This window comes from Cricetulus griseus, chromosome X (genome assembly GCF_003668045.3).
Source record: "Cricetulus griseus strain 17A/GY chromosome X, alternate assembly CriGri-PICRH-1.0, whole genome shotgun sequence".
In the NCBI taxonomy this organism is placed as follows: Eukaryota; Metazoa; Chordata; class Mammalia; order Rodentia; family Cricetidae; genus Cricetulus; species Cricetulus griseus.
In genome coordinates, this window is record NC_048604.1 from 94,458,004 (window position 1) to 94,602,182 (window position 144,179).

Below are 144,179 nucleotides of genomic sequence, written 5' to 3' on the forward strand. Positions count from 1 at the left end.
ACCAGGATTTTCTTATGTAGAGAAACTGGATCTCAAAAGAAAAACACAAATAATTTTTAAAAAATCTTGATATAGAGTTGGCATACTATAAAACTCATGCTTTTAACATATACTATCAGAGCTGGTAATATACCTCTGTGATAGGGTACTTGCCTAACATACATGAGTTTCTAGCTGTAATTCCCAGCACTAGGACGGGGAAAAAAAAAAAAAAAAACAATGGTCTCTATTCCAATGTTTTGCTACGTTTGTTACTAATTGTTATACATTATCATTTGTGTGCTTTGGGTGGGGGGGGTACTTTGTTTTAAAACAGGGTCTCATGTGACCAATGCTGGCCTTGAATTCATTGTATAGCCAAAGATCCTCGGCCTTCTGCCTCCAGCTCCCAAGGGCTAGGATTACAGCTTTGAGTATGCCTTTTCAAGGGTTTTCTTAACCATGTTGCACAGCCTGACTTTTAATCATTAGGTCATGTCCTCTTTGTACCTGGAAGCAGGACAGTGGACTTGAAAATAGTGCTCTCTACAGCAGCCATTTTTTCAACATGAAAATTAGGGTGACGGTTATATAACTTAAGGTGGGCCATATTGTGGAGGTCCACATTTTTTAAAAAACATGGTCTTACATGCTAATTGGTGTCACATATCGGGTGCTCAATATGGGCTTCTATGGTAATAAGAAACAAAGATTAGAGGAAATTGACTTCAGATTCTTCAAAAATCCTGAGCCTTTGGAGATAAGGCTTTTAACAATGACCATGGTCTCAAATATGTAAGGTGACCTACAGTGTAAAGGATTGCTCCTATTAGTTAACCACTAAAGAGAGAAAGTGCTGCCCACCTGCCAACTTCCAGGTCAGATGTAAGGCAATTGGGAGTTCAAACTGTAAAGAAATAATATACTGCCAAGGCCCAGGAAGCCATCTTGCTAAAGACAGAAAGAGTAAGAGCTAAGCAAACATCTTCATGTATGACACATACAGAATTTGCTCCCATTCCCCACTTTTTTTATGTGTATGGGAGTTTTGCCTGCATATGTATCTGTCTGTGCACTGTGTTCATGTGGTGCCCATGGAAGCCAGATGAGAGCATTGTATACCCTGGGATTGGAATTATAGATGTTTCTGAGCAGCAAGTTGGTTTCTGGGAATTGAGTTTGTGACTTCTGGAAGAGCAGTATTCATAACTGCTGAACCATCAATCTAGTTATGAAAATAAATTTTAAACAAATTATTCATAAGGTAAGTACAGACCACAAAGATCAAAAGTAGTATTCTGTCTCTGTGTGTACATGTTTGTGTGTGTGGATGCACATGTGTGTTTGGGTATGTGTATGTAGAGGCCAGAAGTCAATATTGGATGTCTTCTTCGGTCTCTTTCCAACTTATTTTTTGAGGTGAGGATCTCATTAAATCTGTAGCTCAAATATTTGGTTAGACTTGTAGAGATCCACCTGTCTCTGCATCTCCAGCTAATGGAATGCTGCACCCAGATCTTTATATGAGTGCTGGGGATCAAACTCAGGTCCACATGCTTGCATGAAAGCACTTTATTAGTAAAGCTATTTCTTCAGGCCCAGCATGCCCTGTTGAAACTCCATTTGCACATTGTTCTGTTTTATTCCGAGACAGGGTTTCTCTGTGTAAGTTTGGAGCCTGTCCTGGATCTCACTCTATAGTCTAAGCTGGACTTAAACTCACAGAGATCCGGCTGCCTCTGCCTCCTCAGTGCTGGGATCAAAGGTGTGTGCCACCAACATCTGGCCATTTGCATATTTGTTTTTTAACAAGGTGGTCTCGAAAAAACACAAACAAAAAAAAGCAAGGATCTGCTGTGCCTCAAAAGATGTAAATTGTGTGATAGACTGTATATTATTGGTTAGAAGCCAAGTGCCAGTACCCGGACTAGCTATTTAATTACAGATGGAAAGTTGAAGATGTTTTTGTTCAGGAAAAAAGAAGATGCCAAAGGTTATACAATTTGTCCCTATAGGACAATGAAAAATTGGTCTCTAAATTTGCAAACTTTTTCTTATTAGTTCAAATTAGGAACAAGATTGCTTCACATCGGGCATTGGTGGCACAAACCTTTAACCAGGCACTCGGGAGGCAGAGGCAGGTGGATCTCTGTGAGTTGGAGACCAGCCTGGTCTACAAGAGCTAGTTCCAGGACAGCCTCCAAAGCCACAGAGAAACCCTGTCTCGAAAAAATCAAAAAAAAAAAAAGGATTGCTTCACATGTCAATCCCTTATTCCTCTCCCTCCCCTCCCCCAACCTCCACTAGCCTCCCACCATATACCCCCTCTTCCCAGGGAGGGTAGGGTCCTCCATGGGGGCTCCACAAAATCCACCACCTCATCCTGGGCCGGGCATAGGCCCTCCCCCATGTGTCCAGACCTTGAGTGCATCCCTTTACGGGGGATGGGCTCTCAAAGTCCCTTCTTACACCAGGGGAAAATACTGATGCACTACCAGGGGCTCCATAGAGTGTCAAGGCCTCCTCATTAACATCCACTTTCAGGGGTCTGGATCAGTCCCATGCTGGCCTCCCAGACAGCAGTCTGGGGTTCATGTGCCCCCCCTTGTTCAGGTCAGCAGTTTCTATGGGTTTCACCAGCCTGGTCCCGACCCCTTTGATCTTCATTCTTCCCTCTCTGCAACTGGGTTCCAGAGTTCAGTTCAGTGTATAGCTGTGGGTGTCTGCCTCTGCTTCCATCAGCCACTAGATGAGGGGTCTAGGATGGCATATAAAGTAGTCATCAGTCTCATTACAGGGGAAGGGCATTTAGGGTAGCCTCTCCACCATTGCCTAGATTGTCAGTTGGTGTCATCCTTGGAGATCTCTGGAAATCTCCCTAGTGCCTGATCTCCCCTCGGACCTATAAAGGCTCCCTCTGTTATGGTATTTCTCATCCTGCTCTCCTCTATTCTTTCCCCAACTCAACCTTTCTGCTCCTCCATTTCCTCCTCTCCCCTCCTCTTCTCCCCCTTTCATTCTGCCAGCTCCCTCTCCCCGACCCTCATGCTCCCAATTAGCTCAGGATATCCTTCCCCTTCCCCTTCCCCTTCTCCGGGGTCCATGCATTTTTCTCTTAGAGTCCTTCTTGTTTCCTAGTTCCTTTGGCAATAAGGATTGTAAGCTGGTAATCCTTTGCTCTGTGTCTAAAATTCATAGATGAGTGAGTACATACCATGTTTGTCTCTTTGTGACTGGATTACCTCACTCAGGATGGTTTCTTCTAGTTCCATCCATTTGCCTGCAAATTTCAAGATTCCATTGCTTTTTTCCATTGAGTAATACTCCATTGTGTAAATGCACTGCATTTTCTCTATCCATTCTTCAGTTGAGGGGCATCTAGGTTGCTTCCAGGTTCTGGCTATTACAAACAACGCTGCTATGAACATGGTTGAATATATGTCTTTGTTGCATGAATGTGCATTTTTGGGTATATGCCCAAGACAGGAATTGCTGGATCTTGAGGTAGACTGATTCCTGTTTACCTGAGCAAATGCCATACTGTTATCCAAAGTGGTCTTACAAGTTTGCACTCCCACCAACAATGGAGTTCCTTTTTCTCCACATCCTCTCCAGCATAGACTGTCATTGGTGTTTTTTATTTTAGCCATTCTGGCTGGTATAAGATGGTATCTCAGAGTTGTTTTGAGTTGAATTTCTCTGATGGCTAAGGATTTTGAGCACTTTCTTAAGTGTCTATCAGCCATTTTAGATTCCTCTATTGAGAATTCTCTATTTAGTTCTGTGCCCCACTTCTTAATTTCATTGTTTGGTGTTTTGGTGGCTAGCTTCTTGAGTTCATTGTATATTTTGGAAATCAGCCCTCTGTCAGATGTGGGGTTGGTGAAGATCTTTTCCCATTCTGTGGACTGTCGTTTTGTCTTACTGACTGTGTCCTTTGCCTTACAGAAACTTCTCAGTTTCAGGAGGTCTCATTTAATTGTAGATTTCAATGTCTGTGCTACTGGTGTTATGTTCAGGAAGTGGTCTCCTGTACAAATTCATTCAAGGGCATCTCCCACTTTCTCTTCTAGAAGGTTCAGTGTGGCTGGATTTATGTTGAGATCTATGATCCATTTGCACTTAAGTTTTGTGCATGGTGACAGATGTGGGTCTATCTGCAATCTTCTGCATGTCGGAATCCAGTTGTGCCAGCACCATTTTTTGTTGAAGATGCTATCTTTTTTCCATTATATAGATTTAGCTTCTTTGTCAAAAATCAGGTGTTCATAGGTGTGTAGGTTAATATCAGGGTTTTCATTTCGATTACATTGGTCTACCTGTCTATTTTTGTGCCAATACCAAGCTGTTTTCAGGACTATGGATCTATAATAGAGCTTGAAGTCAGAGATGGTGATGCCTCCAGAAATTCCTTTATTGTACAGGGTTATTTTGGATATCCTGGGTTTTTTGTTTTTCCATACAAAGTTGAGTATTTTTGTTTCAAGGTCTGTGAAGAACTGTGTTGGGATTTTGATGGGGATTGCGCTGAATCTGTAGATTGCTTTCGGCAAGATTGCAATTTTTACTATGTTGATCCAACCTATCCAAGAGCATGGGAAATCTTTCCATTTTCTGATATCTTCTTTAATTTCTTTCTTTCTTTTTCTTTTTTTTTTGGGGGGGGGGTTTCAAGACACGGTTTCTCTGTGTATCTTTGGTGCCTATCCTGGAGACCAGGCTGGCCTCAAACTCACGGAGATCCATCTGCCTCTGCCTCCCAAGTGTGCACCACCAAGCCCAGCTAATTTCTTTCTTTAAAGACTCAAAGTTCTTAATGTACAGGTCTTTCACTTTTTTGGTTAGTGTTACCCCAAGATATTTTATGTTGCTTGTGGATATTGTGAAAGGCGACGTTTCTCTGATTTCTTTCTCATTGCATTTACCATCTGTATATAATAGGGCTACTGATTTTTTTGAGTTAATTTTATATCCTGCTACCTTGCTGAAGGTGTTTATCAGCTGTAGGAGTTTCCTGATAGAGTTTTTCCGGTCACTTGTGTAGACTATCATGTCGTCTGCAAATAGTGAAAGTTTGACTTCTTCCTTTCCAATTTGTATCCACTTGATCCCTTTTTGTTGTCTTATTGCTCTACCTAGAACTTCAAGTACAATATTGAAGAGATATGGAGAGAGTAGACAGCATTGTCTTGTCCTTGATTTTAGAGGAATCACTTTTAGTTTCTCTCCATTTAGTTTGATGTTGGCTGTTGGTTTGCTGTGTATTGCTTTTATCATGTTTAGATATGTTCCTGTCATTCCTGTTCTCTCCAAGATCTTTATCATGAAGGGATGTTGGATTTTGTCAAAGGCTTTTTCAGCGTCTAGTGAGATGATCATGTGGTTTTTCTTTTTCAGTTTGTTTATATTGTGGATTACATTGATGGATTTTCGTTTGTTGAACCATTCTTACATCCCTGGGATTAAGACTACTTGATCTTGGTGGATGATTTTTCTGATGTGTTCTTGGATTTCATTTGCCAATATTTTGAGTATTTTTGCATCGATGTTCATGACAGATATTGGTCTGTAGTTCTCTTTTTTAGTTGTATCTTTGTGTAGCTTGGGTATCAAAGTAATTGTAGCCAAATAAAAAGAGTTTGGCAATGACCCTTCTGCTTCTATTGTGTGGAACAATTTGAGGAGTACTGGTATTAGTTGTTCCTTAAATTTCTGGTAGAATTCTGCACTGAAGCCATCTGGCCCTGGTCTTTTTTTGTTTGGGAGACTTTTGATGACTGCTTTTATTTCATTAGGGGTTATAGGTCGATTTAAACTGCTTATCTGTTCTTGATTTAATTTTGGTAAGTGATATCTATCCAGAAAATTGTCCATTCCCTTTAGATTTTCGAATTTTGTGGAGTACAGGTTTTCAAAGTATGACCTGATGATTCTCTGGATTTCCTCAGTGTCTGTTATTATATCTCCCTTTTCATTTTTGTTACTGTTCTCTCTCTCTGCCTTTTGGTTAGTTTGGATAGAGGTTTGTCTGTCTTGTTGATCTTCTCAAAGAACAAACTCTTTGTTTCATTTATTCTTTTAATGTTTTCCTAGTTTCTACTTTATTGATTTCAGCCCTCAGTTTGATTATTTCCTGGCATCTACTCCTGCTTGGTGAGTTTGTTTCTTTTTGTTCTAAAGTTTTCAGTTGTTCTATCAATTCTCTAGTGTGACTATTCTCCAGTTTCTTCATGTGGGTACTTAGTGCTATGAACTTTCCTCTTATCACTGCTTCCAGGGTGTCCCATAAGTTTGGGTATGTTGTGTCTTCATTCTCATTGAATTCTAGGAAGTCTTTAGTTTCTTTTTATTTCTTCCTTGACCCAGGAATGGTGCAATTGGGTGTTACTCAATTTCCATGTGTTTGTAGGCTTTCTGCAATTTGTATTGTTGTTGAATTCTAACTTTAAAGCATGGTAGTCTGGTAAAATATAGGGGTTATTTCAATTTTTTTGTATCTGTGGAGGTTTGCTATGTTGTCAAGTATGTGGTCAATTTAGACAAGGTTCCATGTGGCGCTGAGAAGAAGGTATATTCTTTTGTGTTTGGATGGAAAGTTCTATAGATATCTGTTAAACCCAATTGGGTCATAACTTCTGTTAGATCCTTTGTTTCTTTGTTAAGTTTCTGTTTGGTGGTCCTGTCTAGTGGTGAAAGCAGAGTGTTGAAGTCTCCTACTATAAGTGTGTGAGGTTTTATGTGTGGTTTGAGCTTTAGTAATGTTTCTTTTACAAATGTGGGTGCCTTTGTATTTGGGGCATAGATGTTCAGAATTGAGACTTCATCTTGATGGACTTTCCTTTGATGAGTATGAAATGCCCTTCTTTATCTCTTTTGATTGATTTTAATTTGAAGTCTGATTTCTTAGATATTAGGATTGCTACACCAGCTTGTTTCTTGGAATATCTTTTCCCAACCCTTTACTCTGAGGTTACACCTGTCTTTGAAGTTGAGGTGTGTTTTTTGTATACAGCAGAAGAATGGATTCTGTCTTTGTATCCATTCTGTTAGCCTGTATCTTTTTATGGGCAGGTTAAGACCATTAACATTGAGGGATATTAATATCCATTGATTGTTGGTTTTTGTTTGTTTTGGATTTATTGGTGGTGGGATTTCGCCCTCCTGTTTCTTTTCGTGTTTGGTAAAGTTGGATTATTTATTGCCTATGTTTTTGTGAGTGTAGTTATCTTCGTTGGGTTGGAGTTTTCCTTCCAGAACTTTCTGTAGGGCTGTATTTGTGGATATGTATTATTTAAATCTGATTTCGTCATGGAATATCCTTTTTGCTCCATCTATGTTGATTGAAAGGTTTGCTTGGTACAGTAATCTGGGTTGGCATCCATGTTCCCTTAGTGTTTGTAGGACATCTATCCAGGACCTTCTGGCTTTCAAAGTTTCCATTGAGAAGTCAGGTGTAATACTGATACGTCTGCCTTTATATGTTACTTGGCCACTTTCCTTTGCTGCTCTTAATATTTTCTCTTTATTCTGTAGGTTAAGTGTTTTGATTATTATGTGTCAAGGGGACTTCTTTTTGTGGTCCAGTTTTTTTGGTGTTCTGTAAGCTTCTTGTACTTTCGTAGGCATGTCTTTCTGTAGGTTGAGGAAGTTGTCTTCTATGATTTTGTTGAATATGTTTTCTGTATCTTTGAGCTGTATTTCTTCACCTTCTTCTATACCAATTATTCTTAGGTTCAGCCTTTTCACAGTGCCCCATATTTCCTGGATATTTCCTGTTAGGGATTTGTTGGACTTGAGATTTTCTTTGGTCGCTGACTGTATATCTTCTAGGGAGTCTTCATCAACTGAGATTCTCTCTTCTATCTTTTATATTCTATTGGTTATACTCACATCCTTAGTTCCTGATCATTTATCCAGCCTTTCTATTTCCAGCATCCCCTCATTCTGTGTTTTCTTTATTGTTTCTATTTCAGCTTTCATGCCTTGAACTGTTTTGAGTGCTTCCTTCACTTGTTTGGTTGTTTTTTCTTTAGATTCTTTAAGAGATTTGTTTATTTCTTGAATTTTTTGATTTGTCTTTTCCTCCATTTCATGTAAATTTTTCCTAGTTTTTTTCTTCTATATCTTTAAGGGATTTTCTTGTTTCTTCTTTAAAGGTCTTGAGTATGTTCATAAAGTAGATTTTTAGGTCCGTTTCTTCTGCCTCTGTGTTGTGCTTTTCAGATCTTGCTGGTGTGGAATCCCTAGATTCTGCTGGTGTCATATTGGTCTTTCTGTTGTTGAGTGTGTTCTTATTCTGTCTTCTTTCCATCTCTTATTCCATTGGGTGCAGGTGGGGTCTCTGTATCTCCTCTTGTCACCCAGTGGTGTGTGTGAACCAAAACTTCAATGTCTGCGGCTCTGGATGGCCTTGCCTTTCCCGGTAGTCTCCTCACTCCTGGGTCAGGGCAGCAGAGCGGGAAGGAAGAATGAAGTGTAGCCTTCCTGTTGGGGAGGGTGTAACAATAAGTCTTTCCACCAAGCCGCCTGAGCCCTGCTGCCACATGGGTGCTTTCTGCCAGGCTGCCCAGGTTCTGCCCGCTGCTGCGTTATGGTCCCAAGTAACACACAGAGACTTATATTAAGTACAAATGCTTCTTGGCCAATGACTAGGATTTCTCATCTGCTAGTTCATTCTTAATTATCATAAATCTATGTATTTTATAAGTCTCATAAGACACTAGCGGAAGCATCCTATCTTCCTGGGCTCACATGGTGACTCTGCACTTTCTCCTCCCTTTCCCAGAATCCTCCTTGACTCCTAGTCCCACCTATCTTGTTTTCCTATTGGCCAACAGTACTTTATTTATCAACCAATAAGACAATCATATACACAGAAGGATCTCCCTCATCAGGCAGGTCCACTCTATGCCAGACACAGGCCCAGAGAGTTCCTGGAGGGGGGTTTATGGCGGGAGTTTGTCAGGAGTCAGGCAGGAGCAGAGGGTACACTCACCTCAGTAGAGGTCAGGGCTGCGGAGGGGGCTAAGTTTGTAATCTTATTCCAACATGCAATTCTGTGCTCCCTCCTTCCCTCCCTCCCTCCTCCCTCCTCCCTCCCCCCTCCCTCCCTCCCTCCCTCCCTCTCTCCTTCCCTTCCTCAGTCATTTTCCCCCCTGTCTCTCCCCCTCCCCTCCCCCTCTCTCCTACATTTTTAGACAGGATCTCTCTATTGCATAGCTCTGGAGAGATGTGTAGACCAGACTGGCTTCAAACTCAAAGAGATCCACTTGCTTCTGTCTCCTGAGTGTTGGGACTAAAGGTGGTGTGCCACCACACCCAGTTTACATGCTCGAATATTTTTGAATCTCTTTCTTTGTGCTGCTCCCACCTGTGTTGTCTGTGTGTGCCACAGGACAATCTCTGATATATTTTCAGGTTCTAGCTTTTTTTTTTTTGAGACAAGGAAGTAATCAAGTAGGCTATGGTGTGGCCAGGAGCTCCAAGGACCTGCCTATTGCTGCTTCCTCAGCAGTGGGATTACAAGCACACACCATCATATCGGGCTATTTTTCTTAACATTCATCTTGCAAGTCCTCAGTCTGGCCCAGCAAGCCCTTGGCAACTGAGCTAACTTGCCAGCTCCTGAAATTTTTAAATAGGCTTTTTGTGTTTGTTTGTTTGTTTTGAGACAGGATTTCTCTGTGTAACAGCCCTGGCTTGTCCTGGAACTCACTCTGTAGACCAGGCTGGTCTCAAACTCACAGAGATCCACTTACCTCTGCCTCATGAGTACTGGGATTAGAGGCATGCCTTTGCCCCAGCCTTACATAGGCATTTTATTAGTTACTTTTCTATTGCTGTGGCCAAATAACTAACAAGAAACATATGGGAGGAAAATTTATTTTGGCTCATAGTTTAAGATGATACTGTCTATCATGGTAGGGAAAGCATGGTAGCAGAAGCTGAGGTGGCTGGTACCAATGAGTCCACATTGACAAAATAGGTGAATGCTTGTGCTCAGTTTGAGGGAGAGTTAGAGGAACTTAAGCAAATCAAAACTACAAGGATGAGTCCCTTTAAGAGGGGAATTGCTGGGACTTGAGAAATATCACAATGTTTAAGTACATTCACTGCTCTTGCACAGGACTGTGGTTTGATTATCAGCTCACAACCATGGGTAACTCCAGTTCCAGGGGATCCAACTCCCTCCTTTGACACATACATGCATGAAGACAAAACACTCACACAAATAAATAAAAAATGGGGAATGGGGTGAATTATATATTTTTTTAATCTCTTGGGGCTGGAAAGATGACTCGTTGATAAAGAACACTTGCTGAACTTCTAGAAGACCAGGGTTTGATTCCCAGCACCCATATCAAGCAGCTTGCATCCCTCTGTAGCTCCAGTTCCAAGGGATTCAATGCCCTCTTCTGGACTACCTTGGTACCAGACACAAATGTACATAGATATAAATGTATGTAAACACATATGCACATACATTTTTTAAAGGGCTAGTGTTTTGGGTGTGGCACACACCTTTAATCCTTGAATTATAGGCCAGGCAGGTCTACATAGCCTATACCTGCCTAAAGCTAGATAATGTAAATGGTACAGCTCTGAGAGAAAAGGTATCCTGGCAGTCAGGAGCCAAGAAATACTACAAAATCACAGTGCACAACAAACCTCACACAAGAGAGGGAGAGACACAAGAGGGTGGCTGCCTCTGCTCAGGAGAGAAGCAGTATGGAATTGAGCAGGAGACATGCTTTATGTAGGGGTTTCATGGGGGGCTTTCCAGGGTGGCCTGGAATAGTGGGATTTTGTGGCCTGATCTTGGGCCAAGCTCAGAAATTGGTGGGATTCTGTGGCCTGATCTTGGGTCAGCTCAGGATTGTGGGACTCTGTGGCATAATCTGGGACTTTTTTTCTCTGTAGGGTGGAACTTGGCTGCCTGAATCTTTTTTTTCCATTACAGGGGCTTTGGAGCCTGCCTTGGAACTAGCTCTTGTAGACCAGGCTGGCCTCAAACTCACAGATTTGCCTGCCTCTGCCTTCCCAGTGCTGAGATTAAAGGCCTGTGCCACCATCGCCCAACTGGCTGCCTGCATCTTGATGGCTGGCTGTTAGAGTAGCCTGGCAGGAGAGTTTGCTACTGTTTTAATTTCAAATGGTGGGAAGAAAAAGGCGCTCAAAGGAAGACACAGATATCTGGCAGAACCAATCAAGGAGAAATGAAGGAGTCAAGAAAGGCATGGGCCCCAAATCCTACAAAACACCTAGCCTCTCTAGCCCACTTGGAGGACTTCCAGCTCTGGGGACCTACCATCCTAATAGGACTGGGAGGAAGGCTCAGCCATTAAAAGCATTGGCTGCTCTTCTAGAGGTCCCCACTTTGATCCCCAGCACCCATATTGCATCTCACAATTAATTATCTCCCCAGCCATGACTGACTTAGCACCAGCACCATCCAACAGGAATGGATGAATCACATATTGTTTTTGACTTGTTGGTAGGAGGCCTAGAAGAGAGGAGCACTAACCTTTGCATTGTACTGTTATAAAATGTACCATAATGCCAACTATGTTCTCTTTCCCTACCAGTATACAGGATAACATAGGGTACGAAATTAATATGTGGTTGATCTAGGAATGGTAGTACACATCTGTGACCTCCACTTGTCAGGAGACAGAGGTAGAGACATCTTGAGTTCAAAACCAGCCTGGATTCCACAATGTATTGTTTACCCCCATGTAATTTGTCAGTCAGATAAAACTCTAGCAACCTTGCTGACTTTTTAATCCATTTAGGGGTTGTGCTAGGGAACAAAAGCAGGCATTGTTTATGACAGGAAAATTTGTATGAACTGAGTCTATCAAAAAAAAAAACCATTCGAAGTTTCTGAGGGACACTGAAAAAGTTAAAGGAATAGAAAGCTTTAAATGCAATAAAAGTAAGATTAGAAACTCACATAGTAATTTCTTTTCACTCTGCATTGATGTAAGTTGTCTGTATAAATTTTTATGATTTGTTTTTATTATTTTAAATTATGTGTGTGGGTATAGGTGCCCTCAGAGACAAGAGGCATCAGATCCCCTAGAGCTGGAGTTAGAGGCTATTGTGAGCTTCCAGACATGGGTGCTGGGAATTGAACTTGGGGCCCCTGAAAGAGCAGTATGTGTTCTTAACTGCTAAGCCATCTCTCCTGCCCTCACATATCAATTTTTATTTGAAAAACTAAAAATCTGTAACTGTCAGAATGAGGGCCACGCTACTACATACATTAAATTACAAAAGAGTTCATTAGAAATAATTTATAAGGCCAGATTTTATTTGCAAATTTGTTCTCCATCTCTCTAGGAAATTAGACATACAGGCAAGGATTCATAACAAACAAACAAAAACCTGAACCCTAAGCTTACCAACAAACATTTTCTTGCAAACAAAACAAATAATTTTTTGCCTGTGCTCTGCATTGCCCAAGCTATTACAGAAGCAAGATTGGGGCTTGGTGAGCGGTTCTGTCAGTAAAGCAATTGCTTGCAAGCACAAGCACCTGAGTTTGGACTCCAGAATCCAACTAAAAATAAGAGGAATAATGATGCATCCTTGTAATTCCAGCACTCGGGAGGCAGAGACAAGAGAATCCTTTGTCTAGCCCATTTGATGAGCTCCAGGCTAATAAAAATTTAATAAAACAAAAAACACTGTTTTACAGGAGAGAAATGATGTTCTTGAAAATGGATGATCCCTGAGATTTTCCTCCAGCCTCTGAACATGCACCTATACAAATATGCATATGAGTAAACACATGTAAGCACACACACACTCACACACACACACACACACACACACACACACACACACACACACACACGAAAAGCCTACCCAGGTGGTGCATAACTGTAATCTCAGCATCGGACTGTGGAGGTACAAGGATCAATAATTGAAGGGCAGCTTGGGATACATGAAATCTTCTGTCAAATAAACATCAACAAAAAGATAAAGGAGAATGTCCATGAGAACAATGTTTGTATTATGGGACAGAAGAAAGGGTAGAGAAATCAGCGCCAGCTCAACATTAACAGTTAACAGAAAACACATGTGGTTCTTTCAGTCGGGGATATAAACGCTGATGTTAATACTGAAAGCACATTCAACACAACCCAAAATAGAGCACACACAAAAACTCTTTGGGAATTTAGGCCAGCAGTGTTTTCAAGGGAGCTATCTGCCCTACTTCATTTTTCCGCTCCTATCAGCCTTTAAAAAAAGAAAGCCACATAGAAGGGCAGCAGCCATATATGTCAGGCCCACCTATTAATTTTCTTCAGACTCTGTCTCTCTCTAGCAAGAGATATAGATGATGAGTACTTTGCCTAAGCCTAGTCAAAACATGAATTAATTGCTCTTATTTTTTTCTGTTTTAAGTATTACTAGTCATAATTTTCTAGAGGAACAGAAGTGTGTGTGTGTGTGTGTGTGTGTGTGTGTGTGTGTGTGTGTGTGTGTGTGTGTGTTGTTGTTGTTGTTGTTGTTGTTGTATAGCATTTTCATGCTAATGGAAACTCTCCTTCCAGGAGAAAGAGGAGACCCATGATACCCATGGTATTAAAAAAAAAAAAACCAGCATTTGCAAGCCTGGAAAAATGAACTTGCAAACTGAAAGTAGCAAGATTCACCAGGCCCCTTCTCCAGCGGTATCCAAGTGGTAAACAAGTGCTGGGGAGGAGACTGACAAGCCAAGCTGCCTAGAGAATGCTGTGTGGCCTAGAGGATGTTTCTGCCACCTGTCCAGCTGCCTGCAAGCTGTGCAGACAGCTCCAGGTTGTCAATTGCCTGGTCTGTAACCCATGCTCTGGTGACTTTTTAAGATACTGCTGCTTTTAAGTCATATATTGCTCCTGCAGGTCACCCTGTACCCACACTCCTGTTAGCAACCATGAGAAAAACTCATTGCTTCACCAAGTTTGACTTTAGTAAAATGTTTACTTTGGTCTGTTGTGGGTTCTCTATCTAGGGTGAATGGGGGTGTGTGTATGGTGTGAGAGGAAAAGTCTTTCACATCAGACACACACACACACACACACACACACACACACACACACACACACACCCCTACCAAAAGGATTTGTTAGCTTAGGTCCCACAATTAGATGACAGATAATCCAAATAATGCCAGTCTGCCCCCCTGCAGAAGCAGAAACCTGTTAGCTACTCAGTCTAAGAAGTGGGAAGCCTCAGCCAGGCGGTGGTGACACATGCGTTTAAGCCCAGCACTCGGGAGGCAGAGACAGGCAGATCTCTGTGGGTTTGAGACCAGCCTGGTCTACAAGAGCTAGTTCCAGGACAGCCTCCAAAGCCACAGGGAAACCCTGTCTCGAAAAAACAAACAAACTAACAAACAAAAAGAAGTGTGAAGCCTCAGAACAAAAGGGACCAATGATTGTGTACCAGTTCCTTAGCATCTGTGTGGGTAAGTGTTGAAAAGCTGAGGATACTAGAGTCTAATGGTCGCAGGCAATGGCATGGGGATTAGATATCTGCTGAAGTATGGAGCTTACACACTCCCGCTGGGCACCTTCTTTTCCCCACCTTTATTCCATGTGAGCCCCAGGCTTATTTGGATGTTGCCACCCACATTCAGAACAGGTACTTTCCCCCTCAGTTGCTGTCCTACATGTCAATCACCTCTTACAACACCCCCACAGATACACCCAAAAGTGTGTCTTAATAGTCTCCTAGGCATCTCAATGTAGTCAGGTTGACAGTCAGATCATGACAAATAATTTTTAAGCTACCTTGACTTTCATCAAGCTTCTACATTTATCCACTGCTTTACAGGGAATAGAAATGGTAGGAACTGGTGCTTCAACCTGAGTGTATATCAGACTCCCATAGAGGCTCTGCTTCTTAGACCCTACTTCCAGAGTTTCTCATTTGGTAGCTTTGCATTCATTCATGTTTTTTATTTATTTCTTTTTATTGTGGTGCTGGGAATTGAATCCAGAGCTTTGTGCATGTTAGGCAAGTGCTCTGCTGCCTAGCTATGCCCCTAGACTACTGAGTCATTATCTTTAAAGAAAGCTTTAAGATACAGTGGGGATGGGCTGGAGATGTAATATAACACTAGAGTGATGTTACTGATGCAGGAGAAGCCCTTGTTTGAAGAAAAAAGAAAAGGTATGCCAGGCGTTGGTGGCACATGCCTTTAATCCCAGCAATCGGGAGGCAGAGGCAGGCGGATCTCTGTGAGTTCGAGACCACCCTGGTCTACAAGAGGGAGTTCCAGGATAGGCTCCAAAGCTACACAGAGAAACCCTGTCTCAAAAAAAAAAGAAAAGGTATAGTGAATGGTTGTTACCTTGCTTTTTACTTCTGCTATGACACCCATAATATCTCACACAGGGTTGATTCCTTCAGTTTGAGTCCCAGGCAAAAGATCCAAAGCTGACCTGAAATTGTTGTGCATGTAACTGAGCAACATCTGTTGGTACAAGTAACGCACCAAAATGCTGGGATTGTTATTTTAGCAGAACTTACTATGCAAATTCCTTATACTAAGCACACATAGTATTCTGTAACAGTGTGTGTCCTCATGAAATCCAAAGAAATTAATGGGAAAAAGCAATAATATTCCATTTCAATAATATTCTGTGTGTATGTGCATATGCACTGTTCATATATACAGCAAGAACTACATTGGCACATGCAAACTGTTTTGTTTTGTTTTGAGACAAGGTCTCATGTAGTCCAGACTTGCCTCAAACTTGCTATGTAGCTGAGAGTGACCATCAACTCCTCACAAATGCTGGCATCACAAGGCCAAGCCCTCATGCTTAACACCAGGAGCCAATTGTTTATCTACTTTCTCCTTGGAAATAGACAGAAAATAGAGCCAAGAGCCATCTGCTTGTCTTGACAAAAGTCACCTTTTCAGAGATGAGTCTAAAAATGATACACACAGAACATATATATATATATATATATATATATATATATATATGAAATACACACAGAAATAGTCGAAGAGAAAGAAAAATATTTCTTTTTGTTGTGCTTTGTTTTGTTTTGTTTATTTGTTTGAGACAGGATCTCATTTTGTACCTGGAATTCACTATGTAGACCAGGCTGGTCTCAAACTCACAGAGATCCACCTGCTTTTGCCTCTGAGTGCTGGGATTTAAGTTGTGTGCCACCATGCTCAGCTTACTTACATCTTCTAACCAAACAGAAAAGGGAATATTCATTGTTAAATTGCAAACATTTCTGTACATTTAGAGCAATGAATACCAGATAGCCAGAGATGAAAGAGGTTAAGCACCAGCCTGATCACCTGTAGGAGCATAAATGACTCAAAAGCAGCGGTATCTTAAAAAGCCCACCACAACGTGAATGACAGACCAGGAAACTGACAGGCAGCTGGACAGATGCCAGAAACATCCTCTGGATGTTCTTCTGTTTCTCTTATTGGCTGATGAGTCCAGTAGCCAAGCAGGAAGTATAGGCAAGGCTACCAGACTAGGAGAATGCTGGGTAGAGTTAAGAGAGGGAAGCCACCAGAGGAGACAGCATGTCCATGTCGCCGAGGAAGGAATTACAGGCCCAGACCCTTCTTTGGTAAGATAAGACCATGTGAAAATACTTAGATTAATAGAAATGGGTTAATAACTAAGAGAGAGCTAGCCAATAAGAAGCCTGAGCCATCCATCAACAGTTTAATAATTAATATAAGTCTCTGTGTGTTTATTTGGAGGCTAAATGGCTGTGGGACAAGGCAGAACAGAAACCTCCATCTTCTCTGGGCCGCCCAGGATTCTCTAGGGTTCTAGTGGCGTGGACACAGGAGAACTGGCCCTCATCTGATGGGGGCAGTCCCAGTAGAGGCCCAGACTGTGCAGCTAAGCTAATACCCAGGCCCACATCCAGGGTTTTGAGTTGGCCTACCCTAACATCTACCCCACCTATGACCTGCTAGAGCACATTAAGGGACCGGTCCTGTCAAACTATAGCCACATAATCTCCATGACTCAGGGCAACAGCAGAATATCCCAGAGAAGTTTCAGTGAGGGTCCAGTATTGGGGTGTACCAGAAGCCAATGTTAAACCTAAAATCCAGAGCCTGAGTCACCACCACAAGACCAACTCTGATGTAAAAATGAAGAGGCTTTATTTGAGAGTTAACTTGGGTCTCTCCATCCGTATGAAGAGGTAGCAGTGACCGAGGCAGCAGGACTACAGCAGCAGCAGCAACAAGATCAGAGCAGTGGAGACCTAGAGCAGTAAGGGAAGGGATATTTGTAGTAGCTACATAGGAGGGATGGTATTAGGATTCAGGCATTATGCTGGCCTGCCCCCATTACCTGACAGGATTACGTAGGCAGTATCCTAGCCAAGGCAAGGTTCTATGTCTGCTATGTCACTATGTAGCCTGCACACAGGTGCAAAGGTCCCTTTAAGAGGTAAACTGCCCACTTCCACTCTCTCCTTCTGTACCTCTGAAGGGACAGACAGGAATTCTGTCTCTCACTTCTCCTTCTCTTCCCTCTCTCTCCCCCTCTCCCTTCCTTTTCTCTATTCCCTTTCATTTCCTCCAATAAGACTTCCCACTTAAGGTCTGTCTGCTTGGTGCATTTGTCCCTTGCCTACCACAGGGTCCACCAAGGTCACACTCATGCCCTATTATAACATTGGTGCACATGACACTCTGGTTCTCCTAGCATTTTATCCTGCCCACCATCAGTCTAAGGAACACCAGGATCCTGGAACCCTGAAACTGGCTCACTTTTCCAACTCTCTTTTCGCTGGAAATCTACACCCAACAACAGCTACAATTTTGAGTAAACCACCCCTCCAGCCGCTGCCTTTAGGGATGCAACTGGTCTGAAGAAGACTGAGAATTTGTTTCTCAACTGTGGTTTCTCACCTTTTGGCCCCCCACTCTAAAAGGCTCCAGTACTGGGTGGCCACAGTTCTCGGACTCAAAAGCCCTGACCCCTGATTGTGTCCTCCATGGACCACAAAAATCAGCCTGTGCCTCTCATAACTGATCCTCCTCTGACTTTCGGAGGGAGGTTAGGCATTGGATCTTATCTCACTTACAGAAATGGGCCTAACCCCACTTCCAAATGGTCACTTAATGGCACTCCATATCCCTGTATTTCATGGGACTTTTACAACTTCTGCCAGCAATACTGTGGTTGGAAAGTTGTATCTTACTGCCCCAAGCTCTGTATGGTTTTTTTTCCTTCTAGTTTCCTTTCCTTGTCTGTCTGCCTCATCTAGCTGTGCTGAGACCTCTTCTGCCCACCAAAGTTTCATTCCACTGGCTCCCACCTTAGCTAAGCCTGTCTCAGGGCAGGATCCTCCCTTCACCTGGGAACATCCTATTTCAATAGCCATCTCATGCAAGTGTTCAAAATATCTCGATCTTCTTTTAATTTACTCGACTCCTGTTTAAGAAATATACATGTGGGGGCAGTGGTGGCACATGCCTTTAATCCCAGAACTTGGGAGGCAGAGGCACTTGGATCTCTTTGAGTTCGAGTCCAGCCTGGTCTATACCGAGTTCCAGGATAGCCAGGATGGTTACACAGAAAAACCCTGTCTCAAAAAAAAAAAAAGAAATATACATGTGTATGAATGTGAGCTAGCTCTAACTCTGTGTGTATGTGTATAACTTTCAAATTAAACTGTGCTGTGTACATGTAGCTACTGTTTTAAAAAACATGTAAGCTAGCTTTAACTATGTATGTGTATCTCCTTCTAGGCTAAGGAAGTAATAAGTCACAATTGTAAATTAGTATATGTTCTTATATGGCTATAAAAATTTTATTTTTATATTGGTATGGTTTTTTTTTTTTGGTATTTCCAGACAGGGTTTCTCTGTAGCTTTGGAGGCTGTCTTAGAACTTACTCAGTAGACCAGGCTGACCTCGAACTCACAGAGATCTACCTGCCTCTGTCTCCTCAGTGCTGGGATTAAAGGTGTGTACCACCACTGCCCAGCCTGGTATGTATTTTTAAATGATGCTAAAAATTTAAGGTTATAAAGATGTATTCAGATTAACAAAAGCTAACCTAAAGATTTACACTTAAGTACTTACATATTTGCCAAGGTTTCAACACCAAACCTCTACAAAATTTAAATAAGTAACAACATATGTTTAATACCCACAGAATGGGTATCTTGATTTCTTTCCTGAGCTCATTAAAAGGTCTCAACAGTAAAGGAGCATCAATTCAAAATCATTACTTTTAAGGCTAAACCTGACAAAAATGTAATTTAAAGTCTTAATCTAAGGAAAGCTGCAAACCTATTGTAGACTGTTAAAGGATACAAGTCAAGAGTCATCTTATAAATGATCAAGCTCTTTAATTATGGTCATGCTAAGTATTGATGCAATTAATTACAGGGATAAAACCTTACTTAGCCATCTACGTGCTTAAGACAAGTAACTAAACACAAAGACAAACTTTGTCAGCTGAGTTGTATTAAGTAGACAGACAGCCCTCAAATGCTCAGAGATCTAGAGAATATGGCATTTAAAATGTTTTATTAAAATGCTTTTCACATCAGAGAGATATGCCACCTGCTGGCACTACCCTACTTCTTCCAAAAGACTGGCAGGCACTGAAGAAACTCTACTCACAAACATGGCTTCGCTAGCCACTGAGAAAATCTGCCTTTCACCTCAACTGCTGCAATGGACTCTTCAGACTGTGGACAACAGGACACTGAAGAACCAACTGCCACTCGTTGCCAAGGCCAACTGTAGGCGGGTCTTCCTAAAAAAAAAAAAAAAAAAAAAAAAAAAAAAAAAAAAAAAAAAAAGATCCTAATCCACAGGATCTTCTTGAAGCCTGGCAGGCCCACCATAATAGCAGAAGGCAAATGTGACCCCTAAAGGCTCTGTCCTCAAAAACTGTGGAGGACTCTAGAAGTGGCTGTCCATGCGGCCAGCTAGTAAGTCTCTGTTGTTCTTTAATCATTAATTCAGGTAAAATTCAAGGTTTCTCTGTGTAGTTGTGTAGCTTTGTAGACCAGGCTGTCCTGAACTCACAGAGATCCACCTGCCTCTACCTCCTGAGTGCTGGGATCAAAGGTGTGCACCACCACTGCCCAAGTTCATAGTCTGAACATTAATTAACAAAGTTCTTATAAGCTTTTAATCCAACTCTGACAGATTACTAAATACCAGACTATTCCTCTATACCATAACTGCAAACTCAAGATTAAGGTGCTTTTCATTGTGCTAAAAACATCTGTCAGTTTTCCATATGAAAAGAAGAGTGTTAATGCTTTCAAACAAAATAATTTCTGACATGAGGACACTGCTGTTTCTACAATACAAATTTTAGTACAGGTTATAAACAGTGGAAATGGTAATGTGTCTAAAACTTATGTTTTCACAAACTCAAATTATTCTTATAAATTTCAGGAAGTCAATTTAGATTCAGCTCAAACAGGTCAAATGCACTCCAGATAGGTACTGTCAATAAACAGCCCAAGCCCCGCCCCCCACCCCACCTTTCTCTGGTCCTGACACTATCCCCTTCAATCACCAGAACCTAATAATTTTTTTTCCCTAAACCTAACCTTGTCCTCTGCTCTGCCAACATCTTGCCATGTCTAAGAGGTGCCAGAGAGCTCCACACAGCCTGGACCACAATGAAACAACCAGCTACCCCAGGACATGGCAGCACTCTAGCTTTCTCAGGTTCCCCAAAGATGGCCGATGCCCCCCTGGTCAGCAGGAAGTAGTTTCAAGAACTTGATGCCCCCATTCCCTAACCTGCCACTCCTAACTCCTCACCTTTTAATAATAAACAAAGGTGGGAATGTTAGGATTCAGGCATTATGCTGACCTGTCTCCTATCACCTGGCAGAATGCACTCAGGCAGTACCCTAGCCAGCCCAGGGTTCCATGGCTAATATGTCACTATGTAGCCTGCACACAGTTACCTAGGTCCCTTTAAGAAGCAAACCTCACACTTCCACTTTCTCCTGCTATTCCTCTGAAGGGGCAGACAGGACTTTTCCTGTCTCTCTTTTCCTCTCTTTCTCTTCTCTCCCTCTCCCTTCCCTTTCTCCACTCCCTTCCTTTTTCCCCCAATAAAACTTCCCACTTAAGATCTGCCTGTATGGTATGTTTGTCCCTTGTCCACCATGGGATCCACCAAGGTCACCCTTTCGCCCTATTATAACAAAGGGGGTTTGCGGAATTCCAAACCTGCATAGATACAGACTTGGGATTGGCTGAAGCCCTCCAAAACTGCATGGTTACAGAGGTGAGGTTGGCTCAGGCCCTGAAGGGGGAATTGCAACATTCCCGTCTCAGCCAGAGGGCACCTGGAGTTGTTTACTTGCTTCTGATTGGCTGTTCCCAGGTGTTGCTCGTTTCTGATTGGTCCCTCCATTGGGTCAGGGGCAAGTTATGCCTTGGTAACTGGAAGAGGCTGCCTCCAGCTAAGGTCAGGGGGATACCTCTAGGCCTGGGGTTACTACTTCCCTAGGCCGGAAAGTTCACAATTCTAGGCTGGAGGTCACTACTTTACTGCTCAGGGATTGGCTGGTTTTGTGTCAGGGGCAGAGATGGCTCCAGTTCCAGAGCCAAACTGTGTTTCTTTATATGGTTCTTTTTAGCTTTTAGGCTCCAATTTTAGGACCTGGGCAAATTTCTTTTACAGGTTCCGATTCTAGGGGTAAAGTGTGTTCTTTTGGCATCAGTTTCAGAGTTGGGGTATTAGTCCCTGGCGCTAGGTTTAGGGATAACGTGCCTCTTCCTCTGGCTCCTGCCCCAAATCTGTTTTACTGGGTTGAGGGTCAGGGCCGAGCCATTCAGGAAGAGTGTAGAGGCTAAGGATCAGAGATTTGCTGGGGCCTGGGCCTCTCACCAATGTCTTGTTGCGGTGAAAATTTGCTATTTGAGCAAAAGGGTATATACTGCATGACACAACGCAGCTCCAAAGGCCACTATGACAAATGAATATGAGATAGGGAGACAGGAAAGACAACGTAGTGAAGTTATTTCTTTTTAATTTTAATTTTATTTTTTTGGGGGGGAGGCTACAAGTGTGGAGGGCAGACATGGGAAGACCAGGAAATGAGTGGGATTGGGGTGCGTAATGTGAAATTCCCAAAGAATCAATAAAAATTATGTTAATATAAAAAAGGAGAGAAAGGAGGAAAAGAGAATAGATAAAAGAAAGCAGACACAGAGGGGCTGGTATTTACTGTGGCCTTTAACCTTTCTGGAAAGTTCAGAAGTTCCAAGGAGAAGCTTCATTTAAGGCTATGAAAATGGTTAAAAGTTAGGTGACTGAGCGGGCAGTGGTGGCGCACGCCTTTAGTACCAGCACTCGGGAGACAGAGGCAGATGGATCTCTGAGTTCAAGACCAGCCTGGTCTACAGAACGAGTTCTAGGACAGATAGGGCTACACAGTAAAACCCTATCTTAAAGAACACTAGAAGAAAAAAGAAGTTAGGTGACTGGTTAGAAATTAGAAGGTGAGCCGGCGTTGGTGGCACCCGCCTTTAATCCTCGGGAGGCAGAGGCAGGTGGATCTTTGTGAGTTGGAGACCAGCCTGGTCTACAAGAGCTAGTTCCAGGACAGCCTCCAAAGCCACAGAGAAACCCTGTCTCGAAAAACCAAAAAACAAAAAAAAAAAAAAAAAGAAAAGAAAGAAATTAGAAGGTGGGAATGGAGGCCAAGAAGAAGCAGGCTCCGGTGAATTGATTCTGGAAGGGCTTTAGCCAAGTAAAGAGCTGGAAGTGCTTGTCTGCTACCTGAGCCGCTTGGTGCGAGATCTGCACACAAGGCAAGGGACCAAGTTGAGGGCCGACCTCGAGGCCGCCATCCTCAACTCCAAGAGCCCAGTAAGTTCCTCCAGCTTAAGGGAGACGAGGGGACATTTTAGCCTCTCAGGGAACCGAGGTGAGAACAGCCAGCAAAGGGCACTAGAGCACCCTCCGGGCAGCCTGGGCGGGGCCTCGAAGCCCGGCCTTCTCCATGAGAGCGGGTTTGGCGGGAGGCGGACACGGTGGGCGGGGCCAGAATGGGGGTGGGGCCAGACCATTCCGGAAGGAAGTGGTTCCGGGTCTCCTGGATTCGCGGGGGCGGTCGGGTGCTGTTGGAGTCGGAGGCGGGAGCTGCGTGAGGGGCGAGGCCTGGAGGGAGCTGAGGCGGCTGCGGTGGTGAAGGTTTTGGCGACCGCGACGGCTATGGTGACGACTTCCCTGCGCGGTGAGCGGTCCGGGGAGCAGGCTGAGCGAGGAGGCCCTGGCCTTCAAGGGAGGGAGGGTGTGTCCTTCGCCCGGGAGAGGTGGGTCTCACGGTGGAGAGAGGGGAGGCAGGGAAGGGGCGGCGAGAGGGCTCAGCTTCTCAGGGGACCCGGGTCCCTTCTCCCCTCACGCTGGGCCAGCGCCTTTCCCTCTGAGACTGCCGCCGGCGACCCTCAGGCCGCCCGCGCCCCTCAGGCCGCCCGCGCCCCTCTGGCCCTTGGCGCGCTTGTCTCTCGGGCGGGCGTGTGATGGCTGTCCCACCAGTACCTTTCCCGAGCCGCGCGACACCTGCCCTCAGCCTCAGGCTTCACTGCTCATGGCGACGGGCAGGTGGCGGCGCCTTTCTCGGAGTGCCCGTCGTGGGTACCAGGAAGGGGGCGGTGCCCCGGGACTGAGCCCTTGTTCCCTCGGCAGCCTCAGACGCGTCGCCCGCGGGACCGGAGCTCTCGCTTTGTCCGCGAGAGATGCTCTGGCCCCAGGAGCTGCATCTTCCGGGTAGAACGTCCAAGAATAGTGAAGATCTCTATGAAGAATTTAGTCACCTGTGCCACTGTCAGGGCTGTCCAAGAGAAACTTAGCTTCCTAAATTTTTTTTTTCCTTTTGGGGGGCTTTTTGTGCTACACGTTGAGTGATTGCTTTTCTGGAACAAATTACAAACTACTTGTAGAAAACAGGATCCTTGAGGCTTCTGGTCAGGCAACCTTTTGACCATATTTTTTTCCTTTGTAGCCTCGAGGGTTAAAGCCAGGCCCTCCCCCATGCCTAGCAGGCACTCCACCGCAGAGCTCTGTATCTATTGAGACAGTCTCTTACTCAACTCAGGCTGCTGTTTTAACTCATCCTATAGGTCAGGCAGGCTTCGAACTTTCTAGGCCCCTGCCTTTATCTTCTTGAGTAGTTGGGATTATAGGCTCACACTGGCAGGCTTGGCACATTTTAACATTTTTTTCCTAGGTGTGAACAGGTCTAAAAAACTTAAAAAGGCTTTGCTGTAGTTTCATAATGAGCCTTGTTTGTTCATCTATGCTGGGGCTTTTTTTTTTTTTTTGAGAGAGAGTGAGTCTTGTAGCACCGCCTGGCCTTGAACTCACATGTACCAAAGCTGGCCTTGAATTTCCGGATTCTCCTATCTCTGGCTTCTAAACGCTGGGATTACAGGTGTATGAAACTCATGCCTTTTTTATTTTCCTTGTTTATTGGTAGCAGTTCAACTTTTCACTTGGTCCACTTTTTATTTTTGAAGTGAACAAGGGATTTGAAGTCTTCGATTCTTTGAATTATAATAACATCTGATTACCTTGATAAGATCACTTCACTTTTTCTAAGGTATTTCTTCTATTTCTTTTTTCTTTTTTGGTTTTTCGAGACAGGGTTTCTCTGTGGCTTTGGAGGCTGTCCTGGAACTAGCTCTTGTAGACTAGATTGGTCTTGCACTCACAGAGATCCTCCTGCCTCTGCCTCCCGAGTGCTGGGACTAAAGGTGTTTGCCACCAACCCCTGGCTAAGGTATTTCCTCAACAGTGAACAAGGGGTTATAATTGTTTGCCTTACCTTTCTTTTAGGGTCATAAGATACATTTATGGAAAGTACATTTCACATACCTTGTCTTTTTGTTTTCTTATAATAATTTCAGAGCACAGAAGCATATTGAAACACACAAAATTTTAAAAGTACATTTCTTGGGGCTGGAGGAAATGGCTCAGTTAGTGAACTGCTTGCAGTTCAATCATGAGAATCTGTGTTCAGATACCCAGTACCCAAATAAAAAGCCAGAGTTGCAGTAGTTACCTCTAACCACAGTTCTCAGGAGGCACAGACAGGAGGGTCCCTGGGGCTTGCTGACCATCCAGTTAAACTGAAGTAGTGGTCTTCAATTGGATGAAAGACTTCTGTCTTAAAAAAAATAAGGTGGAGAGCTATTGAGGAAGATGTCTATTTCTGGTCCCAACATGGTTAAACACACATGAACCCATATACAAGGAAGGATATGCACACCCACATCACACACAAAAAGTTTTTGAAACCTGTTTTGGGGCTAGGCATGGATTTCAGTTGGTAGAGTACTTGCTTAGCATATTTGAAGCCACAGATTCAATTTTCAGCACTTAAAAGGTTGCAACAAAAGGTTGCTAATTCAGGTGTGTGTGTGTGTGTGTGTTTCTTGCAATTTAGCTGTATCACTGGCCCTCAGTTTTTGATGTTTGTTTGGGGTTTTGCTTTGCTAAGCAGGATGTCATTGTGTAGCCCATGCTTGCCTATCTACTGAGTGTTTGGATTACAGGTATGCAGCACCATGTCTGATTGAGGATCACAAGTTTGAAGCCAGCCTAGGCACTTTATTAAACCCCAGTTTGCCTAGGATCTCTGAGTTCAAGACCAGAGCTATATGGTGAGACCCTGTCTTGAAAAAAAAAGCCAAACAAACAAACAAAAAGACCCAGTTTCAAGAACTCTTCTGTGATACTCTTTGGCCCCACACCATACTCTTTCATATTCTCAAGTTTGAAGTTCAGTTTATTATTCACAGTGTATAAATTGTCTATTGAACATAGCTGCCCCCTTTTTTTTAAGACAGGTTTCTCTGTGTGGCCCTGGCTGTCCTGAACTCTATTTGTAGACCACGCTGGCCTCGAACTCACAGAGATCTGCCTGCCTCTGCCTCCTGAGTGCTGGGATTAAAGGTATGTGCCATCACCAACTGGCCTTTCATTCATATTTTGAGACAGGTTCTCTTTATACCATCTTGACTCAAATTTGTAACCCTTTTGCCTCTGCCTCATTCATGCTGGGATTATGGGATTATAGGCATATGCTACCACACCCCACTCACTTGTCTCTTCTGTCCTCCATTCATGCTTTTCTTGTGACAGTGTCTCATACAGTCCAGACTGGTCACAAACTCAATATGTAGCTCAGCATGATCTAGAATTTCTGATCTTCTGCCTCTCTGTGGGATATAAGACATGTTTGCATGTTACTTGGCTTATATCAGTGGTTCTTAACCTTCCTAATGCTGTGACCATTTAATACAGTTCCTTGTGTTGTGGTGACCCCCAAACATAAGATTATTTTTGTTGCTGCTTCATAACTATAATTTTGCTACTGTTATGAATCAGAATGTAAATATCTGTGTTTTCTGATGGTCTGTGAACTACCCACAAATTGAGAATCATTGGTTTATGTGATACTGGGGACTGAACCTAGGGTTTCATGCATGCTAGGCAAGTATTATACTAAGCTGCATTCCCAGCCTCCTTCCTTTGTTATTTTAAAGGAATTTTTTTCATCTTGTAAATGAAACATTCATTTTTCAATTTTTGCTCATAAATCTGTCTGCTGCAATGAATTTTGTGTGTGTGTGTGTGTGTGTGTGTGTGTGTGTGTGTGTGTGTGTGTGTGTTCATTTATGTCAGTGTTGCCTGCATGTCAAGGCCAGAGGTTTGATATCAATTGTCTCCCTTTATTGTATTTCTATCTTATTTTTTATTTATTATCATTATTAGTGTTGGGGTACACTCAAATGTGTGCTGGGACACGTAGAGGTCTGAGGACAACATTGTGGAGTCAGTTGTCTTCATCTACCTTTAAAGTGGGTTTGGGGGATCAAACTCATTTTTTCATGCTTATGTGCCATGCATCTTTATATGCTGAACCATCTCATTGTCTGTCTTATTTTTGAGACAGTCTTCACTAAGCCTATAGTTCATTATTGTGCTAGATTAGTTGGCCAGCAAACACCTTTTCAGCCCAGAGATTATAGTTGTTTTGTTGTACCAGCTTTTATGTAGGTGATGAACTCAGGTCATTATGTTTTTGCATGGCGAACATATTTTTTTTTTTTTTTTTTGGTTTTTCGAGACAGGGTTTCTCTGTGGCTTTGGAGGCTGTCCTAGAACTAGCTCTTGTAGACCAGGCTGGTCTCGAACTCACAGAGATCCGCCTGCCCCTGCCTCCCGAGGGCTGGGATTAAAGGTGTGCGCCACCAACGCCCGGCATGGCGAACATAATTTTAATTCATAATTTTTAACTGGTCACTGTTTTTAGTGTATCTCATAGAATTTGGTTTTTAGTTAGTCTTTTTGTCTGTACACACACACACACACACACACACACACACACACACACACACCATATCACACACCACTTGAGACAGAGTATTACTCTATATCCAAGGCTGACTTTAGACTCTGTGTAGCCTAGGCTGGCCTCAAACTCATAGCTATCCTCCATCGTCAGCCTTCAAAGTGCTAGGATTATAGGTATGAACCACCATGTTTGGCTTCATTGTCAACATTTTTTAAATAAACAGCTCTTTATGTCTGGAGAGATGACTCAGCAATTAAAAGCACTTGTTTCTCTTGTAAAGAAGTTGGATTAAAAAAAGTTGGATTCAGTTCCAAGCACCCACATGATTATTCACAACTATTGAAACTCATGTGTTGTTGACTTTTCTGTTTATCTTTGTGTGAGAGAGACAGGAATTACTTTATCCCATGTAACCAAAGTAAGAATGATAAGCAGCAGTGTTTATAGCCCTTCCTTACTGAAGAACTGGTGATAAGGTAATGTACTTTTTGTGACCATTTGTGACTGTGCTTGATCTTCTCACTTCTGCTTTCTCCTTTCCTCTGAGCACCTAATGATCACCCTATTATTCCTGTGGTCTCTTGTTGCAAAGGCTTTCCTGGGGAATTTTTATTCATTGCATTTGTAAATATTGAATTTTCATTTAGTGTGGAATCTTTTTGCATAATTCACCCATTTTAAGTGTACAGTTCAGTATTTTCATACAGTTATACAAACATTATCATAAGTATAATTCCAGAATAGTTCTTGACCCAAAAAGCATTTATTGGGTGTGGTGGTGGATACCCAGAATCCCAGAACTTAGGAGATATAAGGAGGGAGGGCTAGGGGATCAATGTCATCATTCTCACTTACACAGGAGGTATGAGGCCAGCCTTCCTGACAGAAACCCCTGTTTCATAAAACCTTAAGACAAAAGAAAAACCACTACACCATTAGCCATTATTCCATTTCTTTGGATTTGCCTATTCTAGATATTTTCCATTAAATGAAATTATACAATATGAGGTTGTTTGTGAATGGCTTCTTTCACATACTGCTTTGATTTTCATCTATTCTGTAGCATGTATCAATATTTACTCCATATTTTATGGTTAGATATTCCACAGTATATGTATATTTTGTTCATTCATGTCTTAATGTACATTTGAATTGTTTCTACCTTTTGGCTTTTATGAATATTTTTGTAAAAAGATTTTGTATGCACATGTTTCCAATTATTGTGGTTATGTATACCTGGAATGGAATAATAGTTGGGCCATATGGTAATACTATGCTTGACTTTATGAGTAACTGCTAGACTTTTCTAATGTGGCTGGCTGTACCATTTACATTCCCACCAGCAGTGAAGATTGTATTAATGCTACATCCTTAAAACATGTTATCATTTAATATAATTATAGCTGTCTTCATTGGCATGGAGTGGTATCTATTATAATTTTGATTTATATCCCTCCAATGACTAGTGGTTTTATGTGCTTATTAGCCAATTTTATTCTTCTTTGGAGAAATGTCTGTTTATCCCTTTTGTTCATTTAAAAATTTTGATTGTTACTTAGTTGTGCTCTTTTTATATATGAAATTTAGTACATTCAGGGTTATATAAGCACTCTCAAGTAATCTGCATGCATTTATGCATTTCTTTGTAAGCTAAATGATTGAAGAAAAATGCTCATTTATTGGGTTATCTTTTGACTTATTCCCCTGCTTTGTTTTACATTTCTTTTTTTTTTCTTCTCTTGGTTTTTTTTTTAGGATTTAATAACAAGACTTTAATTACTTGGTCACTTTTCCTGTGATCATATCCCTATATAAATCTTGACAGGGTAACACAGATATTCAAAACAAGCAAAAACAAAAATAAAAATAACAGCTCTATTCACAGTTCTAATCCCAGCACTTGGGAGGCAGAGTCAGGTGGGTTTCTGTGAGTTTTAGGATAGCCTGGTTTATATAGTGAGTTACAGGACTACACAGAGAGACCTTGTGTCACAAAATAAAACTCTAGAATAGCAACAAAAAGCCAGCTCTCCACATTGCACAGATCAGTTAATTAAATTGCATTTCCAACCATCCATGAAACAGCTTTTAGATTAGAATTAGAATATACTTTCAACATGCAGTAATAAAGATGGCCAGTAGTTTGCAGAAGATATACTTAGAGTTTCATATTCCAACATCATATAAGCCTGTTAATAAGATCTTTAACTTAATAATCAGGACAGAGTCTGGCTAGGATTCTTCCTTTAGTGGGAAGCAGCCTCAGAGCTAAGGCCCCTTACTGCTGCCCAAAGTGGTCTGTCCTTTTTCCTGCTGCTTGCTCTAGGATAGATTCCTGTGAGGTGCACAGAGGTGGGGACAAACCCTTGAGGGTGTGCAGGAATCTTCTGAATGCCAAGGGGAAGGTCCCCAGCACAGCTTGGGCCTTGATGGCTTGCTGCTTTATCCTGGTCATGCTGTTGCCAGGGATATATTCATGAAGGCCTCAAGCTTGTGAATCTTGCCATGGACATACATCATCGAAGCACTCTCATTGTCCATGTGGGACAAGTCTCCATGAATCGTGTTCAACATGCTGGTGAATCGTGTTCAGCATGCTGGTGAACTCATCCAACCAGGCAAGAGTGTGTCTTCCATACTGGCATTCAGGGCCTCCACCTTGGGACTTGGGCCTCAGTCTGACAGGCAAGTAGGCCCATGATATTGCAACACCAGCACATTGCTGTCCTGTGTCCTTGGGTCCTCAGGGGTCTCCTACAGTCCAATGCACCTGACATGCTGCTATGGCTCTGTGGCATATGGCCACATCCCCAACTCCACATGGTACCCAGCAGCCTGGCCACTAGCCTGGTAGTGGCCCCTTGCCCTCTGCCTGATCCTCCATGGCCTGCTTCAGCAGCTTGGTTTTCCTTGGTAGAGTTCTTCACAGTATAAATGTTTCAAGTTTGATGAATGCAAATTAATTTTTTTCTTTTGTTGCTTATATTTTTAGTGCCATATCTTAGGAATTATTGCCCTATTCAAGGTCACAAAGATTATACTTGTTTTCTTTTAAGTTTTGTGTATTTAGTTCTTACATCCATTTTGTTTGTGTGTGCATGTGTTTGTGTGCATGACATTTGGGGTATTTATTTTATATTGACTGATACAAATTCCTTAGTTCACATTTTTCTTTTCTTTTCTTTTTTTTTTTTTTTTGTTTTTCGAGACAGGGTTTCTCAGTGGCTTTGGAGGCTGACCTGGAACTAGCTCTTGTAGACCAGGCTGGTCTCAAACTCACAGAGATCCACCTGTTTCTGCCTCCCGAGTGCTGGGATTAAAGGCGTGTGTCACCACCGCCCGGCTCACATTTTTCTTTCATTGAGGCTTTTAAAAACTAGCTGTATTTTTCTTTGTATTTAAGCTTTGAAAAAGCTGATGGAGGGTTTTTTTTTTCCTGCTGTGCTAAGTATTGTACTCAAAGCCACAGATTTATGTTAATAACATAACATTTTTTTGTGTTTGGTAATCTTCATGATTGTATATTTAAATCAAATAGTTTTTAGTAGACTATAAGAATTGGATGTTATATATCTACCCTAGATACTTGATGAGCCCAATTTCAGCTATTTTTCTGTTAACTGGAAGGAGGCTTTCTTTTCCCACTGTAAGGTTGGAGATTAAACCCAAAGTATTGTACATGCTAGATGAGTGGTCCACTGCTGAGCTATGTCACTTACCTTGGTTTTCTCACATTGTGATTTTAAATACTAGTTTAGTTTTGTGTTTGGGTTGTCTTTTTTTCTATTTTTGTTTGGAATTATGATATGGCCTTGCTCTGTCCTTGCTGTATCAAACTTGGTGCAGTTCTTCTACCTCTGCTTCCTGAGTGCTAGTATTATACATATGCAATACCGTGCATGGTTCTGTTCTTTTTCAAGAACTATAATCACACAAATATTATTTTAATTTTCTTGTATTTCTGTAGCCCTGTGTCTATCTTTGTGTGCCTCTTACTCTCCTCCCAATGCCATTTTTATTTTTTCCACTGTTTTACTTTAATGTCTTCTTTTGATGGACTTGATTACTACATTTTCACTGGAATTTATTTTCCCTTGAGTAACTTGTAAATTCCGTTTATGAAAGACTAAACTTTTAGTCCATCCCTGAACATAACCTGAGTTCATTTAGTTTTTAATTTCTTTTTTTTTCAAGACAGGGTTTCTCTGGGTAGCTTTGTAGACCAGGCTGGCCTTGAACTCACAGAGGTACACCTGCCTCTGCCTCTGCCTCCCAAGTGCTGGGATTAAAGGTATGCACCACCATCACCAGGCATCTTTTTAATTTCTTATATTTCTGTTAGTTTTTATCTGATTTTGGATTATTTTTTAGTTTAGTTGAAGATGGGGTTTCTCATAGAAGTATATGTCACTCTGATTTTCTAACTCAAGGTGGTTTTCAAAATAGTCTCATGTTTTTAATATACAACATTTTATTCTCTTGAGTATAGATTTGTAGTTTTTTTCTGCTTCATGGTTTTTGGAAAGGAATTTTCCTCAGGTGATACATTTTCTACTTGTCAACAAATAGGTGCTGTTCAGTGTTAATTTTTAAACTAAAACTCATGACTATAAAGTAATATTTCAATTTTATTCCTGGGTTCTTTTGTTTTGTTTTGTTTTTTTCGAGACAGGGTTTCTCTGTGGCTTTGGAGGCTGTCCTGGAACTAGCTCTTGTAGACCAGGTTGGTCTTGAACTCACAGAGATCCACCTGCCTCTGCCTCCCGAGTGCTGGGATTAAAGGCGTGCACCCCAACGCCTGGCTCCCTGGGTTCTTAATAGTGTTGATTATCTTTTCATTTGTTTGTTGGACATTGCAATTCCTATATATTGAAAAGTAAATGAGGAATAGGAGAATTTACTATCGATTTGGGAGGTAAGTTTCATTAGTTATTTTGGCTAGAATAGTTTGGTACTGGAGGTGGGTGTGGAAAACTAGCTTGATAATGGGACTAGCAAGATTGGGAGGAGAAAAAACAGAGACAATGACTATGGCATATAGATAGCTTTTTTCCTCTTTTAAATATGTGTGTGTATTATAATTACATCATTTCTCCCTTCCCTTTCCTCCCCCTAACTCCTCCTATACACCCTCCTTGCTCTCTCAAATTCATGGCCTCTTTTTAATTGCTGTTACATGTATACATGTATATTCCTAAATACATACATACAATTTGCTCAGCCTTTTGAAGAATTTGGTTGTCATGGAGAGATAGGATAGTCCCAGGGCCATATGGTTCCAGAGGGATGCAGGGTTATGGAAAGGATATGTATGATAGAGAGGGATTTTAAAGAAGAAAGGGGGTTGCTGAAGTCTGGTCCTTTACCTGAATAAGGGTGTTGCCTGCTAAGGTTGGCCTCTTTTAGCATTAGTGTTCTCTTCAGCATCCTCCTGGGAGTGAATGACCCTGCCACCTGGGTGTCTATGTTCAGAGGTAGACAGATGATTCACAGTTTTTGCTCCTTTACTCTTTACTCTGAAGCAGCATTATAATTAGGTTTATCATCTGTTTCTGACATCTCAATCACAACCATACTGGTTTTAGTCTGTCATTTTGTTTTCTTTTAAAGCTTTCATCCATTTAATTAACATTGCTGGTAAACGAAAATAAATTTAAATAGAATGAATATTTTCTGTAAAGGCCAGGTAGTAAATATTTCATGCTTTATATGCTACATATGCATCTCTCTTGCTGCTGCTACTTTCAACAATAATTCCTCCTTTTTGTGGTCCTTTTAACACCAGGATTAGGATCTAGAAATCTGTTAACCATCCTTCCAGGTAGTTCTAGTGTACACCAAAATTTGAGTCTCCACTCCAGGGTATTTATTTGTGTGTGATTGCTAAGTGTTTGGATATGGGCACATTCAGTATTTTGGGGTACTTCCAAACTACTTATACTTGTACATATTCTTGCAGTGTATGAGTGTTCCTCCTGTGGCATAACATTTGTCTACTCTTCAAAATAATGACTTTACATTTTTTAATGTAATGGGTATGAAATGGCTGGTTTTTTATTTACATTTTCCAATTACTAATTCATCTCATACATTTGAATTTTCGCTTTGGGATACACTGTTTAGTGACATTGCCTATTTGTTACTGCTGTATAAATGAAATACTTATTTGTTGAAATAAATATTTCAGTTTGTTCAGTGTTGAAATAATCACTGAACAAACCCAAAATACCTAAGGAGAAAGAAATTCAGAATTTAAAAAAGAAAAGAAATTCAAGGAAGAGCCCCAGGGCAGTAAGGGTGGAGGGGGGCATTATGATGGTCAGTTTAGGAAAGCATAGGCAAACTGAAGCAAGGTCATTGATATAGGAGGACCAGCATGACCAGATTAGAGAAAACAAGGAGTTTGATTTGGACTCTTAGGGCAAGTAGAGGAAAATATACAGACATTTAAAGTTAAGAAAAAAGTATGCGTCATATATTTAATTTGTTGTTATTATTATTATTATTTTCAAGACAGGGTTTTTCTCTGTGTAACCCTGGCTGTCCTGGAACTCACTCTGTAGATCAGGCTGGCTGGCCTTGGACTCACAGAGAATCATTTGTCTGCCTCCTGAGTGCTGGGATTAGAGGCATATGCCACCATGCTTGGGTTAATTTAATCTTTTACCAATAGTGAAGTTTTAGGATTGATTTGGCTGGATTTTATTTTGCTTTCCCTGTTATAAATATATATTCTTGTGTGTTTTTTCTCATTTAAATTATTTTTAACACTTGTTTTTTTGAGACAGGGTTTCTATGTGTAGCCCTGGCTGTCCTGGAACTCACTGGGGGCTGGCCTCGAACTCACAGAGATCCACTTGGAGTGTTGGAATAGAAGGCATGAGCCACCATTGCCTGCAAGACATATTTTCATTTTATGTATATGTGTGTCTACATGGATGGTTGTACACCACAAGTGTGTCTGGATGCCAGAAGGGGGCACTTGTTCCCCTGAAACTGGAGTTATAGTAGGGAATCAAACCACGGTCTTCTGCAGAAGTGGCCCCTGGCCTTAACTGCTGAGTTATCGTGCCCCTCCCCACCGTAATATTATTTTCTTCTCGAGCAATAGCAGAAGCAGAAAGGTGGAGTCTGGGGCCCACGAGCCAACTTCGTCCAATCCCCAGGTCCCAAAAATAAACAGTGTAACAAAAAGAAGCGGGAAAGTAAGTGCGCAAGCGCAACTGAAGGTTGGAGGAGACGGTGGCGCTCCAGCAGGAGAGATGGACGGCAGTAATTTCTGCTGGTCGGGAGTCCTCTTTCTTTTCTTTTAATTTTTCTTTTCTTTTTTTTTTTTTTTGCCTTTTTAGGGAGCTGAAAATTCAAGTCTCCAGAAAGAAGGGTAAGGCTTGATTTTGGTTTCTTTCTTTTTCCCCTGCCTTCTTCCCTCTTACACATTGCCTTTCTGTCACGTTTTCCCTCCCAATTCAGGGTGTTTTTTTCCCTTAGTGGCCACTGGGATGCGTTCTCAGCACCTGAGTAGTAGTGGAGTGATGGTAGTGGGTAATGCCAGCAGGCCGTAGTGATGCCGAGGCAAGGGCAGCAGGCGGTAGTGATGCCGGCAGGCCGAGGTAATGCCGGCAGGTCGTACTGATGCCGCGGCAATGGTGGCAGCCATTTTGTAGAAATGTTTTTGCCTGCGTAGTGATTTTCACACCATTTATAATTGAGTCCAAATGAGTACCTAACCAGCTATGCCTGCCACCCGCTCTGCCTCTTCTTTCCCTCTCCTGCGCCTGTGGTGGTTTTGGAAATTTAAGGTTTCTCTCTAGAAAAGTCATCCCCCCACCCCGTCCCCACACCCCCCACAGTGTGAAGGCCAGCTACCAGAGTCCCAGAATTAAATTTTGCTCATATTTAAGCTAGTTTAGTACTATGTCTAAGACAAATGCTTGGCTGGGTAGAGGAAGGATAGCTCGGGTGTGGTGGGTGGGTGGAGTTTTTCGAGATAGGGTTTTTCTGTCTCTGTTTGCCCTGACTTGTCCTGGAACTCAATCTGTAGAACAGGGTGGCCTCAAACTCAGATCCCCTTGCCTCTGCCTCCCGAATGCAGGGATTAATGGTATGCACCACCACCCTGGCACAGTTCTATATTTTAAATTTTTTTTTAGATTTTATTTATTTATTATGTATACAGTCTTGTGCCTGCATGCCAGCAGAGGGCACCCGATCTCATTCAAGGTGGTTGTGAGCCAGCATGTGGTTGCTGGGAATTGAACTCAGGACCTCTGGAAGAACAGCCAGTGCTCTTAACCGCTGAGCCATCTCTCCAGTCCCCTATATTTTTAATTTAATTTTGATTATTTGAGTCTAATTTTTCTAGCTTGGGCTAACCTTGACTGTTCTATTTAGAATAACCTGGCCTTGAACTCAGAGAGATCTACCTGTCTCTCTGCCTTCTGAGTGCTGAGATTAAAGGAATTTGCACCACAGCAGGCTCATTTTTTTTAAGGTTTTTCTTTTGATTTTGAGACTGGCTAGCCCCTACTGGCCTGGAACTCTTGTAAAACAGACTCACCTCGAACTCCTAGGGAAACATCTGCCCCAGTATTCGAAGTGTTTTGATTAGATCTGTGCTGCTGTGCCTGGCCACAGTTCCATGTTAGAATTACTGATGTTCAATGAGATCAGATGACTCCAAGGGGTGCGCAGATTCTTTGCAAAATGCAAAGCCAACCTTCACTTTTTTCCTCTTTCCCTTTCTGGAAGTACGGAGCACCTTACTATTTAATAATCGACAAGACACAAGGAAAACACAGCTGAATAGTATAGACAAGGATCCAGTCTACCTTCTTAAGCACTGTTTATGACAGTGGCTCTCAAGTTTTAGGTTTCGACCCTTTTGGGGGTGGTGTGCACCAGGTATTTGCATTACAATTCATAACTAGCAAAATTACAGTTATGCAGTAGAAATGAAATAATTAAGGGTCACCACAATATGAGAAACTGTATTAAATGGTCACAGCATTAGGAAAAGTTGAGAACCACTGGTCTATGAAAAAGAGAAGATAGTAAATGTCAGGAAAGAATGAAATAATTAAACTGTATTAAATGGTCACAGCATTAGGAAAGTTGAGAACCACTGGTCTATGAAACAGAGAAGACAGTAAATGTCAGGAAAGAATGAAATAATTAATGACAACTTCTAGAATAAAATGAAAAGAGGTAAAATGCCTGAGGTTAATCTCTGGCCTTCATATATGTACACATGTGCACATAGTATTCTCTAAGTCAGATCTTGAAGAGATTACCAAAACCAGATTAATATCTTGTAACATTGCTGGTTTTTATAGCTGGTTTTATTTTTGTACTGTTGCAATGAATTTTAACCTTGAGAATTTTAACAGAAAATTTAAAATTTTTTTTTTTTTGGTTTTTTAAGACAAGGTATCTCTATAGTCCTAGAACTCGCTCTGTAGCCTAGGCTGGCATCAGACTCAGAGATCTGAGTACCTCTGCCTCCTGAATGCTAGGATTAAAGGGGTATACCACCACCTACCAGCTATTACTTATTTTTACGTATATGGGCATTTTGCCTATGTATATATCTGTGCACCACTATGTACAGTGCTGGATGAAACCAGAAGAGGGTGTCTGATCCCCTCAAACTAGAGTTACAGACAATTGTGAATATTTATCTGGGTGTTGGGAATTTAATTCAGCTCCCTGACATTGAGAACTTTTAACAACCTTGATTTATAAACATACCATCTATAAATTTTATCCTGCAGAAAACTTTTCCTTTTTCTCAGTTATGTTTATTTAATTGTATAGTACATTAATCATGTCAGAAGTCCTTGTCAGCTGTTATATCCCTTTTCGAACCCCTAGATTTCTGAGCTTAAACATGGAGCTTTATTCCATCAATAATAAGATTTTTCTGTGGTACATTCTGAAGTTCTCATTGAAGAAAATTGAACCCAACCTATACCTCTGTGAAAGTCCATTTCTTTCAAAAAGTATAGTGCACTTTAATGTATAGCCAAACTGAGCAAAGTGTTTTATTAGCTCATTTGATGCCATGGTTCAGGACTTTTTCTGATCAAAGTAAGAGGCCAACCACCCTTCATATGTGATATTGTGGCTTTTCTCACCACCAAATCATTGGTGTGTAGACTGAAAGACTCTGATCTAGGGTAACCACCCTAGAAAGCCTTTTCTAAATTAACTTGGACCTTTTGTGATATTCTGAAACTTTTTGGTTTTGTTTTTCCTTTTATTTTAGAAAAACCAAACTAGTCTTTTTTAAAATCTAGGACAAAATCTTGTTTACCATATAAAAACTTTTTTTTCATTTTGTCCAAGACAGGGTCTCACTATATAGCTCTGGCTGTCCTGGAACTCATTATGTAGACCAGGCTGGCCTTGAACTCTGCCCCTGCCTCCGAAGAGCAGAGAATAAAGGTGTGTACCACTATGCCCTGCTATAAAATCTTTTGCCAAAAAAATTCTGTATCAATGTGTGCATAGGTGCTCATGCACACATGTGCATGTGGATGCCTAAGTGTCTTTCCTCAGGCACCATCCAGTATACATGTGTATTTTATACATGTATTTGGTGGACTTTCTAGTGGAGGCCAGAGGTTGATGTTGGGATGGTTTTCTCAGTCACTTTACCTTATTTTTCGTGACAGTCTTTCACTGAACTTGGAGGTTGTCTTTTCAGCTAAACTGGTTAGCAAGCCCCTGAGATCATTCTGTCTCTGGTCCCCAGTGCTGAGATTACAGACTTACATGGCCATGCTTGATTTTTTTTTTTTTTTTTTTTTTTTTTTGAGACGGGGGTTTCCCTGTGTAGCTTTGGAGCTTGTCCTGGAACTAGTTCTTGTAGATCAGGCTGGTATCGAACTCACAGAGATATGCCTGCCTCTGCCTCCCAAGTGCTGGGATCAAGAGCGTGCACCACCACCGCCTGGCTTGCAATGACTGATTTTTATGAAGGTGCTGGGGTTTTGAATCACAATTCTTCCTGGCTGCTCAGCAAGCATTTTAGCTATTCCTCCAGCCTCATTTGTTTTTTAGGTTGTTTCTCACTGACCAGGACTGTGCCAAGTAGGTTAGCAACCTGCCTATCTCTACTTCCTAGTACTATATTACAAATGCATGATTTGGAGCTAGCTTCCCAACCCCTGTTTTTTTTTAATTTCTTTACTGAAAATACATGCTCATACCTTTGTTCAGATCTCTGTTTCTGTCTCTCTTTGCTGCAACTGAGATGAGGCCTCTGTAGGAGTCAGGCCTTTGTTATCCTCTGTACTTTTATGGTCTATGATGAGAGAACCAAGACTGGAATATATTTTTCCCAAATTAGGCATCCTGTTAGTTCTATACCCCTTTATACTTTCTAGATAAGGGTCCTAAGGAATGTAGTTGAACATGAAGGTACTCACCTTGGGGCAGTTTGAAAGCCACACCTTGAGAAAGATGTTGCAAAGGTTTCCCTCTTAATGTAGTTGGTGATCATAAAAAAGATACTAGGAGTCTGACTAAACATGAAGAAGGGGAGGAAAATCCAACTGGATGTCTGGGCTCAGTCCGGGAATGACTTAAAGATAATCCAATAACAATTCTATCTGCCCATTTAATAAAATTTTACGAGAAGCCTTGGAAAGTGGCTGAGATCCTGACAATTCTAATGTCTCCATCACCAGTCAAAGAAGTGAAATAATTCTGGGCAATGGTGGAGACCACACAAGGGTTTATGGTTATAGATAATGGCAGAGATGGAAGGCAGGAAGGGTGTAGGCTGTAAGTGAAAGGTTATAAAACAGTATCTGGGGAAGAAACTATGTTTTGGATCTGAAGATCTGCTAATTAAGGTTATGGTAAAGTGCTTATTAGGACTTGAGTTCAGATCCTTAGCCTGTATATAAAAGCCAGAAATGGGGGAAAGGAAACCAAGGCCAGGATTCCAGCAGCTTGATGGCTATTCGGTCTAGTTATAAAGGTGTTGTCCAGGGCAATAGGAGACCTTAATGTAGAAAATGAGAGAGGAAAACACCTGAAATTAGGAAGTCATACCCTGACACCCCCCCAAATCATTGTGAGTATACCTTCATACCCATACACAAAAAATATGAAATTGATTTTTAAATCCTGCTGACAAACAAGATTAAATACCCTCAGTGTTAATCCACAGTCAGTTCACCTCAACAGGGTCTTCTTCCTTTATTGAGGCTGGCGGGGTGGGTGGGGGTTAAAATGCCTCAGGACATGGCGTAGGGTGAGGGGGTGTAGATTAGTCTTTTAAGGTGATGTCCTTTTAGGAAAGCTCTTTCTCTCAAGAATGGATTTGCACCTAAGTCATACATTAAATATTGTGTAGCCAGACTTTCCTGCTGCCAGTTCCCAAATAACCAACATGGAGACTTAATATAAATGATTGGCCAATAGTTCAGGCTTAATTACTAACTAGCTCTTACAACTTAAATTAACTCATTTTTATTAATCTGTATATTGCAACGTGGCTTGTGGCTTTACCTGTCCTCAAGCATGTCTTGCTCCCCTTTCGTTTCCTTAAGACCTCTACGTGTGTGCCTGGTAACTCCTCTGCCCTTCTAATTCCTAGTGTCCTTAGTCTGATTTTCCTGTCTAACATTATCCTGTCCAGCTATTGGACAGTCAGTTTCTTTATTAAACTAATCACTGTGTAATTTACACAGTGTGCAGAAGGATTATTCCACAGCAATACTGGGTGGGTCCCTGACCAGAAAAAAGAAAAGAGTAAAAGTCCTACAAACCAGAAAAGGTGAGCAGATAGTAATGGTAGTAGTAGAGAGTGGAAGCCTTAGTACCTTCACTACTCAGGTGAAGTTGCCTTGAAAATACTGCAGAAAGGGAATTGCAGGGCAAGGACAAGTCAGAATAGATAGTACATGCTTTATATTTAAGCATAAAATGTTAACATGGGTGGAGTTTTCCCAGGTGCTGAGATGTTACCAGGCTGGAGTAGGTTTTTTTCCTGTTAATTTTGTTTTGTTTTGTTTTGTGAGTAAATCTTTCCGCCAAAAGCTGCCGAGCCCCACCACCACATGTGCGCTTTATGCCAGCCACCCGCCCGAGTTAGGGCCCAAATTAATACACAGAAACTTGTATTAGGTTCAAATGCTGCTTGGACAATGACTAGGATTCTCATCTGCTAGCTCAGTCTTAATTATCATAAATCTATATATTTTATAAGACTTACAGAAGTTGTCTTTCGCTGGCGCCCTCTCTTGCCAGTGGCTAACATCCCACCACTGGAGGTGGCGAGGGGGAAAAGGACACTTCCTGTTTCTCCTTGATTAAATATGAGTCTCCTTGCTATGTCACTTCCTGCCTGGATCACCACTTCTCTACTACATTTCCCAGAATCCTCTTTGACTCCTTGTCCCATCTAACTTGCTGTCTCATTGGCCAAACAAGTACTTTATTCAATAATCAAGATGAACATACGCAGTACATTCCCCATCAAGTATGCTTTTTATTTTTTAGTGTTGGTGTGTGTTGGTGTGTTAGTGGAGGTGTGTACATATCTCAGATGAAAGTGACCTAAAATTACAAACAAAAATTAATTTAAAAACTGACACACAGGCCGTGTTTAGTCCCAGCAAGTTAATCTCTGTAAGTTTGTGGACAGCATGGTCTATATAGTGAGTTCTGGGAAACCCAGGGCTGTGTAGTGAGACTGTGTCTCTAAAAAGAATGGAAGGAAACCAAAATGGGGAAAATATGTCTGAGCATGAACTTAGGAGCAAAGCCACTAAGCAGCATGGTGGTCTCTGCTTCTGTTTTCTGCCTCCAGGTTCCCATTTCAGCTCTAGCCCTGATTTTTTCCTCAGTGGATTGAAACCTGTAAGCATAAATAAACTCTTCCCTCTCCAAGGTGCTTACCTGCATGCTGGAGAGGGGGGAGGGAGAGAGGAGGAGAGATAGGGTTTCTCTGTATAGCCCTGGCTGTCCTGGAACTCACTGTATAGACCAGGCTGGCCTTGAACTCACAGAGATCTGCTTACCTCTGTCTCCCAAGTGCTGGGATTAAAGGTTTGCATCACCACGCCCGGTTTTATCACAGTAACAGAAGCAAACTAGAACATTATTTTATTTTGTTTTTATTTCTTGTTTTTGTGACAGAGTCTCGTGCATCCCAGAAACTTATATGTAGTATAGGATGCCCTTGACTTCTTATCTACCTCCTATCATTTTTTAATTCTGAAAATATATTTTGTTTTGTTTCTTTATTTGTTTAATTTAAAATTTGTAACAAGCTTATTTTACATGTCAGTCCCAGTTCCCTCACCCTCCCATCCTCCCCTGGCTTCACTCCCCCACCCCACCCCCTCACTGACCCCCTATCCCACCCCCTTTCTGCTCCCCAGGGAAGGCAAGGCCTTCCATGGGGGATCTTCAAAGTCTGTCATTTGGAGCAAGGCCTAGACCCTCCCCTGTGTGTTCAGGATGGGAGAGTATCCCTCTATGTGGATTGGGGCTCCCAAAGTCAATTCCTGTACTAGAGATAAATACTGATCCACTACCAGAGGCCCCATAGACATCCTCATTCAGGGGGTCTGGGTCAGTACTATGCTGGTTCCCAGCTATCAGTCTGGGGTCCATGAGCAACCCCTTGCTGAGGTCAGCTGTTTCTGTGGATTTCTCCAGCCTGGTCTTGACCCCTTTGCATACCACTCCTCCCTCTCTGAAACTGGATTCCAGAGTTCAGCTGAGTGTTTAGCTGTGGGTATCTGCTTGTGCTTCTATCAGCTACTAGATGAAGGCTCTAGGATAGCATATAAGGTAGTCATCAATCTCATGGGAGAAGGGCTTTTAAGGTAGCCTCTCTGCTATTGCTTAGATTGTTAGTTGGGGTCAACCTTGTAGATCTCTGGACATTTCCCTAGTGCCAGATTTCTCTTTAAACCTATAATGGCTCCCTCTATTATGGGATCTATTTCTTGCTCTCCTCTATTCTTCCCCTGACTAAATCTTCTGCTCTCTCCAGTCCTCCTCTCCCCTTCCCCCATGCTCCCTATTAGCTCAGGAGATCTTGTTCCTTTCCCCTTCTCTGGGGGAACCATGTATGTGTCTCTTAGGGTCCTCCTTGTTTCCTAGCTTCTCTGGCAGTGTGGATTTTATAAAAACATTTTAACCATATATTTAACCCAACATGACAAAAACAGTCATTTTAATATATGATCAGTATTAAAATAATGAAATGTTTTGCATTCCTTTATTTGGCCAAGTCGTTGAAAACTGAGGGTTTTTTTATTTTTATAGAACATCTCAAAATGGTTTAACCATGTCTTTTACTTTCCTTGAAGCAGGGTTTTTCTATGTCACCCAAGCTGGCCTCTAGTTTGGTATGTAGTCGAGGCTGGTTTCAAACTTCGTATCCTCTTATGTTGGGATTATGCTACCATGCTCAGCTATAATTTTTACATTTTAAGGGATTGTTTGGTTTGGGTTTTTTGAGACAGAGTTTCTCTGTGTAGCCCTGGCTGTTCTGTAACTCACTCTATAGACCAGACAGGCTGGCCTTGAATTACAGAGATCTGACTGACTTTGCCTGCTGAGTGCTGGGATTAAAGGTGTGCACCACCACTGCCTGGGTTAAGGAATTGTTTTAATAAGACAAAATTAATGGGGTTATTCAGACCTTATGCTGATCAAAGTCTACAATAGTTTCAATGTGTAGTCCTTTACAGAAAACACTTGCTGATCCTTGATTGAATTCATTTTTATCTTGACAGTATTTTACTAAGGTGGATGCTCTTATTCCTGTTTTGCAGATCAGGAAATAGACACATGGAAGAAATAAGCAATGTTCTCTTTGCATTTGCCAGTGCATACTGCACACTTAAAAAAAAACTTGCTAATAGTTTTATTTCTTTGCAGTGTAAAAAGTGGCTTAGGTGGCTCATATGCTAAAGGATGGCCCGGTCAAGATCCAGATCCCCCAGGTGGAAACAGAGGTGAGGAGTTCCTTGTTTTACACAATTAACTTAGATTTGGAAATCACAATTTCTGCTCAAGCTTCCATTTTAATAAGCTCACTGGACCTGGCTGTTCACAATAGGCAATTGTTCAGTATTTCTAGATTCAGGGAGCTGATGAATTTAATTGAGGTCAGCAGCTAGAACTAATTTATAATAAAAAGGAATGCAGTCATCACAACCAGAATGAGAAATGACTTTTAGAGGGTTACATTTTTTAAGTTAACAAGGTTTTACAACTCTTCAGTGTATTTTTCATAGTATGTTTCAAGGAATTTAGTCAGAAAATAAGTGTTTCCTATCCTGGCAGAATAGTGGTTTTCAGTAGCTCCATTATAGTTCAACTTTAATTTTTTTCTGGTAGGTAGTATCAGTATTATAGTATACATAATTAGGATGGAATACTTCAACCAATTTATTTATTGTACATCAACTACAACCAAGTTTTGGGACTACAAATACAAGTATGCTACCTTCCATGGCCTCAGCAAGCACACAGATTGGCTGGGGATAGTGACACAATAGTCAATTCTGATACAGTGGGGAAAGTGCTATGCTTCTGACTTGGGCAAAGCATTTTGCATTTGCACGGACAGAATAATTCTGCTTAGCAGCCAGTAAGTCAGACTGACATAAAGGACCATTATTACATACATTAAAGATGAACCATGATTTTTTTAAAGATTTTATTTATTATGTATACAGTCTTCTGCCTGCATGCCAGCAGAGTGCATCAAATTTCATTCAAGGTGGTTGTGAGCCACCATGTGGTTGCTGGGAATTGAACTCAGGGCCTCTGGAAGAACAGTCAGAGCTCTTAACCACTGAGCCACCTTTCCAGCCCTGAACCATGATTTTTATGTTAATATAGCTTGGCCATTGTGCTTGTTCCACTAATGTAGTGAATCATCAGTCATTTAGTTTTCATTTTATAAATGTCATAAAATTATGTTATATTTGGGAGAAGCTTCAAAAAGAAAAGAGAATGTAAAGACAGAAATTACTATAACATGGAAATAGCACAGAGTTTATTTTATTTTATTCTTCTTTTAGTGAGGCTCTGGTAAAGCTTTGTGCCTGATTTTCTAATTCCTTCTCCAGGGTCTTTTGTTAAGAGTTTGACGTTTGATCCTATTTGTAAGCCAACATACTAGTTTGCAACAAGGCACTCCCATGTCAGACATTCTTACTTCAAAGATACCCTGAGGGCCAGCACTTCAGAGTGACTGGCTAGTTAGATGATGCAAAACAATCACAGGTTCTGGGGTTATGACATAACTGAGGAACTTGATTCACATTATCATGGGCAGCAAACAAATAAACCTGCTATCCTGGGGAACCAAAAGGTTCTCAGATGCAAAGGTGAGCTTTATTGTTTTTTTTTCTTTATCTTTTTTTGGGGGGGCTTGCTTGTTTTTGAGACAGGGTCTTATTGACTGACCTAGTACTTAGTATGTAGACTAGACTGGCTTCAAATTCAAGAGATCTGCCTGCCTGTGCCTCCCAAGTATAGAGATTAAAGGTGTGAGAGACATCATGTACCTTCCTTATCATTAAAGCTGAGTAACCTACAGTGCTTTCTATGAATTCAGGAGCCTTCTCAGTGGGAATATAAGTCCATAAGCTGGGAGTGTCAAAGAACCAGCAAAGATAGAAGCATTACAACACACTTTGACTAGAGTTACAAGTTATTTGAATAGCACATCTTTCAGTTGATATGATTTGTAAAGAAAATCAGTTTATGCTAGAAGTATTTATGGAGAGAGGTATAGTCCACTCTTGTATTTCTAGCATACTGGAGGTAGAGGCAGAAATATTGCTTTAAGTTTAAGGTCAGCTTTGTCAACAGAGACAGTACCAGTCAGGCCAGCTTGGGTTATAGTGTGGGACTTGTTTTTTTTTTTTTTCTTAAGAAACAAACAAATGAACAAAAAAACAAAAAAAAACCTAATATATGGAGGAAAAGTAGAGATTGATGTCTTATGACTCTCTTCTCTTTCCTTCCCATGCTGCCTGATGAGCTTCTTACTTTGGTACAGCCTTGAGTGAGAGAAAAGTCAGTTGGAAAAACTGGAAACATTTGTGGGTGTGAGTTTGGATTGTAGAATCATTGTATTAAAATGCAATTTCAGAGGTCATGTTCAGTTTTCTTAACACTCTTCAATATATCTGTTCTTACTTTGCTCGTGCTTGTTTCTCACTTGGCTGTTGAACCTGATGTTAAGTGTTTCCTGATTGGCCTTTTGGAGTCACTACATCTACTTTTGTTAGAACTTTGCTATCAGTGGTATCTTAAAAAAGTTGTGCTATATACCTGATCTGGTACCCCTCCGATATGACAGGTATGTTTCACCCAGTTGGATGTGCTCATTGAATACATTAGTTTAAATGAAGAGAGTATGGTTGTCAGGTAGGACAAAATAGTCATTAGACCTCCTCACTCAAATAATAAATTCCTAGATTTACCTTGAGTGGGGTAGTAAAGGAATTCTAGGAAAGGTCAATGTTTTAGGTAGGTCACACTAAAACAAAACAGATAAATGTCTCAAAGTGAACTAAACTTCTCTATTCTTGTTTATATAGGTCATTATCACCACAATCTAGAAATTTTGAATACTACGAGGAAAGACATTTCCATGGGCATTATGACCCTGAATATAGAAATGATCCAAAAAGATCTTTTGCTTGGAGAGTGGATGACGAGAAACATGGACAGAATAAACCAAGGATTCCCCCTCGTGTGAATCCATATTATCGTTCTTACGAAAATAGATCACCTTCCCCAAATGTAAAGTCTGTAGAAAAATTTGATACATATAAGCCTCACCAAGAATATTTCCCTGGAAGAGGGGATGATGACAGAAGATCTCAGTATATGCCCACATACTCAGAAAGTGCAACAAGCTACACAGAGCATGATAGGGATTGTTATCCCCCACAAATGCAAGGAAGGTATATTCCTGATGAGCACAGAGGTAGAGGAAGCGGGAGAGGAGGGAAGCCACCTGAGATGTCACTGGAAGATTCCTTTAGATTTGAAGAGGCATGGCATGAAGATGAATTGAGACACCAGAGGGTACAAGAAGAAAGCTACCCTCAGTCACCAAGAAGAGGCTCAGAAGACTTTGATGCCAGGAACCCTTTTCAGAAGAGGTACAGGAAATCACTAAGCCTGGGGAGTTTCGAATAAGGCCTCAAGTAAAGAGTGTTACTTTTATGTTGACTATGATCACTTTTTTTCTCAAAAGATAAGAATATTTCTTTGGGGGGGGGGGTTTGGAGAGATGCCTCAGAGGTTAATAGCATTGACTGCTCTTCCAGAGGTTCTGATTTCAATTCCTAGTAACCACATGGTGGCTCACAACCATCTATAATGAGAGCTGATGCCCTCTTCTGGTATGCAGGCAAACATACAAGCAGAATACTATACATCATAAATAAAATAAATCTTTAAAAATATATTTCTTTTTTAGGTAATTTGTATTGATAGCTAGAGTGAGTTTTTCTTTTCTTTTTGTTTCTTTTCTTTTTGGTTTTTTTGAGACATTTTCTCTGTGTAGCCCTGGCTGTCCTAGAACTCTCTGGACCAGGCTAGTCTTTATCTCAGAGATATGTCTTTACCTCCAAGGTGCTGGGATTAAAGTTAATGTGCCACCCTGCCCAACTAAATTGAGATTTTCTTTGAGACAGTTTCTTTATGTAGCTTTGGAGCCTGTCTTGGAACTAGCTCTTGTAGACCAGGCTGGTCTCAAACTCACAGAGATCCGCCTGCCTCAGCCTCACAAGTGCTGGGATTAAAGGAGAATGCTTTTAAAAGATGTTATTCTAGTACAGGTGGTGGTGGTGCATGTCTTTAATCCCAGGATTTGGGAGGTAGAGGCAGGCAGAGGTCAGTGAGTCAAGCCTAGCCTGGTATACAAAGTGAGTTCCAGGACAGCCAGGACTGTTACACAGAGAAAACTTGCCTTGAAACAAACAAAAAAGATGTTATCTTTAAATGTTATGGGTTGACATGAGGTCCTATGGGTTATGTTGTCATTGTGCACTGAATTTTAAGGCCAGACTGCTCAATATTCTACACATAGAATTTTTTTTATTTTTAAAATGTTTTTCTAGAATTTTTTACTTTTGTGTATTGCAAATGTAAACTTCTCTATGTCATCACAGGTATCCTGAGGATCATGATTTCAGAAAGTACAGCTACACATCAAAAAGACCTACAGATGCCGCAAGGTATGAAAATAGAGAGCCCTCCAGAATCCCAAAGTGGAAGCCTGAGCATTCTTTTGTACCTTTCCAAGAGAAGAATGAAGACTGGAGCTTCGGATCACAAAGCCACAGATACACTGAGAGAGAATACCCAGAGATAAGTTCAGCAACCAAAGTGTCTTATGACTACCGTCACAAACATCATAAGCTCTCAGACAGCGAGCAGGACTTTCCCGATGGGAGGTTTCAGAAGTACTTGAAGGAAGAAGACAGAAAATATAGTTCTCTAAAAGTTCCTGGAAATAGAGAGTCAGATTGTTTCAGTGCTGCAAGAGGAAGAGAGAATGAGAACGAGCAGGCCAGTGGGCCTTTTCAACTCTACAAGAAAGACTGTGTTTCCTATACTAATACAAATATAAAGGAAGCTGATTTGGGGCCTTGCAATGACAAGTGGAAGAGAAAACTAAAAGAAGATTGCAGAAAAGAGAGTGCCTCTTCTAGTAAACAACTTCGTGCAAGCCCCAAACCTGAAGACAAACGCTATTCATTTGTCAAGAAGAAATCACTTACTGTTAAAGTCGACGTGAACAACATAGACACATTTAGGTATTAGCTTTTTTTAAGTGTTCATTAATACATTTTTTCCACCTTAATTTGCAGTTTCCAAGATGGGATTTGTACTGTTGGTTAGAGTAAATTGAGTGTTCAAGAGATTACCAAGATTTTTCCTCCAAGGTCCTATAATGAAGACATTCTGCAGTTAATAATAGGTGGTAATCTTGTGTCTTCTGGTTCCCATATCTTATCTACAGATAATTCTTGGGTTTAGGACATTTCAAGGACTTGATTCTCTTTATGAAGTTAGGTGTTTTTATACTGCCAGGTTTCTTTTAAATTCAGGGATAGGCTGACTATTCTTTTGTTTGCTTGCTTGCTTTTTTGAGACCAGGTCTCACTATGTAACCCTGTATGTCCCAGAACACTCTTTGTAGACCAGGCTGACCTCAAAGTCACAGCGATCAGTCCTCCTCTGCCTCCCAAGTGCTGTGATTAAAGGCGTGTGTCACCACATCAGGCCAGCATCTATTTATGCAGCTTCTCAGCTGTTCCTTATTGCTTTTGACATTCATAGAATCTTTTAGCAGGCAGGAATTTAGCAGGTCCTTATTTTATAAAGGGTAAAAGTTAGGTTTTGAAAGATGGAATAGAGCTTAAATCCTTATGTCTGTTTTGGGATCCCAGGAGACAGATTACTTGATGTGATTCCTACTTGTGGCTTCAATATGACAGAATGTAACTGACTAGATTGTTCTCTAAGATGGAGGGAATGAGACTATAATTATTGTTCTTGTGTGTATGTGTATGCATGATGTGTGAATGTTGGCACACATGTGCCTTGGCAGATAGAACCATGCAGGTGTGTACATGGCAGGCAGCAGACAATTTGGGGGAGGTGTTTCTCTCCTTACACCATGAGTTGTAGGGACCAAACTCAGATCATCAGGCTTGTATGGCAGGTTCTTTTACCATCTTGCTGTCCCATTAATTTCTTAATAGATTTAGTTTCAAAACACTATTCTAAGCTTCTTATTACTTATAGTGAGAGAATTTTTATAAAGTCAAGTTTTTAGGTTTGATAACAGCTCTTAAGTATGGAAAGTATGATAGTGGTCAAAGTGGCTGATTACAATGTTTTGACAATATTCAAGTAGAAAAAAACTCATCATTACTTGTATATTAGGTGACTGTAATGCCATGTGTTTGAAGGAAAAATTCACTTAGAATTGTGATTTGAAAGAGCTCAGGACCATTTATTTATACTTATTGTCTACTTGTGGTTTATTAGTTTTATAGCATGTAATTTAGTGCTGAAATTATGACAGTAAAATATATTTTTAATGTTTAGCTATCTTAATTTTAACAAATTGCATTCTTAGCTAAAAGATTCAAATTTAACATCTCATTATTTTAGGTCTACTTCTAGATATTCTGCAGAGAGACAGGTATCACATGATTTGGTTGCTGTTGGCAGAAAAAATGACAATTTTCATCCAGTATTTCAACATCTTGACTCACCTCAGAATCCTGAAAACAAACCTACAGAAGAATTTACTCAGGAAATCATAACAATAATCCATGAAGTTAAAGGTTAGTATAGTTTACCCAGACATTATATATAGCACAAAAATAGTGTACCAACTTTTCACAAGCTACAAATACCTTTGATGAAGTTTATCTGTAGTTAATATTCCATTTTAAGTAGGTCGTAAAGTTAAGAAATCTGTTGGAAAGAGTACCAGACATTCATGCAAGCCTAGTTGCTCTTTTTGTGTATTTTCAGTAACTTTCTGCTTCAAATGCTAGTGAATTACAAATCATTAGTTCTAAAAAGATCAGCCTGCTCCAAGTAACAGGCATATTAAGAGCCTATCAAAGGAGGAAGAAGCAACAAAAAACAGGTATAAATCCCAGATAATCCAGAAGTTAGATTAGTTTATGATATTATCAACCCTCCTCCAGGTACTTTTAGGACTTTGTGCCATAAGCTTGTTGCTGTGTGATCAGTGGAAGATTTTGTTCTCTGTGACATCCAAGAGTTCATTAAAGCTTTAAAGATTTGCATAAAGTTTTGCTTTTGATAAGTTTCCGCTAATTGGAAAAGCAGTGATGTGAAACAACTTTTCTCTAGTAGTGCTGCATAAATTATAGATAGGCTAAACAAAAGATTTCCAAGAATGTCAAAATTTTATTTGTTTTAATCTTTACCTTCATGAAACATTTTTTATAAATAATTATTGGAGCTAAAGAGATAGCGGTTAAGAGTACTGGTTACTCTTGAAGAGGCCTCAGGTTCTCGGCACCTACGTGGCTGCTTACAGACTTCTGTTACTCTTTTGTACTTTTTGGCCACAAGTCACATGGGCATACATACATATAGGCAAAACATTAAATGCACATAAATAATACCTTTTTAAAAAATGAATTATTTTATCTGCTATCCCTTAAGTGAAGGTGTGTTTTTTGTTGAACCAGGTAGTTTGGGGTTAGCTGAGAGTTTAGCTCAGTATTAAAGCAGTTTTCTGAGACTGTGCAAGGCCCTGAGTTTGATCCCCTCAAACTAGAGAAAATATGAATAGAAAAACAAAGTATACAGTTTGTTGGGAATAGTTCACCTTCTCAGTTCACCTTTTTATCCAAGGAAATACAGTTTTCAGAAAGTATGGTAGTATTTTACAGAAAAAACAGAGTGTCCCAGAACAGGAGTAGTGAATTAGGAGAGATTACTTACATAACATTGGGACCAATTAAGTATATTCTCCTTTCTGTACTATTAAGAGCTTGCAGTATAGCTAATTTTAGAATGTCTTTATGAACTAAAGTTAATGTAAAAGTGAAGTGGTGTTGGAAGGTACTCTATAGTTTTTAAACAGAACATTCAGCATTTGTTCAGAGATTATTTTGATTGAATTGTTGGTTGATGACATTTTTATTGTTGTTGAACTGTAGAGTATCTTACATTCTGGATAGAGTGTGATCTTACCATGGAGAAGAAGTGATCCTTTTAAAAACTCTTGTTTGGGTTTAGAAAAGCATGTGAGCATTACAAGTTAATATGCAAATGAAGTTTGGGTCCTGCTTTTTTTTTCCCAAAGGAAAACAATTTGGATTTATTTTAATGGCTTCTTCTTGGGCTTTATATAATCTTTTTAATGGCAGTTTCACACTGACATGGAACTATTGTTTCCTTTTCCAGCAAGTTGTTCTGCAACATCTGATATTACTTTACATGAGCGTTTCTCAAGAATGCAAAGCAGACATCCAGATTTCGATGAGATGGCACTGAGTTCAGATCCAGAATTTCACAGGTTATGATTAATTACTCTTTTTCCATTTACCTCATGAGAATAAACCTCAGAATAGATTGGGAAAGGTCGAGCTTTCTAAGCTTTCTTTCCTGGACTTTGTATAGACTCCAGGGCTACACTTTGTGCATAAAATAGAATAATGTAAGCAGTTACTGGACCAGTACACATTGATGAGGTAGGTTGCATTAATGTCATTGACTAACACTGAATGTGTGGAACTTTGAAAATATCTACCTACCTTTGATTCTTTTGTGTCTATACTAGTTGCCTACTGAAGTTAATGCTAGAAGATGCCAAGCCATTGAAATCAGATTACTTTAAGTGTCACAAATGATTGTTTTGAGGTCTGAGGATAAATGAATGCTTTCTGCTAGCACTTCTCTGAGCATATCATGTACCCTGTTTGGAGTACTAAGTTGAATCAATGTTACAATGTTGTGTATCGCCAAAATACAGTTTCAGGTCATAGTTTCTAGTGTCTAGAGAACAACAAAAACTTCCTATAATGTGGTCCATAGGATATATATTGTCTAGGAGATTGTCATATGGGTGAAAACCTGATAGGACATGGTGGTATATGACTTTAATTCCAACATTTGGGAGACAGAGGTAGGCAGGTATATGAGTTTAAGGCAGTGAGTTTCCGAACAGCCAGGGCTACATTAGAAAAACCTGGGGGCTGGAGAGATGATAGCTCAGAGGTTAAGAGCACTGGTTGCTCTTCCAGAGGTCCTGAGTTCTATTCCCACCAACCACATGGTGGGTCACAACCATCTGTAATGAGATCTGGCTACCTCTTCTGACAAGTAGACATACATGCAGGCAGACACTATGAATAATAGATAAATAAATCTTACAGGAAAAAAAGTAGAAAGACCCCTCCTGCCTTTAACGAATAAAAAAGTAAGTAAATAAAAACCTACCTGACAGCAGGTTTCTTCTGCTTTCTTCAAGACCCATGGGTTTTATTCTAAATTCTACTCGATAGTAAAACAATCAATGTATCATGCATCAGATAATTAGCATAATTATTTAATTATATGCCTTTATTATTTTAGGAGAATAGATATGTCTTTGGCTGATCTTCAGAATAAACAGACTATGGTATATGAACCAGATGAGGTAAGTGAATATAATTATTATTGGTATAGTACTGGGAAAAGGGTTTGTGATTGGGGTCCAGAAAGGAGTTAAAGGTGTATGAAGAAATCTAGGAATCTAAAATTGAAAAAGTTCTCTTAAGTGACTGATTGCAGTCCAGGATGGAGTGATAATCTGAAAAAAGACAAAATTTTCTTTGTGGTTATTAAGTATAACAACTTTGAAAAGTTGATTTAAAAATTACATTTAATACTCACCCCCAGACTCCTCAGTGTGAAGCTTATAGAAAATATGATCAATAGCCGTTTTTCCACATCTGGCACATGGCATTTGGTGATGGATGCCCTTCTGTTTGCTGTAAAATTTAATAACAATTCTATGGAATATAAACTAGTTAAAATAATGAAGATAATACTATATTTCTTCATTATCATGTATGTGGCTCCTACCTAATAACCTCCCCTTCATACCTTCTGTTACTTTACTGATTAGAAAGACTGTCATGACTAGCCAGGTTGGAAGAAAAATCTTTAAAAGCATGTCAGATTCTAAATGAATTGTAAATTATTCCTTTGAGAATGTTTCTGTAGTGAAGAGATTTAATTTATTTTGATAGACTATAAGTAATTTTTCACTTACAAAGTTTTTGTTAATATAGATAGGTTAGTTTATTGAATGATATTTTGATAGAATTTCTAATTATCTTTGTAGTCCACTTACAGGAAATTTGAAGACTTAAAAAAATCCATAATTCCTGTAGTATAACATGGCACATTTTAATAGTCTATCAAATGCAATTCAATATGCTTTTTCATAATCCATAATATCTTTTTTATGTAAAAGTTCTAATTCCCCCATGGCCTTTTACAGTTGGGCTTTTTTTAAGTTTCAAATTTTTTCAGTAAATGTTTTTCCATATTGACTTCCATATATTTATTAATTTTAATGGCTATATAGTTTTGTTTATTTCCAAAACTTGGTGCATCATTCTTTTCTTCCCTTTATTTTTAAATTTAAGTTGTTTCCTTTTTGTTATTTTAAATATTTTTAAAGAAGCAATCTTTTCTTAGGGATAGAATCCCAGAAGTAGGATTCCGGGCTCAATATTAAGAACTTTTCTGATTAATGTCAGTTGTGTCTCAAAATATTTGTATCAGTTTATACTACCATTAGCAAGATGAGTATAAAATAATTAAGGACTTGTAATTAATGTTCTTGTTAGAAATGGTCTTTGTGCAACTAACTAATGCAAATTGTTTGTCTTCTGTCAAAATTCCTCAGACTCTGGTCAAAGTAATAGATCCAAATGACCTACGACATGACATTGAAAGGAGGAGAAAAGAGAGGTTACAGAATGAAGATGAGAACATTTTTCATATGGCTAGTCCTACAGAGAGGTAATCAGTAAATGAAAAATATCCTGCTATCAGGGAGCTTTTGGTTTCAGCAGTTTTTATATTTTTGTGATTAATTTTAGTCTAGGGATTTGAGTGTTCAGATCCACTTTGTTTATTAAAATATTTCAGTTACTCATTGGTTATCACATGGAGTTTGATTAAAACATCAAAAACAATGGAATGGGTGAATAGATCTTCCTAATTCTAGAGAAGAGTATAATAGCTATTAGAGTATTAGCAGGAACCAGGACCAGCAACTTTATAGACTGCTGAGCTCAAGCAGATTGAAACTTAAATAGGTTTGGATTCTTAGATTCTGACTTAGTTTGAATGAATACAAAATTTTGAGGTTCTTTTGGGGAATTCTCCTTGGGTCTATGGCGTAGTAAGGTATAGTAGAATGGGGGAAGAAGTGAAGAGTGGTGGCATATACCTTTAATCCCAGCACTCCAGAGGCAGAGGCAATCCATAGTGAGATCCTGTCTCAAAAACAAAAAGAAAGAAAAGAAACAGCAGAGGGAGAACTCAATTTGAATCTCATTGACTCTGCCCATTTACAAACTGTCAACAAATCTCTCCATACTATAAATGATAAGACAAGCTTATGCAGGGGCAGCTATACTGTTAAGTCACTGGCATCTTAGAAGTTACGCCACATACAGCAAAGAGATCATTATCATATCACATTTTTGTGTTCAACCTCCCATCTCTTTGCAAGGGTCTTTAGTCATCTAAGTTGGCCGCAGTCTACCTCTAGTTCTGAGAACTAGTGGAACCTGTGGCAACTATGTGACCACATATAATTATGTGGAGTAATTGAATGAGACAATTTCTAGCTTGGGCAAGAGTCCTTAATCAATTTAAATCTCTCAGAAGCAGGGATATGAATAGGACGAGATAGTGCTAATTGTTTTTCCATAATCCTTAGTATCAACTCTTAAAACCTTTAAGTGTTTGAGTAGATTTTTAAATAAACTCCAAACCTAACTAGCCTTAATCAAAATACATGGAACTTGTTTTATCTGGACTTGATTTTGATAGTAAGTTTCTGACTGATTAAAAGATAGTGAAACTGTGTGTTTTGGCATGTAACACAATTGGAATATGTACAAATCTTGTCCTTTGCTGGGCATAAGTCACCAGCAAAGTGCTTAACACTTTGGTATTACCATATTTCTAGTGACAAGTTATCTATTGTGTTTTTCTTGGCTGAGAAAGCTTTGGATACACAGTGTATCAAGAAATAGGATTTATTAAACATTTACAATGATAACTATATCATAAATGCTCCAGGGCATATCTTTACCCTTTGAGATGATTAGAGCTTGAATGCTGGCATTCTATTTGGGTTTAATGCCCAGCTCTAAGAATCCTAGATATGTGAATGACTTGGAGTAGGTTACTTAGCCTGTTTCCTCATCTGTGAAATAGGAATGAGAACTATGCTTACCTCAAATGGTGACCAGGATTAAGTAAAATGTAGCTGGTTAGCCTTAAGCTTGTTAATGTTAGCACTGAGGGCAGTGTTGAAGCATGAAACATAAGAATTTGAAAACAATTTCAGTATTCTATGCCATAAAATTTACCTTTTGTAAGTAAGCGATTGAGTTGTTTTTATTATATTCACAGAGTTGTATAAGAACCACTTAGCTCAAAAATATTTTGTCACTCCAGAAGAAAACAGTGTACCCAGCTATGGAACCCCTTCCCCATTTTTTCTTATTTTCTTCCCTGGCAACCACTGTTATATACATTGTATGGATTGCCTATTCTCAACATTTCATATAAATGCAGTAATACAATGTTTGGATTTTTATGATTTATTTTATGTAGCATGTATTAAAAATTTATCCATGCTATAGCACAAAGATTTCTTTTATGGCTAAATAATGCTACATTGTATGGATGTGTCATATGTTGTTTATCCATTTATCAGTTGATGAACTTTTGATTTGTTTCCACTTTTTGGTTATTGTGAATAAATAGTGTTGTGAACATTTTGTGTGTAAGTTTTTGTGTGGTCATGTCTTCATTTTTATTAAGTATATACCTACATGTAGAATTGAGTTAGGTAATTATTGCCAAACTGTTTTCCAAAATGACTACAGCATTTTACATTCTACTAGCAATATGTGAGAAGTTCAAGTTGCCCATGTCTTTACCAACACCTGTGGGGTTCTTTTTTATTACTTTTGCTTTTTAAAATGATACCAGATCTGGGGAGATTGCTCAGTGGGTAAAGGTGTGTGCTATCAAGCCTGACAACTTGAGTTCAATTTCTGGAACCCATGTGGAAGAAAAGAGCTGAATCCCACATGTAGTTCTCTGACCTGCATGTGTACATCATAGCAGGGGCATGCACACAATTACACATGAATATACACACCTATACAAACACACTCTAAATAAACATGAAATTTAAGATTTTTAAATGATGTAGAATTGTTCATCTTTGACTCAGTTCAATTTCCTTATTAAAGTAAAATTTACCCTTTTAGAAATGAAGTTTGCCAAATGAAGTTGCCAAAGTTGGTCTCAGTTTTACTTAAGTAAATTTCAGTGTGTAGTTTCTAGGGAAATTCAGATTAAAACTTGTCATAATTCATAGTTAGTAATTTCCTCCTATGGGATTTCCATTAAAATATGTTATATGAAGGCTCTCTGTTAACCACTGTATTCCATTGCCTTGAGCTAGGTCCATATTTGTTGAAGGTGTGTAAAGACTTTAAAGAGCAGTAGATGGGACCAATGATACTTTAGCTGTAAGGCATTTCTATCTGGATTACTATTTCTTAATGTCTTGGGATCCTTTTTCTGGCAAGATTAATTCTTTGGCATTCCATACAGTGTATAAGACCCTGCTGTTCTCTATTGGCTCAATATGACCAATATCTTGCCTTGATGTCTTCAAGTCTTCTGACACATGATTTCTCCTAACTAGAGTTACTAAGTCCTCTACAATGTAATTGAGATGTGTTATATAGATATGGGTTGTGTGTAAATAAGCTTAAAAATTGTATCTGTGAACTTCAAAAGGACATGAAACTACCAAAACTTTATTTTTCACTAGGGAACTTATGGGGAAAGACGGTTTATACTAAACTAGGGTAAACTTCATAAAGGTCTTTTCATATACAGGCTATACATAATTTCCTTGTTGTAAAGCATTTCCCCAACATTTCTATGTTTGGGGGATACAATGAAAACTACACAAAGCTCTTGACTTGGCACTTGGAACTTAATGATAGGAGACAGAAAGACAGAAAATGTCAGTGGAATGGTAGGTTAAAAATTAAGGTAGAAGTGGAAATTCAGCAGGAAGAGTGACTTGGTGTGATACAGTTTTATAATTTTAGTGAGCATATGAATTGATTGAAGGAGTCAACCGGTTACATCATACCTGAGAGTATAGTACTTCAAAACAGGGAACCAAATGCAAAGATGTTAAGGCAAAAATCTTAAGGTTAAGTACTGGAATTATGTCTAGTGGGTTTGCAGTATGGTAAAAAGAGGAGAGGGAGACTGGAGAGATGGCTCAGTGGGCAAAGCACTTGCTGAACAAGCCTGACTTAGGTTTAGATTTAGGTCCCCACAATAATCCTTTTGTGCTCCTACTGGGAAATGGGAAGCAGAGACAAGATAACAACTGGAGGCTTGTGGACTAGCCTGAAAGAGCAACAGTCAACAAACGAGACTCAGTCTCCAACAAGGTAGAGAATAACACCCTAGGTCATCGTCTGACTTTCATATATGCCCTGTAGCACATGTATGCCTGCATCTACAATGTATACAAAAGGTTAAAAGTTAGTAGATGAGGCCAAATCATGAAGGACTTTGAAGGATAAGAGGACTATTTTACAGTGAGTAAAATTAGAAACATTTGAGGTTCTAACTAAAGAAAAGACATAATCTCTAAAAAGGATTACTATGGCTGCATGGAAGAAAATGGGCTGAAAGATTTATAGAAAAAAAACATTTTATAGCTTATTTCACTTTCATAATGCTTTTAAGTTGCAGCCACATTGTGTCATATGTCAATGTTTCATTCCTTAAAAACTTCATTTTAAGGCTAGAATAGTCCTTGGATATACGGTATTATATTTAGCTGAGTATTTTTTTTTTGATATTTGTGTGTTTTCCACCTTTTGCCTTTTATAAGTAGTGCTGTTAGGAACATTCAAGTATGCCATTTTTTATTGTAGGATTTCTATTCTAGTGAGTGTTAAGGTAGCATTTCATTGTGGTTTTGATTTGCATTTTCCTAATGACTAATGATGAACAGTTTTTCATAGCTTTTTGACCATTTATATGTCTTATGTGGAGAAATTTTTGGCCAAATCCTTTGCCCATTTTATAATCAAATTAAAGTCTTTATTGCTGAGGTATTATAGTTGGGAGAGTTGTTTTTGTTTTGAAACAGGGTCTCACTATGCAGCCCTGGCTGGCCTAGAATTCACTATGTAGCTCATCCTGGCTTCAAATTCATATATCTACTTTGCCTCTTAAGTGCTTGTATTAAAGGCATGAGATACCAAATCTGGATAAAAGAGTTCTTTACTATTCTCCAGGCCAGTGAGATGGTTCAGTGGATAAAGGTACCAATACTAAAGCTGACAACCTTAGAAGTACATATTTTCCCCTGACCTCCACATGTGTGTTTTGGCTCACACACAATAATAAACTATAGTAACATATTAAGAGTTCTTTATGTATTCTAGATACTACAGTTGGAGTGTTACTTACTGGAAATGCTTGTGACCAGAAATGATTCGGATTTTAGGTTATTTGGAATACCTGCATATATATAATCAGCCATTGCGGGTGGAGGGGTTCCCTTAACTCAACGTGAAATTCATATATATTCTTTCATTCATATACAGAAGGAAATTTTATACAATACTTTAATGTGCCTATGTTTTGACTGTGATCTTATATAGTCAGGTATAGAATTTTTCATGTTGGTGCTCAGAAGGCTTCAGATTTTGGAGTATTTCAGATTTTTATATTAGGGATGTTTAACCTGTATTCCTTTATTGGCTATGTTTTGTAAAGAGGATTTTTAAAATACCAGGCATCTGTAGCTTTGCCAAATAGAAATGAGCACTTTTAATATTTAGTCTATTTTTTACACTTACAGGCATATATGTGTGCTTTTTAAGTTCTGAAATTATCCTCAATGTATAGTTTTGTGGTTACACATTGCTATTTTGACTTAGTATCATATTACATTTTATCAGAACAGCAGGTTTCTGAACATTCCATGGACCCTGAAGTCATATTTTGTGTCAGGTTTTGGGGTTAATGATGGAACTCAAACCATCCACAGTGGTAGTCAAAGCTTATTCCATTAAGCACACAGGTATAAGCAATACCTACAGATAGGAGAGATAGGTGTTAGAACATCTAAATGCTGTATGTGTCACAGTAGGGTTATCTATTCTACTTCAGAGGAGTTTAGGAAAATTTTTGGACAAGGTACGCATGAAGCCGAACTTTGAAGTTATTCTAAATGGAAGGAAGTGATCACAGAAGGAATTGCAGGTACAAACAAAGTTGTGGAAGCAGGAAAGATCATGGTATGTGCTGGGAACTATATATACACAATTATTTAAAGTTCAATATATGTGTTGGGGAGATTGGAGGAAAGCAGGTAGTAAGAGCATGAAGAGTCAGGGCAAAATCATGAGGACTGTGAATTTTATCCCATACAAAGTTCATAGGAGGGACTGAAGCAGGGCAGTTGGCTCCCTAGGGCACAGGGCTTGCAAAAGACATAGGAAAGGTCTTAAGAGTGTTGTGGGGAGATGTGGGATATGACAAGGAAAGGAATTGCCAAGAGCTGTCAAAATGTGGCAATAGTGACCTCAAGATCTCATATTGTCAGGAGCTGGGGGTCTGTCGTTTGCAGTATGAGAGCCCACCGCTTTGTCAGTGAGGTGACTGTTCTAGTCTCCTACTTTACCTCTGATAAAAGTATTGGGTCATAAGCCATTGATAGTTCTGCCAAGAATCTCAGGAATTGGGGAGGGGGCAGAGGAGGCAGTGATGCTTTTTCCTGAGGGGGAAAAAAGACTTCCAAAAATCAGCTATAGCCTCCAGGAATCCCATCCTTAGACCTTAGATTGAAACCCCTAGTGCAAGGAATGTTGTTGTTCCTCTATTGCTAGCTTCCAGATTAGTTAAATAATGTTTGTTGAAAGCATCAGTCTTAATGACTATCATTTATAAATTTAGTAGTGGCAGATCATTGAAATTTTATTGTTGTTTCTCAAGTTTTTTTCCTCTTTAACTGATTAAAGTAACAAGATTCTTTTCTTTCCCTTTATTAGGAATCATCAGTGTCCCAGTTTTTCAAAGGTGAAGACTGTTCGTGTTGATGGATTTCAAAAACCTCCACATTTTATAAAATCAAATTTTAGAAAATTTATTCAGAAACCTTACATAGTAAGATTGGAGTTTCAAGTTTTTCATTTTTGTACATTATACATATATCTATACTTTTCAAAGTGCTTGTTACTTTATTATGTGTTATAATAGTGTTGAGGCTTAAAAGATTTTATGACAAAAGAAAGCTCATCTCTTACTTGATTTAGTAGAAGTTTCATTTATTATAGTACCAATTTTCTTAAGGTGTTCATTCATTTCAGGTGTATAATTTGGTGACTTCTAGTAATTCTTCAAGATGTGTTGTAATCATCACCATAGTCCAGTTGTTGGACTTATGATAGGATTTTACTTTGTTGCTCAGGACAAGCAGTGGAACGCACTATACACCTTAGGCTGGTCTTAAATTTGCAACCCTCCTGCCTTCACTTCCTAAGTGCTGGGATTATAGGCATATTCTACCATGCCTGAATAGAATATTGTCATTACCAAGTAAGAGCTCTCATGCCTGTTTAATTATTCCATGTTTCCACCCCACAAATCCTCTAATCTTTTTTAAAGATTTGCTTATAGATCATGGAATTCTGTGAGGACTAAATGATGGAAGGCAGTTAGTTTGTAACCTAATTTTAGAAGTAGTATCCCATTACGTTACCATATGGTTATTACAAGAAGCAAGCTACTAGATCATGCCCACAAAGAAAAGGATCACTGATGGAGATAATTAGGAGCCATGTCAGCAGCTGCCTAGTACAATCCTCCCTCTGGCCAGACTCCACAGAAATGGATTAATAGAAGGTAATAAGACTATTGATTTTAGAAATAGGAAACTGGAGAATGGATACCGTCTTAATTGTTTCTGCTAAAGGATTCTGGTTCTCTGTAGTTAGATTACTAATGTAGTTCTTTCTCTTATTTCTGTGCCTTCCCAAGCTTTACAAGAATAGCACTCCCAGTCAATTAAAGTTTGTTAGGCTAACTTTCCTACTGGCAGTATGGGGAGTTTGTGTTTTTCTTGGACAGTAGACAACCTTTACCAAATCCTGCTGGCAGTGTTTTGTTTTTTTTTTTCAAGATGCATATATGAGTAAATGGTAGATTTATAGCCCACTTATAAACGTTAACCATTGTGTTATACAGAGTGTTTTTTTTTTACACTTCTCACAGGCATGAATGAAACTGGCCCCTCACAAAGTAGCATGGGTCATATGAGAGAAGAAGTATGTAAGCTCCATGCTCCCTGATTTGGGGTCTTATCTTCAACATATGTCTTAATTGGTGAGACTAGTTTTTAAAGTAACCCCTTAAGATATATTAACCCATGTTAATACTTTTTGTTCAGAACTATCCTATGCAGAGAAAAGATGCCATTACTCGGAAGAGATTTAGAGTTGAGGAAAATCATCAAAACAGAAGAGGATCTAAAAGATCTTTCAAGGTATTGAGTGTTATTTTTCATTCATGTCTGAATATGGGATTATATATTGCAAGTAATGTTGCATTAGTAAATTAAAAGCTATTTTTGTGGTATTCTTTTAAACAATAACTATAAACTAGTGTTTTAGCTTCTTTGAATATTTCTAGAACTCATACTTAATAGTTACCATCTAATAATGAGGTTTAATCAGGATTTGACTTTGATTTTCAATTTTACTAATGGAACCCTTTTTTAAAATAGTAATGTAGCTGTTCCTAGAAATCACCAAGGATTTAAGACTTAGTAGAGCAGAGTAGATTTCATGTATAAGCATGTGGGCTGGGTCGCTTCTCAAACTGTTCTAGAAAGTTGCTTGGAAATGCAGCTGGTCACAAGGAGTACATGGGAGGAGTGAGAGAGGGAGATTTGTAGAATTTTTGTAATGTTTACATAAGATTGGTTTATGTCTGACAAAACTAAAGATTCCTCTTTCTTCTCACCTCCAGCACAAAATAACATGATCAAAACCACAAATATTTATAGTCTTCTACATCTACCCTACTGGACAATACATAGGACAGAATTTAGTTTTCATCATTCATACAATTAATATTTTTATAGTAAAGAAAAGTAAAGGTACTGGCAAAAATAAATGTTACATTATTTAAGTGTCTGTGAGTGTATGCACATATATGTGCAAGTACCCATGGAGGCCAGATGAAAGTGTTAGATACCCTGGCACTGGAGTTGCAGGCAGTTGTGGGCTACCCACTGTGGGTGCTGGGAACTGAACTGGGGTTCTCTGGAAGAGTGGCAAGTCCCATCTTTCAGTCCCAGGAATAAAGTTTAAAAGTTTTGATTCATAGGTATTTTTATTTAGTATCTTTTTTGGGGGGGGTGTTGAGACAGGGTTTCTCTGTGGCTTTAGAGGATTTCTCTGTGGCTTTGGAGGCTGTACTGGAAACTAGCTCTTGTAGACCAGGCTGGTCTTGAACTCACAGAGATTTGCCTGCCTCTGCCTCCCAAGTGCTGGGATTAAAGGCATGCACCATCACCGCCCAGCTTTTACTTAGTATCTTTTCCCCCCTCACTTGTACTTGACATAATCCCTATAAATCAGGAAAATAAATTTAGCTAATTAGAACTTTAAAAGATTATATTTTCAGTATGATGAATGACAATTCATTTCAAGTTCTTTTATCTTTTCCCTACATGTGTGTATGTATTTGAGGACCGGAGGTAGATGTTGGATGGAGTCCTTAGTTGTTCTTCACCTTAATACATTTTCTTCTTGGATAACTTTCTATGTGTATATAGTACATTATGGTTACTTTTGCCCAACTCTGTCTTCTTTTTGTCCCATCTGTCTGCCTCATTTTTTTTAAAGCAAAGGTGTCTTTTTTAAAAGATTTTATTTATTATGTATACAACATTCTGCTTCCATTTATATCTGCACACCAGAAGAGGGCACCAGATCTCATAACGGATGGTTGTGAGCCACCATGTGGTTGCTGGGAATTGAACTCAGGACCTCTGGAAGAGCAGTAAGTGCTCTTAACCTCTGAGCCATCTCTCCAGCCCCCTGCCTCCTACTTTCTTATAAATGCCTTTGCTATATTCATGATGTTTTTGCCTTGTGTCCCACAGAGTTTAGGGTTGTATGTATGGCCTTGGGTTAGACCCTGGTGGGTTCATCAGTGGCAACATAACTGGATACTCTGCCTCCCCTTTTCCCAGAATCTGTTAGTTTCAGTAGTGTGTGTTACTTTTCTATGGTGTGTGATAGGACCTCTTTCCCAGTTGTAGCTATTAGATGTGCTAGTTTATTATTGCCTTGGTTGTATCATGTTTAGAAAGTGGGATTCCCCAGCCCTTCTTGTTATCTTACTGCTCTAACATTCTTTTCCCCCCACCCATTTCCATAATGTTCCCTAAGTCTTAAATGGGTGGTACAAAAAGTCTTGATTAGAGTTGAGCCCTCAACCATCCTTTATTCACAATATCTTGTGCTTGCTTGGATCTCTGCATTCACATCCAGTCACTGCAAACAGAAGCTTCTCTGATTAATCTTAAGAGAAGCCTTTGTTTGTGGGGAAAAAACATATATATTTAGAAGACAGTTTGACACTGTTAATTTAGCTAAGGACTAAGGCTTCCTTAGTCATAGTTTTGTTTATTTTTCTAACCCAGTTTACAGTGCTTGATATGGATTTCCTTTTGTGGACTGGGCTTCAAATCCAATGAAGGAATGGGGTTGTCCTTGTAACAGTCACGCCATTATTATACCAGTGTGCACATCTTGCTTGGCAGGTTGGTAGTGTAGTTTAGAGTTCACAGCTGGGTAAGTCCATTGTTACCTTATTCTCCCAGCAGCATGAACAGCACCATCTAGCACTGTGAAAACTATCTATCAGGAAGCACCCAGCTCAGTTCAAAATTGCTTTCTCTGTATCATGCTACCCAAAGTACATGTAGTCTTCAGCAATTAGGTTTTATCATCTATTTCTATAGACAACCAAGATGAATGGTAATAGCCTGTATTGTTTGGTGGCCTCTAGAACCTCCTTAATCAACAACTCCTATGAAAGTATATCCCACACCTGGCACTGTTTTTTAAGTCAACCTGACCTAGCTTGCTTTTCTGTTGCTGTGAAAAAGCACTGACCAATATCATCTTTGGGGAGAAAAGGGTTTATTTGGCTTACAGGTTATAGTCAGTATCAAAGGAAACTAAGAAAAGAACTGAAGTAACTGAAGCAGAGACCATGGAGGAATGTTACTTACTGTCTTGACTTCCATGACTTGCTTAGCTTACTTTCTTATACAGTCCAGGATTACCTGCCCAGGGGTTGCACTGCACAGTGAGATGGACCCTCCCATTAATTAGGAAGATTCCCCACAGACATGCCAGTCTCATCTGATGGATACAGTTCTTCAACTGAGGTTCTTGCTTATCCTTAAGATCTCATGTTAAGAGCACAATGTAAAACACAAAATTTAAAAGTCCCCATTTGAACAGTTTTGTTTCTAGTATTCCTCCCTCCACATTCATCTTGCCTATATGATTCTATCCCCACACCCTTAAGACAACACTGTACACTTTCTGGTTTCCTGGACTCATTCCATAGGTATTCTAAGTTAAACACAAAATAAAAAGTTGAGGTCAGGATATGCACATAAGAGAGACTGTGCATTGTCTTTCAGGACCTGGATTACCTTTCATATATATATTTCTAATTTCATCCATTTCCCTGCACATTCCTTATTTTCATTTTTCTTCATAGCTGAATAAAATGTCATTGTGCATGAATACCACAGTTTCATTGTCCATTCATCAGTTAATGGATATCTAGGCTGATTCTGTTTCCCAACTATTGTGACTAGAGCTACCATGATTATGGATGTGCACATGCCTCTGTAGTAGGATATAAATTTCTTTGGAGTGGTATAGCTGGGTCTTACGGTAGTCTATTTCTAATTTTTTTTGAGGTAACTCCAGACTGACATCTAAACTGGATATACCAGTTTATCCTTCCACTAGTTTTGTAAAAATGGCCCCCTTTACCTACAACCAGGCCAGTGTGTGTTGTCCTTTGCATCTTTGAAGATAGCCAGTCAGGCTGGGGTGAGATGTAATCATAAAGTAGCTTTATTATTTTCTTATAATTTATTTTTATTTCATGTGCATTGGTGTTTTGCCTGTATGTGTGTCTGTGTGAGGGTGTCAGATCTTGGAGTTAGAAACAGTTGTTAGCTGCCATGTGGGTGCTGAGACTTGAACCCAGGACCTCTGATAGAACAGCCAGTGTGCTCTTAACCACTGAGCCATCTCTCCAGCCCAGCTTTGCACCATGTGTATATAGTGCTTGCGGAGGCCAGAAGAGGCTGTCAAATTCCCTGGAACTGAAGTTACAGGCAGTTTTGAGGTGTTGTGTGCATGTTGGAAATTGAACTTTTGTCCTCTGAAAGCCTTAACTGCTAAGCCGACTTTCCAGCCCTTAAAATAGTTTTAAAATACATTTCCCTGATGCCTAATTATATTGAACCCCTTTAAAGGTGTTTTCTAGCCATTTATATTTCTTCATTTGAAAACCCTCTGTTGTGAGTCCCTTAGCCCATTTGGGTTGTTTTTATGGAGTTTATATATTTGAGTACTTTATATATTCTAGTTAATAATTCTTATCAGATATATAGTTGACAGATATTGTCTCTCATTCTGTGGGCTGCTTCATTCAGTCAGTGGTTTCTCATGCTGTATAGTTTTTTTTTCTTTTTTAGTTTCAGGAGATGGCATTTATCAGTCATTGGCCTTATTGCCTGTGGTATTAGAGTCCTCTTCACAAAATCTTTATGCCTATATGTTGAAAACCATTATGCCTGTACTTTGAAGTACATTTTCATTTAGCAGATTCAGGGTACCAGATCTTATATTGAGGTCTTTGATCCATTGGTGTTGACTTTTGTTGAGCCATCAAAACATTTAAGATGTCTTAAATAATGATGCATCTGAAGGCTTTGGAGGGAAAATCAGAGGAAACTAAACAAAGTAGTAGAAGGGAAGAAATAATTAAAATGGGGTAGAAATTAATGAAACAGGAACAAATAAAAATTGCAAAGAATCAGTGAAACAAAGAATTTATTCTTTGAGAAAATAAAGGAGATTGATAAACTCTTAGCCAGATTAGCTCAAATGAAGAGAACACCCAAAATAATAAAATTAGTTATGAAAAGTGAGGCGATGGTGGCACATGCCTTTAATCCCAGCACTTGTGAGGTAGAGATAGGCAGATCTTTGTGAGTTCAAGGCTAGCCTGGTCTACAGAGCGAGTGCCAGAACAGGCTCCAAAGCTACACAGAGAAACCTTGTCTCAAAAAACAAAAAAAAGTGAGGTATGAAAATAGGTACCAATGAAATGAAAACCATAATTGTATTAAACCTATATTGTACTAAAAGGAATGGATGAATTTCTACATGCATATGACCTACCAAAATTAGACCAAGGTGAAATAAGATAAAAAGACAAACTAGCCAAGCAGAGGTGGCCCACTCCTTTAATCCCAGAACTCAGGAGGCAGAGGCAGTCAGATCTCTTGAGTTTGAGGCCAGACTGGTCTACAGAGTGAGTTCCAGCACCACGTAGACTACACAGAGAAACCCTGTCTTGAAAAACAAACAAAAAGGATGCAGTAATAAAAATTCTCACAAACAAAGTTCTCCAGTGCCAGATGATTTCATTGAATAATTCTATTAAATCTTGAAAAAATTAACACCAATACATTCAAATTATTTTACAAAGTAGAAAAGAAAAGGATGCTTCTAAATGTGTTTACAAAACCAATATTGTCCTGATACCAAACTAGACAAAGACAGCAGCAAAAAAAAAAGGCTCAATCTACTTGATACACATAGAAGTAAAATATATCAATACTTGCATGTTTTTAGTATTAAATCAAGTGTATTTGTCATAGTCACATTGCCTTCATTCCAGAGATGCAGGGATAGTTCAACATACGGATATCAATAAATGTAATTCACTGCATAAATGGATGCAAAGATAGAAGTCACATAACTGGTGCAGGAAAGGCCTTTGACAAAATCTAACCTCCCTTAAAGATAAAAATCATGGGGTGGGGTTGTGTTGCTGGAGAGATAGCTCAGGAAAAATCACTCATTACTCTTGGAGAGGACTCAGGTTTGGTTTCCAGCACCTGGTAGTTTACAACCATCTATAACGTCAATTCTAGGGGATTCAGTACCCTTTTCTGGCCTCTGCCAGCACTGTATTCATGTAGTGCACATATACACATGCAGGCAAAACATAAATCTAAAAAAAGTCATGAAGAGGTTAGAGATGGAGGGGACATAACTCAACATGATAAAAGCTTTATTTCACAAATCTAGCCAGCATCATCCTAACTGGAGAAAAACCCAAAGCATTCCAACTAAGATCAAGAGCAAGGCAAGGATGTCCACTCTATGCTGCCATTTTATATAATGTTTGAAATGTCCACTAGAGCAGTAAGACAAAAAAATAAAAGGGATACAAATAAGAAAAGCCAAAATATTTCATTTTGCAAATTATATGATTATAGACTCTAGATACACCACCTCTTAGAACTGAGAAAACACTTTAGTGAGGTGGCAGAATATAAAATTGCTATGCCAAAGTTAGTAGCCTTCCTATATACCAATGACAATCATACAGAAGAAAAACAGTAAAATCTCCTTTAGAACACACACACACACACACACACACACACACACACACACACACACACACACACACACACACACACACGAGAATACCTGAGAATAAACTTAACGAAGGAACAAAAGACTTCTACAATGAAAATGTGCTTTCATTTGTTTTTTTTTTTTTTGAGGCAGGTTTTCTCTGTGTAGCTTTGGAATCTGTCCTGAAACTTGATTTGTAGACCAGGCTGGCCTCAAACTCACAGAGATCTACTTGCCTCTGCCTCCTGAGTGCTGGAATTAAAGGTGTGCACCACCACCGCAATGAAATTTTAAGACAATGATGAAAACAGTTGATGAAGACATTAGAAGATGGAAAGAGCTCACATGCTTACAGATCACAATATTCAATGTTGTAAAAATGGCTGTCCTTCCAAAGGCAATCTGTAGATTCTAGGGACATTCTTCATAAACATAGAAAAGATGATCTTAAAGTTTATAAAGAAGCACAAAAGACCCAATGATAACCAAAACAATTCTGAACAAAAAGAATAGTATAGGAGGTATGAACATACATAATTTCAAGCTATACTACAGAGTCATAGTAATAACAGCATGGTGCTTGTAAAAAAAAAACAACACAGATTGATGGAATAGAGAACCTGAATATAAATTCATGCTAAAAGAAATAAAAATAGATACTGAAGAAAAACATCTTACAACAAATGGTATTGGGAAACTTGAGCATCAACATGTAGAAGAATGAAACTAGGTCCACCTTATTTTCTGAGACAATGTCTCATTGAACCAAGAACTAGGAGCTCAATAATTCAGATAGGCTGACTTGCTATTAAACTCCAGGAATTTATCTGCCTGTCATTACCTCCCTACTCCTCCCCCATCACTGGCATTTATAGTCAGATACTGGAGATCCGAACTCAAGGCTCCATGCTTGCTTCACAGGTACTTTACTGACGAAGCCATCTCCCTAGGTTCATTACTGTTTCTAAACACTATTTTCTATAGAACAGTTTTTTAAATAACACAAAAATAAACTAGTTTGAAGAAATTATACCTGTGGTGCCCAGGATCACAGGCTGTTGTAATTATTATTCTCCCGTCTGTTATGCTAATAGACTAGATTGGGGAACTGTATTTTTAACATTTAATTCTCTTTGGATCCTTTTCAGAACTTTTTGGGTGGCAGATTCCAGCCCCATTTTAAGTCACATCTGGTACAGAAGAGCTTGTATATTCAGGCTAAATACCAGCGTTTACGGTTTGCTGGACCAAGGGGATTTATTACCAATAAATTCAGAAACAGATTTCTGAGGAGAAAAAAGGTTAGTTCGACAATAACCTTTTAAAAATATTGAGTAACTTTAAATGTTTGTTAGGTAGTTGGCTTTTTCATCTACTTTAAGAAACAACCTAGATTTTTAAAATGTTCATTTTGCATGATAGTTGAATGAAAATTTCAAGATTAGTACTGATAGAAGTGTGAAGCTATTTAAACTTTAGCTATTCTACGTGAAACAATTTAAGTATAGCAGCTTGTTGTATGACAAAACTTTTCCTGGGGATATGTAACATATGTGTCTACCCACCCCAGATAGGGAACCTATGACAGACTAAAGAATAGATACCACCAGAGTCCCACTAGGTGAGCTAGTGAGTTTTATTGGGGTTACTTACAGGATCAGAAATGACTCAAAGACAGCTGCTTCACCAAAACCCACCCCAGCATGGGTGACAGCTCACAAAGCTGGGAACCTGGAACACACTGTACAGCCTGCAGGCAGATCAACAGATTGGAGAGTGCTTTGCAAGTGCCTCAGTTGGTCTAAGCCTCCAGGTAGCTCAGCTGATTTCTGCCTCTTCCAGCCAGTTGGTCAGTTCTCAGTCGCCTTTGCAGCTTTTTTCCACTGAGAGTCTTCTTTAGAACTCAACTTGTCTGAGTCTTCTTGGCAGCTTGCTTCCCAGCAGCTCATCTTTCTTCCATATGAGAGGCACTCTTTATTAATTAATTTTTTAATTTCATTTTACGTTCCAGCCTGTTTCTCACATTCACGCCTTTTTTGGTTTTTTGTTTTTCCTTTTGTTTTTTGTTTGTTTGTTTGTGATCATTGATTTTAACCAATACTATCCCTGTGACCAGATTTGCAACTGTCCATTGGAGCCTCATGACTTTACCATTTACAACTGAAGGCAATGATTATCTCTTCCCCAGAATCCTTGCCAATAGTTTAGCTGGGAGGATGTCTTAGTTACTTTTTCTGATGCTGTGACAAAGCACCATGATCAAGGCACTTACAGAAGAATTAATTTATGACTTTTAGTTTCAGAGCATTAGAGAGTCCATGGCCATCATGGTAGGGAGCATGGCAGCGATCAGGCAAGCATGGCACTGGAGCAATAAGTAAGGTCTCACATCTTGATCTATAAGTAGCAGAGTAAGCTAACTTGAATGATGTGGGTTCAAACTCAAAACCTATACTCAGTGACATACTTCTTATACAGTTCTACCAACTTACAGAGATAACTTACATGAGCTTTGGGGGGCATTCTCATTCAAACCACAACAGAGGGTAGGGTCCTTTAAGTCCTTCTCTGATCCATGATTGGCTATTGACACTCCTGGTCTTGTGTAAGCTCAGTTCGAGCAAGTGTTGTGAGATTTTTTTTGACATGGTTTTATCATGTCCTAAGATAGCATTTGCCGTTCTCTTCCCTATTATCTTGTTCTTACATTATTTCCACACCCTCTTTTGCAGTGTTTCCCATGCCTTAGAGGGGTTGGCATACATGAATATCCTGTTTCTGAGTACTCAACCATCATTTATTTGAAGCATCTTTACTATCATTCACTACAAAGAAAAGCTTCTCTGATCAAAGCTGGGAGTATCATTTGTCTATAAGTTTAAACATAAATATTTATACTTCAGTTTGGTGCCATGTTAAATTTAGCTGAACAGTAGTAAATCCTTCCCTTAGACCCTTGACCTTCCCAGCCATAGGTTATTGATAAGGTTTACAGTATTATACTATAGTTGTATTCCCTTCTATGGAGTGTGCTTTAAATCCAGTCCAAAAGTGCTTACTTGGTCCTATAACAGTTGTGTCACTATTGTGTCAGTGGGCACAACTTTCCTGGCCAGTTGGCATTGTAGCTACAGAGTCCACAGCTGGTAATACTGTTGATGCCTTTACTCACCTAGCAGCCTGCATAGCAGGCTTTCTATATCTTTCTATACTATGAAATCTAGCCAGCAGAGAGGAAGCATCCATCTCAATTACAGCTTGCTTTCTGTATATCTTGTAACCAAGGTGTGTAGCGTCTTTAGCAATAAGATCTTATCATCTAGTTCTGGTAGGCAACCAAGAGGAATGGTAATAGCTTGAATTGTTGTGGGAATCTTTGGGGCCTCTCTGGCCAACAATTAGTAAGGAAGTATCCTATACCTAGCACTGAGATTTTTGCTTTATATGCAGCTGTGTAGAATATCTCCTTTTTTAAAACACTTTAATTGCCTTACAAAATAGTGGATTTCCATGTTATTTTTCATAAGCTGGGCTCTAATTCTTATATCTTAGTATTATATGTGTGTTGATTTGGCCTATTCCAATCTGGCCAATGTCTGCCTGCAAGCTGTCTTCTGATAGGTCAGATAGGTTTATATAGAGTTTATTTAAACAAAGCCCAACTCTGAGTATCACATGAAATTAAGTACCCTTCTATTAGCATACTGCGTAACAGGTGAGTTCCATTTTCCTAACCTTTGGGGAAAGGAATGAGACATGGCAGCTATTGTATCTGCCAGGTCCAAACTAAGGTACTTAATGGCTAACTAGACCTTTAAGCTATCCCTCTAGCTGTGGGCAAATTGATGACTGGTCTCATCAGTCCGTTTTATCTCAGTCTTTATGCCCTAACAAGAATGAAGTCTAGAATTATTGGTTTCTGCTAATGTTGACTCCCATTTTCCTTAAATTAAGGACACTTTTGCACAAAGGGGTTTACTGAGTTCGAGGTACCATTTACATTATTTTGTGCAGGTGTGTGAGTGTGGGTGTGTGTGGTATTGAAGATAAAAATGTATGCTAAGCAAATACTCTACAGTCTGCAGTTAAATCATTTAATATCCCAAGTTTTGGCATCAGAGGGAACTTTTAAAAAATTCTACCTTAGAAAGATACCTTAATCTGTGTAACATCTTGTGGTGGTTTGAATGACAATGGCCCCATAGGCTTATATGTTTGAATGCTTGATCACCAGTATGTGGAACTGTTTGGGAAGGATTGGGAGGTGTGGCTTTGTTGAAGGAGATGTGTCACTGTGGGTGGGCTTTGAGTTTTCTAAAGCCCATACCAGGCCCTCTTTCTGCCTGCTGCCTGTTAATCAGGATGTAAAGCTTTCATTTACTGCCTTAGCACCATGTGTGTCTGCTTCCCACCATGATGATCATGGACTAACCCTTTAAAATTGAAAGCAGCTGGGCGTTTCATTCCAGCACTTAGGAGGCAGAGGTAGGTAGGCCAGCATGGTCTACCAAGCTAGTTCCAGGACAGCTAGAACTCTTACACAGAGAAACCCTTTCTCAAAAAAAAAACCTTATAAAATTGAAAACAAGCTCCCAATTAAAAGCCCTCAATGCAATTCTTTTATAAGAGTTACTTCGGTCATGGTGTCTCTTCACAGCAGTAGAGCAGTAGCTAAGATGTGTTGTTTCACATTTTAGCTTTCTGTGTTGTTGGAGAAGCCATTCTTTTAGCAGTTAGACTGCCACCTGGATTAGTTAATTGATGCATCATTAAGCAGTCTAGACACCATGAAATTAGATCTGGACCCGTATACCTGATCTATCAGAAGTATTTTAATAAATTTTATTATTTAAAAACTTGCAAATAAGTAAAAACACCCACACAAGTATTAATCATACCCAAAGAGTATACAACTTAATGAACTTATATAAAGTTAGAATTGGTATTCAAAACTTAAGCTCTGAAACTTCACATGAAATTTTTCATTTTCAGTATGGAACCTGTTTTTGTGCACTAGTCTACCACCAAATAAAAAAATTCATGGCAGATTTAGAACTAGGGAAACAAATAGCTTTATATTCTCTTTCATAACCCATGCCTGAATTCACTCCATCCTCTCATTCCCTCATACCTATCCTTTCTTGTTCTCTTTCTTTGTGTTGTGCTGTACCCACATGTTCCTGTGTATACTTATATACATATATTATTGGCTAGATTCTGCATATGAGAAAACTGTGATTTTATTTATTTCTGAGATTGTGTAACTTTGTACTTCAGACAAGGGGCTAGTATCCAGAATTCATAAAGAATTGCAGAAATAAACTACCTTGGGCATAGTACTGCCAGGCAACAAGTGGGTAATGAACTGAATAGACAGTTTTCAAACAAAGAGATGCAAATGGTCAATAACTATCTTTTAAAGTGTTCAATGTCTCTAGCCATCAGGAAAATTGCAAACTAAAACTACTTTGAGATAACTGCCTTACTGTAGTCAGAATTGTTGTCAACAAAACTGACCACAGAAATTGGAGAGGATATAGAAAGAGGGAAAAATCTATATTTACTGTTGGTAGTGGGAGTATGGGTTAATACAGCCACTGTGGAAATCAGTTTGGAGATTTCTCAAAAAATTAAAAATAGAACTACCATATGCCCCAGCTTTCTCTCTCCTGGGCATATACTCAGGGAACTCCATACCCTACTATAAAGATATTTGCACACATTCCCATATTTATTGCTGCTTTATTCACTATGGCGGGATATTGTTTAAGATCTAATAAAGCTTGCCTGGAGATCAGAATTCAAAGCTAGCCGCAGCCGTAGAAGCCTGGCATTAGTGGCATACACCTTTAATCCCAGCACTCAGGGAGACAGAGGCAGATGGATCTCTATGACTTCAAGGCCACTCAGAGCTACATGAGAGTGAATCAGTCTGAAAGAGAAACAGAGCTCACGCCAGCACTAGAGAGGTATATAAAGTAGGAGCTGGGTCTCAGAGTCGTGCAACTAGTCTTCAGCCATGTTGAGGATGGGTTTACCCCAACCTTAGTAGAGGATAAGAACTCTGATGACCTGGCTGCTTTGCTTTTCTGATCTTCAACTTGAACCCCAATATCTGTCTCTAGGTTTACATTATTTGTGTTATAATTCACTGTAGCAAAGAATTGGTGTCAAGTTAGTTGTCAGTCAACAGATGAATGCATAATGAAAATTTGGTATATGTAAAAATGGAATACAATTTATATCTAAAGAAAAAGGAAGTTAAAATTTTGCAGGATAATGGGTGAATTTAGGATTTTTGCAATTTGTGAATTCTGGATAGTAGCCCCTTGTCTCCCATTCTGTGGGCTCTCTTAGCTCTGCTTGTTGTTTCCCTTGATGTATAGAAACTTTATTTTCGTGTAGTTACATTAGTTGATATTAGGGTTAATTAATGTGCTGTTGGTGTTCTATTATGTTCTTGTCTATCCCAATGTCTTGAAGGGTAGCCCCTGTGTTTTCTTCTAAAACTTTCAGTGTTTCAGGCTTTAAATTTTGATCTTGAATCCATTCTTAATTGATTTTTTGTACAAGATGAAAGATAAATCTAATTTCATTCTCCTCTGGGTAGAAATTCAGTTTTGCTGCCACTATTGTTGAATGAGCTCTTTTTTCCTTAGTATATTTTTGCCTCCTTTTCAAAAAATTAAGTGGAATAGCTTTGCCATTTTATTTCCTGATCCTCTGTTTCATTGCCCTTTCTATTTTTATACAAGTACCAACCTGTATTTATTATTATAGCTCTATAGTATAATTTCAGATAGGTATTGTACTTCCTCCAGCATTGTCCTTACTCCTTAGGATTGCTTTGCTATCTGCTGTCTTTCATGTTTCCATATGACTTTTTGTATTTTTTCTAAGCCTGTTAAATATGACAGGGGAATTTTCTGTTTCCCATCTTCAGCGCAGTTTGATTTCTGTGCCTTCAGATACATACTTCCTGTTCTGTTTCCACCATAAAACAGCCTTGGAGAGTAGTGAGGGTTGATTCTAGACATACTCTTAACATATCCTCTTCAGTTGCCTAGCATCATAATAATGGCTTCCTAAAACTGCATATGATCTTCAGCTACCAACAAAATGGTAAGATTTCGAAGCAGAAATAGAAAACTAGAGAACACAAAAATCTCATATATTCATAACAGGCTTATGCTAATTCCATTTTGGCACCCCAGACTCCTTACGATCATTGCCTGCTTACAATCTTTCAAGCACACACACACACACACACACACACACACACACACACACACACACACACACACACACACACACACACACACGAGATGTACGAGATGTAGAACAAGGCTAGGTCCTCTGCTTTCTTCTTGAATTGGACTGAGCAAGATGGACTTTCTACGGGTAGGGTCACTTTAAATGACAGCAAAGACCTGACTGGATGAGATAGGGTGGGGTCTTTAGAAATTCCCACAGAGGAAAAGCAAAAGCCTGCCAACAGAAATAAACCTGACAAAAGAGGGTTTCTTTTGGACAAGATCCTGGCAAAAGGCCATCTTGGACCAAAGAGAAAGTAATCTGAGAACAGCCTGATCTAATCCAGGACCCTGTTCCTTAGCTTGGGAATTAACTGCCTCCTGTCTTCACTTATAATGTTTGTTTGTCTGTCTTTCTTCTTCCTTTTTTTGTTTTTTTTTTTTTTTTTTTTCGAGACAGAGTTTCACTGTGTAGCACTGTGTAGTTCTGGCTATCCAGGAACTCACAGAGATCTACCTGCATCTGTCTCGTGAGTGTTGGGATTAAAGGTGTGCACCACCATCTCCTGGCCATAATGGCTTTATTTTTTCTTGAATTTTGTATTTGAACTGGATGAAGAGGGACACATGTCCATTACCTCCTGGAAGAAGGTTTGTTTTTAATATACTAGCACTCAGGAGTATCTCCTGTAACAAGCCCTGTTCCAGGAGGAAGTTTTTAGAATGCTTTAGGGACAGCTGAGCATGGTGGCTCAGGCATGTAGTCTCAGGCTAATATAGGAGGGTCACCTTAGATTCAAGGCAAGCTTGGGATATATGGTGAGTTCTAGGAGAGTAAGAGGTACAGAGTAAGACCCTGTCTCAAAAATAAAAAATAAAAAACTCTTTTGATGGTCCAATTACAGAGGTCCGGGCTTTGGTTCCAGCATCTACAACAACAACTAACAACTAACCTGTAACTCCAGTTGTAGAGGTTCTATCTCCCATCTTCTGGCCTCTGTGGGCACCTCATGCACATGGTACATGGACATACATATAAACAAAATATGCATACACATGAAATGAAAGTAAATATTTTAAAAAATATACAAGTTAACTCTTCAAACACTAAGCAATTTTATATCTTTCCCTATTGCCTTAAATTTGGATTTAATTATGCTTCTGTCATATAACTTAACTTTTAAAATACTTTTTAATATATATTACATTCCTGTTACTATTAGGTATTAATTTTTTTCTGGACTAAATATATAAAGTATCATAAATATACTACAAGTTTTGAGAAGTACTGACAAAGTTTTGCTACAGATGTGTTTATATTTTCAACTAGTTTATATATTCAGATACAAGCTGTGCAATGGTGGTACATGCCTTTAATCCAAGCACTCGAGAGACAGAGGCAGGTGGATCTCTGAGTTCAAGGCCAGCCTGGTCTACAAAGTGAGTTCCAGAACATTCAGGGATACATAGAGAAACCCTGTCTCAAAAAATAAGAACAAAACAAAAACCCAAACAAACCAAAGATACATATTACTTGTAATAGAATAGTAGTGTTCAAGTATCTATGTAATTGTATTTCTTCTTATAAGTATGGAGGAACCTTGTATAATTCTATAAATTGGAATAAAGGGACTTCAGTAATAGTAGTGTTAATTGGTTCATTGGACTCACTCTAAATTATAGACCAAAAATATAACTTACTGATCTATAACCAAAAGTATTTTGAGTGTTCTCTCACTGAAAGCTTGGTTTTGTTGTCTTTTAAATTTTGTTAGGCAAAAGAATTGAAAGATATCTGATATAAAGTGAAACATTATACTATTTATTACTAGTTGTTAAAGTTGGGTTTGTTTATTTATTTAATACAAAGTCTCACTCTATAAACCAGGCTAGCCTGAAATTCACAAGAGATCTGCCTGCCTCTGCTTCCTAAGTGTGGGGATTAAAGGAGTGTGCCATCACTACCTGGCAGAACCAATTTTTTGCTTGCCTTGAGTTAGGGTCTCACTGTATGGTACTGGCTGGTCTATCACTCACTATGCAGATCAAGATCAGGTTTACTTTGAATTCAGAGATCCACCTGCTTCTGCCTCTAGAATATTAGGATTAAAGGCCAGCACACCCCATTATTGGTTCACTTTCTTGACACCATCACAAATAACTCAGAGTGTTCTTTGGAGGTCTCAGCAGGTAATACGAAATAATAGATTCTAGGGGCCTGTAGAGATGGCTCAGTGGCCAGAGTTTTAATCCCCACAACCTCCATAAAGCCAGAAAAAGATGTTATGGATCTGTAACCCCAGCACTTCCACAACAAGGTGGGAAAGCTATGAGATCCTCTGTCTCAGATTGTGGTGTGGTCTTTTGATCTAAGACTCTGTATTGAGACCCTGTCTCAAACAAGGTGAAAAGGAAGAACCAATATCTGAATGTGTCCTTTGACCTTCATATGTGTGCCATGTTATATAGACACCTGAATTTACATGTAATGCATAGGTACATATAGTCATGCATATACACATGAGAAAGAGACTATATTTTATATTTAGAATTTTTGTGTATATATATACACATACACACAAATATACATTTGTAACAATAAGTTTTTAAAAGGTCGTAAATTTGAAAGAGCATGGCAAAAGTAAATGGGAGGGCTTAGAAGGAGAAAAGAAAAGGGAGGAATGATATAATCTCGAAGAAATAGATTCAAGATGAGAATGTGTAGGGTCTGAGGAAACACTGAATGAAGACCCCAGACTCAAATAGTATGTAACAGTAAAGAGTGTTTGTTATACCAAAAGGATGTGGGGTTGTTCACCTGCATAAAATGGTGACAAACCCTGAGAGGAATGTGTATGCTCCTTTTAAGTATAGCTAAGGGGAGATTTAGTTGCAATTAGTCATCTTAAACTTAATTCGTTAAGTAAGCAGTAGTTACATTTGCATATTTTTAATTAGCTGAGGTTTAAGTCTTACCATTTTTGAACACATCTGCACAAGCTTGGACGTGACCCAGAAGGGGGCTGCTGAGTTTGTCCTTAAGAGACTGTGAGGCCGACTTAGGCCCTTTGTTTTCTCAGTCGACTCTGAATGTAAGGGCCTTGTAAACAAATGGCCCTTTGTTGGAAAAGACACCTGTTGTCCTTCTCAGAAAACTGAATCTTAAATTCAGTTGTAAAAGTGGGAGAGTTTAACCCCTTCAAATGTAGAAGGGAGGGAACCAGCCTTACCAAAGTGTAGAATTTTAGAATCAGAGATTTAAAGACCTAGAAATGAATCTGCTCAAACTGTCTGAACCCACACTGCTACTTGGAAAGTCATTGTATACTCTTGAGGGTATATGTGTACTGCAGTTTAAGATTCTAACTTGTGTATGCAAGCCTTCCTTGATGACTTGAGGTGCTCATACAGGTGCTCATTTTTTCCAGTATCAACATTTAAGCACATGGACATTTTTGTATCTTTCCAGTAATTCCCCTATTACTCATTTGTACTAATACCCTAAATACATGAAAGGGTCTATAGTATAGACTCTATACCCTAGTCAGTGTGACATGTCAACAGTTTTCAGCCAGATAGCAGCACGTGATTCTTATGACTTGCTTTTGTTTGGTTATTAATAGTGCATCGTTATTTATGTATCTGCTTCCCTAGAGAGTTTTCTTTCTTTTGTCCTTTTCTTTTTTGAGACAAGGTCTATTTTGCACCCCTGGCTCCAGAAGGTTAGTGAGCAAAAACTGCAGGATGAGAGTTTTCTGGGTTTGATAGTCTACAAAGACAACTCATTATCTAACTGTTCTGATATGTGACTGGTTTGTTACAGTGGAAGGATACACAGCAAAAATCAGCACACAGAGCAAATTTGAGTGGAAACTCCATGCAAATTTGTGAGTCTTTCCCAGTGGAGCTACTCAGGGCATGAAAAATTCCTTCAGCAGTTGGTTATGATAATGTATGTGCAGTGTTGCAAGCCAGAGCTCACTGGAGACTCAGTGCCCAGTGTTGTCACAAAGAGCTTATCATGTGGGCGACACTTAGTGGACACACATCCACATTCTGGGCTCTCAGAAGAAAATAACATAAACCATGTTATTTACACTTTGAGCACTCACCAGTAGTCAGACTCCCCCTGACTACTTCTAAGGATATCAGTATCTCCTGTTATGTCAACTCTTTTCTGAGCTGTCATATTTTCGTAGGGCTTAACTTCTCTAAAGGGAAAGATGTCCGTGGCAGGAATGGTGAGATGTGCACTAAATACTTTCACTGACACTCTTCCTAAAGGAGGTAGATTGTAAGCCGAGGCTTGAAGAAAACCTAGGCACAGAAAGAGCACCTCTGGTCCATGTTTGTCAGTAGCTTTGGGATTAAGGAGAAAGAAGTACACAATATATCAAGGGCTTCAAATTACATGTGATTTATTTCTTATTTGAAATGGTACCTTTGTATGGGGTAAAAAGGGAAGGTAGTGCTTTAGGATAGCCTGATAGCCTTTTGGATAGTAGTGGGGAGCAGGGTCCCAGAGAATTAAGATTTTTAAGAGAATTAAGAATTAAGACACAGTAAAACCAGCAAGGCAACATTTGCAGTGATCCTCTGTTGTCAAGAATACTTAGCGAGGTGGTGGTGCAAGCCTTTAATACAAGCACTCAGGAGGCAGAGATAGGTGGATCTCTGAGTTCGAGTCTAGCCCGTCTACATAGTGAGTTCCCTGATAGCCAGAACTGTTACACAAACCTTGTCTCAAAAAACCAAAAAAAAAAAAAAAAAAGGAAAACCTAGATAAAACCTAGTTCAGTATTACACTTAAAAATATCTTTCAAATAATTGGAGAAGTGGGAGATCAGTTTGAGAGATAAGAAACTATCAAGATGAAAGTAGTTCAAAGAATTACATGCTTTTTTTTTCCTAGACAGGGTTTCTCTGTGTAGCTTTGGAGCCTATCCTGGCACTCGCTCTGTAAACCAGGCTAGCCTGGAACTCACATAGATCCACCTGCCTCTGTCTCCTGAGTACTGGAATTAAAGGCATGCGCCACCAATGCCCATCAAATTGCATGCTTTAATAATAAGATTTTTCAGTTGAAATTTTCTTTAAAATTATTGTACTTAAAATTTTTCACAGTTGTTAGTTGGTGACATTTTATTTCAAGATATAATTGTTTTATATTGTGTAACTAATAAAGGATAAAATACAATGCCATCTACAACTTTTAGATGAATAATATTGAAAATGTATATACATGTGTTTTGAACATTTCATTAAGCAAGATAGATAACAAGATTTTCTTACCAATGTTATTTTTATTTGGAATTAAACATTTCCATTCTAATATGAATGCTAAAAATAAACACACTTTTGCATTTTTTTCAGTTTTAATGTAAGAGCCTAGTTAAAAGGTAAGGATATATTTGAATAAAATTTTATTTTCAGTGTCTTTGAATACATGTCATTCTACCATTTTTTAGTTTTATTATTTGCATGGTTTTATATAAAGTTTGTGGTTGGTAATTTAGTGTTTTTTCATCATACCACAATATAAAACCCACACTTGTTACTTTTATCATAATATTCCTGTTCTTGTGTGTTTTTTCTCTTATATTTGTCGAAACCTTATGTCTTTATGTTGACAATTATCTGAAAGTTTTCCAAAAGCTTTCTTTGTAATTATCAGTAATTACAAAAGTTCATGTAGTTTTGGAATAAGAAGTACTGTGTGATGGAAAGGATAACATGCTAGTTTGCACATGTGTGCCTCTGTTATGTCAGGCTGGGGACTAGAGAGGCAAAGTTTGAGTCTTGAGTTAGGCCAGAATGCTTTCCCTGAAAAACTCTGAAGGAGTACAATGTGTTTTCCCCATTTGCTAAGACCAGTGCTATCCAGTGGGGTTTTTGTCTGACCCATTTATGATTTTTGCTTTTTTTGGTGTGTTCTGTTTAGATGACAACTTCAGGGTTCCATATTCTTTTGTGTGAATTGTGTGGTACAAGTTAGCACTATACAGATTAAGCATTTTGAGAACTGCACTGTGGGCCAAACTCTAGCTCACATGTTGTAACTGACTCTTCTATTGAAGCCCTTTTTTCTCTTGTTCTCTTGTTTTCTCTTGATAGGAACATGCAATATTGCCACAGAAAACCAACCTGCAATTGTTGGAAATGGAACTGACCCTACATGAGGACTTAACTGAGGATCTCGTTTGGTCAGGAATTAGAATTGACACCAAGACACTAATACTGTAACTTTCTTGATAAAATATCTTTATTTTTCAGTAGTGGAATGCTGCAACTTTTTTTACACTTAACAATCCTGTTAATCACAATATTCAATTTCAAAGTTGTATTTAACTACAAGCTCTTTTGCAAAAACACTCAGCAGGATTATTTGGGGGGCATTATTTGTTGATGCATCTTTTTCTGAGTATGGTTTCACTGAGAGAATTTAATCAAGTTTATCTAAACATTTATATGTTGAAAGCTTTGTTCATGTTATAAGAACAAGTATCAGAATTATATAGTGTCTGTACATGAAATAACTTTAAACAGTGGCCTTACAGTAGCAAATTTTATACTGGCTTTTCTTTTTCTGATGACAATTTTGGCTTCTAACTTGAATTTTTCTGAAGTTTCTGAAGATCAAGGCCTATGTACATCATCCATTTCATAATCAAATATAAAAAGCCTAGAGAAGAGGCTGTCTTCTCTATTGGGTCATGGCAAGTGCACTGAATTGTTAGTAATACGTGTCTTGGGTATTCCCATTTGCTCTTTTCTAGTTTCAAATGCTATTGTGGAAAATATGTAAGGATTTTATAATCGCTATTCCATCTTTTTCCCCTCAGGGCAAGCTATTGCATATTATATTTTTAAAGTCTTTTAAAATCTGACAGACAAAATTACATATTTGAACATTGTACTTTACTACTGTGGTATTACACATTTTGCAGACACATCTTACAGAGGGCATATCTTTGGTTCAGTTGATAGGTGTTGCATACCTACTACATGTAAGATAGAATTCATGGGATATTAAATACGGTCCGTAGGTCCAGAAACTTACTTCTTTGTTTTCTTTCCTTCTGCTTAAAAGTACATATACATTCCTAGTCAAATTTTTGTGAAATGTTCATTTGTAAGAAAATAAAATATTGTTGTTCTTTCTGCTTGAAGCTGTTACCTGGCAGTTGGTGAGAACATTCTTTTAATTTTTTCATCAGACTGACAACCCTGGGTAATACCTGTTGATGTTGAATACCGGGAAAAACAAGTGATGTATATTTTTCCGTATTTTCCTTTTTAAGTTTTTATTTAATTTTTTTTCATATAAGGACCACTCTTCCTTAAATGGGTCAGTGATTAGGGAAGTTGGAGCCTTGATTCAGTGATAACTGGATGATGCTTGGATGGCCTGATTTTTTTTTAATGTGTGCCCTTCTAGAAGTCAGGTTTTCTAACTCTCTTATACATGAAACTGAGGGTAAGGGAGAAAATTATGTACGCAGTAGTATGGCAAATTTACATCGTCTCGGTACTTAAAGTAAATCTACCTTAATTTTTTTGAGTCAGGGACCAGGCTACTATGGAACTCAGTATATAGCTGAAGATGACATTGATGACCTCTAGAGTGTTGGGATTACAGGCATGTTGCCACCATTTGTGGTTTTTATAAGGTATAAGGTGTTTCATGCATGTTAGACAAGACTCTGCCAGCTGAACTACATCCTCAGTCCATCAAACTTAATTTTTATTTTATTTTTATGTGTATAGGTGGTTTTGACTGCATGTGTATCGTACAGTGCCCACAGAGGCCAGAAGAGAACATTGTAGCCCCTGGAACTAGAGTTAGAGGTGGTTATGTGATGCCACTGGATTCTGGGAATTGAACCGAGGTCCCCTCATAGAGCAGCTTAAGTGCTGAGCCATCTGTTCAACCCCTAGTTTTAAAATAATTGTTTTTATTTGTTCCAATATTCTAGTAGACAGTTACGAAATTGTAGTAATTAATTATGTGTTTGGCTGATTTGTGTGCATGTGTGAAACAATGAACAAGAAGAAGGATGAGGCACATAGGCCCTGTCTACCGCTGTGGTTTCTGTAGTCTCACAAGGAAAATGGTCATGTACATAGAAATATAGGTGTTTTTATTTATTTATTGTAGCACCAAAGGCAAAGGATAAGATTGTTAATTTAGTATTTAATTTTCAACTGATTCCCAATTTAGGCATATTTGGATAAACTTTTGGCATTGTCTCAAAATCCAAAGAGCATTATCTGGCAAAATAGTATTCAAAAAACATTATTGGTATAAGAGTGATAGCCTATTTTTGGAACCTATTCCCTATGCTGAATGCCTCGCTCAGCCTTGATGCAGGTGTAAGGGGCTTGGTCCTGTATCAACTTGATGTGCCAGATTTCATTGACTCCCCACAAGAGGCTTTACCCTTTCTGGGAAGTAGATGGGGGGAGCAGGAGGAGGGGAGGGAAGGGGAAATGTGGTTGGTATGGAAAATGAATAAAAAAATTAAAAGTCAAAGAAGGAATGATAGTCTAAAAATAAATGCTTATTTATAAAGTACATACTAGGTATAGTGTTTCATACTTGTAATCCCAGCACTTGGGGGTCTGAGACAGGAGGATTGCCCCAAGTTTGAAGTCTGCCTGACTTACATAATGAGTTCAGGCCAGCCTGAGCTACTGTGTGAGATGCTGTCTCAAAAATTCATAAAATATAAAAATAATCCAGGACACATTAAAAAATAAAATAATTTAGAGCATACAGTAGGAACAGGGACCATGTAAGTCTTGTTCATAATCCTCAGCACCCAACATCCTAGTTACAGTAGAAACTCATTAAATATTAACTGAATGAGGATCAGTAAGTAGTTAGTAGGATTTACATATATAATTTTATATGGGAATTTAACAAGACCACTTTCAATCGCCTGAAAAAGTATCTGAATTCTTAAATGCTTAACTGCTTAAGACTTGAGAAGTTTCCTTTTAATTTTGTATGTTTGAGTGCAGGGCTTTGTATGTTATTACACATGAATCTCAGGTGTTGGTCCTTGCCTTCCACCTTGTATGAACAGGGTTTCTTGTTTGCAGCTTCATATGCCAGGCTAGCTGGCCTGCAAGCTTCCAGGTACTCTCCTGTCTCCACCTCCCATCTTGCTGTAGGAATATTTGGTTACAGGCATGTGCTACCTTACATGGTATCTGAACTCAGATCCTCATGCTTGTGTCGCAGGTGCTTTTACTCACAGAGCCGTTGCCCCACCCCAGAAAGGTTTTGCTGAGTCCCATACCATTGCTTCTTCTCATTTCCTCCCACGAGCTAGACTTGTCACTGGTAGGTGTGACAATAGTAAGATCACCCCTGCTATGAAGACTCTCAAACTATTAGAGGAAAAGATGTACAAAGATAAAGAATTTCTAACTAGAGCATTAAATACTGTAACATAGACACAAAAGGCTGAGGGAGAAGTTGGCATTCCTGATTGAACAATTCCTTCAGGTTTCTTTCCTGTTGACTAGGAAGAACCTCTGGCTATTCAGTTGGTGGGTTTTCTGGTTTTAAAAATGGGTGCTAGTTTAAAATGAGTAAAGTGTACCTAGGTACTGCTGTATTACTTCTTTTGTTTTGGTTTTTGAGGCAGACTCTCATTATATAATCCAAGTGCTAAAATCACAGGTGTGTGCCTCTATGTCTGGCTTTTTTATTTTTTTCTATTGAAAATGTATTTACATGAAAATTTTATTATTTTTTTCAAGACAGGGTTTATCTGTGTAACAGCACTGGCTGTCCTGGAACTAGCTCTGTAGACCAGGCTGGCCTTGAACTCACAGAGATCTGCCTGCCTCTGTCTCCAAAGTGCTGGGATTAAAGGTATTTTCCACTACCACCCAGCTCATTAAAACACTTTAAATAGATGCATACCAACCTAAACTTGTTGTAGTTAATGTCTTAAGGCTACATTGCTGTGATGAAATACCATGACCCAAAGCAGTGTGTGTGGGGGGGGAAGGGTTTATTTCATTCAGTTCCATATAGCAGTTTATCGTCAAAAGCTGTGAGGGTAGGAACTTATACTGGAGGCAGGAGCTGATGCAGAGGCCATGGAGGGGTGTTGCTTATTGGCTTGCTCCTCAGTCTGCTTTCCTATAAGAAGGGATGGCATCACCCACCATGGATTGGGCCCTCCCCCATCAACCACTAATTAAGAAAATGCCCTATAGGCTTACCTTCAGTCTGATCTTCAGAAGCATCTTCTCTATTTAGGCTCCCTCTCCGATGACTAGCTTGTGTTTTGTTGACATAAAACTAGCCAGTACAGTATAGTTAATGAACTCCCATTTTTGATGTTTGCTTGATGATGCCTGGGCTGAAACTCAAGGAATCACATTTGCTAGGTAAATGCTTTATCATTGAACTGTGTCTCCATCCCTTGAACACTTTTTTAGAGAAAGGTGGTAATGCATCTAGGTAGGAGCAAACAAAAGTAAAGCTGTCAGACAGTCTCTGTATGAGCTAGCAACAGCCAAGTACATAATATCTAGTAGCCACCAGACAAAGAAGGGAGTAGATGGGAATACAGCTAGGTGTTACATATCAAGATGCATGACTTCAAACCCTTTCACCCAAGTATCACCTAGTAAAGAAACAGGTGGCAAGTCTGGGTAACAGAGAGCATCCAACATGACCAGAGCTGACAGGGTGACCAGGCCATGTGGAGGAAAGTGAAGATAAACCCCCTGTGCTGCCTTTGGGACTCCAGCATAGAGTGACTAGGCATTCCTGAGGTGCTGAAGCAGTTTAGGGAAGTCAAAGCTACAGAAAGAAGGGACACCTTTAGCTGGTCCAGCAATCCTGAATGTAGGGCCCAGAGGAAAGGGAATACCAGGTTCCCCTACAAAGCTCCAGCACAACAGATGGTTGTAAGTTCCGAACCCATGAAGATAGAACCAAGACACTGAAACTGAATCATAGTTGTTGAACAGAAAGTAAATGTTAGAAATTTTGACAAAAACATTCTTGACAAATTGAAGCATGTGGAGGGAAATGGGATGAGTACTACAACCATCCTCTATGCTCTCCTGTTAGGTTAAATCATAAAAATCTAAAGTTGTAATCCGGAAGGCATGAATGTACAGCCCATGGTGGAACACTTGGGTAAGTAACACTTTGGTGGTTTGAATAAGAATGGCCCCATAGGCTCATATATTTGAATGCACAGGCACGGCATTATTTGAGGATTAGGAGGTGTGGCCTTGTTAAAGGAAGTATGTTAATGGGGGTAGTTTTTGAGGTTTCAAAAGCTCATGCCTGCAGTTCCCCCTACCCCCCTTCCATGCCACCAACTACTGTGTGTCAGGATGTAGTTCTCAGCTACTGCTCCAGCACCATGCCTACTGCTATGCTCCCTGCCATGATGGGCATGGACTAAACCTCTGAAACTGTAAGCAATCCCCAATCAAATGCTTTCTATAAGTTGCCTTAGTCATGGCTTCTCTTCACAGCAATAAAACAGTGACTAAGACAGACTCTAATAACCAATACCTTTTTCACAGCTTCTTGACTTTTACACAGTAGTTCTTAGTGTGATACTAATGCCTGACAGCATCCTACATCAGCAGCTTCTACAATTTCTACAATTTCACTTATGATTCTTTTTCTATTGGATATAATTAAAATCATAATATAGTGAGTGATTGCTGCTATTATTACTGGGCATACATATGAATGCAGAGGCTAGAAGCATATTTACTCATTGTTAACACTCTGTAACTGGTGAAATTTGGAGGGTCTGTGGTTTGCTCTTTCACATAACAAAACACCTATCATTGTTATGAAAGTCATTCTCTTAAAGTGGTAAGAACATTTCATCCTACCCTTCACTGAATGTCAGTCACTAGAAACGTGAACAAGCATTACCTTCATTAGGATCTCTGCTTCACTGTAGCCCAATGGGGTTTCATTGCCTGCTCTTCCCCCTCCCACATTATAAGAAATGGTGAATTTTTTATGTAGAGTATTGACATTTTAGTATAAATTATTGACTTGCAAGGTGTAACATAGTTATATACAAGTTAAATAGATGTCACTTTATTTTTAAGGAAGACAAGCTAGTTGTGGTGGCCTCACAGGGTCAGGTTCAAGGTCAAGGACAGCCTGAGCTACACATTGTCTTTTAAAGACAAAACCTTCATCTTTCCCTATTAATAAAATAATCATTAAAGACTTTAGACTCAAAATTGAGTTAAACTTTTACATGTCATTACACCCAAACCTATGCTATCTAATTGTAACATCTAACCTTCAAAGAAATCAGAGATGGTAGCCAAATCCCATTAAGCCAACCCTGACTTGTTTCTTTCTACCATGTCATTTTGTTCATTAGAGCACCTCTCTGGTTTTGGCTGTTGAGGTTTAGAGTCACTTCCTCCCCCTCCCTCCCTATCCCCTCTTCCATCCTCCCACTACCTCCCTCTCCAGTTTTTGGGGCAGGACTTCACATGTTCCAGACCAACCTGGAACTTGCTGGATAGCCATGGCTGATCTTGAACTTTGTTGTATGTGCCTCCACTTCCCAGGTTCTGGGATTACAGGCATGCCTTGGTTCATAATTGCTAATTAGAGTGTTCATTAGATCTTAAGAATTCCATTTCTTGAAATGGTATGAAAATGGAAGAAATATCATAAACCTGCTGCTCAAATAATTGCTATAATATTTTTCTATTTCTCATTAGTCTCTGAGCTTTTTGGGTAGTTGAGATTATACTTAATGTATATTTGGTCTTTGCAGATTGACATAAACATGGATGAAACATGTTTAAATTAGTATGACATTCACTTGCATCTATTATATTGGACAAGGCATAGAATCCCATTTCCAGAAAGCTAAACATTCTTTCAAAGGCCTGAATTATAATGTTAAAATTTAGGAAGTTATTTTTGCTGTACATATTGTTTGATATTTAAAAAAAACAAGTTAAACTTTGCAGGTAATTTTCTTTACCTCTGTGCCCTAAATGTTGGAATTACAGGCATGAGCCACCATTCCTGGTCCTACTGATAAATTTCTAAAGGAAATTATTACCTTGGTTTCTAATCCCTTGTAATAATACTTTATATTTAGTAAAGAAGAAAGTGACTTCAATATTGAGAGGTGATTGCTGGTGACAATTTGTGTGAGATACTGCAAGAAACACAATGTGTTTCACTTAATGGTTTCTTAACAATTGTGGAGGAAAAAGTAGTTGCCAAGATGTTCCCCAGATAATCATGCTATAATCCACAAACCCAGAGAGGCTAAGTAGCAAGGAGGGCACTAGTGTGGGGGGCACATGGATCTCCCTGGGAAGGAGATTAGAACAAATGTTGCAGGTGGACTGGTGGTGGTGGGTGGGGATGGGAATGGGAGGAATCAGGTTGAGAGGTGAGAGTACAAGGAGAGATAATTGGGATTGGAGGGCATGGCGGGAGGTGGGGGGGGCAATGTGGAAACCCTGGTGCAGTGGAAACTACCTGTAATTTAAAAGGGCAACTCTAGTTAAGACTCCTAGTAATGGGGGTTACAGAGCCTATACCGTCCAACTTCTATAACCATACATGGCTTCCAGCAGCGAGACTGGAATACCAACCCAGTCAGAAAACCTTTGACCTACAGTTTGTCCTGCCTGCAAGATGTGCTGGGGTAAAGGTGACACAGAACTTATGGGAGTGGCCAACCAGTGACTGGTCTAACTTGAGGCTCATACCACAAGAGAGAGCCCATGACACTGCCTGGATGGCCAGGAAGAAGCTGGATGGTTCAGACACCCAGGGGAGAACCTAACATGACTGGCAAAAAAATGTCAATGAAATGATTCCTAATGATATTCTCTATACTCATAGATCAGTGTCTTGTCCAGTCATCATCAGAGAGGCTTCCTCTAGAAGCAGATGGGAGCAGGTGCAGAAACCCATAGCTAAACATTAGGTGGAGCCAGGGGAACCCGACAGAAGATGGGGGGGATTGTAGGAGAACAGTAGGAGTGTGGGTGGGGGGTGGTGGTTATCTCTGACTCTTTTGCCTGATCTTGGGAGCCTTTTCCTCTTCCTAGGTTACATCATCCAGCCTTGATCTGAGGGTCTGTGCCTAATCTTATTGTAACTTGTTATACTGTGTTCAGTTGATATCCCTGGGAGGCCTGCTGTTTTCTGAAGGGAAAAGGAAGAAGAGTGGATCTGGGGAAGAGGGGAGGGGCCACTGGGAGAAGTGGAGGGAGAGGTAAACTGTATGATAGAAGAATAAAAACAATGTTCCCCAGAAAAACATAGAATTACCATATGGCTAGGCAACTTATGGGCATACACACACACATTTAAAGAAAACACTAACTCAGATATCTTTGTGTCAGTGTTCTTTGTAGCATTAGTCAGAAGAGCAAAAAGGTATAAACCAAGTGCCATTGACAAAGAATAGCTAAAGAAAGTGTGTATCTGAACAATGGAACCTCAGCTATAACATAGAGTGATACACAGAACTAACAAAGACTGTGACAGCGTGTACAAAACCTGCACAGATTGAAACCAAACAAAAATTCCAGGACTAAGAACAGGAAATGGACCCAAAGTCCCACCACTAACGAAGAAGCTATTTGTAATTGATGCCTGTTCCAAAAGGTAAAATAAGTTTTCAACAGTGGACATTTCATGCCCCATCTGTGCTCCAGGGCTGACTCTGTGCCCATGTGTCAAATGGGCTTTGTGGATTTTTTGTGTATTTTTGTTTGGGTGAGTGAGCTTGCTTGCCTTACTGATTTTAGTTTATCTGTGTTGATTTTCATTTTTTGTTAATATTTCGCTCTCTGAAAGATTGAGAAAGAACATGAGGATGGGTAAGTGGAGAGGATCTGGAAGGAGTTGGGAGATGGGAAAGAATATGATCAAAACATATTATATGAAAATATTATTTAAAACATTTTTTAAAAAAAGTGTTGGGTAGTGGTGGTGCATGCCTTTAATCCTAGCACTCAGGAGGTAGAGGCAGGCAGATCACTTTGAGTTTGATGTCAGCCTGGTCTAGAGTTGATTTCCAGGAAAACCTTGTCTTGCAAAACCAAAAGAAGTAAGTTTTAACTTTGAACTCTACATATTCCATTTTTTTCAGGTAAAAGGTTTTATCCAGGGGCTGGAGAGATGATTCAGTGGTTAAGAGCACTTGCTGTTCTTCCAGAGAGCCAAGATTCAGGTTCCAACGTCTCCATCAGGCAGTTCACAGTTGCCTGTAACTACAGCTCCATGGGATCTGACACCTTCTGGTTTCTTCAGGCACCCACTAAGACACATTAAAAATAACTATTTAAAAACTTCCATCAGCTGGGTGTTGGTGGCGCATGCCTTTAATCCCAGCACTCGGGAGGCAGAGGCAGGCGGATCTCTGTGAGTTTAAGGCCAGCCTGGTCTCCAGAGCAAGTGCCAGGACAGGCTCCAAAACTACACACAGAAACCCTATCTTGTAAAAACAAAAACAAAAAGCCTTCCATCTAAATGTCTTACTACCCTTCTTATTCTGAAACTAACAACTCCAAAAGTGTTCTTGCTGTAATCATAATCTCAATTATAGCTGCCTAATTCATATAGGGTCTCAGAATCTAGGCAGTCTTATCAGATTTTGTGGGGGTTTTTTTCTTTAAATCTATTTCTGGGGATTCCCTGGCAGTCTAGCCTGTTTGGTGAGTTCCATGCCAGTGAAAGAGTCTCAGAAAACAAGGTGGATGGCTCCCTAGTAATCATCCCCAAGTTTCACCTCTGACCTACACCCGCACACACACACACACACACACACACACACACACACACACACACACACACACACACACACACACACACACACACACACACACACACACACACGGGACACGGGGCTGTGGGGGGGAGACGGGGAGAGAGAACACCAGGTAAATAGGCACAATTGCAGTGCATGTGTTTTCAGTACTGGGCAATGGTATGAACACTTACAGATACAGACTCATTTCATCGTAATATAGACCTATTCAATATAAATAGTCTTGTCCTCATTTAATAGCTGATGAAGCCAAGACACAGAGGAGGAGAGTAACTTGTCCATCTTCACCAGTTACAAGCCAGGAATCAGAACCAGTCAGATAGTTTTGCTTCATTTTGGGAGGAAAGACTGTTGTGTAGCTCAGGCTGGCCCTGAACTTGTTTATCATATCTCTACCTCTCAAACTGCTAGGATATAGGCATACACCACCACGTCTGACTGAAGCAATAGATTTTTTTGTCATACTGGAGACTGACCTGGGACCACATATATGATAGCAAGTATTCTACCACTGAGCTATAGCCCCAGTCCCTGGAATTAATACTTTAAAGTCAGGTGGGTTGGACAGATAGCTCAGTGGTTGAAAGCACTGACCCAGAGGAACTGGGTTCAATTCCTAGACCCAGACGGTGGCTCATAATTCTAAGTCTAGTCTCAGGGGATCCAGCTCCCTCTTCTGGCTTCTCTGGTCACTAGGCACACACATGGTGCATAGACACTGATGATAAAAGCAAAACATCCATGCACGAAATTAATTTTTAAAAATTTAAAAGTTAGGTTTATTGTGTTAAATGATATTTACCTTTTACATTGTACACTAAAATGAGTTTGATCAATATAGACCTGAATGTAACCACTGATACAATCAAAATAGAGAGTATCACCTGCAAAAGTTCCTTTGTGCTTCTTAGTGGGTTCTATACTCTCTTCACCTTCAGCCCCTTTCAAATAACACTTTTTAAATATTTTTATCAGTTTTGAGTCACATATTATGAATATGAATGGGGTTCATTGTAATGTATCAATCCATACATATGTATTGGTCAAACCCAACCTCTTTTCCCCCTCCACAGAGACACCCTTTTCAAGCTCTGTTAAATAATTCTACATTTAGTTTGACTTTATTTTTTCTTTTTGGGTTTTCGAGACATGGTTCTTTGTATAACAGCCCTGGCTGTCCTGGAACTCACACTGTAAACCAGACTAGCCTCAAACTCACAGAGAGCTACCTGTCCCTGATTTCCAAGTGCTTGGATTAAAGGCATGCACCACCACTACTCGGCTACTTTTTTAGTTTTAACAGAAAAAAAAAAAAACCAACACTTGGCTTTTCTGTGTCAGTCTTGTGACATGTAATATGATGTCCTCCAGTTCAGTTTCTGCAAACATACTATTTTTGTGACTAAACAATGCCCACTTTCTGTGCATATATATGCTATATTTTCATGTATGGGCTCTGGGTCTGTGTGTGTGTGTGTGTGTGTGTGTGTGTGTGTGTGTGTGTGTGTGTGTATTCATGTGGGTGCATGTGTATGCCTGTTGTGATGGCAAGAGATTGACATCATTTGTCTTCCTTAATTGCTCTTACCTTTAATTGCTAGGACAGGGCTTCTCACTGAAACTAGAACTCACTGATTGGATGGACCGACTAACCAGTGTACTTCAGGGACATGCCTGTCTCCATCTCTCCAGCACTGGAATTACAGGCACAAGTCACCAGAGCTGGCTTTTATGTGGGTGCTGGAGATTCAAACTCAGGTCTTCGTGCATGTCTTACTGACTGACCTTTGTCTTATTTATCTACTCTCCTTCCTGTAATTTAAATCTCTCTCTCTCTCTCTCTCTCTCTCTCTCTCTCTCTCTCTCTCTCTCTCTCTCTCTCTCTCTCTCTGTGTGTGTGTGTGTGTGTGTGTGTGTGTGTGTGTGTGTGTGTGTGTGTGTGTGTGCGCACGCGCGCGTGTGTATGTGTCCAGACCTGTGTGTGTAGAGGTTAGAGGATTTAGAGGATAACTTTCAGAAGTCTACTATCTCCTTCAGAGGATCCAATGATAGAATTCAGGTCTTCGGGCTTGGAAGGCAAGCACTTTTATCTGCTGAGCCACCTCACTGGCCCTCTATAACAACTCTCAAAGGGCATTTAGATTGGTTCCATACCATAACACTATCAGCAGTATCCCAATTAATGCAAGTGTGCAGCTATCTCTTTGGCTTGCAGACTTCATTTCCTTTGCATCTATTCCTAGAAGCAGTGTTTTTAATTTTCTGAGGATACTCCATACTGGCTGGATTAATTTACATTCCTACCAACAATGTCAAAGAGTTCCTTATTGACACCCTTGCCAGCATTATCTCTGTAATAGCCACCATGGCTAGGATTACATGCTCTTTGTTGTAGTTTAAATCTGCATAGTTCCCTGAAAGCTAATGGTATTGAGCGCTTTTCATATTTTTGTGTGAAATGTCTTTTCAGATGGTATGTCCAGTTTGGGGGGTGGCTATTGTGACTGACCTCAGACTCCTTCATGCTAAGCAGGTGATCTACCATTGAGCTACATCTCTGGCTTAGGTTTATTTCGTGTCTTATCCTTTCATTACTTAACAATGTGCTTTCTCCCCCCTTTTTCTGTTTTTGTTTGTTGAGACAGTGTCTCACTATGTATCCCTGGCTGTCCTGAAATTCATAGAGATCTACCTGCCTCTGCCTCCCAAGTGCTAGGATGAAAGGTGTGTGCACACCTGGGTAACAATATGTTTCTATACCCATAGTTCTGCATTTTCTGGAATGTCATATACATAGGCTTATACAGCACATGGGCAGTATTATCTGGCATCTTAAGATTGGCTTTTTAAGATTCATCCATGTACCTTAAATTTCATTCTTTGGTTATGTAAGTACTTGTTTATTATTGTGAATACTTACTAAACACAATAACAACATGCCAGGTGACAGTGGCATATGCCATCATTCAGGAGGCAGAGACAGGCAGATCTCTGTGAGTTGGAGGTCAGCCTGGTCTACAGAACTAGATTGAGGACAGCCAAGGCTACACAGAGAAACCCTGTCTTGGAAAAAAAGAAAAAAAAAACTTGTGTGAATCTCACAATTTTTCGTCATTAAAGAGTCCCTCCCCTCACTGCTCCAAATCCATTCTTTGTTAGTTCTAAGCAGTATTTTATTGTCTGGATATACCATCATTTAGTGTCTCCTCACTACTTGATAAGCATATGTTGCTTCCATGTTTTGGCAATCACTAACAAACTAAATCTTTACTTGAGCCTAAATTTATTTCATGCAAGTAAATTTCCAGGGGTAGGATTGTCAGGTCATGTGATCATATTGACAGCTCTGTAATAAAATACCAAGCTATTTTCCTGAGTATCTTCAGCATTTTATACTTTCACCAACAATGCATGAGAGTTCTGGTTACTCCACTTCACCATCAGCTTCACATCTGTTTTGTAACCAATCTGACAGGAGTATTTTTCCTAGAGGAATGATAGTGCACATTTTCTGTGTGCTCATTTCCCTGTTCAACCACCCTCCCAGCAGAATGGATCAAGCGACTTGACACCTATCCCAATATGCCATATGGCTTATTTATCTTTTGCCATTTGTGTGTGTGTGTGTGTGTGTGTGTGTGTGTGTGTGTGTGTGTTGTGATGGGTGCCTTGGAGTAGGCACAACAGAACACACCCAGACACTATGTTCTTATCCTGGAGGGATAAGTAGGGATGAGGGACTGCCTCTGGTTTGGGCAAAGACAGCAGTAGGTGTCTCTTCAGGAGTTAGTTGTTTGTTTGTTTGTTTGTTTTTTGAGACAGAGTTTCTCTGTGTAACAGCCCTAGCAGTCCTGACACTCTGTAGACCAGGCTGGGCTTGAACTCAGAGATCTGCCTGCCTCTGCCTCCTGAGTTCTGGGATTAAGGGTGTGTGCCACCACTGCCTGGCTAGCAGGAGTAGAGTTTAAGGAGAAAAAGAGAAGTCTGTGCTAGGGTGACTTGGTAAGCCCTGATTGGACATGTTAGTCAGTGTAGCCAAATAATGCATTTTGATAGCTGGACCTTGGTGTTTTGGTTAGGTATATGTGGCCAAATAAGGGAATAGACCTTGGAGATTAGCTTTAGGAATGTAATCTAATGGTTTAGTAATGGAGAGGGAAGGGTAGAGGGCAAGACCTGTTGGTGTCATGTTTGTAATCTTTGGGCCTCTTAGAGAGCCTTTTATGTTGCACATGCGAGTATAGATGTTTGTGTATATGTATGGCTGCACATGTGTGCATTCTTGTGGAGGCCTGAGGTTGATGTTAGGAACCACTCTTGATTACCCACTCTATTTATGTAGCAATTAAAAAATCGATTCTGTCTTTTTTTTTTCTTTGATTTATATGTTTGAGTGTTTTGCCTGGATGAATGCATGTGTACCACATGGCTGACTGGTGCCCACACAGGACAGAAGAAGGCATCAGATCCCCTGGAATTGGAGTTACAGATGGTTGTCTCCATGTAGGTGCTAGGAATAAAACTCAGATCCTCAGCAAGAGCAGTACATGATGACTCTCCAGTTCTCAAGGCAAGGTTTTTCAATAAAACCTAGAGTTTGTTAATATGGCTATTCTTGCTAACCAGATTGCTTTGGGGATCCCCCATTTCCACCGTCTGAGGTCAGAATAGAGGTTTTTAAGGATCTGAACTTAGGTCTTAGGCTTGCACAACAAATATTTTAACCATTGAGCCATCACCCCCATACTCATGCTTTCATATCAATGCACATGTTTGCCCAGTGTCATCTCAAGTGCCCTGTGCCATTTGCCCTGTTGAATGCCTAATTCCTGACCCTCTGATCTCACTGAATCAGTTGTCTCAGTATACGTAAATATACCTCTGTTGAAGATCCCACTCACTAACTAGGAACCACAGTTGATCTATTTCATCATCTATTTTTGATACAATTCATAACAGTAGAAAAATTACAGTTAGGAAGTAGGTACGAAAATAGTTTTATGGTTGGGGGTCACCACGACATGAGGAACAGTATTAAAGTGTTGCAGTATTAGGAAGGCTGAGAACCATAGTCTTAGGTGATCTACTTTTTTATTTTTAAAACAATCTTATTTTACATATACCACTCCCAGTTCCCTCTCCTTCCTGTCTTCCCACTCCCCCACCATCTCCCCATCCCACCCCCATCCACTCCTCAGGGAGGGTGAGACCTCCCATGGGAGATCATCAAAGTTTGTCACATCATTTGGGACAGGACCTAGGCCCTCCTCCATGTATCTAAGCTGAGAGAGTATCCCTCCATAGGGAGTGGGCTCAAAAAAGCCAGTTCATATACTGGGATAAATACTGGTCACACTGCTAGCGGCCCCATAGACTGCCCAAGTCACCCAGCTGACACCCACATTCAGGGATCCTGGTTCAGTCTCATGCTGGTTTTTACAGCTGTCAGTCTAGGGTCTGTGAGTTCCCACTTGCTCAGGTCAGCTGATTCTGTGGGTTTCCCTGCATGGTCTTGACCCATTTGCTTATCACTCATCCCTCTCTACAACTGGACTCCAGGAGTTTGGCCCAGTGCTTAGCTGTGGATAGGTGATCTACTTTTAAATAGAAAAACCAGAAAATGTTTTACAAGATGCATGGCTCACATACATAATCTCCAGGAAGCTCAAGGATAGCCTGAGCTAACATAGCAAAACCTGATCTCAAAATTAAAAGGGGGGGCGAAATGTTTCCCCCAGCTCTTAGTTTTAGAGGTTCCAGTATAGTTCATCCCAATATATTCATGTCCATTTTGGTCCAGGTTTGTTGTGTTGGGTCCATGTGGTCTCCTAAAACGCTTACACCAAAGGACAAGGAGCATGGCCTGGCTGTGGTGGCCCATGCCTTTAATCCTAGCATGTGTGGGGCAGAGGCAGGTTGATTGAAGCCAGCCTGGTGTACAAAGCAAATTCTAGTACAGACAAGGCTACGAAGAGAAACCCTGTCTCGAAAAACCGATAGGTCAATGGGGGGGGGGCAGAGAGAAAAGGAAGAAACCAGGGTCCTACTAGCCCCTTCTATGTTACACTCCAAAACATCTTAAAGACCTCTCTTTAGACCCCAGTTAAAGCTTCCACCTCTTCCTAAGAGCATCTCCTTGATACACAGAAACCTTTGGGGGCATTAAAATGCAAACTACAGCTGGGCAGTGGTGGCACACACCTTTAATCTCAGGCAGAGACAGTCAGATCTCTGTGAGTACAGGCCATCCTGGTCTACAAAGCTACACAAAGAAACCCTGTCTCAAAAAAACAAAACAAAAAAATCAAACTCCAACATCAGAGGAATCAGGAGTCTGAGGTAGGCAAAGGAATGAATACTGCCATGGCACCCAGTTTTTCCAGGGGTTTTAATCGTCAGAACTGAAATCATGATGCTTGCAGAGCAAGCACCGTATCAGTTGAAACATCTCTACAGCCCTCAATTGGAGAACCTTTTATCTAAAAAATATTAGAATAATGTCATGGCTTCAAGAGTGCTTGTCAGGTATCCAAACATTTTGTGTTTTAATTTTAGTTTTCACTATCCAACTCTCTGAAAGCAGGTTTTGGGGATTTCTTTTTTTCATACAGGGTTTATATGTGAAAATAGTTTTTGTCCTAGAAAAAAAATGTTAGCATGCATCTCACCAAGTGGACTGGGATAACTTCTAAGTCCTCCAACTGCATCAACAATTGGCTCTCCTGCTCATGTTTTGACTGGTAGTCTTCTAGAGCTTTCTTGCTCCACCTAATGGACAAAAAAGGAACTGTCTGCCTTTTTTGAATGCCTCCTAGCAACCAGAGGACATTTGCGCCCCCCCCCCCCTTTATTGGATTATTTAGTTGCCTGGGTTCTTTATATATCTGGATGTTAAACCTTCTGTCAGATAAATAGCTGTCAAAGATTTTCTCACATTTTGTAGGTTTCTTATCAATCTGTTTATTGTTTCATTTGACATGCAAAGCCTTTTAATTTCACATAATCCTGTTTGTCAATCTTTGTATTTCCTGTGCTTTTTGAGTCCTATCAAGGAAATCATTACCTACATCAAAATCTTAAAATGCTTCCCCCTGATAGTTTTGGAGTTTCTGGTTTTACTTTAAGGTGCTTAATCCATTTTCATTTCTGCCCAAGGTGGGAGACGGGAAAGATTCAAACATCTGTGTGTGGTTATCCTGTGTTCCCATCATCTTTTGTGGAATAGGCTACTTTTCTCTAATGTCTATTTTTGGTAGCTTTGTTGAAAATCAATTGACAGTGAATGGCATGAATTTATTTTTGTGGCCCCCTATTCTATACCCAGGATCCTGTGTCTGGTTGATTATTTTTATTTCTTTCTTTTGGGGTTTTGTTTTGAGACAGAGTCTCACACTGTGGTCCTTACTGTTCTGGAACTCAATATGTAGAGACCAGGCTAGCCTCAAAGTTAGAGATCTGCCTGCTCCTTCCTCTCAAGTGCTAGGATAATAGGCATACACCACCTTGCCTGGCCCTTTTTTTTTATTATTGTAGAGGTCTTTTACTTCCTTAGTTAAATTTATTCCTATGTATTTTGTTTCTCGTGACTGTTATGAATAGGATTGCATTTGTGATTTCATGTGTATATGGAGTGCTTTGTGTGTTAATACATGTTCATATGTGGGAATGCACATGCATACATCTAAATTGGTTGTCTTCTTCTGTTTTTGCATATTATTTTTAATTCAATTTTATTTATTATCACTGTATGTGTATTATGTGGGGGTACACTCTTGTGCTAATGTGCATATGTAGAGGCTAGAGCACAACTTTGGAGTCAGTTCTCCTTTCACATTTACATACATTCTGGGGATCAAACTCAAGTCATCAGGTTGTGGGACAAGTGCCTTTATCTGCTAAGATATTTCACTGGTCTGCATTCATGACTTTTTATTTTAAAATTCATTATCGGTGTATAGAAAAGGTACAGATATGTATATTAATCTTATATCCTGCTACTTTGATGAATTCATTTATCAGTTCTAATTCTTTTTGTGTGGAGTCTTTAGGTTTTTCTCTCTATGCCTTCAAGTCATCAGCAAGGTGTTAATTTAACTTCACCTTTGAAAAATCATATTTTATGTGTATGTCTGTGCAACACATGCATGCAATAATGATGGAGGCCAGAAAAGTGCAAACAAACCCTCAAAACAACCACCACCACCAAAAACAATAACAACGTCCTCCCCATAAAAAAAAAGAAAAGCAAACTGAGCAAGTCACAAGGAGCAAGCCAGTAAGCTCATCTGTGATTTATGCTTCAGTTTCTGCCCTGAGTTTCCTTCATTATGGATTATAATCTGGATACCCTTTCCCCCAAATCGCTTTTGGTCATTTTAAAGATTTATTTATCTTTATTTTGATGTGTAGGGGTGTTTTGCCTGTGTACCACAAGCATGCCTGGTAGCCATAGAGGTCAGAAGACAGTGTTGAATCCCCTGGAACTGGAGTTACAGCTGGTTGTGAACTGGCATGTGGTTCTAGGAATCAAACTGAGTCCTCTCCTAGAGCAGCCAGTGCACTTAGCCATCTCAACACTGAACCATCTCACCAGCCCCTAGTCACGATGTTTATCACAGCAAGAAACAAAGTAAAACAGCCCACTTTCCTGAATGACTCAATTGCTGGGTGACATGAAATCCTATCACAAAAGAAGAAGAAAAGGGAACCATTTAAGTTTCCTAAGTATCAGTCTCCTATTGCTGCTAGAATAAAATAGCATCAACAGTGGCTAAAATAACACCAATTTATTTGTATGCAGTCCTAGAACTCAGAATGAAACAGGCATGTAGAAGCTGTTTTTGCTAAAAGCATTGATTCCACGCTTGTACCAGAAAGGTAACCACAGCAGGACCTAAGCTGGCACCTCCCACTTCGTTTTGTGTCCATTTTGACTCCTTTGCTTTGACTGAAAGCACAGACTAAACTCATTGCCTTTAACCTGTCTTCTGGAGTCACCTTGGAATCTCAGACACCAGAACCCTATTTTTATGATGTCATCGGTGTAGCTTCCCTGTCGTACGTCAAGGACACAGTCTCACAGCAGACTTCTGGTCCTCTGACTCTTGAATTTTTTTCTGCTTCCTCCTCTACAATGTTCCCTGCGTCTTAGCTGTAGGGAGTGTGTTGTAGGTTTACCAGTGGGTCTGGACACCTCATAGACAGTTGTTCTCTGCATTTGAGTAGTTGTGTATCTCTGTGATGGTCTCTCTCTGCTGCAAAAAGAAGCTTCTTTGATGAGGGGTGAGAGATACACTTTTCTGTGGTCATAGGATAAATACTTAGAATACAGTGAAAAAATTATAGTCTCTTATATGTAAACACAAGTAGCCTTGGACACCATTTGGAGGATGTTCTTAGCATAGACCAGAGTCCAGAAGGCACCGCTGAAATGTCCAGGTTCTTGTGTTTCAGAACAAAGAATTTGAGTAGGGATGCATGCATAGTAGTATAAATAGTGTCTATTAAGAGTACTTTCTGAAGCTGGGCGTTGGTGGTGCACGCCTTTAATCTCAGCACTCAGGAGGCAGCAGAGGCAGGCGGATCTCTGTGAGTTCGAGGCCAGCCTGGTCTCCAGAGGGAGAGCCAGGATAGGCTCCAAAGCAACACAGAGAAACCCTGTCTCAAAAAACCAAAAAAAAGTACTTTCTGAAGGTGGAAGTGTGCTGGAGATTTGGGAAAGGTTGGAAGCACAAAGGCTTGGGGCTGGAGAGTCACGACCCTTTTTGGGTCATTACATACTACCAGCCTTTTGCATTTGTGGGTTGTGACTTTTCCTGCATATGCTCTGTCCTTTACATGTAGTCTTGGCTTAGGAGTTTCCAGTCTTTCTCCTCTGTCATTGGTTTCTTTCATATGTTAATCATCTTTAGAATTAATTTTGTAGTACCAGAGAGCTGCTGGATGGCTCACAACCTCCTGTAACTCCAGCTCCAGGGGATCTGACCTCCTCTTCTACCCTCTGCAGGCACTTCACCTGCACTCTGGCAAACCTCCCTCATACATGAGACGAAATTTTAAATTAGCTCTATGGAGGGGGGAGTGTGTGTGAGTGCAGGTGCAAATGTGCACAGGCCACACCATGTGTGTGAAGGTCACAGGGCAACTGGGGGGTGGGGAGATGATTCTCCCCTTCTACCTTGTCGAGGCAGGCTTTCTCTGTTGCTGTGCTGTGTGAGCTCTGGGCAATTCTCATGTTTCTGCTTCCAATCTCTCTATAGAAGTGCCAGGATTCCATATGTGTGTCACCACATCCAGCTTTTTATGTGAGTTCCTGGGGTGGAATTCGGGTCATCAAGCTTGTGCAAGAAGTGCATTTTCCCCACTAAGCCATCTCCATGGGGCTTTATTTTGTCTTCAATAAACTATTCTCGAACTCAGCATGCTTCAATTCACCCTTTAGGTTTGCACTAACATTAGAAAGTTTCGTGGATTAGGTGGGCACCTTTGGGGCATACTTTCTTTTTCAAATTTGCTAAAGCTTGTTAATACCAGGTTGCAAATACACAACTAAATCAGTCCTCCCTCCTAGAGCTTCCCATTTTGTTCAAACAAATTGCCCTCTGGATTAGGCACACAGTGTCAGCCAGGGATTCTTTTTTTGTCTTACTACTGCCTCATGTGATATCCATTGTGTCCTAGGTCTAATATATTTTGCTTTATTTTATTTAGGGTTCTAAGTTGAAGATCACTTACTCTCAGAGTTTTCAAGACGTCTGTTAACTTCTAATTTCAAGAGGCATAATTGAGAAGACCAATGTCATTCTGATTTCCAATCCTTTGTTATGAAGCTTGCTTTTTTTTTTTGCCTTGAAGTTTTTTCAGTATCTGCCACTGATGTTCTGAATATTATTGTACTATATTTTGACTGTGATATATTTGAACATTTATAATAAGCTGCACTGACTACTTCCCATATTGCTCACCCATTGTCCTAGACTCTTGGCTGCTTCTTCCCACGTAGAGATACTTGCCCTTCCATTTATGGATATTTTCTTGAATAAAAATTATCTCCAATTCTTTACTTTTGGGGGGCTGCCTATGATTTGGACATTGGATCATCTTAAATGGTCCTCTATATTTCCTATCCTTTCCATTCTATTTTCCATTTCATCGTCTTTTTATTCTGTCTCCTGGGGAATTTCTTTGCCTTGATACGATCATATTTATATATAATATTTTATTGATTCTTTGAGAATTTCATATACACAATGCAATATGACCATAATTTTATTACATTTAAAAATTTTAGTCTCAAGCAAGGTAAAAAGGTGAAGGCTGACCCTCTGAGTTCCACATGCATGCACACACACACACACACACACACACACACACACACATCCTTATACACCAGAGAGACAGAGACAGAAGGAAAACATTGTTTCTGAGACAACTTAGCCTGGTAACCTTTGGGAGTGGTTGTCTTTTCTGAGTTAAAAGACAATGTGAGTGCCTGAGATAGGTAAGTGTGCAGGTGTTATGCCAAGAGCATTTGATGTGCATCCGAATCACAAATGCATTCAGATCTCATGCCAAGCAAAATATCTACGAGGATGCATCAATATTCTGCGTTAAGACCATTAAGTAGGAACTCTCAACCATGACAAAACAAATAGGCTGTTTAGTCAGATTTCAAACAATTCCATCATTTCTAATCCAATCAGACACAATTGACTTTCTGTCCCCTGGAGTTCTCTCTTCTGGGAAAGGACACTGATGGAGCGTGACATTTAGCTTCTTTGAACTCCAGTCCCCTCAGTTGCTAAAATGGGAATAATAGCACTTGACTTACACTGACATTAGAGGTTAGCAGAAGAGGATGAGGGAGTATCGCAGACCATTCTTGCCCAACAGTGATGGTGATTATCAAAATCATCATCCTTGCTGCCCAGAGACACAGGAACAGTGCCACTTATGCCATGCCTCTGTTGCAAAGATATAACACTGTAATTTTTTGTCATGTAGAACCTTTGCACCTCTTTATTTGGGGCCAGGGGAGGGTCTAGTACTTACATGACAGCTTATCTGTGCTGCTTATGGCTATGGATGACGGAGGTACATACAAAACTGCTACATTTTAAAATTATTTTTAAAAACCTATTGAGCTGGGTATAGTGGTATATGCCTTTAATCCTGCACTTGGGAGACAGAGGCAGTTTTCTGTGAGTTCAGGGCCAGCTGGTCTTCAGAGCATTAGTTCCAGGACAGCTGGGACTACACAGAGAAACCCTGTCTAGAAAAACCAAAACAACTACTTATTTTATGTGTATATGTGTTTGTGTATGTGCATGTATGTGAGGAGTGCGTGTGTGAAGGCTATCCACATTGATGTCTTCCTTAATCGCTATCTTTTTTTCAACATTATTTTTAATATTTTAAAATTTTTTATTTAAAAAACTTTTTTTCAGACAGCATCTTTCATTGAACCTGGAGCTCATCCATTTGGCTAGACTGACTGTCCAGAGAACTCCAAGAAAGTATTCCTCTGTCTCCCCACCCCACCCAACATTAGCACTGGGGATACAAACAATCGGTGCTGCTTTGCACTTTTATGTGGGTGTCAGCGGAACCTAAACTCAGGTTTTCATTTGTGCACTTTATCAAATGGGGCATCCTTCCAGCCCCTGACTTTTAAATCTTAATAAGATAAAATTTGATTTCAAGATTTTCTCTTGTTTCTCAGAGTGATAGTGAATGCCTGTAATCCCAGCAATGGAGAGGCTGAAGCAGGAAGATCAGGAGTTCAAGGACATACTCAGCTTATAGGAAATTGGAGGGTCAGCCTGGTTGACAAGAGACTATGTCTCAAAAACAAAACACAACAAAGATTTCTTCTTGCTCAGGATATTTTCCAGGGAGCAAATGGCTAGCTGGGTGCAAGGAAAAGGAATTTGCTTAAGCATCATGAGCCAGGGATGGTGTAATCTCAGGACTTGGGTGGCTGAGACAGGAGAATTGTGAGTTTGAGGCCAGTTTCAGCTCCTTAGTAAGGCCCTGTTGCAAAAAGCTTTCCTACTTAGGTCAGCTCCAAGTGCATATGGGCTGAGAACAGACTTCTTGAAAACGATGTAACATCTCATTTAATAGTATCAGAAAATTGTGTAAATGTCTTAAAGTCAGAAATTTGAATTTCTTCTTAGGGTAAGGTTATGAAATACATTCTTAAAAAATCTATTCTTCATGGGGTTCATATTTTTCCCCATCAAATTTATGTGTTAAAGAAAAAGGTTAATCTTCATTTTCACTTTGACTAGGTTTAGACAGGTCTGGGCAAGTCATTGTGTTTCACAGATGACACCAAGAGGTGAAGACTCTCTCTGAATGTGAATGCTCCCACCCTATGGGATGGGATTCCATGCTGAATAAAAAGCAAAAATCCTGAGCATGAACTTCTCTCTCTCTTCTTCCCCCCCCCCATCTCTCCTTTCTCTCCCTCTCCTTTTTTTTTTTTTTTTTTTCGAGACAGGGTTTCTCTGTGTAGCTTTGGAGCCTATCCTGGCACTCGCTCTGGAGACCAGGCTGGCCTCGAACTCACAGAGATCCGCCTGCCTCTGCCTCCCAAGTGCTGGGATCAAAGGCGTGTGCCACCAATGCCCGGCTCCCTCTCCTCTTTTTATCTCCTCTATCTCATGCTCTTTCCTTTCTCTTCTAGCTACTGTCTCCCCGTCTCCTCTCTTCTCATTCCTCTCTCTCTGGTCTCTGTCTCTTTCTCTACCCTCTATCTCTCCTCTCTGTAATCTTCTCTCACTCTCTCTGTTCTCTACTTTCTCTTCTGTCTTCTCTCTTCTCTCACTCTCCTCTCTCTCTTTCTCCTCTCTGTCTTCTCACTCTCTCCATTCTCCTCTGTCTCTTTAACTCCTCTCATCTCTCTCCTCAGTCTCTCTCTCTTCCCTGTCTCCTCTCTTCTCTCTTTCCTCTTTCTTCTCACTCCTGTCTCTCCTCTATGCTCTGCTCTCACTCCTCTCTCTCTGCTTTCTCTTTCTCTCTCTCTCTCTCTCTCTCTCTCTCTCTCTCTCTCTCTCTCTCTCTCGTTCTCCTCAATATCTACTGTCTCCCTTGTCTCCTCTCTCCTTTCTTTCTCCTCTCTTTCCTCTCGCATCTCTCTCTTCTGTGTTCTCTCTCACTATCTGCCTCTCTGTCTCTCTGTCTCTCACTCTCTGCATCATGTGTGCAGCGCCTAGAGAGGCCAAAAGGTGGCGCTGTATCCCCTGGAACTAGAGTTACATAATCAGTTGTAAGCCACCTTGCAGGCCCTGGGAACTGAAGCTCAGTGTGCAAGTGCTCTTAACCACTGAACTATTTATTTAGTCTCAGGTTTCTGATTTTATACTACATGTCTCTAATAATTTGTTTTTAAAGGCCTTACTATGTATTACTTCTGTTATGATGATGATATAAATATCTTTCATAAAACATCAAATCAGTTTTGGTAGGTCATGGTTTGTTACTTTTCTTTATTTTTTTAATTCAATTATCTATCTGTCTGTATGTCTGTCTATCTATCTGTCTGTCTATCTATCTGTGCATATGTTTGCATGTGTGTGTGCTCCACAGCACATATGTAGAGGTCAGTTCTCTCCTTCCACCTTGTGGATCCCAGGATTGAATTTAAGCCATCAGCCTTGGTGGCAAGTACCTTTACCCACTGAGCTATCTCAATGACCCTTTGCACCCATCTTCATTCCTCATCACCAACCAAATTATCAGATATCCCAGTTGTTCCCCTTGGGTCTGAGGAGCAAAAGTATAGCAATAGTTTTCCTATGTTAACTGCATCAGAATCCACCAGAGAGTTGGATAAAACATGGACCAGTGTGTTTCCAATTGGGCAGGTCTGGTATAGGATCTACTGTGCACACTGCTAGTCAATTCCTACATATTGCTGCTGGACACCCACCTGGAGCTTCCCTATGGCACAAAGAAAAGAAAAGAAAAGAAAAAGGAAAGAAAAGAAACAAACAAACACAAGCCAGCCAAACAACAAGAAGAAAACTATTAGCTGGGGAATAGAAATCCAAGCTCAGGGCTGGCAAGCAAAAGAGGAGGACAGACTTCACTGGCTCCGCTTTTGCCTGTGGCTAGTCTGTAGTTATTTTTTGAGGAGGTGAACTTGATTTAACTGACTCTATTTAATAAGAACTTGTGCTACATAAGGGTTGTGCCACATCTTATTAGATAAGTGCCTGGTTCTGAGAGTTTTCCATTAACTCCTGTGGCCTCTGGGGCAGGAGGACAAATCTTGGGTAAGCTCCTTGAATTGGGAGCTTCATAACCCAAGAGATGGCTGTGACCACTGGACTTGGATTCTCAGCACCCTAAGGTGGTGGCATTGAGGGTAGTTGTGACTTCATGCTGGGAAGCAGCATGCGGGTGTTACTAGAAGAGGCAAAGCTTAGGGAAAAGCACCTTGCCTGGCCTCATAATCCATCAATCATAATTTTTCCTGGTGATAAAAGACACATAACATTTATCCCTTTAACCATTTTTGTTTGTTTTTGTTGTTGTTTGTTAGTTTATTTTCAAGACAGGGTTTCTCTGTGTAGCCCTGACTGTCCTGGAATTCGCTCTGTAGACCAGAGTGAATTTGAACTCACAGAGATCCAACTGCCTCGGCCTCCTGAGTACTGGGACTGAAGGTGTATGCTACCACTACCCAGCCCTTTTAGCCATTTTTAAAAGATGTATTTATTTTCTTTTAAGTGTATAGGTGTTTTGTCTGGATGTATGTATATGTACCACATGTTAAATTTTCTGAAGGAATATATTATGCAATGTGGTAATTACCTCTGTAAATATTGAAAATAGTGAGATTATAGAACATTCAATTAAATTTTGTAAAGCTTTATTTTATGTATGTGAATGTTTTGCATGCATGTGTGTAGTGCCTACAGAAGCCAGAGGGGGCGCTAGATCACCGGGAACTGGAGTTACAGGCTGTTAACTTCTGAGCCATCTGTCCACCCCTTTAACCATTTTTAGTGTACTTTCCAGTTCAGTGGCATTAAGAACACTTAAGAGTACTGTAATCATCACTAAAATCCAGCTCCAGAACTTTTCCATGATTCCCACACTGACATTTTATAATGACTATTGCATATATTTGTGTTTCTGAGATGTAATTCACATGTTGCACAAATTGTCTATTTAAAATGTACAATTCACCCATTTTAGTATTCTCACAGTTGTGCAATCATCCACACAGTTAACTTTAGAACATTCTGTCACTCTAAAACAAATCACTGTATCCTTTAGTCCACTCTCTCTAACTTCACCAGCTAGTAGGGATTACTAACCTACTTTCTTCTCTATGCATTTGCCTGTTGTGGACTTTTCGGAGATGGAGTCATATTAAAAAAAAATGTGTTTTTGTGACTGGCTGTGTTTGTTACCATCCTATCTCTCAGGATCATCTGCATTATAGTATGAACCAACATTTCATTCTCTTCCCACACAGCCCCACCCAACAGAAACTTCCTTTTCCACTTGATTAAGCAACCCATCCATCTAGGTTTCAAGCCAGTGAACAACATGTTTCTTTTCTTTTCCTTCCTTCCTTCCTTTCTTCCTTCCTTTCTTTCTTTCTTTCTTTCTTTCTTTCTTTCTTTCTTTCTTTCTTTCTTTCTTGTTTTTTTGAGACAGGGTTTCTCTGTGTAGCTTTGGAGCCTATCCTGGCACTTACTCTGGAGACCAGGCTGGCCTCGAACTCACAGAGATGCGCCTGTCTCTGCCTCCCGAGTGCTGGGATTAAAGGCATGAGCCACCAACGCCGGGCACACATGTTTCTTTAGAATCCCCTATCTTGGGGTTTAAGAGATGGCTTCGTGGTCAAGAGCATTTGCTGCTCTTCCAGAAGACTCAGGTTCCATTCCCAGCATCCTTATGGTGGCTTACAACAGTCTCTAACTCCAGTTCCAGGGGGTCCAGAGTCCTCTTCTGGTCTCCGCAGACAATATGCATCATTCACACAGTGCACATACATATACATAGGGCAAAACATTCATACACATAAAATAAAAATAAGTTAGTCTTAAAAAAGAATCCTCCTGGAGGAGCAGATAGGAGGGGGGAAGTGGGGAGAGCAGGAGGAGAGGAGGGAGGGGAAACTGGGATTGGAATGTAAAAAATAAATTAATAAAAAATTAAAAAAAGAATCCTCCATCTTGGCTCTTTGCATTGACAGAATATACATAATCTGTGTCCGATGTACCTCAAAAATGGCTCTCAAGGACTGGAAGTGGTGGCACACACAACTTTGATCCCAGCACTCCGGAGACAGAGGCAGGTAGATCTCTGTTGAGTTGAGGGAAAGCCTGGTCTACACAGTGAGTTCCGGAACAGTCAGGGCCCCACGTGATAGTGAGATCCTGTCTCAAAAGAAAAAAAGAAAAGGCCTTCAAATGGTCACTCCTCTTGCTGGCGTTTAATTTCTGTGGCCTCTTGCTGCTTTTTCACTTTCCCCAAGACTCCCCTTCTCTGGTCCTGTACCTGCTCCACAGAGCAGAGTCCACAGGTGCCAAAAAGGTGCTTGGAGACCTCTGTTGCTGTCCATTGCCTGCAGAGTCTTTTTCACACTCAGCTAGCACAGAGACCACTTACACCTGACATCTGACTGCACTCCTCCCCCTCTACACAAGGTAATCTGCTCACCATACTATGGCCATTCTTCTGTGTTTTTTCTTTCCTCTGTCTGGAATGGTGGAACACATTCTAACACAACCTAAAGACTCAGCTCCAGTGTAACCTGGCCTGTGATGGGGCCCTAGAATTTAACTGCCAAAGTTCAAGGGGGAAAAGAACCCATTTGTGCAGGCCAATTTCTATCCTTCAATCTTCATTACTGATTAATAAGATCAAACGATCCTTCTTGTCAGTTTAGAAGTGCCCACCTAAAGTAATTGGCCTGCTACCTGGACAAGCCTTTAACCCAGTGGTTTTCAACCTGTGGGTCACAACCCTTTCACAGGGGTTTCCTAGGACCATTGGAAAACACAGATATTTACATTACACCAAATAACAGCAAACTTACAGTTATGAAGTAGCAATGAAATAATTTCATGGCTGGGGAGTCACCAAACATGAGAAACTGTTAAAGGGTCACAGCAGTAGGAAGGCTGAGATCCACTGCATTCCACACAGGGAGGCAGAGGCAAGTGGATCTCTGTGAGATAAAGGCCAGCTTGCTCTATATAGTGAGTTCTAGATCAGCCACAGTGAGACTATGCTGGAAAAAAAGTCCTGTCTGTATGTTTATTCCCGTGTTCCTATGTTGAACATCAGCTTTTCTCTCAGAGGACCATAATTTGTGGTGCTTCCAGAATTTCTTCTGGTTATGCTTTGATTTGCATCTTAATTGTGAAAATATTCTTTCTTATTATTTCTTAGCACGGGCAGTAGCATGAGAAGAAAGCTGTAGAAGCCACACTACTTGTTAGTCTCTTAGGACTGTTCTCCTAATTTGCTTAAACAATGCGGTGCTGAAGAAAAAGGATGGAAAAACATTATTAGCAAGTTGTCTCTATCCTTGGCTTCTTTTGTGCATTTCACTTTTTACAAAAAAATTTATTATGTATACAATATTCTGCTTCCACTAGAAGAGGGCACCAGATTTCATAACGGATGGTTGTGAGCCACCATGTGGTTGCTGAGAATTGAACTCAGGACCTATGGAAGAGCAGTCAGTGCTCTTAACCTCTGAGCCATCTCTCCAGGCCCACATTTCACCTTTTAAGTGTGTGTGTGTGTGTGTGTGTGTGTGTGTGTGTGTGTGTGTGTGTGTGTTGGAGGGTGTTCATGCACAAGTATGAGCATACATGTGGAGGCCAGAGAACAATCTTGGGTGTTGATCCTCAGGAACCATCATGTTGTTTCTTTCTTTCTTTCTTTTTAAGGTTTATTTAGTATGTTTAAAGCATTCTGCCTGCATGTATGCCTGCTGGCCAGAAGAGGGCACCAGATCTCATAACAGATGGTTGTGAGCCACCATGTGGTTGCTAGGAATTGAACTCAGGACCTCTGGGAGAGCAGTCAGTGCTCTTAACCTCTGAGCCATATCTCTAGCCCCCCACGTTATTTCTTGGGATAGGATTTCTCACTCAGACTTAGTGCTTGCTGATTAAGCTAGACTGGCTGGCCAATGAGCCCAGGGGATGTGATTATCTCTGCTTGGCCAGCACTGGGATTATAATAAATATGCATCACTATGCACAGCTTTTTATGCCGGTGCTAGGAACATTGAACACAGGTCTTCATGTTTGCATAACAAGTGCTCTACTGACTGAGCTATCTCCCCAGCCCCTTCTTTTGTCCATTCTAGAGAAAATTTGCTATAACTAATTGCTTTTGAAATTGATTACTCAGTTATTCTTTAGAAATTTTATTAAATTTTTATTTGTGTGTGTATACATGTGCACATTTGTGACAATACATATGTAGGTCAGAGGATAACTTTTGGGAGTTGGGTTTTCTCCTTCCATCATGTGGGTCCTGGGGATGAAACACTGGTCATCAGGCTTGCTGGCCCTTGCCTATTGAACCATCTCACTGGCCTCCATTCTTTCGATTTTAGAACAAGAATGCCCATGTGGTTTTATAGGTGTATAAAAGGGCACATGTCATCTTTTCACTGCTTCCTTTGGTTTGGTTTTGTTTTGCTAGGGAAACTTGTGAAGAAAATTGTGATTTAGCAATGCCTTCAAAGATCTGCTCTCATTTGATAGTTTCTGCCTCTCTGCAGATCAGGTAAACTCCATTCTCTGGGATTAGTTGGAAAGAATTCATAGGCAATGGGAAAGCGAAAGTAGCTCCTTCCAAGATGGGTCTCAAGCTCGATCAACACAATACAGCAAAATGTTCATTCTATGGCTTTTGACCTTGACATGCATTACCTTTAACCCAGTGCACACATGATGTGAAGGAGGAATGGAAAAGACTCTTAAATTCATGGCTACCAGACCTTGCTCACTTCATAAAGGAGCTATTTACTGGCATTGCCCATTGCAAAGTTCCTGGTTTCCCATGTTGTGAGTATGAATACACAAATACTTTGAGGCTATGTAAACGCCCTTCTTCTACTTAAACCCAGTAACTTGGGGGGATTTTAGTCAGATTGTGCTTGCACCAATTATTGCTGCAGCCTTCTTTGGTTTTCTATTTTATTTATGTACATGTATGTGAACCTGTGTACCACTTGCTTGTGGGAGACAGAGTTAGCCAGAAGATGTCATTGGATCCTCTGGAGCTGGAATTAGTTACAGGTGATTGGGAGTCACTATTTGGGTGCTGGGAACTGAACCTGGGTCCTTTGAGAGAGGAGTAAGAGCTCTTAACTTATGAATCACCTCCAGTGCACTGTTTTGTTTTTGGGACAGGATCTCACGCTATGGCTCAGGCTGGTCTGGAACCATGTAGTCTATACTGGCCTCAAACTCATGACAAGCCTTCTGCTTAAGTCTCTCTATAGTGCTGGGATTACAGATACGAACTATCATGTCTGACCTGTCTTGGTATTCTAACAGTGTTGCTCCCATCTTCATTTCTTTTACATTTATTAATTGGAATCTCTGTGGAAGGATGATTTATTCCCTTCTTGTTGATTTCTTTTTTAAAATAAAGATTTTACTATTATTATTATGTATATCTATGTGTGTGTAGCTGAGTGTATGTATGTGTACCATGTGCATGCCGGTGCCCATGGAGGTCAGAGGGCATCAGATTCCCTGGAACTGGATTTCTGAGTGATTGTGAGTCACATAGTATGGGTGCTAGGAACTGAACTCAGTCCTCTGGAAGAGTGGCAAGCACTCTTAACCACAGCCATCTCTCCAGCACCTTAATATATTTTCTGTGTAGTTTGATCTGTTCCAGCTTTGGCCTTTAGGACATCTTTCTTTCTTTCTTTTCTTAAGCATGTCTTTACTTTCCAGCACTGGGAGATTTGTACTCCATAAAACTCACCAAAAGTACTGTATAATGACTGTCTTTTGTAAAGCACTCAGCATGCAATTTATAATAATGTAAAGATGACATTAAAGGTTATCAAAGCAAAGTATCATTCATTTCATGTAAATTACAGATGTCAAGCTCAAGTACAGGGAAAGAGCAAGTCTGACAGGTTTTAAGTGCTGGAGAAGCAAAGGCTCAAGTACCTTCAATTTTTAGCCCAAATGTTGCTACCACTGAGCAACACAGTGGTGCCTTTTTAATCATGTGATGCCATTTTAATGTGACAAGTCAGATACTTTGCATTTTCCAAACCCTTTATCTATTCTGGTAGAAATGGGAGTTCAGTGGCACAAAGACGTGGTATTAAATATAATTGTATTTCTTTAGAAATATTCATAAAATGAATTAGCATAATTTGGAATCCATTTGAAATCCTGCATTAGCTATTCTGTTTAAAGGATCCACTTGTGGAAAGAGGAAGGATGTGGAATCACACTTGTATTCATGTCAGCAGCTGGACTGGAATCTTGACGTTCACTTCTCTTGTGCTGGTCAGCAAAAGCTTCTCAAGGGAAAATGAAAGGACAATAGGAATGATTCAGAAAGATGGAACAATAAGTGGGAAAAGGAATGTTCATTCGTAATTTAGAGAAACTGAAGATGACAAATTCTTGAGTTTTGAATAGAATTGGCAGTTGCTTTAGTTAAGGCATTAAAGTCGGGGCACACCTCAAGAACTTTGTTTTTATTTTAATTAAGGCTTGCTAACAGTCTTTTGTGATAAAATGCCAAGTTTGTCATTGCAGGAAGTACTCTCAGACAGAGGAATAAGGATGCAGGTCTTCAGATCAAGAAAGAAAAGTTAAAAAATAAAAGAAAAGTAGGCTGGGTTGAAGCTCAGTTTTCCAGCACTTGCTTACTTGCTGGGTTCAAGTCCCAGCACTACAAAAATAAAGCATCCTCGAGACAGACTGCAATAATGTATATTGGCAAATTATATTGGCAAAATGGGCCTGGGCTGTTTGAGCTCACTGAAGCTAGCTCAGAAACTGGGGTTCCACCCACCCCCATTTCAGAGCCAAGCATGTTTGTTTCAAAATGTCCTCTAAGGCTCCCTTTCTGGGGATGGGCTGCTTCTCCTAAGTCTGTGTCAGGAAGACCACAGAAAAACAGCTCACGAGTAAAACCAGAAAAGCTAGAAGGCGAACCATTTCCAACAGATGTCACTGTTGTTTATCCTGTGGTATAAAAGTGTTGGCTATGCAAAAGATAAGCCAGAAACTCCAGTTGACTTCCTCCACTGCCCCAGTCAGTTTCTGCAAATATGTGCACCTATTTGATGATAGTTTTGCTAACTATCTCTTGCTATTAATTTTTTACTTTGGCTTGCTATATACTTAATAAACTCATTCAATAAACTGAAGGTATGGCTATCACAGATCATTCCCTGAGCTATACAAAACACAGACCAAGACTGAAAATTTCAAGGGGCCTATATTTATCCTTGTGAGGCTGGCAAAGTAATTCAATTAGAAGGCTAAGATTAAGACTAAGTAGTGGCTAAAAGAAGCCCTTTCTCCCTGAAGATTCCTGTGCTGGTTGCTGCTTTAGGTGCTCTGGACTCTGCGATGTCCAGGTAAGTCTGGTAGGTTTCATCAACACTGTTCAATGACTGTATTTCTTTTAAAAATTTTATTTGTATGGGTGTTTTTCTTGAATATGTATCAGGTGTGTGCAGTTCCCATAGAGGTCAAAAGAGGACAGACATCACATCCCCAGGAACTGGAGTTACAAATGGTTGTGAGCCACCATGGGCTTACTGGGAATCGAACCCAGTTCTCTGGAAGAGCAAACAGATCACTTAATGATTTTTGGCTCATCACTCTGAGAATGCATGGGTCAGCAACCACAAATCTTCAGCACCCCAGGTGCCAAGCCACCATGAGTCTAGCTCAGCTATTTCCATATTGAACACATGCCCAGCCATTTCCCAGGGTCTGAATCTTTGAGAGAGAATTAGGATGGCCTAATGATTTGGGGCTTGGCCAAGAGAGCCACTTTTGGAATTGGACAGATCTACAAGTTCTTGTTGAGCTTAGGGGAGAATGGTTTTAGTAACAGTGAGTTAAGTCAGGCTCTGAGTCTCACTCAGTGTTTGTCAACTGCAAGATCATAAGGTTTCATTGTCTTGATTAGACCAAGGCATCTAATCAGGACAGCTGTGTGGATGAGCCTTCTGTTTCTTGATTAGTCTAGGTTGTTGTGACACACTTGAAAAGTATCTAGAGGATGGTGCTGTTATCTTCACTTCCTCTTCGGCATCTCCAGGATCATTCTATGTGTCCTAGACTAGTCCTTAATTCAGAATTCGTCAAACTCATGATCTTAGCCTCTGCCTTATGGATGAGGTCCCCCCGCCCCAGAACAAGTTTCTACAGAAATCCTAGGCTACCACCTATATACAAATGATGTCCCATTATTACTCATTGAGTATGCAAGACAGCTCTCCATTTGGCATGGGGTCAGTACCCCAGCCTCCATTTGCAGGGGCCGGTGATCTAATTTCTCTGTCTTCTATTTTGTCTCTAGTCTAGCTCACTATCTCTTCCTACCACCAGATGGTGGAAAGTGGAAAGGAAACAACAGGCTAGTAAATGAGTGTGGTTGCAGGCAAGTCTTTATGGCTGAAAGGTGTGGTGGGGAATGATTCCCCTCCCCCAAAGGAGCTTGTGATTGCCCAGGAATTCCTATGAATTTCTATTTTCCTTTTAGCGTCCAATAAATTGTTGGCTATACAGGTTTGAGGTCAATATGGCACAACAATGTCTGATGGAAAACGAGCCAAGCTTTGTCTCTGGACCTAGAAAAATTCCTAAACAGGAGAAGCCCACACCTGGTCCAGGCAACGCTGGGTCAGGTGTAGTAAGGAGGGTCCAATCCTGTGAGAGGCGGTGCCCAGCGGCACACCTGCGCAGCAGCCTCACCGCGCCCCTCTCTTTGGTCTCCTCAAGCCCACCACCTGCCACGCTCCAAAGTCGCACCTGGCCTGCCAGCGTCCCGGGGCTGCAGGGAAAGGCCCCTCCCTCTAACAGCTCCCTGCTAGCAGCCCTGTACCCATTGCTGTCACCTGTTAGTAATCAAGCCAGTGTCCGGCTCTTCTTCCCCTCCCCCAGTCCTCCTTCCCTAGGGTCCGCCTTCCGATCCACCTTTTTCCGCGTGCCCCTCAACTCCAACGCCCCCACCCTCAAAGACCCCCTGAATCTCCTCGGGTCTCGAGGAGTCTCGCGGCATTTCCCGGGGCGTGAGCCCAGCAGTGGCGGATAGGGGGCGACCGCGGCGGAGCTCGGGCCGGGGCAGAGCGGGCAGTGAGGGGGTCGGCCAAGCCCCGCCGCCAGAGGACGCACCCCGGAGTCAGGCCAGACGCTGCTCGGGCCCCGCCCCTCGGCCCCGCCCCGCCTGGCGGCCGCGCCTCTCCAGCGGGCGGAGCTGCGGAGCCTCGCAGCGGCGAGGAGGAGGGGAGAGCAGGCTCAGAGGCGGCTGCCTTGCGCTGGGCTGGGCGGTGCTTTTTTTTTTTTTTTTCTTTTTCGCAATTTCCACTCTCCGAGAGCAGGAAACCCGGAGCAGCCGGGCGCAGCGGGGCCGCGATGCAGCAGCAGCAGCAGCAGGAGTCGCCCCAGGGCAGCAGCGGCAGCGGCAGCAGAGGCAGCAGCGGGCGGCGCTGAGCTGCCACCACTGCTACTGAGGAAGAAGCCGGCCCAGCTGCAGCCGCGTCCCAACGCCCGCGCCCTCGATCCCCGCGCCGCGACCTCGGCGCTCTGAACCCCACGCCCGGTTCTGCCAACTTTCAAGCTGCTTCGGCGGCTCCGCCCGGCTTGGCGCCAATGGGTGAGTGCAAGGGCAGCCCACCCCTGTGTTGGGTCGGCGCGCCCATCCCGGGACCACGGACCCGGGGAGGGCGCCCCGGAGCAGAGCCGGGAGAGTGACATCGCGCTGGGCGCCCTCCTTCGCCTTGCGCACCCGGATTCACTCTCTCTTGCTTTAGTGTCCCTGCAGAGCCCGCGCGCGGCACGGATAGTAACCCGAGGGGGCCTGGGTAGAGAATAGCGGGGGCTGACTCTGGGGCGGCTTGGGTTGAGGGATGCAGGGGGTGTGGTTGGCTTTTTCGGGTGGGCGGGGAGAGTTTTGTCTTCGCTATTTTTCTTACCCAAGCATACCCTCCCCGCTCTAGGGACGCGGGTACCTGGATTTGGTGGATTCTGGCCCTGTGGAGGGCTCTTGGGGTTCTTGGTGCCTGTCTGGCCCAGGCTGAGAAGAACCTAGAATCTCGGAGTCTTTGGGGGAGGGTTAGATTGCCCTGATTGCTGGCTGGTGTGGTGATGGGAGGTTAGGAAACGCCCCAGTACCAGGCCTGGTGGGCTGGCTGTCCCAAGGTCTGAGCTCTTCCTGCAACCCCCATTTGTGCTTCCAGCTCTCACTCTCTCTGCCTGTCTTCCCCCAGTCTGGCCCCCTCTTCACTCTGATCCTCAGAGGCTACTTCCCATATCCCTCCTCTAAGTCTGCAGAGCCAGGAACTGGAAATGGAGATCCAGTTTTTGATTTACCTAGAAAACATAATTACCAGGTAGGCAGCTAACATTAGGTCTTCTGGGTCCCATTTATTATAGAGCTGACAGTGTGGGAACCACCTTACTATCTAGAAGGGCCGGCACTTTACTGAGCAAAGGACTTGTGATTGTCTGGTCTCTAATAAACGCTTGGTTTAACTAAGTCTTGCTGATGGCCAGCCTCTGCTTTTTGTGCCTCTAGCAGATTATTTTTGGGTGTTTCTAGGCCAAGCATAGCAGTCTGCACATTATAACAAATGATTATAAAGTGTATTCAGGTAATAGGATCTTGGTACACCAGCCAGAAAGGGTGGGCAGGAGTCACAGGATGCTCATGCATACACAACAAGCACTGGAGGAGAGGTCTAGCTCAGTAAGTTGTTGATCAGTGAAGTTCAAATCCCATTTGTTACTGTTTACCAAAATGTCTTTCCCTTTCCCAGAGTGGTAGTGATGTCGTGGCCTCTCAACGTCAGTGTCACCTTTTTCACAGTGCCCTTTTCTGATGATCACACCACTCCAGGTCTAAATGAGTTCCTTTCTCATATGACACTTTTTTCCCACAGCAGTATTACCTATTCTAGTGCGTTTAATATTTATCTCTCCACCTGGGCTCAGTGACCATTGGGACAGTATTGTGCTGTATGGTGCTGCTCACAATGGTTTTTCTTTGATGTCTGGTGCAGACCAGGCTCTAAATCAATATTGGATGGATGGATGGATGGCATGCAACACTTCTACTCCATGGAAGACACAATATTTAATTCATACTCTTTTTTTGCTTTGCTTTGATTAAGATGATTGAATTCATTTGCAAAAGTAAATACTTTAAAACCCTTATAGGTCACTTTAGAAATGTACTACTTTCTCCCGAGGTGATAAGAAATGTTGTTGGGATCACCTTTCCTTTGGGGTGGGCTACTTGAAAGAGTTATATACAAAAAGAAGTTGTCAGTTTGCATGAGCAGGCTGTGCTTTGTAGATCTCAATGGAAAGAGGATGGAGATTCCTTTAAGAAGCAGCAGACCTGTTTATCACTGAGATCTAAACTGTTTGCATTCTTTAGACTCTCTTAACAAAATGAGAGTGCTTCTGCAATTTATAGTCCTTTCCAGTGTCATTTTAAAATTGTAACCATTATGCTGCAATCAATTATTATTTATTTCAGGAGTTCATACATAGAGGCACCAAGAGTGAATGCCATTTAATTCATTATAATGCACCTACGTGGGATTTAATGTGTTTGTAGTAGTTTGTGGTTAAAACTCACCTGCTATTTTCTAAAGAGTCCTTAGTGGTATATTTGTAATGAAGTACAGATATTTAATAGTTGATTCTATTTGTTTCTAATAGAAAGACCTAGCGGTGCTAGGGTTCTGCATGAGACACACACACACACACACACACACACACACACACACACACACACACACACACTCGAGCACCGAGTCTCTTACTCCAAATCTCTCTGGTTTTCAGAAGATTTATCTCATTTATCAATTTGATACTCTTGGTTAGCCTGATGATATTTTTTTCCAGTGATGACTAACATAATCAAATCATATCATATAGACTTTGATCTGAACACTAACTGAAAGTCACGAAATCCCTAACCCTGAAATGAAGTTGGCTAGTTGTGCAGTGGTCTCTTACAAAACACTGTGAACCTCCTGGGAGGGGCCTATAGTGCCAGACACAGGGAAAGCCTCTTATAATTAGAGCAGTGCAAGTACTGTGACCCAAATCTGTGAGTAGTGAAGGGTTTGCAAGCCAAGCAAATGACTTCTGTTGAAGGATTTTCAGAGTAACAAAGTTTGGGCAGCGTGGGGCAATGCTGTGGTCAGTGGTAGACTATGCTGAATGAAAGCTAAAATGAATACAATGCAATGCCTTCAAACAAGTCTTGACTTAAAAGATGGAAGGGCCCACCCCTTTATTTTGCATAAGCCATGGTCAGAGCAAAAGCCATGGCCTTGCTGATTGCACAGACCATGGTTGTTTCTGATTCTACTCTTCCAGTTACCTTTGCATTACTCATACTTGTTAATAATGCTTGTGTTTGTAACTTCTTGAAATATGCTACCTGCAGTGATAAATATGTGTCCATCTATCCATCCATCTCATTATGTATTTATCTCCTGCTTTGTGCCAGAAAACAGGCTGGTGTTATGTGTAGACTGGCCCACTTAAACTTCTCAGTCTAGTGGAGGATGGGAGTGCAAGGGTTGTGGCAGTGTGTAAGTAAAAGCAATAGTAAGTGCCCTGAAGGATGAGAAGAGGAATCTGCTGTAGACCAGAAAACTGGTGAGGATGATGTTTTTGAGGAGATTGTCAGTCACCCACCCTCCCTGGGAACACACCTGGCATTCACCAACCTGAGTTTTCTTCTCCTTGTACACCATGAGGACTGTGAGACCTCTGAACAAGGGGATGTGAGGGAGGCTATCTTAGGGGCTGTGTACCTGTGTCAGGTGTCCTGGGGAACATTTAAAGGAGCCAAACATGGCTCTGGCTTGGATGCTGTCATGGCTACTTCTGGGATTGAATATTTTAACAAATGTTCTCTAGAAGAGGGAAAAATGGAGCCAGGCAAAATCTGGGCTTGGTATAAAAGCAGCAGGCACTCATGTTAGCAAGATGGGGGATGTCTGCTCACATTTATGGTTTGGACAAAGTTCATGTTTTGTCTGTGTTCAAACGTGATTATAGGGTGGCTTTGTTTATGTCTTGTCCTGTTCTGATCACAAACTGGCCTTGTCTGCTGCTGCTGCTCCTGCTCTGAGGGATTGTTGCTCCTTAGCAGTGCACCCAGACTGTGAGCACCCAGCCAGCTTCCCAATAGTAGGCTCCCTTTTGTGTTTCTCAAAGTTGACCAGAGGTGGGTGAGGTGAAAGGGTTTTTTTTTGGGGGGTGGTGGTGTGTTCCATGACTACTACTTTACTACCAGCTAGCTTTAGTCTTGAGCTTTCTGTACAACACTGAGAGAAACGAGCAACTGGAATGCTATACCAGGGAAACATGGAATAATCCAGTGCAGGCTGCTGAGAACAAAGAGATCAGGTGCTATGTGAGAAAGAAACAGCACAGGAAAATACCAGAATCCTTACAGTATTAGAAGGGAGCTACTGACAGTGGCTTTCAGAAGGCAGTACTTTGGGATCACTTGAGAGACAGAAATTCTTCAGTAGTATCCCAACAGACCTACAAAACCAGGAACTCTGGACAATGGGGTCCAACAATCAGCATTTGAATAACTACTCTAGGATGTTGTTTTTTAATTTTTAATTTTTCATGCACATGCACCATTAGTGCTCATGGAGGTTAGAGGACAACTGGTGGGAACCGGTTCTCTCATTGCATCTTGTAGGTACTAGGGATGGAGCTCAGCTGGACGTAGTTGCCAGCAAGTTCCTTTACATGCTAAACTGTCTGGTTCTGATCCATGATCAAGTATCCAAGCTGCTTGCCTTTTGGGTGATATTCCTGCCTCATTGGAGTGCTCGAGGTATCCTGTTCCTAACAAGATGTTTTCTGGGCATTACGCTGTGCACATCAGGGCTGCTGGGAAGCAACATTATTCTTCTCCCCATACTTGTATTAAGTATGCCTTTTGCTGATTTCTCCTGGATCATTGAACCTTCATAATTACTTTCTTCCTCCTTGAAGATTCTATCTTTGCTTTTAAACTTTAGAGTTTCAAAAGTCATCTGTAAATTTTTGAGTATGCCCCCCCCCATTTGTGTATTGCAAACTCAATCTCCCAATTAATGTTAATGGTATTTGGGGTTGCAGCCTTTGGAAGGCAAGTAGGGTTGGATGAAGTAATGAGAGTGAGCCTCCATGATGGAATTAGTGGTTTTATAGGAACAGGAGGAAACCTGTTTTGATATCTTCCACTGTGATATGAAGCAACAAAGCAGCCCTTGCCAGGAGCCAGGCAAATGCCAATGCCATGTTATTGGACTTACTGACCTTTAAAAGACTAAGCCAAGTTAACTTCTCTTTATAAATTACCCATCCCAGGGTATTTGGTTATAAGAATGGAAAACAGACTTGGATACCACCTTTAAAATTCTACTTTGCCTTTATTGTTTTCATCTTTGCTCAAGAAACTGCTGTGTCTTGGGACAGCTTTTCCCCATGCCTGTACTTTTGTCATAGAGCCTGTACCTTTGAGGATGACTGTCTGTGGCACTGCCCTGACAGTGTTCTGGAATCTATTCATGTCATGGTAACTCATGAACAGTCTGTCTCCTGTTTACAAAACACACAAACACAGTCCTTAGAATCTTTGAATTAACTTTAATTTACTGTGAAGACTGGAACCCCTTTTCTTGGCTTCTTAGACACCCTAGTTACTTACTCCCAGTTTCCGATACTACTCTTGTAATCTCTAGTTGAGCCCTAAGTGTCTTTGGAATGGGTCCCACGTGCCTGTCCTCTGGCAAATGCCTTAGAGCAGTGATTCTCAATCTGTGGGTCACAACCATCTTGGGGTCACATATCAGATACCCTGCATATCTGCATTATGATTTTATTTACATATTTACATTATGATTTATAACTGTAGCAAAATTACAGTTATGAAGTAGCAATGAAACACTTTTATGGATGGTTGAGAAGCACAGCAATAGAGAATCTTCTGAAGCTTGGTAGCCACCCCAGACCTTCTCTTTCCACAAGCATTCAGTCTTCTGAGTCTTGGCCCATGTAGCTCCCTCCTTGGGAGTGCATGTATGTTTTGTAGTTGTCCTGCATGAGTTTCCTCTTGCTGCTGTAACAAATTACTACAAAGTTAGTGGCTTAAAACATCAGGACCCAAAGTTCAAAATGAATTTTATAGGGTCAGTATCAAAGTGTGGAAAGGGCTGCCTTCTTTCTGGAGGATTTTTGCTCATCTTGTCCAGCTTCTATTGGCTCTTGCATTGCCTTGGTTCATAACTGAATCTTTCCCATCTCTGCTTTCCTATTGTCACATCTGTCTTATTCTGACCCCTACCCATTATAAAAACTGTTATTTATTGAACCACTAGAGAATCAGGAGACCCTCCTCTTCTCAAGGGCTTTAACTTAATGAGCCACAGGTTCTGAGGATTAGGACATAGAGAGTTTTTTTTTTTTTTTTGTGTGTGTGTGTGTGTGTGTGTGTGGTTTTTCGAGACAGGGTTTCTCTGTGGCTTTGGAGGCTGTCCTGGAACTAGCTCTCGTAGATCAGGCTGGCCTTGAACTCACAGAGATCTGCCTGCCTCTGCCTCCCGAGTGCTGGGACTAAAGGCATGAGCCACCACTGCCCAGTGGACATGGAGAGTTTTGAGGAGCACATTATGTAGCCTCCATACCCCTCATTCTTCTTGTGAAGACTGCTCCAAAGATTATTGTACAGTACTTCATCTTTTATGAAGTCTGCCATCTCCAACTGGGTCCCCACCCCCACCCGCAGCCTGGCTCCACTTCCCTGGCTCATTGCCTGGCATACAGTAAGAGCCATATGCTAATGAATGACTGAGTAACCCTTTCACCCAAGTGTGTTCACTAGTTGTAATTCCTGAGACTGTGGACTGCAGCTCTCTCTCTCTCTCTCTCTCTCTCTCTCTCTCTCTCTCTCTCTCTCTCTCTCTCTGTGTGTGTGTGTGTGTGTGTGTGTGTGTGTGTGTGTGTGTGTGTGTACAGTTCTGTACCTCCCCGCACCCCACCTGGGGGCAAATTAGGTTGCAGTGGTCTGTTTGCAACATCTTCTGGTGATCTAAAGAGTAACAGCTTATGTGTCACATGGCTTCCATGAAGAACTACAAGTTTCAATTGAGGTAGAAAATTCTTCCTGACTCTGATTCTCATTTCTCAGTCTCTGGAATTGAAATGCTGGATGGTTTTTTCCTGTCATGGCCTATTCCACTTACTGATGATGCTGAGGCTCACAGAGGTATAGTGTGTGGCCTCTTAGCAGCAACTGATGACTCCAGTATTGAGGAAACAGCCACACCCAATTTCTAGGTTCTCTGTTAGTGTTAAGGTCCCACTTTAGTGGTTCTTGTTCAAACCTCTTCCCCAGGAATGTTGTCTGTATGTGTGTTTGTTTGTTTATTTATTTATTTATTTATTTATTTATTTGTGGTGCTGGGGATTAAACAAAGGTTCTGCCACTGAGCTGCACCCCTAGCTCACTTTTTGAGACAAGGTTTCACTATGTAGTCCAGGCTGGCCTAGAACTTATTTTGTCAAGACTTGATTTGAGTTCTTCTTCCACTTCCCTGGTGCTGGGATCACAGGCATGCAGTACAACACCTGGGGTCCAGTATGTTTTTAAAGACAGCTTTATTGAGATATACCTTGGAGTTTCCTGGTGTTTGATATATTACATGACTACTTTTTAAATTTGTGGTAAATGTATATAAGGAACTTTACTATTTTACGTTTGCAAATTGGTAATATAAAAGCATATTCACGGTGCTCAGCAACCATCACCACTACCTAGCTTTAAAACTGTTTTAAAATTCCTCCTCCACAGTACTTTTCTAAAGTGAAGCGCAGAGTCCTGTCTCCTAGGGGTTTCTGGACCTACTAGGTATTTTAGAGAAAACTTGAAAGCTCAAGGCACCCAGTTGAGATTTCTTAAGGAATACAGGAAAAAGAAAGCATGATTTTGTTTTAAAAATGCTTTGACCCTTGTTCCCTCTGGGAGAGACTTCATTTTGTTCATGCTCTATGTACCTTCCCTAGTTACATCCCTGTCATTCCAGGGCAGACATTTGGCTGTATTTTGACATCCGGAAGCAGTTGGCATGACTTGATTGGGTAGTAGCTTCCTTGGGAATCACTGGAATTTACTGAGAATGTCTGAATCCTGGAATAAAACACTGCAATGCCAAACTAATACCTAGATTTCACACATCCAGCAACAGTTTCTTCCCTTAAATTCTTTCCCATAGCAATGGTCACTGGCTGATGATGAGCACTTGTTTTCCAACTTGATCTCCGTGTTCTGTGGACACATCTTTTGGGTAGCTCTGTCTTTTTCATTAGGGGATACTTAAACTGAACAGACTGTAGCTGGTGGCTTTACTTCAGAGATTAAACCATGCTTATATTTAGCCTCAGGAGGAAAAAACTGTAATAATAAAACTCATGCTATTTGTTGAGTATTGGTTGGCAAGCAAAGGTCTTTGCTTATTTTTTCTTCCAGTGGCCATGAAAGTGGTGGGACCACCCCAGGAGGTTAGTCTGTCCCCAGGTGCAGGAGCAGAAAGGCAAGATGAAGTGCAGTTTCAATTGCTACTCCCCCCACCATCTTGGATTACATACTATAAATATTTTGATGCTCATTAATCATCCATTTTGCATAGCAAATTTAGGTCGTTAAGTACTATAGAACAGTATGTATAGACAATTTAAATTACCATCTCTTTAAACTTGAGCCCCTTCTACAGAGTGATTTTCAGGACAGCCAGGGCTACACAGAGAAGTCCTGTCTCAAAAAGCAAGGAAACAAAGAACCAAAATCCCCCCAAATCTCCAAAACACTAACCACCACTAACAACAAACAGAACCCTTCAGCACCTGATGGTTGTGGCTCGTGAACACAAACACTTGTATTTTTTCTGTTTTGTTTTTCTGGACTGTTCTAGACTTGGAAGACTTGAAGCCCTGTTCTAGTTCTGGTCCTCTGGGGCTACAGCAGTTTTATCCATCACCTGCCACCTCTCCGTACACTTGTAATTAGCTTGGTGTGCTGTCTAATTATTCCAGTTATTTCTTTGATTATGTATTTTGACATCCTGAAACAGTTGACGTGAGTTGCTTGAGGAGTAGCTTTCTTGGGGATCACTGGGATTTGGACAAGATCAGGAAAGGCCTGCCTTGCCTTGCTGTCCCCTCTCCTTGGCCAGCTTCTTTATGGATCTCCATTTTCTTCACCAGATAGTTTTGGAAGCTGCCTCTGCCTGAGCATTTTATAGACTGGCTGTTGAGTGAAAGGATTCATAAATGAAGTTTGCCTTTCTCCTACTTTGGTCATTAAAAATGAAACAAAAATCACCTTTTAAAACTTGATCAAAATGGGATGGTTAAACCACTTAACTATCCCCTTTGTTCTCAGGAAACTACTGTGTTTTTGAGAGGTCTCCATGTACTGCCCAGATTGGTCTTAGCCTTCTAGGACTCAAGGTATACCCCTGCTCTAGCCTTCTGAGTGACTTGGACCACAGTTACTATGCTGATTTCAACAAATCATTTCATGGAGAACAGGTGGTAACACAGCTACAGCCTATCAATAAATTTATTTGGCTACCTAAGTCAGGTTGTGTTGAGTGTTTGTTAATGGATGGGGAGTTGGAGCTGTTTTGACCATCAGAAAACAACAGGAGGAAAGTCATATTTTTGGAGGATCCTGGGAAGTGGGGTTGGGAGGGTGGGAGTTGTCACCAATTAAGAAACTAAGTGGGGGGGTGGCTGGAGAGATGGCTCAGAGGTTAAGAGCACTGACTTCTCTTCCAGAGGTCCTGAGTTCAATTCCCAGCAACCACATGGTGGCTCACAACCATCTGTTATGAGATCTGGTGCCCTCTTCTGGTGTGCAGATATACATGGAAGCAGAATGTTATATACATAATAAATAAATAAAATCTTAAAAAAAAAGAAACTGAGAGGGAGGAGCAGCTCACACACTGCTAATCTGCTTGCTTGGCATGAGGCTGCAGGTGCTTGCTTGAGAACTTTCAAAATTATTATTATTATTATTATTATTATTATTATTATTATTACTTTGTCTTGAGATAATCTCTCATGTAGCTCAGACTGGGTCTGAACTCACTCTGTAATTAAAAATGACCTTAAATTCTTGATCCTTTTACCTCTACTTTGCAAGTTCTGGGATTGCAGATGTGCACCACAACACAGCTTCAAACTTAAAAAAATAATTTTAATTTTATTTTATGTATATGAATGTTTTGGATGTGTACATATTTGTGGACCACTCGTATGTCTGGTGCCTTCAGTGGCCAGAAGACTGCTTCTGATCCCTTGGAACTGGAGTTACATATGGTTGTGAGCTATGTGAGTGCTGGGAAATGGACCTAGGTCCTCTGAAAGAACAACCAGTGCTCTTAGCTTCTGAGCCATCTCTCCAGCCCAATATTATTTTCAAAGTTAGATTTTGGAATAGATTACTGATCCACAATATCCAGAATTCTAAAGGCAAAAATACGCAAACATTTAAAGGCCTTTTTGGGTGTGGTGGTGTGAACTTAGTTTGAGGAGAACCTTACTCAAGCAAACAACAAAAAAGGAAGACTATCTTTCCCATTCCTGACCTCCAGGTATGCTGTGCCCCTTCTCATAGGCTATTGGTAGTTTGTTCCTGGAGTTCCCTTTCACAGGAGGTTTCATACGTATAGGTAAGAAGTTATGTCCATTTTCCCCTCATTTTTTAATGTCATAATTGATGGATGATGAGCACATTTCTATTGCACTTGTAGTTTTTGCTCCCTGGGGACGTGCTTTACAATTCTGAGTCCTCTCATTCATTCATTCATTCATTTGTACATTCATTCATTCATTCATTCATCTTTGCAGTGGTAGGGATGGAACCCAGGGCATTGCATATGCTGTACAAGTATACCACCAGTCAGCTGCACCCCTAGCTTCCCCACCCTATTTGACAGGACATGTGACTGTTGGACAATGTCTCTGAGAGACTTGTTACAATCTGAAGTTTTAACTGGTCTGTGTTCTTAACTGACAGAAACTTCATCCTGATTCTTAGCTAGCTGGTCTAGGTCTAGGTTTTTAGCTAAGAACTATCTTTCCTTTTTCACTGGGCCTGTGTGTGTGTGTGTGTGTGTGTGTGTGTGGGTGGGTGGTGGGTGTGGGTGGTGTGGGGGTGTGTGGGTGTGTGGGTGTGTGGGTGTGTGGGTGTGTGGGTGTGTGGGTGTGTGGGTGTGTGGGTGTGGGTGTGGTGTGTATACCCCGAGCCCACTAATCTGAAAAACAGTATATTTATTCTCAATTACAGGGTACTTTCATGCAATCTAAGGATACCTGCTGAGGGAGAGCCTGGAGCTGAGTTTAGGCCAGCAGTACAATGGCTCTCTCTCCTTCTTGTCCCCATTCTCTCTATGCATACTGCAGTTTCCATGTGCACACGTGGTTTGTTCTCAGTGCCAAATTTCTTCTGGTGAAGTCTGACCCCACTGGCGTCTGAATCCATCCCTGCACATAGGTGGCTGCTTTTCACCTCATGGAGACAGGGATGGTGGCACCTAGTTCTAATCCTCTTCTGAAGTTTAAGAAGGCCTACTTGGTAGCAGACATGTGACAGGTACTGGAGGTGCCAGGATACATTGATGGCCCTGGTGCCATGGAGTGCCATGGAGTGCTTGTGGGCCTGCCCTTGGGACAGGCATAATGAGAAGAAGGTTTACAAGCCATAAGCTGGAATATCTGGGAGTGCCATGTGTCTTGTTTGTCCTGTCTTTCTCTTAACAAAGGGGCTAATGAGGAAGGCAGTGTGGCCTTTCCTGTGATGTGGCCATCAAGACAGTCATGTTCTTGAATTGTGTGTGTGTGTGTGTGTGTGTGTGTGTGTGTGTGTGTGTGTGTGTCCCTTTTGAGAGCCTGTATTGTTTAATGGAGTCCAGTTTCTGTTTTTGAGTTGGTGGCACTTAAAAAGCATTTGGAGGCACTTGCCTGGGTTGGTGATAGCACTGCATGGGGGAAGGGTCCAGTTGTGACATTGTCTGGTTTGTTTTAGGGAACCTGTGGGTTTTTAAGTGGAGGAAGAGATGAAGCTATTGTGACAAACACCCATAGCCTGCTGGGTTAACCCCTGAGGCTGCTATGAGTTCAGGTAAAGGGACCAAGGGACTCTCACATCCTGCTTCCCTCTGGCTGTCTGCTTCCTCCCTCCTGCCTTCTTCTCATACCCCCTCTCTCTGTTTCCTCACCTCCTCTCATCCCCCACCATATGTTTCTCCCTCCTTACTTCCTGTCCTTTTCCAGCACCCTCACGTTCTGTCTTCCTCCATTTTTTTAAATCTAGATCCTTCTTATCTCCTCTCACTTGCCCTCTTTCCCCAGCCCTATCTCTGTCCCCTAGCCTCATCACTGCCCCCTTGATCTCCCACCCCATCCACCCTGACACCCTTCCTCAGGCCTGTGCACCCACATCCCTTTTCTTTGTGTCTAGCTTCCTCCCCCTTCTCATTCTCTCTTTCACCCTTCCCTCTCATCTGGTCTATAGCCCTCTCTTTTTCTCCTTGTCTCCCCTTCCCCCATTTTTGAGATAGGTTCATACTTTTTATCCCAGGCTGGCCTGGACCTCACGGTACTTCTGCTTCAGTCTCCCAAGTGCTAGCATTACAGCTTTCTACATTTGGGTTCTTCTTCCAACCCAGCTCTCTCCCTTGAAATCCTTCTGTCTCCCCATCCCCCCAACCCATTTGTTTCCTATACCACCATCTCTCTCACATCCTGTTTTTTTCCTTTAAACCATCTTCCATAGAGGATTTGCATGTGCCTCAGATTTTCAACGGCACCATTATCTCTCTTTTGTTCAGTCTTGGAGCCAATAAAAATATTGTTTATCTCTGGTCTAAAGTTAAACAGTCCATGTGCAGAAAGATTGAGTAGGGGGGATGTGTGCTCTCCCTGGGGAAGAGGAAGCTTGGGGAGTATCCACCCTTTGTCCCCACAGACAGCGCTCCTCAAAGGGCAGGAAGAGCTAGGGAGGGGGGATGAGTGTGAGGAGGCTCTTCCAGTCAGTCACAGTCAGCCAGTCAGGGAACAGTGTAGTGCTTGTAGCTTTCTCAGCAGGGCTTCATCTCCTACTGAGGTCCTGGGAAGGTCTAGGGCAGTGCTTTTATTCTGGCTCCAGTGTTAGCTAACTTTAAAGAATTTTTACTTATAAACACATAATGGCTATATGCAGACATTAGAAAATATCAAACAGGAGAACTTAACCACTCATGTAGTTCATTTTATTTTGGTATTTTTGTTTAAAATATTTATTGTTGTCAATATGGGAGTGTGTGTGTGTGTGTGTGTGTGTGTGTGTGTGTGTGTGTGTGTGTGTGTAGGTCAGATGACAAGCTTAGGTGCTAGTTCTCCCCTTACACCTTGCTTTTGAGGCAGGATATCACTTTGCTGCTGTGCTGTGTACTCCAAAGATGTTGGCCTTGGAGGATTCTCCTGTCGCCACCTCCCATCTTGCCACACGATTACAGACACATGTCTCTGAGTCTGCTTTGACATGGGTTCTGGAGATCCAAACTCAAGTTGTTATATTTGCTCAGTGAGGACTCTTACCTGATAAGCCTTCTTTTCAAGCACAGCAAGTATATTTCTTTGGGGGATTTTTAGTATATAAGTATGAATTTGTGTACATGATATGTATACACACATACATATTCAAGCTTCTTTTAATTTTATAATAATCTTATAAGCTGATGTTTTAGTAGCTGAATATTTGAGCACATGTATCTTAATTTATGTGTCAGTCTCTATAATCTAGCATTTAATTTGCTTCCGTGATCTTTGTATTCTAAGAATGCAATATTGTCCCCCCCTTTTAAGATTTGTGTTTATTTTTAGTTATGTATATGTCTGTGTGTGGTATGTGTACATGTGTGCAGATGCCTGTGGAGGCCAGAAGAGGGCATTGGATCACCTGGAGCTGGAGTTATGGAAAGTTGTGGACCACCTGACACGTGGGTACTGTGGAACCAAACTCAAATCCTCTACAAAAGCAGCAAACACTTAACTACTGAGAAATCTCTCCAGCCCCCATATTTCCCCTTTCTATCCTTAAGGAAATGAAGTGGTAGGCAGCACAGCATTTTATATCCATTTCTTGTATTCAAGGATTTCTCAACAATGTGGATGAAGATGAAAATGGCTTCCTTCAGGCTTGGGGGTTTACCACCCGTGGCCTGATAGGAGACTTGCCCTCCTGTGTTTTCTTATAGTTTTACTTCATGAAGCTGTATGACTTAGTGTGGGGAGGGGAGAAAATGCATTGTTCTACACCTCTAAAGGAAGCAGTGTCTGAGACTTTCCCATTCCCACACTATGGTACCATCTGCAGTGATTAACTATTGCTCTTACCCAGTGAAAACAAACTCTCTGGGGGTTTGCTTTCATCCCCTTCTCTTTCTTTCTCTTTCCCTTCCTTCTTTGACTTTCACCATCTGAATGGTATTTGCAGGAACTCTGTTTCCAGGTCATCCATCATCCATGCTTTGAAAATTTACTCTCAAAGCTGGGTGTGGTGGTACGCATGCCTGTAATCCCAACACTCAGGAGGCAGAGGCAGGAAGATCACCAGTTCCATGACAACTTGACATACATAGTGAGACCTAATCTCATCCAAAAAGAAAAAGAAAGAAAAGAAAAAAAAGCTCAACAGTGGGTGTGAGTCCTGCTTCAGCATGGACTACAGAATGAGACCAAGTCACAAAGTTAAAACCCAAACAAAAAGAAAGCTTCAATCTTCAAAGAGCATCAAGATGAGTGACTATAACTAGCAGGATCCAGTCTGGAGAACCACCTCAAAGCCTTGCTCATTTTATATGTTTTATTAATGGACAACCTTATGTAAAGGATTTTTTTCCTTAGCCAAGTATCCACTAAATGTGAGCTTACATACTTGATAAAAACACTAGTTGAGTATCTATGATGGCCTCCCAGGGGCCAGTTTCTGTAAAAGTTCTGAAATTCATAGATTGTAAAAAGTATTACCTTGTCAAATTCTAACTCTAACTTGTTAATTTTCTGGGTAAACAGAGTAGTTAAGTTGATACTGTGTGTATTGAGATTCAATGAACATATACAAATGTTTATTGGGTACTTATGTTTTTGTTTTGTTTTTCGAGACAGGGTTTCTCTGTGTAGCTTTGGAGCCTGACCTGGAACTCGCTCTGGAGACCAGACTGGCGTCAAACTCACAAAGATCCACCTGTCTAGGTTTGTGCCACCACTGCCTGGCTATTGGATGCTTGTTAAGCGTAAGATCTGGAATGTAGCAGCTGGAAGATAGCTATGATTCACCCACAGCTGCACATTTTGTGACATTCCTTTAATTGGGAGGAGATTGTGGTGTGGTCATTTCAGGAGCACACAACAGTGGTCGAAGCAGAGGACCTCTGAGCAAATCCTATTTATCCAGAAAGAAGGAAGTGACCATTTCAGGAGAGCCAGTTTTCAGGAAGACAGTTTTCTGGACTTTAAACCAACTTCTGGCAGCTGCTACCCCCACCCCCGTTGGAGATTCAAGAGACTGAAAATAGGTTTGATCAAATGACTAATGTTGAAGTTCCCCTCACAAGGAAACTATTTCCCATGAATCCCTATTTTGCCTTAAACTTTTAAATGTTTATTAATGTTTATTTTATCATGGTAGGTTATACAAAGTGTAAACTTACTGTTTTGGGTGCTGGGGAGATGGTTTAAGCAGGTGAAAGTGCTTAGCCACATGATCCTGATGACCCAAAATCAATTCCCAGAACTCATGTGAAAATACCCAGATGTTCTGGTGTGTATCTGAAGTCTCAGCACTCCTAGGGGAGGTGGGAGGTGCAAAGAGGAGAACTGCCTAGGACCTCTCCAACTGGCTAGCCCGAGGTAGTCAGTACTCAGCAGAAACAAGGGAGTCCCTGCCTTAAGAAGATGGAAAGCAAGAACTGACTCCGGAAAGTTGTTCGTTAATTACCACATGTGCACTGTGTCATATATGACACACACACACACACACACACACACACACACACACACACACACACACACACTCCACTTCCAAGAGTGAAGCTCAGTGTTGTTAAGAACATTCACATTGTGGTGTACCACCACCATCCATCCGTCCATCTCCAGAACCTTCCATGTTTCCTAAGTGAAACTCTGTCTTCCTGGCAGCTGTAATCCTTCTTCCGGACTATGTGAATTTACCTCATATAGATGCAATCACACTGTGAGTTCACTTATTCTTTTGTGACTGGCTTATTTCATTCAGCATATTATCTCTAAGGTTCATCCATCTGGTTGTATGTGTCAGATTTTCCTTTTTAATTGCTTTAAACTATATAATAATAATGTTAATTGAAAATGCAGGCATTTAACTGCATACAAACTGCTTTTGCTTTTAGCTCATTTACAAGTACAAACCTGAAATGAATTCACAAATTAAGCATAAATTAAGCTGCTGAAGTTCAAATCAACACTGATAGAGGCATAATGGTGTTTCAGAGATGAAGTTGGTGCTAGTCTCTGACAGGTGTTTGGGGGAGTCTTTTGTGTGTACCTGCATCTCCCATTTTCTCTTCTGTGTTCAAGCCACAGGGAGAATCTATCCTTCATACAGTTCTCATTGAGGCCTTTTCATATGGTGCAAGGTATTAAAAATGATGCTGAATGTAGATGGGTTATTTGAAGTTATATGGACTGCAGCAACCATCATTGTCAGTGTGTGATTGTGAACACATTCTTCATTGTAAGAACTCACATAGTGTCCTTGTCTTTGTCCTTTGTTCTCCTTTTCTCTCTGACCTGAAAGGAACATCTACCAGGAGTCTTCTTAAAAGTCATCATTCCCTTTTTAGAAAAATAGTTTTATCATATGTATCTCTTCATAACACTTGCATAGTTTTGTTTGGTTTTAGTGTGATAACTGGGGTTGAAACTGCAGACACTTGAGACTTGCTTGTTGTGTCTAGTTTTCCAGTTCATTTATTTTTTCCTTCCATTGTCTAGTATGCCACTGGGTGTTTGTCCTATCTGTAGCTGATTGACACATCGCTTCCAGTGTTTTCTTATCACCATTCTTACAAATGTCTCTGGCACACATATAAAATATGTATGTTTAAAAGTGATAGTAAGGAGTGATTTCACTGGGTTTCAAGTTTCTGGAGTTCCAAAGTGTGTGTAACAAGCATTTGCTCTTTTTGTGTGTGTGTGGGGGGTGTTGAGACAGGATTTCTCTGTGTAGCTTTGGAGCCTATCCTGGCACTTGATCTGGCTGGCCTCGAACTCATAGAGATCTTCCTGCCTCTGCCTCCTGAGTGCTGGGATTAAAGGCATGTGCCACCACCAAAGCCTGGCTAAGCCTTTGCTCTTAATTAGTGAATGAGCTAACCAATGAATGAAGAAAATATATTCATTAAAGGATAAAATATATGAATAATCAGTTTTAGAAGACAATGCCTAATGGACTTTCAGATTGTATGTTTCCAAAGTGTAAGCATTTCTGCTGCTCCCATTCTTAACAATATTTTCTCTCCCAGATGTATTGGGATGTAAGTTAAGCTGCTTTCCCAGAGAACCCCAGGTATATAACCATCTCCTTCTTTCTCAAGCTCATCGAAAGACTATTCAGGGTGGCAAAACTGCTATGCTTTAGGTCACTGGAACCAGGCTTCTTCTCTGCTATTGGCATAGTTGATGCTGGCTCCATAGCACCACCAAACCTCCCACCCCATGGCAATGAACCTTCCATAAGGAAGCTGCTCGTTACATCACTGTCAGCTATACCCATCAAGAACACCCCATGACAAGAATGTGATTCCAGTCTCAAATGTAGCCACACAAGTCTATGGAAAGATAATCTCCAGGGTCTGGAGAGATGGCTCAGTGGTTAAGAGTGCTTGCTGCTCTTCCAGAGGGCTGGGATTTGTTTCCAACACCCACAGTAGATGGCTCCCAACCACTTGTAACTCCAGTTCCAGGGGATCCTACATTCTCTTCTGGCCTCTGCAGGTACATGAATAAAAGTAAAATAGAAAAAGAAAGGTACTCTTCAGCTTGGCAACCATGTGCCAACAAAACATGATGGTGGGGGAGTGCTTGTTTCTGTTGCCATAACAAATTATCACAAACTCAGTGGCTTAAACAATGCAGGTTTATCCCATAGTTCTAGAGTTCAGAACTCCAAGATAGGGATGATCCTTCTTTAGTTTTGCCAGCTTTAAGGGACCACCCTCTGACATCACTCTGGCCTCTGCTTCCTTCATTGTGTCTCCTTTTCTGGCTCTTCTGCCTCTTTCTTTCATCTTTTAAAAGCCTCCGTGATTACATAGGGCCCACTCAGGCAACTGACAACATTCTTCCCACCTCAAGATCTGAGATTTAAGGCACCTGAAAAGTCTCTTTTGCAGTGTTGAGTAGCATATTCTACAGGTGCCAGGACTTCTGCTGTGGACACATGTGAGGGCAGTGGTCATTGTTCTGTTTCTAAAAAGAGGAAGGGGAAATTGGGGACTGAAGGTGGTTATCAGCTTCTGCTGTACCATATGACTGTATTTTTGTGAGACTTATGGTACATTTTTAAAGTGTTGTCAGAACTGGTAAACTTGGTGAGGACAGGGTTTTATTTTCCAGGAGTTTGTGACTCATAGCGTTGAAATGTCTTAATACTCCCCCAAACAAACCATATTTTTGAGGTCTACATCATTTCTCAGTAGTGACCAAAAAGTCTGTCAGTTTTGTTTTGCCACATTCCATTTGTGAAGGGCATTTCCAATTACTGTTCTATTCATGTCTTCTCGGGTGCTGAGGAGTCACTACCATCACAATGATTAAATGCTGTGATGTGTAGTAAGATCTTGGAACATATTGAGTCCTCAAATATTTTAAAAAATAAACAAAATCTGGGTGGGAAGATGGCTCAATCAGTCAAGTGTTTGCTGCACAAGCATAAGGACCTGAGTTTGGATCCCTCGAATCCACATAAAGGCAAACACAGCAATGCACCACTGTAATCTCAGAGCTCCTATGAGGAAATGGAAAGCGGGGACAGGAGAATCCCCAGAAGCTCATGGGCCAGATACTCTGGCATATGCAGCAGTCTCAAATGAGGTAGAGGTACATGCACTTACATTAGGCGCGCGCGTGCACACACACACACACACACACACACACACACACACACACACACACACACACACACACACGCACGCACGTGTGGACACACGGACACACACAGACACTTCATATTAGCACACCGAAGCCAGGGCCTTTTTGTGTGCAGTGACCTTTATCCGACAGTTTCTGCACATAGTAGGTAGACTAAACAAACTCCTCTTTCCTAATGCCTTTTTGTCCTTCAGTCTGTGTATTCATCTGTTCTGAGTGGAGAGGACAGGGAGAACACAAATATTTTTTGACATGTGCTATAGATCAGAAAGTTTGTGCACCCCAGATTCATTCATATGTTCATGTTCTAATCCCCAATGTGGACCTATTTGGAGATGATGTCTTTAGGAGAATTAATTACAATTTCATTCATACTCCTTGAGGCAGCCTGATTTAAAAAATTGTACTTTTTCTTTTGCCATTAATTGCTTCCTTCTGGCAACAAAGAGGCAAGTGAGTAATTAGTGGAATTCACATGCACCCATTTTTATACACGTTAGGACAAACTCCAAATTTCCTTAGGAGCTTCTAGTAGCCAACATCACTCGTTGTCTTCTGCGGGCTCCTGAAGCACCTACCCACAGCTTCCCTGGGTTCTGTTGTCTTTGCCTGTTCAATTCCCTCCTTGTTGTCCTTGACCCTGGCTTGGGAAGTCTTAGCTTTTAGCCTGGAGCTGACAGTTCTTGCCTAGGAGGTGGAAGAGAATAGCACGTTTAACTAAAAGAAGTCATACATGTGCAGTTTAGTAGTTATGAATGGGAAGAAATCACCAATTGGTGAAGATCTATTTCTTTTTGAGGTGGTCCATGAAACCTCTTGTTTACCTTTGTTTTACTTAGATTTCTGGAAAATGGAAGACTAGGAGCTTCGTTGGTAGCATTCCTAATTCCGCTTCCTTCTTTTCTCCCCACCCTAACTCAGATACTTCCAACAGACAGGTTAGTGCTTGAGGGGAAAACACATGTTTATCGAGAGAACACCCAGCATTCATGCTCTGTGAACATTAGCACCCCCAAGCTCCCAGTTGTCAGGCCATGATCACAGCCTTCAAATTAACATGAGTGTACCTGCATCTAGCATGGTGTGTTACTATAATGGATGGCAAAAGAAAGTATTTGTTGAATGAGAAGAAACAACATGAGTCTAGAGGCAGAGTATTATTTCCCCAAACCAAAAGAGAACTCATCATTTAATGGTATACCTTATTGGCTTCCATTGGCCTGAAATTGGCATCTGGTTAGGGGCAACTAAGAGAGCCATTACTGCCTGTAGTCTTCTTTACTGTTGGCCATGTTGTAAGGCATAATTTTCTTTCAAATGACCTAAAAACGTAGGCATGGGAGAAGTTTGACATCATGATAGAATTTATGCCCAGACCACTTGCCGTGTATGTATGGGGATCTTCCCGTGGCCTTTGATTAGTCAATAACAAAAATTTCTTTTGCATTGAAGCTGTCAAGAAGTAACCCATTTTGTGATGAGGCTCTTGTAAAGCTTGTACCTTGTTGTTGGGACAGCTACCAGGCTTACTGTCTTTGCTGTCTCCTCTTAAGTTTCTCTGCCGTGGCTCTGCCATGGAAGAATCTCTTTATCATTTTTAGTTGTGGTCAGCTTTCAGGCTTTCCACACTTCCTCCTGGGTCTGTAATGTAGCACATTGGTGTGCCCTGGGTTGTGCAGAGTCGATCTGAGATATGGGAGACCACATGGTTATTTCTACAGGGCTCTCATCCTGCATTTTAGGGAAGTATTGCTGGCCAGCCCCTGTACTCCTCCAAAATGAGAATTTTTTTTTTTACCTTTCATTGGCTGGCCTTAAACTTCTTATCCTGAACCAGCCCCTGCTGTTTACAGCATGATCATTTCTTTCCACTAGGGAGTAATTGCTTAGAAAATGTCCTCCTGTTAAAAACACAAGTCATTCATATTTTAAATTGGCAGTGGAAACTCCTGTCAGCTGGCCTCACATTCAAATTGTCTCAGTAGTGGAGATTGCAGTGTGATGGTGGGTCTCTTTGGAAGCCCCTTGGATTATCTTGGGTGTTGGCAATCTACTTTGCCTGTTATGTGTGTCCACTCATTTGGGGATCACCACATGTGTTAGAGGCAGCTCCACCTTTGGATGTTCTTATACTTTGGAGAGTGGTAGGAGCCATATGCTGCTTCCTAGGCAACTAAGATTTGCTGAAAATAGAGTTTAAGTGGCCCTACTGTCTTGGCATTGGAAATCATTACTTTCTATGTTTAGGCTATCTTTTGTTATCCCTTACTCCTTTCAAGTTCAGACAATAGGAATCAATGAGCAAAACCTTTGTTGGGTGGACAGGGTTAGAGTTTGAATTTTCCCTCTCAACTAGTGGAAGGCATTTAGGAGATCCAAATCTAGTGAGATAAGGATGCTGAGTTCCATGCTTCTTCCCTTTCAGCCCCACCTGCCATTTAAGGAGGGCTCTGTCTCACTGTGGATTTAGGGTACTCACCACAAGAAAAGTATGTTGAGAAGAGTCAATTCTGGCTCTTTGTGAGCGTATGGCACCAGCTAAACAAATAGCCAGAGGAACAGTTTGCGTAAAAAAACAAACCTTTGAGGTTACTGAAGAGCAACACTGAGACTTGAACCCAGACATCGTGAGCTTCAGTGGGTCTCAAAAGGAAATTGGTATCATCATCCTTGGTTGCAAAGTGTGGCATTAAATGGCAAGAAAGGAGAGGCTTAACTTCCATTGCTCATTTCCTAAGTAATAATCTCATTTTACTATCCCTGTTCTTGCCCACCTTCAGTTACAGAAATAACTCTGAGTGGGTTTTCTTTTTAAAGATCTGTGTCAAACAGATACCTCATAAAATGGTACAAGCAAAGTGTTCTATTTAGAACTTGCCCTGTGACATAAAACCACATATGTTTTTAGTTAGTGAACCTTGTTTTTTTGACCTGAAGTGCTAGGAGAATGGAGACCGGTAGGTAGCAGCTATGGGTGTGAAGCTATGTTTCAGACAAAACATGAAAGTGCTGTGGACTCTGCATAGATAGATTTATTTAATTAAAACTTGCTTATTCATTCACTAGACTCCAAACATGCTGCTATGGCATTTAATAACTAGGTTTATGTATTTCCTGTTGCTGCCTGTTTTAGTTACTTACCTGTTGTTGTGAAAAGACACCATGACCAAAGACAGCTTAGAGAAGGAAGAGTTTATTTGGGACTTAAGTTTCACAGGGTGAGTTCATGATGGCAGAGCAAAGGCATGATGACAGGAACAGCTGAGAGTTTTCACCCTAATCCATAAGCACAAATCAGAGAGAGAGGGAGGGAGGAGGGAGGGAGGAGAGAGAGAGAGAGAGAGAGAGAGAGAGAGAGAGAGAGAGAGAGAGAGACTTTTGAAAGCTCAAAGCCCTCCTCCAATGACACACCTAATAAGGCCACACTTCCCAATCCTTCCCAAGACAGTTCTACCAACTAGGGACCAAGCATTCAAATCTGTGGGCCTGTGGGGGCCATTGTCATTCAAACCACAACACTGCCCTAACAAGTAACTACAAAAACAACACAAGTGTATTGTCTCCCAGTTCTATAGGTGTCTGAAATGGGTCTCATGTGTTTAGTATCAGGGTGTTGACAGGGCTGTATTTCTGTCTGGCAACTAGTGAAAAATCTCTTCTTTTTTCCCCAGATTCAGGAGGCTGCCCACATTCTTAAGTTCATGTTTCCTTTGTAAGTCTTCAAAGAAGGTGAACTCTACTTGCATCTCATCACTCTGATCTCTTTCACTGTTTCTTCCATAATGTTAGATTCACCTGTAGAATCCAGGTTAATCTCCCTGTTTTAATGCCAACTGACTAGCAATCTTGGTTGCAATTTACAGGTAATTCAGATGTAGCCATTGTTGTGATGCATTACTCTGGCTATTATACTATGGACTTTGCTCTTCTAGATGTTCACCTCATGTAGAGCCATGGTGGCAATGGTGATGGTAGCAGCTCACAGTGGAGGACAGCTTTCATCTTTGCAGCACTGCAGGAAGTTAAGAAGGTAGAATTCTCAGACCAGGGCTCACAAAGTGCTACCCTCCTACTAGAGCCTCATAGTGGGATAGTGTTAAATGGGAGCATGGATTGAAACTGGCAGTCACAGCTGGGCTGAGCAAACAGTGAGTAAGGAGGAAGCAGGAAGATGCAGACAGGAAATAGCAGTCAAGTCTGTCCCTTGGGAGAAAGAAAATAGAAGATGGGGTTGACTACTTTTGACCTAAAGAAAAGAATAAGAAGGGCTTTTTTTTTTTTTTTTTGTCCCGTGCTTTGGGATTGCTTTCTCTGTTGAGGTAATGTAGAGACTAGGCTGAATACATCTGATCTCTGTTTAGATATGTGTTGTACATTTGCCACTAAAGCACAAAGGCTTCAGCGTGACCACTCGTGTCCTGCAGTGGCGGGTAGGGAGAGCAGCAGCCCATGTAATCATCCCAGGAGAGCTCTGCCCTAGGGGATGCAAATGGATCTTGTACATATTCAAAGAGCCTTGGCCGTTTTCTCAGAATCCTAAGATATAATCTTCTATGAGCTGACCTATGATGGTTTGTGCTTTGAAGAACTAACTGTCAAGTTCTTTTGTGACACAATAGAATAGAACTTTGAGGGCCATTTCCCACAGCCTTCGATCAGAGGGTACTCTAGCCACTCCTGACTCTTGTTAGTCAGAAGATACAGCGAGAGCCTTGCAGCTTGCTCTGGAAGCTGTGCTAAGTCCTCTGTCACAGAGACTGTGTGTGACTGTGGTAAAATTGAACTAATCCCTAGAAGGAAGCCAGAGACTTCATTTTATACCCAAACATGGGTTCTGACACAGTCCTGGGTCTACTTTCCGAAGTGGGCAGAGTACTGATCTTTCTAGATTCTTCTCTGTGATTCTTACAAGAATCAGAATGACAGCACAGCATTTTCACCAGGTCATGGGTCACAGAGCCATTGCTCATGTTGATGGTGCTGCTTCATCAGCCTTGTAGTCAGTAGATTCTGATTAGTCTTGTCTGCTGGCCCACAATTCCTGGGAGAAGTGTTTATTTCTGATTTGAGTACTTCAAGAATAAAATGATCATCTTCGGGTAAGAAGTAAACTAATTAATAGATCAGAGTATATTTTACTGCTTGTTTTTGAAAGCATGAGATGATTTTTTAACACTTTTTATTTTGAGGGGCTAGAGAGATGGCTTAGTGGTTAAGAGCACTGGCTGCTCTTCCAGAGGACCTGTGTTCAATTCCTAGCACCAACATGACAGCTCCCAACTGTCTGTAACTCCAATTCCAAGGGATCTAAAACTCTTCCACAGACATATACGCAGGTGAAACACCAATGCACACAGAACAAAAATAAATTTTAAAAAATTCTTTTCAGACTTCAGTCTTACAGAAAAGATGCAAAAGTGATATTGAGTTCTTACATAGTTGTCATCCAGTTTTCCCTACTGCTGAATAACAGCTTTCATAATCATAGTACTTATTGTTAGAACTGGGAAACCAGCATTGGCATAATACTATTTACTATTGAAAGTATAATATAATGCCATCAGTTTTTCGACTAAGTTCCTTCTTTTAAAAATTGCTGTTCTAGGATCCAGTGCAGAATCTCCCATTTCATTTAGCTGGTATTCTACCCTGGGTACTCACTGTCTGTGACGGCTCCTCCATCTTTCCTGACCTTGGTACTTCTGAAGCATAGTGATCAGCTATTTGGACAACTGTTATAAAATTGTGTTTTCTCATGACTGGGCTGAGTTTACTTTTCAAAAAATCTTATTTTATCATTGAGATTAATATAATTACACCATTTCTCTCTTTCTTTCCCTTCCTCCAAATACCCATATACCCCCTCCCTGCTCTCCTTTAACTGAAACCTTACTGATTAATTTTTAACTATTTTGAAATGAGTAGTTTGGTGGCATCACGTGTATCTCAGAAGATTTTCATCATTCCAATATACTCTCTCTCATCATACACTGTCCTAAGTTAGTAGTTATTCTCCAAATAACCTCTCCTTTGGCCTCTTCTGTGATATTGGGGGTTGAACACCCAACCTAACATTTGTGTTCTATCACTGAACTACACTGCCCCAAACCATTTCATTTTTTTATTTCTGAAACAGGGCCTTGCTAAGTTGCCCATGCTGACCTTGTCCTGTCTCCATCTCTGGAGTAGCTAGGTGGCATGTGCCACCAATGCCCCAACACTTTTGCTCTTTCTCAGGCTGAATTATGGTCTGTTGGAGGCATAGATGGTGTTTTGTTTATCCTCTCATCTCTTGGCAAGGAGGAATTGGATTGTTTCCCTTTTTGGCTATTGTGAACTGTGCTCCTCTGAACATTGTACTTGTGCCACTGGGTCATGTTTTCAAAAAGGAATTTGGAGGAGCTGCACAGGACTTACTTTGGAAAGGTAGGAAAAGTAAGCATTCAGTTGTCCTGTCTCTGACCAAGGCTTTCAAAAGAAGATAGGAAGATTGTAATGGGGGGCAGGGGAAGGAGCTGGCAGAAGGATCTGGAGACAAATGTTGGCTTCTGGAGGGGCTGGGCAAGGAAGAAGCTCAACCTGTCAAGCTTGTTCAAAGCCACTGCCTCTTACAGAAGGTGTGGGAGACAGGAAGCAAGCCCACTTGTCAAAGTTAGGGTAGGGAACCAACAGACAACATTCAGGACCACAATGCTCTGCAGGAAAGGTAGCACTTTCTGCAAGTCCCAGAGCCAAGAGAAAACATCTGGGTTGGGAATAAAACTCCTTAGTAACTCTTGCCAGTATTTCACATCTTTGTGATTGCACTTCCTAGTAAGAAATGATATATTTATAATATATATTGTGTATTGCCTGTAATATTGGATATGCACAAGAGGACTGTGAGTTCAGGGCCAGTCTGAGTTACATAGTGAAACCATCTCAAAAAGGGGATGTATTTTACATTTCAACCTATGCTTGAAATTGGTGATTTCACCACGAACATATGATGCAATCTGGTATTTTCTATCCCTTTCTGTTCTAGTAGAAAACAAAAACCAAAGTCCTGCTTTTTGTGACCTTGTTCATCATTAGCCTGGAAGCACTTTGGACACAGAATCATGTGGGTGCTGGGAACAGAACCAGGTCCTTTGCAAGAACAGCAATTGCTCTAACCACAGAGCCACCATCCCTACTCTTTTTTTACTGTGTTTTTCTTGGTTCAAATTATTCATATGCTTTTGCTTGTTCCATGTTTTGGAAGCCGCCCCCACTCTATTTGGAATGTTATGATTGAACATAGAACAAATCATTGAGACCTTTTGATTCAGACTGGAATAAATTTTGTAGTAAAGTTTACATGCATAGAAAAAAAACATTTGTTTTCAGAAGCAAGGTCTAGATTTTCTTTTAGCTCTATGATTCTATAATTGATTGATTCATTGATTCATGTCTATATGTCCTTCCTTCCTTCCTTCCTTCCTTCCTTCCTTCCTTCCTTCCTTCCTTCCTTCCTTCCTTCCTTCCTTCCTCCCCGTTTGATTTTTAGTTTTTTTTGAGACAGTGTCTCATTTTGTATGTAGTCTGACTTCCCTGGAACTCACTCTGTAGACCAGGCTGGCTTTGAATTCAGAGGCCCACTTGCCTCTGCCTCCCATATGCTGGGATTAAAGGCGTGTGTATGACAGCACCAGGTGTCATTTTGTTTGTTTGTTTTGGCTTTTTGCTCTGTTTTGTTTCAGGCAGGGTCTCACCCTATAGAGTGGCCTAGAACACACTATGTGGCACATGCTGGTCGTGAACTTGAGTTGATCATCATGTCTCAACCTCCCAGGTGCTGGAATCAGAAGCGTGTGCCATGATACCCAGATGCTCTGATTTTCTCTTTTTTCCTCCCTTCCTTCCTTTCATCTTTGTTTTAAACTATCTAGAAAGATACCACCTTTAAAAAGAAAGACATTTGCCATACCTATAAAAGTCTGCAAAAGCTTGGTATTAGTATATAAAGATGTCATTTTATTATTAAATAGGGATAATTTCCCTTGCACTTACAATTTCGAGAATTCCATTGTTTATGCAGGCTTTTTTTTCCAGACACAGTCTCATGTACCCAGGCTGACCTCAGTCTTCCCGTGTAGTCAGGGTTGGCCTTGAATTCCTGATCTTGCTGCTCATATCTCCCAAGTCCTAGAATCATGGGTGTACACCACCATGGTTCTCTTAAGAGACAAGGTCTTCTAGTGCATGAACTGGGTTTTTGGAGCCCATTCCCTATGGAGGGATTAGCCTCAATACGGGGTGGGGGGCTTGCTCCTGCCTCAACTTGATGTGTTAGACTTTGTTGATGCCCCATGGGCATCCTTACCCTTTCTGATGAGTAGATGGGAGAAGGGGTGGGAAGAGGTGGGGGAGATCCGGAGGAGGGGAGGAAGGGGGAACTGTGGTTGGTATGTAAATTTAAAAAAACTTTAAAAAAGAAACCAACACATACAAAAAGAGACAAGGTCTTGCTGTGTAGCCCAGGCTGACTTTGGATTTGCTCTGACTCTGCCATCCAAATAGCTGAGAGGATAGGTATGTGCCACTGCACTCAGCTTTATGTACTCCTAGACATTTCTATTAAGGCAATTATATACTGCATGATAATGTAGTTCATTACGCCATTTCATGTATATAATGTATTTTATCATACTTAACCTCCCACAATCCTTTCCTGTTCCCCTCTTGCTCCTGCTGACCACCTCCTGTTCTCACCTAGTCCCTTTTCTGCTTTCCTCTATGCATGCATTTACTTATTTAGTTTTGGTGATCTGGGGAGTCTCATTGGGGTCATTTAAAGGGACCAAGAGAGGGATTATATACAGGAGCATGGGCTCCTTACGAGTTGGTATACCACTGAGCAAAATGTTTCTTCCTTCCTCAGAAACCATTAGCTGCCTATAAGTACTCAGGGAGGGGAGGGGCCTCATGGGCCTTGCATTCCTCCCTGACTGGATGATGGCAGGCACAGTCTTGTGCAGATTATGTACTGATAATCACAACTGCTATGAGATCAAGCATGCAGCAGTGATGCCATGTTCCAAAGACAGTGTCTACCTCATCCCTTTCCTTCCTTCTACTCTTACAGTCTTTTCATTCTGTCTTTGACCATGTTCCCTGAACCTTGGAAATGGTGATATGGAAGACTCATTTCTAACTGAGCAGTCTGTAGTCTTAGATGCTGGAAGTTCAAGGTCAAAGTGTTGGTGGAGATGCTTCCTTTTGAGGCCTGTGAGAGAAAGTTCTGTTGCCAGCCTCTCTCTGTGACTGGCAGAAAGCTGTCTTTTCATATTCTTTCCCCTATACATCCTGTGTGATGTATATATTTTCTTTTGTTTTTAAAATTTTAATTACAATCATTACATCAACTTCCCCATTCTCTTTCCTCCCATCAAAACCCTAGTGTATCTTCTCCCTGCAATCCTTCCTATGTCCCCTCCTTCATCCTTTCTCAAATTGCTGGCCTCTTTTTCTTGGATTATTTTTGTTATATGTAGATAGATAAATGCATAATCATATAAATATAACCTGTTGAATCTGTTTTTGTTGCTTGTGTGTATATGATTTGTGTATATGATTTCAGAGATGACTTACAATGTATTAGATAACCAATTAGGGGCTCATCCCTTGTCTTATTCTGGACATTGTGTGTGTGT

General features: G+C 40.7%; 2 protein-coding genes across 16 annotated transcripts in view; both read left to right on the forward strand.

The window, feature by feature from the left end:
- The first annotated feature begins 23,058 nt into the window (after positions 1–23,058).
- Positions 23,059–101,809, forward strand: Bclaf3 (BCLAF1 and THRAP3 family member 3). 15 transcript variants are annotated; one of them, XM_027432603.2, is made up of 14 exons: positions 23,060–23,209; positions 34,684–34,715; positions 43,244–43,320; positions 45,925–46,494; positions 47,509–48,156; positions 49,523–49,698; positions 51,305–51,416; positions 52,475–52,538; positions 53,799–53,914; positions 60,244–60,358; positions 61,641–61,736; positions 69,099–69,251; positions 80,577–80,602; positions 81,318–81,454. In XM_027432603.2, the coding sequence occupies exons 3-13, from the start codon at positions 43,280–43,282 to the stop codon at positions 80,580–80,582; spliced, it is 2,097 nt and encodes a 698-aa protein (XP_027288404.1). In that variant the 5' UTR covers positions 23,060–23,209; positions 34,684–34,715; positions 43,244–43,279; the 3' UTR covers positions 80,583–80,602; positions 81,318–81,454. The 15 variants fall into 15 exon arrangements, with proteins under 15 accessions (XP_035305738.1, XP_035305743.1, XP_035305745.1 ...); XM_035449847.1 differs by lacking the exons at positions 80,577–80,602; positions 81,318–81,454 and adding an exon at positions 70,683–70,841 and having other exon boundaries at positions 23,059–23,209; XM_027432599.2 differs by lacking the exon at positions 80,577–80,602 and having other exon boundaries at positions 81,318–82,386.
- Positions 101,810–115,597: 13,788 nt separating this feature from the next.
- Sh3kbp1 (SH3 domain containing kinase binding protein 1) overlaps positions 115,598–144,179 on the forward strand; it is a 339,181-nt gene continuing 310,599 nt past the window's right edge. Inside the window, exon 1 of the mRNA XM_027432702.2 lies at positions 115,598–115,897. Within this exon, the coding sequence (XP_027288503.1) occupies positions 115,894–115,897 (4 nt within the window). The 5' untranslated portion in view covers positions 115,598–115,893. The remainder of the gene's footprint in view (positions 115,898–144,179) is intronic.

What these genes read in the sequence shown, in the direction of transcription:
- Bclaf3 (XM_035449847.1), top strand. Translation starts at nt 43,280, where the DNA reads ATGGCCCGGTCAAGATCCAGATCCCCCAGGTGGAAACAGAG. An exon ending in AGGAACCCTTTTCAGAAGAG is followed by an intron (nt 46,495 to 47,508) that starts GTACAGGAAATC and finishes ATGTCATCACAG; the next exon opens with GTATCCTGAGGATCATGATT. An exon ending in GATCTAAAAGATCTTTCAAG is followed by an intron (nt 61,737 to 69,098) that starts GTATTGAGTGTT and finishes GATCCTTTTCAG; the next exon opens with AACTTTTTGGGTGGCAGATT.